General features: G+C 39.7%; 4 protein-coding genes, 1 non-coding gene and 1 pseudogene across 5 annotated transcripts; 3 read left to right on the plus strand and 3 right to left on the minus strand.

Moving 5' to 3' along the window:
• Positions 1–1,200: 1,200 nt before the first annotated feature.
• On the minus strand, positions 1,201–2,042 carry LOC137935264 (uncharacterized). Its single transcript, XM_068779950.1, has 2 exons — positions 1,718–2,042; positions 1,201–1,610 (listed from the first exon to the last, which is right to left on the minus strand). Exons 1-2 carry the CDS (start codon positions 2,040–2,042, stop codon positions 1,201–1,203), a joined length of 735 nt encoding a protein of 244 aa, XP_068636051.1.
• Positions 2,043–5,003: 2,961 nt separating this feature from the next.
• On the plus strand, positions 5,004–8,224 carry LOC137934546 (trihelix transcription factor GT-2-like). The gene is made up of 2 exons (XM_068778954.1): positions 5,004–5,886; positions 6,511–8,224. The coding sequence occupies exons 1-2, from the start codon at positions 5,381–5,383 to the stop codon at positions 7,979–7,981; spliced, it is 1,977 nt and encodes a 658-aa protein (XP_068635055.1). The 5' UTR covers positions 5,004–5,380; the 3' UTR covers positions 7,982–8,224.
• A 776-nt stretch (positions 8,225–9,000) lies between these two features.
• Positions 9,001–23,491, plus strand: LOC137935265 (uncharacterized mitochondrial protein AtMg00810-like; annotated as a pseudogene).
• A 12,653-nt stretch (positions 23,492–36,144) lies between these two features.
• On the minus strand, positions 36,145–39,436 carry LOC137967172 (uncharacterized; the record flags this gene model as incomplete). The annotated part of the gene is made up of 3 exons (XM_068813643.1): positions 36,145–36,256; positions 36,867–36,997; positions 38,498–39,436. Coding segments are annotated over 3 exons (1,182 nt in total), but the record flags the coding sequence as incomplete, so codon positions are not given.
• A 1,030-nt stretch (positions 39,437–40,466) lies between these two features.
• LOC137935614 (small nucleolar RNA R71) lies at positions 40,467–40,573 on the plus strand. The gene has a single exon (XR_011109313.1). It is a non-coding gene; the product is annotated as a small nucleolar RNA R71 (small nucleolar RNA).
• A 24,308-nt stretch (positions 40,574–64,881) lies between these two features.
• Positions 64,882–66,546, minus strand: LOC137935266 (uncharacterized). The gene is made up of 3 exons (XM_068779952.1): positions 65,970–66,546; positions 65,227–65,810; positions 64,882–65,061 (listed from the first exon to the last, which is right to left on the minus strand). The coding sequence occupies exons 1-3, from the start codon at positions 66,544–66,546 to the stop codon at positions 64,882–64,884; spliced, it is 1,341 nt and encodes a 446-aa protein (XP_068636053.1).
• Between the last annotated feature and the right edge of the window lie 63,253 nt (positions 66,547–129,799).

Below are 129,799 nucleotides of genomic sequence, written 5' to 3' on the forward strand. Positions count from 1 at the left end.
TATTCGATTGATAAGGTAAGCAGCAGTTGTGATGGCTTCACCCCAGTAACTTACCGACATATGAGCTTCAAACAAGGAAGCACGAACAACTTCAAGAAGGTGGCGGTTCTTTCGCTCTGCAACTCCATTTTGCTGAGGGGTGTACGGAATAGTAGTTTGATGAGTAATACTATGATCATCTAGATATTCTTTGAAACTTTGATTCACAAATTCTCCCCCATTGTCACTTCGAAGAGTTCGTATTGTAGAATGATACTGAGTGACTATTATTTTGTGAAATTGTTTGAACAACAAACTAACTTCACTTTTTGACTTCATTAAACAAATCCAAGTCATACGGGTGTGATCATCAATAAAAGAAACAAACCACCGTTTATCACTAAGGGAGGCTATATTTGCTGGACCCCACACATCAGAGTGGATAATCATAAAAGGTGTCGGACTCCTATTCATGGTTATTGGGAATAGAACACGATGACTTTTCGCCAATTCACATACATCACACTTAAAATCTGAAATAGATAATTTTTCAAAAAGTGTAGGAAACAATTTCTTTAAATAACCAAAGGATGAATGACCCAACCGTTTATGCCATAACCAAATATCAGAATCTGCTGATTTTTTCTTCATGGAGAACGCTTGGGCTAACTAATGAAAACTTTCTGGCTGCAGATCAAGGTAATAGAGTTTCCCCCTTCTAGTACCATACCCAATTGTCTTCTGAATTCCAATGTCTTTAAAAACACAAAGGTTAGGCCAAAAAACCACAATACAATGCAGAGTACGAGTTATTTGAGCAACTGATAATAGATTATGATTGAGGGTTGGAACAACTAATACAGAATCAAGACTCAGATTTTTAGTGAGAGTGATAGAACCTTCTCCAATAACGTGAGATGGAGTACCATTTGCTGTAGATACGATATGTTGTTCAGATGGTTTCATACTTTTAACATGATGATTGTCAAAGGTCATATGATCAGTAGCACCAGAATCAATTATCCATTCACTATTTCTACTAGGAGCGGAAGTATTAAGAACCTTACCAGATATAGCGATTAAGACTGATGCATCCTCAGTTGTGTGAGAAGTGGAAGGTTCTGCTACTACAACGGAAGATTGATTATTTGATTTGGAGTTTCATTTGCGAGGCGCTTTTGTAGGATCCCACCATTCTGGATACCCGATAAGTTCATAACATCATGACTTTATATGCCCAGTCTCACCACAGTGAGTACAAATGCGCTCTAGTTTGGTTGTTCCAACCTCATAGCTACGATTCTGAGATCCTGATGTTCGATTTTGATCACTGTTAGGACCAGTTGGTCGAGCTGTTTTAGGCTTAGCTCGACGTGCTACCATTGCAGATGTCTCAACACGATCAAATTCACTACTTAAAGTGGTTCTACGAATAGAGTCACGATGTACATAAGCATAGGCTTCTTCAAGATCCAATATCGGGTCTTTTCTGAGTATTTCGCCACGGACTTGTTCGAATTCTGCATCCAATCCGTTTAAGAAAATATGAACATGCAGTCTTTCAAAGGATTTTCTATAAGCAATCACATCATCAGGATCTTTCATTATAGTCCTGTCACGATGATCAAGTTCTTGAAAAATTTCCACAAGATCACTATAATACGTTGATAAAGGGCGACCAGTCTGTTTGGTGGAGAAAGCTCTCTGATTCAATGAAAATAATTGTGATTCATCTGACCCATCATAGAAATCTTTTTTGAGCGCATTCCATATTCGCGTGCGGTACGCAGCCGAATATAGCGCTTCATAATATCTGGTGACATAGAGGTTAACAACCACCCCTTGACTTTTTGACTTTCAGCATACCATTTCGCATAAGAGGCATCCGTTTCTTGTGGGAATGGTGTTTTTCCCATAATATATTCGAGTTTTTCTCGTCCTACAATTTGCATCTCCATGATCTGGGACCATACATCATAGTTGACTTCGGTAAGAGTGACGCTAGTTGTAAAACCAGAGTTTTCGGATTGCATATGAATAATCGGTGTTGATTCCTTCGACATGATGAAAAGAAGATCGGCGGGGACACCAAAAAAAAATAATATTGGTCCGATCCGTAGACTGATTCGGTCTGGTCCCGTTCGCTTTCTAAAAACAAAATTGGTCAGGTTCGATCCGGTCCGGTTCGGAGACTGATTTGGTCTGGTCCGGTTTACGTTAATTTGCTGGGCTGATCTTGGTCCGTCCGAGACCGGGTCGCTCGGCAAATAAATAACCCGGACCCAAGTTTAAACGAACAAATAAAATTTACTGTACCTCTTCTTCGTCGAGACGCTCGACAGTGCGTTTCTTCCCCTTCGCCGGTGTCAATTGGGTTGACGGTTTTCGGGAAGGCCGTCGTCGGTGCAAATTTTCTTCGTCGAGACGCACGTTGGACCGGCGCCGGTGAGGCTTTTCTCCTTTTTCTTTTGTTTTTTTTTCTTCTTCGTTGGTCGGCGAAGCTTTTTGATGGAAGGCCGAGCACTGGCTCGGCTACGATCGTCGGCGGCCTACGGAACTTCCGAACAACTCTTTTTTTTCGCGGCGATTCGTCGGTCGGCAAAGTTTTCTAATGGAAGGCCGAGCACTGGCTCGGCTACGGTCGTCGGCGTAAAGCTCTGTTTCGCGGTGAAACAGAGTCTGTCGACTGAGATTACAGAACAGAGCTTTTGCTCTGCTCTTCGGCGATGAGAAGGAGAAAGAGATGATTCTCCTGCTCTGATACCAACTCGAAAATAATACTTCACTTTCAATCTTAATTTCTTATTCACATCATCGGCTTAAATAGCCGTTTTACAGAATATACATGAAAGAATTATGAGTGATTAACGAGATTACACAATCACCGGATTTACAGAATATTTACATAATTTCTCCTTAAGGGAAGAAATCTCAGAGTAAATATTAACACATTAATTAATTAATTTTAATTCCTAAACATAAGTTGGTTAATAAGAATAATATAATTTAAGCTCATTTTATTGAATTGATCATACTTTAATTTTTACAGACGAATTATAGTTATATTAACTCAAAAGGAAATTGTTTTTATGGATTTACAACAGATAAGGGATATAAAAAAAAAAATGAACTCTACGACATCATTTTGGTGACATTGAAGATCGTGGTGTATATGTGACATTGTTTTGGACAAAATAATGTAGCAATGGCATTGTCAAGCTACAGTTGCATTAGACAACCATATCTATTTACATGATATAGAGAGATCTAAATGTGTAAAATGTATCCGAGATATAGACAGGACCCACTAGCTGCCTGTAGTGACAGTAAGTGTCCCGAACCCACACAAAAGGTCAATAATCGTCCAGCGCGATCCCTTGTCCCGAGGGTGGCAACAAATTGGCCCTGCTTGGGAGTACTCGTTGCTTGTATCAAATTCAAAGAAAGACATAGAACCTGAGGTTTTTAATATTTCCTCCCCGACCTCCCACATTGTTTGCGTTGAAAGGTGAGGAACCCCTTTGGTGCCGAAAGAGAGGGGACAGTCCTCAATCTCTTTCTTTGTCCCATTAGTTGTTTCTGTCTTATACGGGAATCTCTCTTATGTGACAACGAGCAGCCTAATCAAACCGGTTCAGCTACGTTTTACCTTTTATTTTATTTTATTATTTATCAAAATAAAACTAAAAGGTCTCACTCAATTGGTTACCAAGTTACCTGTTTATCATTTGTTAAACGGGCAAGAGTTATTTTATTTCTATTAATTAAATATCCATTGGAGTGTCATTGTTCATAATTATATTGATATAAAAGCCTTTTCCATTCTGTTTATACACCTCTAATGAAAATATGATTTATAAGGAAATATAAGATCTATCTGTCTTTATCGTGACCATCCACGTATAACGATCGCCCACGAAGCGCACACTGGAGATGTCGCTGACAATCTACCGCCCTCGTGCAAATTATACTAGTGTAAGGGAATCCAAAGCGTCAGCCCTAATAAATAGACACAACTATGTGTTGAAATATGTTTTCCGTCACACGGACCCATGTCACTGAAATTAGTCGGGCATGTGCACAGCACTTGCGTCATAATCAAGCGTAATCTGATCCTTACAGTAACTAAAAATTTAAATTAATCAAAATGGAATCTTAAATTCTTCAACCCCATCCAATATTATATTAGTAATTATATGAATATACAAAATGATAGATGTGAGTTCATTGACATCCAATTGCAAGGTGGTATTTTGGAATAACAATATCCCACCTTACTTTAATGCTGACTTCAAGAAGAACACTTTCGTCTATCTAATTAAGTTAAATTATATTATATTATTAATTTATTTTTAAAAATAAATTATATTATTAAATTATTAAAGAATCTTCCTTATAAAAAAATGGATCATATGTAGATTTTCAACATCTATATAATAATAAAAAAATTAATTTATCGGACTTATCCTACCTGCAATAATGTTTTTGTCATTTTTATTTGTTTTTTTGTATAATTTGATCCCCGATCCAACATGACATATTTACAAAGTGGGACGAATATCTCTGGTCGCCCGTCTTCGCTCTCGGAACTGACACTCGTAGTGGTTGGTGACGCCGCGTATAACTTGCTCTCGTCTTGGAGGGTTTTTTAAATGTATTTCTCCTATATGTTTTAATACGAGATACTGAATGTTTTTTTTTTTTTTTCCTGTTAATTTTCCTGTTCAAGTGCTCAATCATCCGGTGCGATTTCTGTATTTTACTTGTAAACAGCAAATATTGAAGAAAAACGCTTTTAAAAGTTAAAACTTCAAAGGTGGTAGAAACGTCACATAATCAACAGGAAGCATAAATAAATTCGTAAAAACAGAATATAGTTTTTAATTTGTTTTTGTCGTTTTAGATTCCAGTAAACTGACGTGACGTAAGACATATATGATAAGCTTCCCCGTTTCCCCCTCCTTACTGCGGTCGCCTCTATCTAGTGGAGTCGAGTGGGAGAGAAGATATTGAGGAGAAGAGGTAAACCAAAATTTCAAGCTATCCAGACAACTTGGAAGGTTCAAATACCAGTTTTTGTGGGAGACCCTGACTCTTTTTCGTAGCTTCAGTGCAAGGGTGGGTTTTTGAGCGGTTTCTAAGAAGTTTAGTTTAGGCGTGGGCGTGTGTGCTATAGACTAAGAAGAAGAAGAGCCGTGCAGCTCTACTTCAAATAGCAGCAAATTACACACAATACATGTCAAATCTCTCCCCCGTCTTCTGCGGATTTTCAGAGTGAGCGGTTTTAGAAGAGATGAGAAATGGCTTAATTGGAAGACCTAGTAAAGAGCAATTACAGAAAAGGCAGAGAGTGAAGGGGCCGGTGGGAGAAGATTAATCAGCAAGACGAAAGAAGAGAAAGATGCAGTCTGGTTATGGAGTTCCAGAGATGCAACAATTCATGGTGGACAGTTGCGCTTCACTTTTGTCTATCTCTCACGATATTGGTAACCCTTCCCAACAGCAAAAGCTCCACCAACATCATCCGCAGCAGCAGCAGCAGCAACAGCAAAATCATCAAAGATTTCACCATCTTAGTCCTATCCCAATCACCCAGCAGTTTTTCCAGCACCACCCCTTTCACGCCTTTCAGCAGCAGCAAAGGAGATTGCACCAGCAATTAGTTGGTCTCGATCTGGAATCAGGGCCTGAGAACTCCAACTCCCCCTCCCGAGTCTCGGTCGGCCCGTGTCAGCCCCACTTCGTCGCGACGAATTTTAAGCTTGGGGTCAATGAGAGTAGCTGCGACAGAGAAGCTTTACATGAGGAAAATACAATGCTCCGATGTGATGACGGATCGAATAGTCGGCCAGTTCACCCCCGGTGGCATGACAGAGAACAAGAATCCGCCATTAAAGAACCTTTCTGGTATGAAAAGTAAAAGTGAATCTATTTTTCGCGTTTCTCTTAGTCTCAACTGGATTCTTTCTTGCAAAAATACTACGCGGCCTTTGGTCGAGATATAGATCTGACAGACAAACTTTTTCACAAGCGCAGTGAAATAGACAAATGGGAAAAAGCTAAATAACCCTAAAAAGAAGATAAAATAAGAAGAAGCCGACAGATTGATTATCTTCCCTTTTCCTCTCTTTTCAAGATTTTCTGATTCTTCTTCAGCATATGCCGCTTCCAATTAGGAGTTTTCGGTACGCTCCTCATTCTAGGAGGAAAGGCACGAAGATTACTGAAAATCAAAATCAATGATTTTTTCCTTCATATTGATTTCTAAAACAAAATCACAGGTTTGATTCCTGATTTCGCAATTGAGTATTTCAGTTTTCTTAAATTATTTCTTTGCTATATAACCAAATTGTTCTTTCTCGCACTTGTTAATAATTTCTTCATTGATAGTAAGAGTTTCGAGTAATGGATCTGATCATCTTCTCAAATTTATGATTTTCTTAACATTTCGACTGATAAATGGCAACTATCATTTTCTTTTTCTTGTGAACCTTTTAAACAAAAATGATCTTTTATGATCTTGTATTGTAGGAAGCCGCTGGACATAGAATACTTGAACAGGAACAGCAAGCGGTGCAAGGAAAAACTTGAGGTCTCCACCAAGTACTGCAGGAAAGGCGAAGAAGGAAATGAAACCAAAGAAGGCAAGAGCAGCGGCAGCAACTATGGACTCTTCAGCGAACTGGAAGCTATCTACATTCGTAGTAGCGGAGGTGGCGGCGTAGCAAATAATCAAGATGGTTCGGGATCAGCTCTCACCGGTGATAACAATGGACAGACAAACACTGCCACAGCCGAGCCTGCTAGTGCTCTTCATAGCAGCTTCGATCATGGATCAGAAACATCCACGGGAGAAGAAGTTCCCCTACAAAAGCTTCATAAGAACAGGAGAAAACAGAAACGGAAGCCTATCATTTTTTTTGTGTCATTCTTCCAAAGTCTTGTGATGCAACTGACGGATCATCAGGAGAGCCTTCATAGGAAATTTTTAGAGGTGATGGAGAGGAGAGATCAGGAGAGGACTGAAAGAGAAGAGGCATGGAGACGGCAAGAGGCTGCAAAGGCCAACCGGGAAGCCATGGCTAGAGCCCAAGAACAAGCACTGGCTTCCGGTAGAGAGACAGCCATAATCTCTTTATTGGAGAAGATCACCGGCGAAAGTATTAGCTTGCCAAGCAAGAGCCAGTTTCGAATCGATTTCCAAAGTCAAGAGGAACATCAAACATCAGACAAACCTACTGAAAATTTGGAAAATCTCAGCAATGACAACAATGGTAACCGTATTATTGACAGCACTAACACTCGGAGATGGCCTAAAGCTGAAGTACAGGCCTTGATTGGGGTCCGGAGCAGCTTGGAATCCAGGTTTCAAGAGCCCGGACTCAAAGCTCCACTATGGGAGGAAGTTAGCTCTTCAATGGCTTCTCTGGGTTATCAGAGGAGTGCAAAGAGGTGTAAAGAGAAGTGGGAGAACATCAATAAGTACTTCAGGAAGACGAAGGACACTGCAAAGAAGCGGCCTCAGCAGTCCAAGACCTGCCCTTATTTTCATCAGTTAGATCAGCTCTACTCAAAATCCCAAAATGCTTCCACACTCGGGTCTTCTGTAGTCCCTCGAAAGAACAATTTGGAGCTATTGGACGCCATTGTCGTGCCATCTAATAACCCTAACCTGCAAAACCCATCTCTAGACTTCGTTCAGGAACAGCTTGAGATGCGCACAAACTTCAAGTTTCCTGAGATGGGTTCCCTGAATTTGGATTTTACTGGTAGCGATAACGAATGTAACGAGGTCAGTGAGCTTAATGCTGGTCAGGTACTGCTTCAGCTCCAGCAAGAGCAAGGCAATGGAGAAGAGGTTAATGGAGACGAAGACGAGCAAGAAGCAGACGAAGAAGAAGAGGAAGAAGAAGGAGAAAGTCAAGACAATGAGGAAAATCAAAATGAACGTGATCAGAAAGATCGACTACAAGAGAACATCTTTTTCCGCATTGAATCGTGAATGCATTGGCCAGACTAAGCATTTCAGCTGGCTTCTTCCCCTGGTTGGCGAGTTCTTTTCTTTCTAATTGTTTCTTATGAAGTTTTTGTTAGAAAATTAGTGATCGAGTTACATCATCTTACATAAATATAAAAGATAGGCATATTAATTAAACGGCTGTATATTTTATATCCCATCGCCGGAAGAGTGCTCTCTCTTTTTAGCTTTCTTCCTAAAAAATTCTAAAATTGGCATATGATTGTTTTCCTTATCCTTCTCAATCTACTTTCTACATTTTTTTTTCCTGTCTTAACTTTTATCTTCTTGATAGCTTGTTTATTTATTGAATAAGAATGACAACGAAAACTGAAAGTTAATAGTTTCAGGCACAGCCTGGCCGTCTGTTTGCGAAAAACCAGCTGATTCTTGCCCTTGGAAAGTAAATTTGTTGTATTCTTAACTGCAATAGAAGTCTGCATGGATTGCCATATTTTTTTCTCTGACCAGTACGGCTCAGGGAAGTAGTGCTGTTCAGACTCCAAACATGACGTTGTTGATCACTATTCTCATCAGATTACTTGTGTATTTTGATCACTTATTGCGAATTGCAGAGAGATTGGTCTTGTTTGTTTTAGCCGCGCATCATTTAAGGAAAATCTTAAATTTACCATACTGACCAGTTGATGTTTTGGTGAAGGAAAGAATAATTGGAAGTGGATTGAGGTGAGAGAGTGAGATGGAGGCTGTGTGATGAGCCTCTCTGCAATGTGAACTCCTTGTGGAATTGCGGTTTAGTTTCTGAAAGAGTTATGACGTCAGTGATCGAAATTCCGACGGTGCTCGTGCACAAGACAAGCAGAAGGCGGGCGAAAAACCAGGAAAACCTTCCTGCAAGAAATCAAGGCTTCTGGATCAGATCCAGTTCAAAAACAAAATTCGGAAAACTGTGCTATCTCAGTCTTGGCTGAGAATGTGTTTGATGAAATCCAAAGAGAGAGTGTGAGGGAGAAGATCAAGGAAGGCTCTTTATGTAGCGATTAATGGGGGGCGGTTGTTTGCTTCACTTAATTTCGATTCGGAGCAACAGATTTTCAGTGGCTTTCAAAGGGTACGTCACTTGCTGGGGATTTTCCCTCTGGCTGTTTCGCATGCCGGAAGGCTATGGACTGATCCCTCCCTTTTTGGGAAGGATAGAGATGGACCCACAATGGCTTCAGAGCAGACCCGTCTGGCCACATAATGATGAGTTGAAGCGCCATTTCGATTCCGTTTATGTAGTTTCGACGGAGACTGATGCAATGGGGAATACCAACCATTGGTGGATGTGAACTTTACTAAGAAGCATTATAGGCCATGAGTAGAGGTTACTGAGACTCATATTTAACTTTTTAATCTGTCAAAAATGATTTCCCTATACTGATCTTCGCGTCGAGACAGCAGAGGCTTTTGTGTCACGCATCAGTGCGCTCCTTCTCCAATCTCACAGAAGATATGCTGAAGCAGACATTTCATATGAATAATCCTTGTTTCAAAGGAACCAGCGCTGAGACAAACAAGAAGAGAGTCCAGCCTGTCCACTTTTTTTATGGGCCGAGACAACATATAGAAATAAGTGAAAACCCATATGAGACTGGTGCCATAGAGAATGCTAACTGAAAAATAGCTTTCTGCAATTCCCTTCTTGTAACAGGCCCGCTTAAAAAAGTGTCTTAATGGATAAGTGTTTCCTAACAGGTCGGACATGGATTTTACCCATTAAGGTAACGGATGATCAGCCCAACCCATTACGATCATAGACAGGTAGGGTTTTTGACAAAGCTCTAGAGGAAGAAGACGGTTTTCTCTCAGTGTCCGTTTCACACCTTCCTCTCTTTCCCCTTGTTCCTCTCCAAAGTGGCAATCCTCAACCTCCTGAGATGTCTCGTGTTCAGGTTTTTCTTGTTTGTTGAGCATGTCCTTATTTTTTCTTGTCTGTTGAGCACGAGATGTCTTCCAGAAGAGAAAGTGAGGTTCACAGGAGTTTTAAAGATGTTTTTAGTTATATTAGTCTTCTATTTATATTGAGTTATTTACTTATGCAAGGACTCATATTTAAGTGTTAGGGTTTGGGAGTAATTGGGACAAGGGTACTTTAATTGTAATTGGACTTTACTACTTTTCTTTATCATAAATAGGGGTTTATGTACTCAGATAAAAAAAAGAAGAAGTTATTGAAAGTTTTCTCTTTTCCATAAATTCAACATGGTATCAGAGCAAGTTCTATGAGTTGACTCGGTCAACCCACAGAGATAATGTGATCATTTTCTGATCTATTATTTCTAGCCGTTTAGTTTCATATCTATCTTTTTTCTCTCTTTTCCAAAAAAATTATATTATTTCTCCCTACGTTGTGTTTCTTGTCACGGACCCGATTTCGGAAGCTCTCGCTATTTAGCCAACATCGGATGCTGCATGGATTACATTACTGCTATCGAACCGCTTCTCTTGCACCTTTGATACTCCGTGAGCGAATCACACGCTCGGGAGAGAACTGTGACATCCTCCGTGTTCTCCACGCCGGATTGCCTCAGTAGGTGAAGAACTAAATTAACTAAAAACCGGCCCGGTCCTTGGGTGGGGGAGTTTGAATGGAAAAAAAAGGATGTAGGAGGTCTCTGGACTAAATTATGGTGCTTCTTGCTGTCTTCGGCTCTTTAAAAGATGACAAAGGATTTGGATGATGGGGACATGGCTGCTCAGTTGGAGAAGCAATTCACTAGAGAAGTCACCCAGCCGTCTCATCTCCATTGATAAAGTTGGTTGCAACTTGCAAGAAACCACCTGTTTTCTGTATTATCACAGAGTATCTTGCAGGAGGTTCCTTGTGGGCCTTCTTGCATAAGCTTGAGCAGAAGTCCCTCCCTTTAGATAAACTTACTACAATCTTGATAGGTTCTATCCGATCAACAGATTAACTCAGATGAAAGCTTGTGTTGATTTCAGGATTCCATCAATTTAGCTCATGGAGAAAAAGGGAGAGAGACCCATTGGGAGAAAACCAGAGGAAGAAGAGGTTATGGACTTGATTTTCTAACCCTCCCCCTGAAGCTCTATTTATAGATTAATGAAACTACTGTATTACAATAATACCCCTAAACTTAGGGTTTAGGGTTTTAACGTTGGAACTTTAGCTTAATTACAGCAATGCCATCTCTATGAGATGACCCTTTATTTACCACCTGCCATCATTGTATGTTGGCCTATGGGCCTTCTCCTTTATCTGTGGACTTTGAGCCCGTCTTCTATATCTCTTGGATGCATGGGTCTTCCTTGGTCTTATGGGTTTGGGCTCATCTTTTAACACACTTGGATATGTGGGCCTTCTTTGGTCATGTGGGCTTAGGCCATATCTTCTAACACCCCCCCTCAAGTTGGGGTGAAAGAACAACATGAACTCCCAACTTGTTGCAAATGATGTATAATTTTTTTTGGTATAAAATGGCACATATTCCAACACTCCTCCTCACTTTGGTGTTCTTGTTCATGAGGCTCAATTGGCATAATATTAGTGAGAGTAAATGTTAGGATCCTCACGAGCCATGGATCTTGTCACCCTCCTCTCTTCTCTTCCTTCCATTACCTTGCTTAATGTTGAGATGGAATGAGGGGTTGAAGGGAATTGATTTTCGGAAAGGAGAATTGGGGGAAAAACAGAAGAGAGCTTGAAGGAGCTCTTGACCTGTTTATCTAAATTACGTTAACTAAAGTGAACTCAATTCATAATCTTCATTACCCTAGCCGTCCCCTTAAATAGGGTGGAGGACGTCCAAAACCCTAAAGACCTCTTGGGTCAATGGTTCAAACCAATAAATGCTAAACCAACCCAAACCAAAGACAAAACCAAACCAAGAAACAATTACATGGAAATTGAAAAACACATTCATTAATTCCTATGCCTGTTGGTAACTCGTGATGCTATAGAGTCCATAACATCACCCCCCTCCTGGAGAAAGAGCTTGTCCTCAAGCTTGAAGGAAGGATATAAAAGTCGAAATGCTGATAACGGCTCCCATGTGGTGTCACTGGGATCGGCATCCGCCCAGTGGACTAGAATTTCCCAATCCCCTTGAATGTGGCGTGCTTGTATTACCTGAGCTGGAAGAGAAAGGACTCTGCCCTCATGTAGTGGCGGCAGTGGAGTGTGCAGTAGGGGCGAGTCACCCTGGAAGGGCTTCAATTGGGAGACGTGAAATACATTGTGGATCTTTGCTTCCGGTGGTAGCTGCAAGCGGTATGCCACGGGCCCAATTTGGTCCAATATCGGAAATGGACCATAATATTTTGGTGACAACTTATGGCGCTTGGCTGCAGTCAGGGACAGCTGGCGGTAGTGTTGAAGCTTTAACCACACATAATCTCCAGGGCAATAAGATGCCTCCCGGTGCTTCTTATCATAAAAGCGTTTCATAGAGTGTTGGGCCGCCTGCAGATGTGTACGTACCTCAGTGAGCATAGCATCTCGTTCAGCTAATGCTTGGTCCAAAGTGACGACTTTGGATGCCCCCGGTTCATATGGTAACAAACGAGGTGGATCTCTACCATAAACTACCCTGAAAGGAGTAGTACCCAGTGCTGTGTGGTAAGATGTGTTATAACAAAATTCTGCCCATGAAAGCCATTTCACCCATCTTCTAGGTGCGTCTCCCACAAAACAACAAAGATACATTTCAATCGTGCGGTGGAAACCTCTGTTTGGCCGTTCGTTTGTGGATGATAGGCAGACGAAAATGCCAATTGGGTGCCCTGTAATTTGAATAATTCCTTCCAAAAGAGACTGGTAAAAATGGCATCCCTGTCACTGATAATGGATGAGGGAATTCCATGTAATCGGACAATGTTGTCCATAAATAATTGAGCGACCTGAGCAGCAGTATATGGATGCGCCAAAGCAAGGAAGTGCCCGTATTTTGAAAACCGATCAACGACGACGAATATCACCGATTTACCTGATGAAATGGGAAGACCAGCAATGAAGTCCATGGAAATATCAGACCATATTTGAGATGGTAGTTGCAGAGGTTGCAGTAGGCCGGCTGGACTTAAAGATTCGGCCTTGTTTCTTTGACAAATCTGACAGGCAGCTACATAATCAGCAATTGTGCTCTTCATGCCCTTCGAGTAAAAGTCCCGACTGATTCGGAAATATGTTTTCTGTCGACCATCATGTGTGCTATCATGGATAGAGGACAGGATGGTGTGAAGAAGTGGGGATGTATTATGCAAAAAGATCCTGTTTTTGTAGAGAATGAGACGATCCTGAATTGTCCAATGAGGAGCAGCTATCCCCTATTGAATATCCTGATATAATGACATGAGATCTGGATATTATTTACTTCCTCACGAATAGAATCTAATAGCAGTGCACGTGGGTGACTGATAGCATAAATTTGAGTGGCGGAAATATCCCGACGTGATAAGGCATCAACCCCCAAATTCGAATTACCTGGCTTAAAATGAACCGTAAAATCGAAGCCCATGAGTTTAGTTAACCAATGCTGCTGTGGGGATGTGGTGAGGCGCTGTTCAAGAAGATACTTGAGGCTGCAATGATCTGTACGAATGAGAAACGGTCTTCCCCAAAGATAAGGTCGCCAATGTTGGACAGCCTTGGCTAACCCAATCAATTCCCTCTCATATGCAGCTAACTTATGGTGGTGTTGTCCCAACTGACGGCTGAAATAAGCAATGGGGTGTCCCAATTGTTGTAACACTGCCCCTATACCTCCCCCGGAGGCATCACATTCCACCACAAATTCTGCCTCAAAATCTGGTAATTGTAGGACTGGCGCTGAGGCTAAGGCCTCCTTTAACAAGTTAAAGGCCTGTTCTGCTGAAGAAGACCTAGAAGGCATTTTTTTTTAGCAGGTTGTTGAGTGGTGCTGCTATCTGGCCATAAGATTGGATAAATTTTCTATAATATCCCGCTAAGCCCAAAAATCCCTTTAATGCTATAGTGGAGGTGGGAACCGGCCAATCTGTAACTGCATGTATCTTGCTCTGGTCAACTTTCACGCCCACAACTGATATGACGTGGCCCAAATATGCCACCTCAGATGTACCCATAAAACATTTCGATTTATTCAAAACCAAATGATGAGAGCGTAGAATGGTAAATACCTGGTGGAGGTGGTGGAGATGTTCTTCCCAATTTTTGCTGTAGACCAGAATGTCATAAAAAAAGACTAACACATAGTGGCGCAGAAGTGATGAAAAGACCTCATTCATGAGGGCCTGAAAGGTGGATGGTGCATTGGAGAGACCGAAGGGCATGACGAGGAACTCGAAATGATCGTGATGTGTGTGGAAGGCAGTCTTCTCCACATCCGCCTGGTGAACTCGTATTTGATGATAGCCCGATTTCAAATCTAATTTGGTAAAAAATGTAGCACCATGTAACTCATCCAGCAACTCGTCCACGACTGGAATGGGTAACTTGTCCTTAACTCTGTGCAAGTTGAGTTGCCGATAGTCGACACAAAATCTCCAAGATTTATCTTTTTTACGTACAAGTAACACTGGTGAGGAGAAAGGAGATCGACTGGGCTGGATCACACCCTGAGCTAGCATATGCACGCACTGTCGTTCTATTTCATCTTTCTGGATATGCGGGTAACGATAAGGCTGCACCACTACTGGATCAGTTCCCAACTTTAAACGAATGCGGTGATCGCAATGACGCACTGGTGGTAGACCTGTAGGGTCATTAAATAAATCCGAAAATGCTGTAAGTAAAGGAGCTAACTGATCATCACCTGTGTGTTGAATATGCAAAGTGTGAAGTGCGTTAGGGACCTGTGCCACAATGCCTTGTAATGTAATCTGGCCCTGTGGTGCTGAAAATGTCATAGTCCGAGCCTGAAAGTCCCATAATATCGGTCCTAATAACTGGAGCCATTTGACCCCGAGCACCAAATCAAATCCAGCCAATTGAATGACTAGTAAATCTGCCTGAAAGGAATGCCCCTCAATGGTGAAAGGGGTGTTAGCACATAACCCCACGCTAGCAATTTTGGCCCCATTGGCCACTGAAACTGAGAGTCCCCTTTGTTGTTGAATTTCCAATCCCAATTGTTGCGCGGCTGGTTCACTGATAAAATTATGTGTGCTGCCCGAATCAACTAAAGCAAGTAGCATGAGATGATGTAACCTAGCCTTTACTTGCATGGTATTAGAACTACGCAGGCCATGCATGGCATGGAGGGAGAGCTCTGCTTCCTGTTGTACCTCTTCAACAATTTCATTTTCATGAAGCTCTTCTGAATCTTCTTCCAACAATTCAATACTAAATAAACGTTTACAGGTATGTCCAGGCAGGAATTGTTCGTCACAATTAAAACATAGGCCCTTTGCCTTTCGAGCGTCCATTTCCTGTTTAGTCAAAAATTTACGTGGCATAGAGTGTGGAGGCACACTAGTAGCCTGATCTGCTCGGTTAGGGGCAGAGGACCCAAAACGTGGACCAGATGCAGTACCCTGTATTCTGTTTTGCCAAAATGGTTTTCTTTGTAAAGATTCTTTTAGAACTCTCTGTTTGTGCTCCACAGCCCTGGCATAATTCATTGCTGAGTCCAAATTTGTCGGACCCAGTAATTCCACTTCCAATCTGACTGCCTCTGTCAATCCAGCATTAAAAATCTGAACATGTAGGTGAGGAGGAACAAATTCACTAGCTCTGGCCAACCTTTCTTGGAACGTTTTTTGGTAAACTTCTAAGGTGCTGGTCTGTTTGTAGTTGATCAATTCTCCCACTGGGTTGCTGCTAGCTAGAGGTCCGAACCTCAACTAGCAAGCATGTTTAAAGTGCAGCCAATCCTGAATGGAATGGACATTTCGGTAGTGATGGAAGCACATGAGCTCTTCATTGAGCATGTGGTAGGCGGCCAAAGTAACCTTGTCCATTTCCACCGTTTGTTGATGATAAAAGAATTGTTCACATTTCGTGAACCACAATAAAGGATCTTTAGAGCCATCATATGTAGGAAAGTTAAGTTTAAAGTACCTGGGAACCGTTGATGGTGCTTGTGCGTGAGTGATCATTGAACCCATTGGTTGGAGTAGGGGTGGATTTGGTGGTGGCGTGAATTGTTGGTGGGGAACTGGTTGTGGTTGAAAATTGGTTGCTGGTGGTGGCGTTGGTGCTTGAAGTGCAGCAAGTTGTCGGAGGATGGATTGTAGAAATGATTCCAGACTTTGTAAGGTAGTATTGATGTGAGAAATTTTAGTACCTTGAAGAGTGGATCGTTGTTGAAGTTCTGAAAGGACTTGACGTATGTCCTCTGGAGAAGAGGAATCACCGAGGGTGGACCTGTCTGATACCACGTTGTTAGGATCCTCACGAGCCATGGATCTTGTTACCCTCCTCTCTTCTCTTCCTTCCATTACCTTGCTTGACGTTGAGATGGAATGAGGGGTTGAAGGGAATTGATTTTCGGAAAGGAGAATTGGGGAAAAAATGGAAGAGAGCTTGAAGGAGCTCTTGACCTGTTTATCTAAATTACGTTAACTAAAGTGAACTCAATTCATAATCTTCATTACCCTAGCCGTCCCCTTAAATAGGGTGGAGGACGTCCAAAACCCTAAAGACCTCTTGGGTCCATGGTTCAAACCAATAAATGCTAAACCAACCCAAACCAAAGACAAACCAAACCAAGAAACAATTACATGGAAATTGAAAAACACATTCATTAATTCCTACGTCTGTTGGTAACTCGTGATACTATAGAGTCCATAACAGTAAATCACTCCTAGCTGCTAAGACATTGCTCCATACTCCAGTCTTAACTCATGCTGGATCTAAGGCACACTATGTCATCTGTAGCTAGTGTGTCTATCAGCATTGCTTTGAAGTGTCCACCTCCACCACCGTGTTCCTCCACAGGACAACGACTCTCAAGTAGTAGAGTAATATATGACATTAATGGGGGGGAGAAGTAATATAAATATAATAATAAGTTCCTCCATCATGGTGTCCCAACCTTTGACATTTGATATTTTTGACGGGGTATTAAGTTCCTCCATCATGGAATCCCAACCATTGGCATTTGATATTTTTTACGGGAGTATTAAGTTCCTCTGTCATGAAATCCCAACCACAAATATTTTTGACGGGTATTAAGTTCCTCCATCATGGAATCCCAATCGCAAATATTTTTGATATTTTTGACAGGGTATTAAGTTCTTCTGTCATGGAATCCCAACCGCAAATATTTTTGACGGGGACAAATAAATAATGGTACGAGGCCACCTCTTCTTCAATAATAATGTCTCATCTAAAGAGACACAATAACAATAGCTAAAATGGGCTTGGCCCATATAACACAAACCAAAATAATCCTTGTAAAATTGACCCATGAAATAATCTAATGCACATATCTGTATTAAATAATATGCTGACCAATGAATAATTTGTCAATTCTTCAAAATAATAATCCAGCCAAAGAAAAATTTACCAAGTCGAGCCGAGTCAATTTGTAGACCAATATATCCAAGTCACGACACAAATATGTATAAGCTTTGGTCTAGACATGTATACCGAAGCAAAAAATAGGTCCAAGTTGGTCTAGAAGGGCAGCCTAGGGTTGCTGGGTTGTTGGGTTGACCCGAACCGGTCTGGGTTGGGTTGGAACATGCGCTAAACCGACACAATGAAATTTTCCTAACTTAGAAAATCTAAATAAAGCAATAGTACCTTCTTCCTCTCCGATGCCAAAGGACTCTTGGTGGAAACAGAGCTCAGAAGGCAACTTTCAGAACAACAAGATTTTGAATAGATAGGACTTTTCAAAAAAACTTCACTCCAGAAGAAACCTTCCAGAAATATCATATAGAAAATCATATAGAAACCTTCCAAGCCAGAGACTGCCAATTCTGATATCTTCGGAAGTAGAAAAAAAAATGCTAGTAGCAGCAGCAAAACAGATATGGAAACCAGAGGAGTTTCAGAAATCTGCTATTAAATCTGGCTACAGTATCATCTTCTTTGCATACAACAACAAACAGAGAGCATAGCTGGCGCTTGGGAAGCTTGACAATGCCAACATAGTGCTGTCAATGAAGGAGAAGGCAGACAAAGAAGAAGCTAGCTGATTACTGTGAGCCAACAGACAGAGAGGAATCAGAGAATTTTCTAGAGCAAGACTGCTATCGTAGAGTATTTTTGGCAAGATTGAAGACGATGCTAGCACAGACCGTCAAAGAGCAGCAATAACTTAGTTGGTTCGGAATGAACAACTCTACTAAGCAGAGCAGGGATCTAACAGAGTGACTCAAAAATATTTTTCTGGATTGAGTGGACCAGAGATTAAGCCAGATCAGTATAATGGTAGTAAGCCAGATCAATATCAGTATAAATTTCGCAAAGAATAATAGCAATAATATCTTCAGTGATCTCCCGATGTTACAATGTGGGACCCATCATGAGGACGTTGGACACCAAGAAGAGTCCTCACCCAATCAAGCACGAATTAAGGAATTAAGAAGCACAAGCTGAAATGAGTTAGAAGACTTGAAGATCAAGTGGAATCCACAAATATCTCACGAGTTGGCAACCTTATCAAGATGAGCTGGAAGATCATGAGGGACCCATAAGGATAAGGCCACGAGCTGGCATCCTCCCTTATATTCACGTGAATGAAGAAAGAGTTCTAGTTCAACTCATATTAGTCTTCTAGTAGATTGGTTTGAATAAAATTATCTTAGAGAGTTAGAGTTGGAATGTAGTTAGGATTGAAAGGCTAATTGTATAAGGACTCTACCTCTTCATCTACTATGAATAGAGGTGTTTTAATTCAGAATTAATGAACTTACACATTTCCTTCTTGAGTTAATCTCTCTCTCTCTCTCTCTTTGCTTGGCTCCACCTCTCTTTTCTCTTGTATTTTTTCTTCTCTCTACCTGAGAGCTCTTCTTCCCTTTTCTTCTTTTTTCTTTCTTCTTTCTCTTGCTCAGAATTATGGAAAAGACATTCTAAATTCAATATGATTTCATAGCATTAAATTTAGGATCCCTCGTCAAAGGGATGCTCTAAGGAAGTGATGATCAACACCACTCAAAGAAGGCTCTTTTGTGAAGGAAGAACACAAGCCATGAGATAAGTGTTCAAATTTTTTTTCTTCATGTTACTGGTTTTCGAATTTTAGAAGGTGATTTAAGGGTGAATATGTGAATGATTTCATCTTATTATATTATGGATATGCATGCCTCTCTATCTAGAAGAAGCTATCAAAACAATTTTGTCGGTTTAGAAATTCTGTTAACCGAGACCAGTCCTTGTTCAGATTGTTGGAATTTTTTTTCTATGGAAACAAGAGTCCCCTGATATAGAAGATTGATATTGAGTCTCTTATGAATGGTATTAGAGAAAAAAATCAGAATGATAATTTAGCATCAATGCTAAAATTCCCCATACATCGAGTTGTTTGAAGAGTACTACTTGGTGTTATTAGTAGAATTTTTTTTAAGAAGGGCCTGTCATGGCTGAAGAGAATATGAATATCAAAAGTGATATACTGAGAATTACCACCATACCCTTACGTGGGGTGTCAAATTTTATGAGTTGGTCTACATCAGTTCAGAGGTTCCTTATAACAAAAGACATACTTGGTCACCTCACTACCTGAGGACCACCTATTGATGAAGATGATATTTTTTTATAACAAATGGTTAAAAAATGATACTTTGGTGATTAGATGGCTAATCAATAGCATGGAAGAACATGTCTCCAACAATGTCATTCATCTTGACATTGCTAAATAAATTTGGGAGACATGTACTAAATTGTACTCTTGACCGGATACTCTACATAGATCATATGACATTCTTCAAAGAATGTTGAATACTAAACAAGGAGAAAATATCCATGAGTACTTGGCCTGCTTTAGATGCTTTCTTCAAGAGTGGAAATTAGCTCAGCTTTCAACCACAAATATTTCTATCCAAGACAAACAGAAGGAAGCCTTAATTACTGCTTTTTGTCTTGCAAATGTTAAACCCCATCTTGAGATTGCCAAGAGTCAACTTTTGAGTGCTTTTGCTGTCCCAAGTTTGATGCTGTATGTGCAACACTACTTCGTATTCCACACACATCTTCCTCCACTACTGAAGTATCATCTGCAATGTATTCCGATCATAAAGGATCATCATCTGATCTCAACCGAGGCCGAGGTAGAGGTTATAGAGGAGGCAGAGGAAGAGGTGGAAGGACTGGTATTGGTAGAGCAGATGGGAAAGAATGTAATCATTCTAAAAAATTTGGCCACACTATAGATCAATTCTATTACAAGGATTTCAAGGCATGCACTTACTATAGACAATATGGCCATTATAAAGAATTATACTATCAAGCCAATGGACAGTTAGAATTGACAAGGTCTAATCAAGCCTTTATAAGTGATCCATAAGAAGAACAACCCACAAAATCAGCAACACATAAATTTTTTACTGATGAAGAGTATGAGCTACTTCAAAACATGAAGACAATGCTGAGTTCTTCTACTAGTTCCTCCGTAACTACTGCTGCCACTAACGCATCAAGTATGCCATCTGCCTCATCTTCATCCTAGATAATTGACTCAGGAGCCTTCGGGCATCTTACAAGTAACAAAAATTTATTACATTCTCTATCTCCCAGTCTTTTACACAAGTTTGTTACCATAGCTGATGGTTCTCAAACCAAAGTCCAAGGGAAAGGTTCCACTTCTGTCACACCATCACTTTCGCTCACTGATATTCTTTTCGTTGCTACTTTCCCTTTGAATCTATTATCTGTTAGTCAGCTGACAAAATATTTTAATTGCTCTGTTACCTTCTCACCCATGTCATGTGTCTTTCAGGATCTTATAACGAAGCAGGTGATTGGAAGAGGCCATGAACAAGGGGGGCTTTACTACTTGGACATGCCAAAAGTGAATATGGTTTCCACTACTGAAAATGAGACACGGTTATGGCACAATCGGTTGGGACAACCATCTGCACAATCTCTTTGTTATATGTTTCCTTCTCTTGAAGTAAGGTCAGGATTTCATTGTGAGGTTTGTCAATTGAGTAAACATCAAAGGAGTACATACTCTCCTCGTCCAGAAGTAAAAAATGTTACTCCATTTTATTTAATTCATATTGATGTTTGGAGGCCCTTGAATGTCTCCAACATTTATCAATCAAAATACTTTATTACATTTATTGACGATTTCACTCACACAACTTGGTTGTTTATATTTAAGGAGCGTTCTAAGATACCATTTATTTTTAAGTTATTTCATGCTATGGTACTCACACAATTTGATCAGAAAATAAAAATTCTTCGGTCTGATAATGCCAAAGAATATGTTTCCAAAGACCTTGATTCTTTTTGTCTAGAAAATGGCATTATCCATCAAACATCATGCGCCTACACTCCCCAAAAAAATGGTGGACCCAAATGGAAGAATCGTCATATTCTTGAGGTAGCTCGAAGTTTATTATGCCATGAAATTTCCATACTTTTATTGGCCTCATGCAGTCCTTACGACTTACTTTCTTATAAATAGTCTACCATCTACCATTCTTGGTAATAAATCTCCTTACTCTAGATTATTACCAAATGATGATCCATTTTCACTAACTTTGAAAGTCTTCGGATGTCAATTTTTTGTTCATAATTCATTTCCTAGACACAACAAACTTGATCCTAAATCTATCAAGTGTATCTTTTTGGGATACTCTCGCACACAAAAGGATTATGTTTGTTATAGTCCTACTCTTCAACGTTTATTTGTGTCCAGGGATGTAACATTTTTTGAAGACTCCTCTTTTTATTCTGATAGTGGTCCTTTTGGTCTATCCTCAGTAGCAGGTTCCCCTTGACCGGTTGTGCCTCGTGATATAGAAATTATTCCACCCCCAGAGCAAGTGGCCGACACCACACCTACCGAGTTAACAGATTCAACAGAGGTAAGTCCTTCATCACCAGTTATTTTTGGCCCTCAATATGATACTCGTCCTATTTCTATAAGGAAAGAACCTAGATCATGCACTAGACATTCTACTTCTCATCCCATTTCAAATTTTGTGTCTCATCATTGCCTCTCTCCTTGATGTTGTCAGTTTCTTTCTTCTATTTCTTCCATTTCTTCCATATCTGTTCTACAGTCCTATCAGGAGGCTCTACAACATCCAGGGTGGAAGGCAGCAATGGATGAAGAAATGAAGGCCCTTAATGACAATCATACATGGTCACTGGTTCCTCTTCCAACAGATAAAAAACCCGTTGGTTGCAAGTGGGTTTATACTGTCAAACATAATCCAAATGGGTCAATTGCACAACTGAAGGCTCGACTGGTTGCCAAAGGTTATACTCAGTGTTATGGAATTGATTATGAAGAAACCTTCTCTCAGTGGAAAAAATAAACTCGGCACGTATATTATTATCTCTGGCAGCCATTTCATCGTGGCCAATATATCAACTTGATGTGAAAAATGCATTTCTTAATGGTGATATTAAAGAAGAAATTTACGTGCAACAACCACCTGGGTATGTGGTTGAGGGGGAGTCAGTATGCCGCCTAAAAAAATCTTTATATGGTCTAAAGCAATCCCCTCGGTCATGGTTTGAGAAATTTAGTCAAGCCATCATACGGGCTGGTTTTTACTGATGCTCTAGAGATCTCAATATTTATTAAAAATACACCAATAGGTAAGGTGATTCTGGTTGTATATGTTGATGATATTATTTTAACTGGGAGTGATTCCGAGGGCATCTAGAAAACAAAGGAGAAAATATGCGTTGAATTCAAGACGAAGGATCTTGAACTACTTAAATATTTTTTGGGTATTGAAGTATTACAATCTAGACAAGGGATTGTGCTATCCCAAAGGAAGTATGCCCTTGATCTACTAGAGGAGACAAAAATGATGGGATGAAACTAGTAGACACTCCTATGGATTCAAATACAAAATTATGTGGAGGCACTGGAGAAGATGTAGATATTGGGAAATATCAAAGACTTGTGGGATGACTTATTTACCTGTGTGTAACAAGGCCAGATATTTCATATGCAGTAAGTGTGGTAAGTCAATACATGCACAAGCCACAACTTAGTCATTGGCAAGCACTTGAAAGGATACTACGATATTTGAAATAAGCTCCAGGAAGAGGACTTCTCTATAAAAACCATGATACTTCAACATTGAAGGATTCTCAGATGCAGACTGGGCCGGATCCCCGGATGACAGAAAATCTACTTCGGGATTTTGTATGATGGTTGGAGGGAATTTGGTTACATGGAAAACAAGAAAAAAAATGTAGTAGCACGGTCTAGTGTAGAAGCAGAATATAGAGCCATGGCACACACTGTTAGTGAACTCATATGGATAAGATCTTTTCTCACTGAATTGGGATTCTACAAAGAAGCTTTGGCAGATCTATACTGTGACAATCAAGTAGAAATACACATTACATCGAATCCAGTGTTCCATGAAAGAACAAAGCATATTGAAGTGGACTGCCATTTTATACGAGAAAAGTTCCAAGCAGGTTTCTTATCTTTGAAGCATATATCATCACAAAGTCAAGTTGCATATATTCTCACCAAGCCGGTCACTCACAAGATTATGTCTACCATATGCAGCAAGCTGGGCATTTATGATGTCTTCTCACCACCAAATTGAAGGGGAGTATTAAAATGTGGTACCCACCATGGTGCTCGAGTTGGGGGGACACACCATGAGGACGGTGACACCAAGAAGAGTCCTCACCCAGCAAGCACGAGTTAAGGAATTAAGAAGCACAAGCTGAAATGAGTTAGAAGACTTGAAGATCAAGTGATACCCACAAATATCTAACGAGCTGGAAACCTTATCAAGATGAGCTGGAAGATCATGAGGGACCCACAAGGATAAGGCCACGAGTTGTCCTCTTCCCTTATATTCACGTGAATGAAGAAAGAGTTCTAGTTCAACTCCCATTAGTCTTCTAGTAGATTGGTTTGAATAGATGTTGGAAGATGGGCTTGAGCCCACAAGCTCAAGGCAAGAAACTCACACGTCAAAGGAGTTGCACATGTGGGAATTATGATACTTCACTTAAAGATGGCATAGAGGTGTAAATATGTGTTCTTTTTATGTTGTTTATTTCAGCAAGTTGTAGCCCTAAGGGCATTGTAAAGACTATAAATAAAGGCATTGGCTAAGAGGTAGAGCATTGAAGCACTCTCCTCTCTTTCCACAAATTTGTCCAACCCTCATTTTCACTTTGACGCAAACCTCTTTTCCCTTAATCCAAACTCTCTCCTTCCACGTCTTTCTTCTTCTCCTCTCCTTCTCTCTTCTTCTTCTTCTTCCTCGTTGATCTAAAGTTCCTTTCACAAGATCCTAAATTCCACTTGGTATCAGAGAAAGGAGTTTAGGATCCCTCTTGATGAAGTTATTATGGAATCTGTTCAAGTTGTAAAAGGAGTTCAATCATGAAGAGATAAGTTCATTCTCTTCTTATTTACATTTTATTTCCTTTCCTTATTTACATACTCCTCTTTACTATTTTTTCTACTTCTTGAACTTTGAATCACATCAAGTCAAGATAAATCTTTATATGTTGTGAAGATTTATTTTTATGATTAAATTGATGTTATAATCTTGATCTTCTTGTAAATCAATCACAAACGTGATCAAAATCATTTGCTGTTTACGTCTTATTAAGACTGATGGGTAAGATTCAATTACCTTTATGTAACTTGGATCAATCTTATTTGAGGTAGAATTCCAGCACATGTTGCTATAACTTCTCCTACTTAATGTTACTCATAGGTTTGTGTTGTGTTGTTGGATGCCCACTATATGTTTGGTGAAATTCCAGCAGCCATTTACCCTTTGTAAGTTCCTTTTGAACTTCAACAATTGAATTTTTTTTATGTTGAGGTATCCCATGAGCTGAAGAAAAATTTCTTCCAAGTTTCTTGATTTGCCTTTAAATCTTTTCTAAATATTTTCTCTATCTCTCGGTTTGTGTTGGAGTTTCGATTAAGGCCTAATTGGTTGCATCTACCTTCTTCTCTTTGTTTTTAAGAATACAAGAGGAGTTGAGTGATGGCTGGATGTTATTCTCACTTGCTAAAGGCACAAATTTGTTGATAATTTGGTGCTTGCTCTCGTGAAAGAAATTGGTTCTTGTTCTCTTTTTTGGTGACTGATTTGGTCTACGGGTTCTTCAAATTATATTGAATAATTGTTCTTTGAAGAAGGCCCCTTACCTTGACCTCCACATTTGACTTGCCTCATCATGGAGAGTGGACACAACAATAATAAGAGTGATATACTTCGTATTACTACAATTCCACTTAGAGGTCTCTTCAATTACATGAGTTGGTCACAATCAGTTTGGAGGGTTCTTATTACTCGTGATTTCTTATGCCACGTTATTAAATTTCCTCCTCCGATTGATGAAGAAGATGAGACCTACCACAAGTGGGTTAAAAATGATAACATGGTGATAAGTTGGCTCATCAATAGCATGGTAGAGCATGTGGCCAACAATGTGGTCCACTTGGAAACCGCCAAGGACATATGTGACACTTGTGCTAAGCTTTACTCAAGTACTGCCTCATTACAAAAAGTATATGATGTCTTACAAAATATACTGCATACGAAACATGAAGATAATATTCAAGAATTTTTGGCTCGATTTCGAGGCCTTTTCCAAGAATGGAAACTAGCTCAGCCATACTCCACTGATATTTTCATTCAAGAACGACAACGAGAAGTTTTGGCAGTAGCCATTTGCTTATTGAATATTAAACCTTACCTTGAGGTTGCCAAAACTCAGCTTCTAAGTTCTTCTGCTCTTCCATCCTTCGATGACATTAGTGCTACATTACTTCGGATACCGGATTCATCCCCTCCTTCTCCTATTGATGCCCAATCGGTGATGTTCTCCGATAATTGGGGTACATCTTCCTCATACGGAGGACGGGGTAGAAATATGAGAGGGGTGAAAATAGAGGTGGTAGAACGGGTCCAATTTCTTCCTGTACTGAGCCTCGAATTTTCACTTACTGTGGTGGTCAGAGCCACCTTGTGGCAACATGCTGGAAACTTCATGGCAAGCCTGATTGGGCCACGACTAACCTAGTCTCTGTTAGCATTGAGAAACAAGAAGATAAGACTGAATCATCCTCCGAAAATGTGACTCTTACTGCTGAAGACTATGTTACATTTTAAAAAATGAAGTCCTTCATGGAATCATCTATTCCCTCATCATCTAATGCTGCCACTACTATTGCCTCAGGTATGCTTTCTTCCTCTTCTTCCTCTTAGTCTTGGATCATCGACACCGGGGCCTTCGTACATCTATCAGGTAACAAACACTTGTAGCAATCCTTGTCTCCTTATTATCCTTAGAAATTTGTTACTATTGCTAATGGTACCCAAACCAAGGTCCTTGGCAAAGGTTCCTCTCTCTTACCTCATCTATTCCCCTTCAAGATGTTTTGTTTGTCCCTCAATTTCCTTTAAATTTGCTCTTGGTTAGTCAATGAACCAAACAATTAAATTGCTCTATCACCTTCTCACCGTCTTCTTGTATATTTCAGGATCTCACTATGAAGCAGGTGATTGGTGGCGGCCATGAAAAGGGGGGTTTGTACTACTTCACTCTTCCACAATTAGCTGCATTATCGTTCCCTACATCCAAGGCTTGGTCATCCGTCTACCCCTTCACTTTTTTCTTTGCTTCCGTCCTTAAAAGAACTTTATAATTTCAGTTGTGAGGTTTGTCAATTAAGTAAACATATTAGGAGTACATATTCCCCTTGTTTTACAACTACAAGTGCTGCTTCTTTTGAGCTAATACATTCTAATGTATGGGGACCGTTATGTGTCTCAAATATTTCCCAAGTTAAATATTTTGTCATTTTTTTGATGATTTTACTTGAGTGACTTGGCTATATTTATTTAAAGAGTGTTCAAAAATTCTTTCTTTGTTTAAAAAATTTCATGCTATGGTCTTGACACAATTTGGGAAGAAAATTCAAATCTTTAGATCTGATAATGCTAAGTAATACATGTCTCATGAATTCAAATCATTTTGTGATAGTAATGGGCTTATTCATCAAACATCATGTGCTTATACTTCTCAACAAAATGATATTGCTGAAAGGAAGAATCGTCATCTTCTTAAAGTTGCTCAGGGCCTCCTCTACTCCATGAAGGTACCCTATTTCTATTAGCCTCATGCTATACTTACAATATGCTTTCTTATTAATAGGTTACCTTCACCAGTCCTTCATCATAAAACTCCTTACTCTATGTTATTTAATGGTGAAGATCCTTTTTCTCTTCCTTTGAAAGTGTTTGGATGTACGTGTTTTGTTCATGTTACATCCCCACATAAAAATAAACTTGATCCATGGTCTATGAGGTGCATTTTTTTTGGGGTACTCTCGCACCCAAAAAGGTTATGTCTGTTACAATCATACCCTTCGGAGGATGCTTATCTCTAGGGATGTGACTTTCTTTGAGGACACCTCCTTCTACTCTTCCCATGATGCTCCTCTAGGATGGACTTGTCCTTCTACTACTCCTTGTCCGCTTGTGCCTTTTAATCTTGAAGTTAACCCATCCCCTGATGCACCGGCCGTACCTTCACCTATGGAGTTGTCAGATCCACTAGAGGTAAGTCTTTCTCCTCCTATGTATGGGCTTGAATTTGATACTCGGCCTATTGGTTTAAGAAAGGAACGTCGTTCTTGTACTACTTCGCATCCTATCTCAAATTTTATGTCTCACCATCACTTGTCTTCCGAGTTTTTTCAGTTCCTTGCGTCTCTTTCTTCTACTTCAATTCCACAGTAGTATCAGGAAGCTCTGAGGCATCCAAAATGGAAGGCGATTATGGATGAAGAAATGCACGCCTTATACGAAAATCAAACCTGGTCCTTAACATCACTCCCGAAGGTAAAAGACCGGTTGGTTGTAGATGGGTTTTTTTGGTAAAACATAATCCGGATGGATCGGTTGCTCGATATGTTGCTAAGGGCTATACCTAGTGCTATGGGAAAGATTATGAGGAGACCTTCTCTCCTGTTGAAAAATTGAATTTTGTACGCATCATCTTGTCTGTTGCTGCTAACTCATCATGGCTTGTCTATCAATTAGATGTTAAAAATGCTTTTTTAAATGGTGGTATAAGTGAGGAAATTTATATGGTCCAATCACCTGGTTATGTGGTTGAGGGGGAGTCAGTATGCCGGTTAAAAAAATCTTTATATGGGCTTAAGTAGTCCCCTCGGGCGTGGTTTGATAAATTTAGTCAAACACTTCTACGATTTGGTTTTCATCGGTGCTCGGTTGATCATTCCGTATATTATAAAGATACGGTCAAAGGGAAAATATTATTGGCCGTATATGTGGATGATATTATCTTAACCGGTGATGATGCTTTGAGCATACAAGAGGTGAAGAAGATGATATGTCAGGAATTCAAGACTAAAGACCTTGGTATGCTTAAATATTTTTTGGGTATAGAAGTTCTTCAATCCAAACATGGGATAATATTATCTCAAAGAAAATATGTCTTGGATCTCCTTGAAGAAACATGAATAAAGGGTTGTAGACCAGTTGACACACCTATGGATACAAATGTAAAATTATGTGCCACAAATGAAGAAGATATTGATATTGGCAAATATCAAAGAGTCATGGGAAAACTGATTTATCTCATGGTAACTAGGCTAGACATATCATATGTTGTAAGTGTGGGAAGTCAATTCATGCACAAACCACAAATTATCCACTGGCAGGCTTTAGAGAGAATATTACGTTACCTAAAAGGAGCTCCTAGAAGAGGATTGATGTATAAAAAACATGGGTACTTCAACATAGAAGGCTTCTCAGATGTAGATTGGGCTGGATCACTTGATGATAGAAAATCTACATCAAGATATTGTACTCTGGTTGGAGGAAAATTGGTTACATGGAAAAGTAAGAAGCAAAATGTAGTTGCAAGATCTAGCTCCGAAGCAGAATACAAAGCTATGGCCCATACCGTTAGTGAACTTTTATGGGTTAGGACATTTCTTACCGAACTAGGTTTTTATAAAAAAATGGTCCATGGGTCTGCATTGTGATAATCAAGCAGCCATTCATATTACTTAAAATCCAATTTTTCATGAAAGAACTAAACATATTGAGGTGGATTGTCATTTTATACGGGAGAAGTTTCAAGCAGGAATAATCTCTCTCAAACATGTGTCATCTCAAGAGAAAGTAGCTGATATTCTCACTAAACCTGTTACATATAAAATCCTATTGTTTATATGTGGCAAGGTATTTGATGTCTTTTCTCCTCCAGCTTGAGGGCGAGTGTTGGAAGATGGGCTCAAGCCCACAAGCTCAAGACAAGAAACTCACACGTCAAAAGAGTTACACATGTGTGAATTGTGATACTTCACTTAAAGATGCCATAGAGGTGTAAATATGTGTTTTTTTGTCCTTTATTTCAACAAGTTGTAGCCCTAAGGGCATTGTAAAGACTATAAATAAAGGCATTGGCTAAGAGGTAGAGCATTGAAGCACTCTCCTCTCTTTCTACAAATTCTTGCAGCCCTCATTATCACTTTGACGCAAACCTCTTTTCCCTTAATCCAAACTCTCTCCTTTGACGTCCTTCTTCTTCTCTTTCTCCTTTTCTCTTTTTCTTCTTCTTCCTCGTTGATCTAAAGTTCTTTTCATGAGATCCTAAATTCCACAATAGACTTATCTTAGAGAGTTAGAGTTGGAATGTAATTAGGATTGAAAAGCTAATTGTATAAGGACTCTACCTCTTCATCTACTATAAATAGAGGTGTTGTAGTTCGGAATTAATGAAGTTACACATCTTCTTCTTGAGTTAATCTCTCTCTCTCTCTCTCTTTCCATGGCACCACGTCTCTTTTCTCTATTATTTTTTCTTCTCTCTACCTGAGAGCTCTTCTTCCTTTTTCTTCTTTTTTCTTTCTTCTTTTTCTTGCACGGAATTTTGGAAAAGGAATCCTAAATTCAACACTCGAGATGGAAACAACGATGAACCAACAACTCAAAAATAGTATAGCCAAAAAAAAATGATCCTGTTGTCGTGACATGCTGTTGGAGCAAGTTTTGGAAGGTTTGGAGATACTGTCTAGCAGCAACTGAGTAGGGACAAAATTTCTAAAATTTTCTGTTAACCAGTAGAGAGGCAACGATGGACTTCCTGCAAAAAATATTCACGCTAGCGAAGGAGATGAAACCAACAATTGTATGTTTGGTAATGGCATCGAGCAGTGTAATTTCGAGAAGTTGTAGAATCAACGAAGTTTTGTGTCATCGTCTCTGAAAACAAAAAAATCAACGAAATCAGCTGGGAAACAAAATTAGACCTCAGGCCATGGGTGGATACTGTAGCAGATGCATTTATTTGCCTAAAATCCAACTATTGTAAGGAAAACTGGGTAGAGAACAAGCAAAACAAAAGGCATGAGACAAACTAAAATTTTGGAACCATAGCTACAAGATATGAAACCTAAACTAAACTAAATGGAGGAGACTGAAACCTGAAAAAAAACCATAGTCGGAATCCTAAAAATCAATGCTCTGATACCATGTTGATTTTCTGGTTTCCATGCATTTAGCTCATGGAGAAAAAGGGAGAGAGACCCATCGGAAGAAAACTAGAGGAAGAAGAGGTTATGGACTTGTTTTCCTAACCCTCCCCCTGAAGCTCTATTTATAGATTAATGAAACTACTTTATTATAATAATAACCCTAAACTTAGGGTTTAGGGTTTAGGGTTTTAACCTTGGAACTTTAACTTAATTACGTCAATGCCATATCTATGGGATGACCCTTTATTTACAATCCTGCCATCCATGTATGTAGGCCTATGGGCCTTCTCCTTGACATGTGGGCCTTGAGCCCATCTTCTATATCTATTGGATGCATGGGTCTTTCTTGGTCTTATGGTCTTGGGTCCATCTTCTAACACACTTAGATATGTGGACCTTACTTGGTCATGTGGGCTTGGGCCCTATATTCCAACAACTTGCTTTCTTCGGGTGAAAGTTAAACCACAATTTTTGAAAAAAATCTATATATCCCTTATTCATTTATCCCGTTACAATAAATAGAGTGAAGCTTTAACTCAGGAAACTAGCTAAGCTAAGCTTACGTAAATGAGATCTAACCACTTTGAATGAGCAACGACAAAAATTAAATGAGATCTGACAACTTTGAATGAGCAACTACATCTTTAGACTTGGTCTATCTCAAGCTATAAACTTGGGATTCTTCTTAAGAACTCATCCCGATCTTCTCGGCCTATCAATACTCCCCCCACCAATTGGATCCTTGTCCTCAAGGTCGAGATAAGGAAACTAATTATGCAGCAATGTTGTATCCTCCCATGTAGCATCTTTAGTAGGCAATTGCTTCCACTTCACCAAGTTCTCTTGTTTAATCCAATGTGTATCTAGAATTTTCTCTGGTTCAACGGAAGCTACACCTTCATCTGTAATAGGTGGGATCTCTAAGGTAACTTGTGGAGGACCCCCAACATATTTCTTCAAGAGAGAGACATGAAAAATATGGTGGATCTTTGCACCTGCTAGTAATTGTAGTTGGTAAGCAACATTTCCAATCTTCTTCTTGATTAGATAAGGGCCGTAGAACTTGCTGGAAAGTTTCCGATGAACTCGTTTGAAGATAGTTTTTTGGTGACAAGGATGTAGCTTAAGGAGGACCATATCACATGTTTGAAACTCCACGTGTCACCTCTGTTTTTTTGGCCATTTGTTTCATTCTATTAGCTACTGTTAGGTTCTTCCCTTGCCATGGATCAAGTCACCCTTCTTTCCTCTCTTCCCTCCATGGTTGATCTTGACGTTGGAAGAGAAACCTTGTTTCTTGAATGAGTAATGGTGGAACTCAATTTAGAATGAAGGATCTTTGGAGGAAGCTCAACCTTGGACCTCAAAGGGAGAATCCAACTTTGAACCCTGAGGGAGAATCAGACCTGTAAAATATAATTTTCTCAATACTTGCCTCTCTTTTCCTTCATGTCCCCCTAAATATGGTTGAGGACGAAAATACAAAGATGACCCATTAGGTCAAGTGGTTCACACCACATTACACTGAACCAACCCAAATTAAACCAAACCAAATAAAGTAAACCAAACCGAATTGAAATTACATGAAAAGTAAATTGACATAATTTAATTCCTATGCCTATGGGTAACTCGTGATGCTATGGAGTCCATAACATCACCCCCCCTTGGAGAAAGAGCTTGTCCTCAAGCTCAAAGTATGGGTAGAGGGTGCGAAATGCCGCTAATGGTTCCCCTGTCGTGTCACTGGGGTCAGCATCAGCCCATTGCACTAAGATCTCCCAATCACCGTGAATACGACGAGTTTGTAATACCTATGCCAGGGTAGAAAGTATACATCCCTCATGGAGTGGTGGCAGCTGGGTGTACAACATGGGCGAATCACCGTGGAAGACCTTTAATTGTGAGACATGATAGACGTTGTGAATTCTGGCCTCTGGCGGAAGCTGCAATCTGTAGGCCACTGTCCCAATGCGGTCCAACACCTGAAAGGGACCATAATATTTTGGAGAGAGCTTGTGACGTTTGGAGGCTGTCAACGACAACTGCTTGTAGTGTTGGAGACGCAACCAAACATAATCTCCAGGAGAAAAGAAGACTTCCCGGTGCTTCTTGTCATAATATTGTTTCATAGAATTTTGTGCCTTCTGTAGATGAGTGCGCACCTCTGTGATGAATGTGTCTCTTTCAGCCAATGCTTGGTCCAAAGTTGCGACTTTAGAGGCCCCTGGTTCATAGGCTAAAAGACGGGGAGGTTCTCTACCATATACTACCTTGAATGGGGTTGTGCCGAGAGCACTATGGTAGGAGGTGTTGTAACAGAACTCAGCCCAGGCGAGCCACTTAACCCACCTCTTAGGTGAGTCCCCCACGAAACAGCGGAGATACATTTCAATGGTTCTATTGACGACCTCTGTCTGACCATCAGTCTGTGGACGGTAGGCTGAAGAAAAGGCTAATGTTGTGCCTTGTAACTTGAAGAGTTCTTTCCAGAAGGTACTTGTAAAGATTGCATCCCTATCACTGGTAATTGAATTAGGCATCCCATGTAATCGTACAATGTTATCCATAAAAAGTTGAGCTACCTGCGTTGCAGTGTAAGGATGTGCTAGAGGAATGAAATGCCCATATTTAGAGAAACGATCCACCACTACCAGGATAACAGATTTACCTGATGAAGAGGGAAGTCCATCTATGAAGTCCATAGAAATATCAGACCAGACCTGTGACGGAAGCTGAAGTGGTTGGAGCAACCCCGCTGGACTTAATGTTTCAGCTTTATTCCGTTGACAAGTCTGACAAGCCGCCACATAATCAGCTATACTGTGCTTCATGCCCCTCCAATAAAATTCCCTACTGATTCGAAAATATGTTTTCTGTCGGCCCTCATGTGTACTGTCATGGAAGGAGGCCAAAATGCTGTTAATCAGAGGGGATGTGTGGAGTAGAAAAATTCTGTTTTTGTAGAGGACGAGATTGTCCTGAACCGTCCAATGTGGTGCCGCTGTGCCCTGCTGGATATCCTTGCATAAGGAGATAATATCTGGGTACTGTTGTGCCTCTTCCTGTATAGAATCCAACAAGAGAGCTCTGGGCTGACTGATGGCATTTAATTGCGGCTCTGGAACGTCCTGGCGAGATAAGGCATCAGCCCCTACATTCAAACTTCCCGGTTTATACTCGACAGAAAAGTCAAACCCTATAAGCTTACTTAACCAATGCTATTGTGGTGAAGTAGTGAGACGCTGCTCAAGAAGATACTTGAGGCTGCAATGATCAGTGCGAATAAAAAAACAACATCCCCAAAGATAAGGGCGCCAATGTGATGTATAATTTTAGTTACATCGGCTTTAATACCTCGCAAACGTACGAATCGTTCATGTAATTTAGCGGGAAGCGAGGGTCATATCCACAGGGAGGACTGAATTTTGTGTATTCCTCAGTCAACTAGCCTAACCAAATATGATGAATTAATATGAACTAAACACTAATTATATCCTAAATTATCAAGCAATCATCTGGTTAACTACTTGCACAATAAGAAATGTCAACTCTGGATTTTACGGTGATTCGTGCCTCTCTCGAGCGCTACGTAACCACGAATCTGATTTCTCAATCCTTGCGTCTATCCCCTCTCGGGCACATAGAGTTAAAGATAGAAATCGGATTAAAATACCAAAGTCCCACCTCAATTATAATCCTACCCTAATTAGCTAATTTAATCAAATATCTAGAAAACAAATATTCAATAAACATTAATTATCAAATCAGATTCAATTAACATTCAAAAACCTAAGTTCAAACTATATAAAAATTAAATTCAATAATGACAAATTACTCCCCTTCTTCCTCCTCTCGCTCGGGCATCAACTCATTCTCACGGGTGCTGCAATTTCCCGAAATCAATGGCTTTGGGTTGGCAAGTGTGAGCGGCCGAAGGTAGAGACGACTCCGGCGATGAAGGTTGGAAGCCGACGGACGGAGGGAACGTCCGGCGAAGAGTGAAACAGAGCTGACGATCTCTAATCGGCTCTCTCGAGTCTCGGTTGGAGTCGGAATGGCTCCGGGACTGGTCGGAACTATGTGATAGACGCTGGAGGATGGTCGAAAAGTGGGATTGGCACCGGAGAAGCACTCTCGGATCACTTCTTGGCCTGGCGAGCGACGACTATCGAACTCACCTCGATGGAGACTCTCTCGAGCTCTCCTCGGGTTTGTTCTCGGTTGTTGGACGGCGGTGGACGGCGGTGGACGATGGTGGCGCGGCGAAAGGTAGTGGCCCGACGAACGACGGTGGGAAACTCCTCTCGGGTCTTCCCCTGTTTCGGTCGACGGTGCTCCTCTGTTTTCGTTGATACTCTGTTTTTGTTTTCTTTTCACGCTCCTCTCCTCCCCCCGTTCGACGCTCCCCTTCTTCTTTAAATACGATTTTTCTTATTTTAAAACGATTTGCCCTAGAAATTACCTCCATTTCACTAAGAGCAGTTTGGTAAATATCTTCTTCTCCACCCAAATTCTGCTGAAATTCCATAAATGAATCTATAAAAAGCATTTAAGGAAGAAATAAAACTAAAAAATAATGAAATATAATTCAGGAAAGAGAAATATGCAATATCGATAGTGATTAATGCCAAATTCGATAAATGCTCGTTTCATTTGAAAACCGATAAATAACCACCTATAACACAATTATAAAGGTTATTCTATTATAATTAACCTAGTTCTCATGTCAGAATATGGCATCTATCACACCCCCAAACCTAAATCTTTGCTAGTCCCTAGCAAAACAACAATCGAACCAAAATTAAGCCTAGGAAAACAAAATGCCACTTTCGTAGGAAGCATGATTGCATTTAGCGCATGCAACAAGCCGTTAAACCCCTACTCTGCAGTAGTGGACGAGTTATGTCTCGTGAGGGTTTGCATGGAATTTACCCACAAAATTCATCTAAATCAATAATATAAAAAGAAAAAATGAAGAACATTTACTCCTCATTAGCATGTGACTAACACTTAGTATCGTAAAATATCTGAAAATCATATGAGATCTTGCAAAATTTGAAAGCAAGAGCATTTCCATTTGCATTCATACGTTACAACAAGGAATTTTAGTCGTAATGTGCTAAGTTTATAGTCGTAAGCAAGACTCTGACACATTCAAGATGAAATGACAGGTTCCTCCAAGAAAATCACCATCACCTCCTCCGGTGTGGGGATATTCTCAAGATACGGTTTGAGCCTCTGACCGTTAACTTTGAAGATCGACCCATCTCCGTGATTGCGGATCTCAATAGCGCCATGAGGAAACAGCTGTGTAACTTCAAATGGACCGGACCACCTGGATCTTAGCTTCCCTGGAAATAAATGCAATCGTGAGTTATAAAGTAAAACATTCTGCCCAACAGTAAAAGATTTGCGAAAAATAGATTTATCACGTAAAAGCTTTGTTCACTCCTTATACAGTTTGGCATTCTCATAAGCATCATGACATATCTCCTCCAACTCATTCAATTGCAACTTTCTCTCCTCACCCGCTTGAGTTAAATCAAAATTTAAAGCCTTAATGGCCCAATAAGCTCTATGCTCAAGCTCAACAGGTAGATGACATGCTTTGCCGAACACTAAGCGAAATGGAGACATCCCAATCGGAGTCTTATAAGCGGTTCGATAGGCCCATAAGGCATCGTCCAATCGAGTGGACCAATCTTTCCTATCAAAGCGAACCGACTTCTCCAAAATCCGTTTGATCTCCCTATTAGAGATTTCCACTTGACCACAAGTTTGGGGGTGATACGGAGTGGACACCCGATGAGTGATGGAATATTTCTTCAATAAGGTCTCAAATGCTCTATTACAAAAATGAGATCCCCCATCACTGATGATCGCTCTCGGGGTACCAAACCGATTAAAGATATTTTCTTTTAAAACTTTACCACCACTTTGTGATCGTTTGTCTTACATGATATAGCTTCAATCCATTTAGAGACATATTCAACAGCAACAAGAATGTATTGATAGCCGAACGAGACAGGAAAAGGACCCAGAAGTCAATACCCCACACATCAAACAATTCAACAATAAGAATGGGGTTAAGAGGCCTCATGTTCTTCCTAGACAAACAACCATTTCGTTGGCATTTATCACACACCTGAAAAAACTCATGGGCATCTCTAAATAATGAAGGACAATAGAAACCACATTGCAAGACTTTAGCCGCTGTCTTTCTAGCTCCAAAATGTCCACCACATGCGTGGGAATGACAAAATTCAAGAATATTGGCAAAGTCTTGCTCATGTACACAACGCCTAATGACTTGGTCAGACCACATCTTGAACAAATAAGGGTCATCCCAAAAAAAATGTTTGACTTGGGAAAAGAATTTCAACCTATCTTGTTTACTCCAATAATCAGGAATCTTATGAGTTACAAGATAGTTGACTATGTCAGCAAACCAAGGCAACTGGGATACTTGGAGAAGTTGTTCATCAGGGAAGGAATCATTTAAAGGAAGGAATCCTTCCTGAGGTACTACACAGATCCTAGATAGATGATCAGCAACAACATTCTCACAACCCTTCTTATCTCGAATCTCAAGGTCAAATTCTTGCAATTGCAAGGTCCATCAAATCAAGCGAGGTTTAGTGTCCTTGATGGATAATAAGTACTCAAAGCAGAATGATCAGCGAACACTATAACTTTTGACCCTAACAGATATGATCTGAATTTGTTCAAGGCAAACACAACAGCTAGCAACTTCTTCTCAGTGGTAGTGTAATTCAATTGAGCATCATGAAGAGTGCGACTAGCATATTGAATGACACAGGGCATTTTATCCGTCTTTTGCCCCAAAACAGCCCCCAATGCATAGTCAGAGGCATCACACATCAACTCAAAAGGCAAAGACCAAATAGGGGGTTGGACAATGGGTGCAGTGGACAAACATTTCTTCAGTGTCTCAAAAGCATGAATACAGGCATCATCAAAGGCAAAAGCAACATCTTGAGCAAGCAAATTCGTCAAAGGACGAGAAATTTTGCTAAAGTCTTTAATGAAATGCCTATAGAACCCAGCATGGCCAAGGAACGAACGCACCCCCTTCACAGAAGTAGGTGGTGGCAGATTGGCAATTAGGTCAACCTTGGCTTTGTCCACTTCTACACCCCGCTCAGACACTACATGTCCTAAAACAATTCCTTCTTTCACCATGAAGTGGCATTTCTCCCAATTCAAGACTAAATTGGACTTAATGCAACGGGACAATACGAGTGAAAGATTGTGCAGACATGTATCAAAACTAGAGCCAAACACAGAAAAGTCATCCATAAAGACCTCTAAAAGTTCACCAATCATGTCAGAAAAGATACTCATCATGCACAGTTGGAAAGTGGCGGGTGCATTGCATAAACCACAAGGCATGCGTATGTAAGCATAGGTGCCAAATGGTCACGTGAATGTGGTCTTTTCCTGGTCTTCTGGAGCAATGGGAATTTGATTGTAGCCGGAGTATCCATCTAAGAAGCAATAAAAATTATGGCCGGCCAATCGCTCTAGTACCTGATCAATGAAAGGTAGTGGGAAGTGATCCTTCCTAGTGGTGGAATTAAGTTTTCTATAGTCAATGCAGACACGCCACTTGGTGGTAGTTCTTGTGGGAATCAATTCACCACTCTCATTTTTCATTATCGTTATCCCCCCTTTCTTAGGGACAACTTGAATTGGGCTCACCCAGGTGCTATCGGAAATAGGGTAAATGATTCCTGTCACAAGCAACCTGATGACTTCTTCTCTCACGTTGCATCTCACGTGAGGCTTTAGTCCCCTCCTCCAAATGAATACGATGCATGCATATGGAGGGGCTAATCCCTTTTAAGGCATCAAGAGTCCACCCCAATGCCTCTCTGTGTGCTTGTAAAACTTCAGTCAATTGTTCCTCCTGCTCAGTACTCAAATAAGAGGAAATAATGACTGGTAATGAGTTCACGGGTCCCAAGAACGCATACTTCAACGTGGGAGGAAGTGGCTTAAGATCTAGCTTGGAAGTTTCAAAAGGTTTGTCCAAGTCAAGAGGAAGATCATGTGGATGTTCAGTTGTGATAACCTCATAAGCTTCCTCCAACAAAGGTACAAAATTGAGTAAAGAATTAACCTCTCGAAAATATGTTTCCTCATCAAAATAGTCTATGTCTAAAGATGTTATGCAAGACTCAAAAGATTCAAGAGTGGATTCGTCATCAAGCATAACAGTTTCTATCTTAAATGCAGGACTCAGATCATCAGACTCAAGTGGGTGGTGCCCGGCATTAAATACATTCAATGAGACCTTAAAATTTCCAAAAGACAACTCCAACTCACCACTTTTACAATGAATGATAGCATTAGATGTGGCTAAGAAGGGACGTCCTAGGATGATAGGAATTTGGTTGGTCACATTGACTACTGGTTCTGTATCAAGAACAATAAAATCAACCGGGAACAGAAATTTGTCCACTTTTATCAAAACATCTTCAACTATTCCTCGTGGTATCTTGACAGAACGGTCAGCTAGTTGAAGTGTGATGGGGGTAGGCTTCAATTCCCCCAAACCTAATTGCTGGTACACAAAGAAAGGAAGCAAATTCACACTTGCTCCTAAGTCAAGAAGAGCTCTCTGGATGGTATGTTCACCAATGACACATGAAATTGTGGGACATCCAGGATCTTTAACTTTAGGAGGAGTGTTGTGCTTCAGAATTGAGCTTACATTCTCAGTAAGAAAGACCTTTTTTTTAACATGTTGTTTTCTCTTCTGTATACAAAAGTCTTTCAAAAATCGGGCATTGGCAGGGACTTGCCTAATAGCATCAAGAAGTGGAATGTTAATGTGAACTTTACTAAACAGTTCCAATGTTTCATGCATGCTATTTCCTTTCCTAGGTGGGCCCGATAACCTCTGCGGATAAGGAGCTAGTGGGACGTGGTTAGGGATCTGCTTGGCTGTTGGTGGAGAACTTGGAGGTTCTTCACTCAATGATGTGTCCCCATTGTCATCGTTTGACTCCTTAGACTTAGTGATCCCTAACCCATTGTTCAACTCACGACCACTCCTAAGGGTGGTTATGGCTTTGGCTTGCTCATGGTGGGCTTTGGAATTCAATCCACTCTCATGTGTGCTTTTGGGGTTAGGAATGGTTTGACTCGGGAGTCTATTTTGTGCTTCTTCACTCATGTGGCTGGCCAACTGACTCACTTGCATTTCAAGTTTAGCAATGGAGGACTGTGTATTCTGCATGAATAATTGAAGTGTATCCTCAAGTGAAGGTTTTTGTGGAATCAATGGCTGTTGATCGAAGTGTGGGCGCGGACCTTGGGGTTGAGTAAACCCTGGAGGACCCCCAACCTGTGGGCCCTTGGACCATGAGAAATTTGGGTGCCTAGCCCAACCCGGATTATATGTTTCTGGAAAAGGATCATTCCGGTTTGGTCTATGAAAATTCTGGACTGCATTCAAGTCTTCAATGAGCTCTGGGTAGGATGAACTAGATGGACACATTTGTGTGGGATGAGATGAACCAGAGCATATGGCACAGACAGTAGATGGGTTAAGAGCAGGTGAACTCTTGGACACCATAAGGGCATCAGTTTTTCTAGTCAACCCTTCAATCTTGGCCATGATCATAGGTGTTTCACTAACCTCGTAGAGACCCCCTCTTTTGGCTTCGTGGGATCTCCTATCAACATTAAATGACGAACCCCATTGCTGAGATTGATCACTCAACGTTTCAAAGAAGTCCCACGCCTCACTAGCACTCTTACCCATCAAACTCCCACCACTCGTTGCATCTACCATGGATCTAACTTGGGGTGTAAGACCTTGATAAAAGTATTGCACTAAATGCCATTTCTCAAACCCATGATGCGGACACCTACGTATCAAATCCTTCCATTTCTCCCAAGCCTCATAAAAGTGTTCACCCTCCTGCTGCATAAAGTTGGAGATTTCTCTCCTGAGGGCTGTAGTTCTCTGAATGGGAAAGTACTTGGACAAAAATTTTGTGACTAATGTGTCCCATGAAGTAATGCTGCCCACCTCCAAGGAATTAAGCCAAGACTTGGCCTTATCCTTAAGTGAAAATGGAAAAAGTCTTAACCGGATAGAGTCATCTGAGAAATTCTGGAATTTGAAAGTTGCACAAATATCTAAGAATTCCTTGATGTGGTAATATGGGTCCTCCTTCTCCAACCCATAGAATGTAGGGAGGAGTTGGATCACACCCGGTTTCAACTCATAACTGGCGGCAGTAGTGGGTGGCAATATAATGCAAGAAGGTGAGATGAAGTGGGATGGGATAGAATAATCCCTCAGGGCTCTACGGTCACCTGCTGCAGGTAACTGTAATGGTTCACCCTGATTGGCCATAGTAGCTCCTAACTTAACTTCGGGTGTTTTCCTACAAATATGTTCTACCTCTTCAACAAAGGGAGCTAATGGTCCACCTAGGGAGCGGCGCCCGTGCATAAAAACACAAAAAGAAACAAAAAGAACTATCAAATTAAGCTAACAAACTCACTACTAAAAATATGAACTAACTAGAAGAAATAGAAATAATTCCATAAAAAATCACCAAGCTAAAATTATGAAAGAAAAAAGCAAAAAATAAAAAAAAATAAAAAAATAAAAAATAAAATAAAAATAAAAATAAAAATAAAATAAAAAAAATAAAAAAATGAATAAAATAAAATAAAATAAAAATAAATCTAACCTAAGACTATGGAGAACAAAGAAATACACTTAATACGTGCCTCCCCGGTAACGGCACCAAAAACTTGATGTATAATTTTAGTTACATCGGCTTTAATACCTCGCAAGCGTACGAATCGTTCATGTAATTTAGCGGGAAGCGAGGGTCATATCCACAGGGAGGACTGAATTTTGTGTATTCTTCAGTCAACTAGCCTAACCAAATATGATGAATTAATATGAACTAAACACTAATTATATCCTAAATTATCAAGCAATCATCTGGTTAACTACTTGCACAATGAGAAACGTCAACTCTGGATTTTATGGTGATTCGTGCCTCTCTCGAGCGCTACGTAACCACGAATCCGATTTCTCAATCCTTGCGTCTATCCCCTCTCGGGCGCATAGAGTTAAAGATAGAAATCGGATTAAAATACCAAAGTCCCACCTCAATTATAATCCTACCCTAATTAGCAAATTTAATCAAATATCTAGAAAACAAATATTCAATAAACATTAATTATCAAATCAGATTCAATTAACATTAAAAACCTAAGTTCAAACTATATAAAAATTAAATTCAATAATGACGATTTACTCCCCTTATTCCTCCTCTCGCTCGGGCAGCAACTCATTCTCACGGGTGCTGCAATTTCCTGAAATCAATGGCTTCGGGTTGGCAAGTGTGAGTGGCCGGAGGTAGAGACGATGTCGGCGACGAAGGTTGGAAGCCGACGGACGGAGGGAAGGTCCGTCGAAGAGTGAAACAGAGCTGAAGATCTCTAACCGGCTCTCTCGAGTCTCGTTTGGAGTCGGAATGGCTCCGGGACTGGTCGGAACTATGTGATAGACACCGGAGGATGGTCGGAAAGCGGGATTGGCACTGGAGAAGCCCTCTCGGATCACTTCTCGGCCTGGCGAGCGACTACTGTCGAACTCACCTCGACAGAGACTCTCTCAAGCTCTCCTTGGGTTTGTTCTCGGTTGTTGGACGGCGGTAGACGACGGTGGCGCGGCGAAAGGCAGTGGCCCGACGAACGACGGTGGGAAACTCCTCTCGGGTCTTCCCCTGTTTCGGTCGACGGTGCTCCTCTATTTTCGTCGATACTCTGTTTCTGTTTTCTTTTCACGCTCTTCTCCTCCTCCCGTTCGACGCTCCCCTTCTTCTTTAAATATGATTTTTCTTATTTTAAAACGATTTGCCCTAGAAATTACCTCCATTTCACTAAGGGCATTTTGGTAAATATCTTCTTCTCCACCCAAATTCTCCCGAAATTCCATAATTGAATCTATAAAAAGCATTTCAAGAAGAAATAAAACTAAAAAATAATGAAATATAATTCAGGAAAGAGAAATATGCAATATCGACAGTGATTAATGCCAAATTCAATAAATGCTCATTTCATTTGAAAACCGGTAAATAACCACCTATAACACAATTATAAATGTTATTCTATTATAATTAACCTAGTTCTCATGTCAGAATATGACATCTATCACAATGCTGTATAGCTTTCACCAATCCAATCAATTCCCTCTCATAAGCTGCCAACTTGTGGTGGTGTTGGCCCAGTTGACGGCTAAAATAAGCAATCGGGTGGCCTTGTTGGTGCAACACTGCGCCAATACCGCCCCCTGAAGCATCACATTCCACTACAAAGAACTCCTCAAAGTCGGGGAGCTACAAAACTGGAGCTAATGATAAGGCGTCTTTCAATTGCTGAAAGGAATGAGCTGCTGTCTCTGACCAGGTAAAAGCATTTTTCTTGAGGAGATTGTTGAGTGGAGCTGCAAGCTGGCCATAGCTACGAATAAATTTTCTATAATATCCAGCTAGGCCTAAAAATCCTCTTAAGGCTGTAATAGATGTAGGAATAGGCCGCCAATTTGTGACCGCTTGTATCTTACTCTGGTCTACCTTCACCCCTGATGCTGAAATAACGTGACCCAAATATGCCACTTCTGATGTGCCCATAGAACATTTTGACCGATTTAAAACCAAATGATGTGAATGTATAAGAGAAAATACCTGGTGAGGGTGCTGAAGATGTTCTTCTCAGCTGTTGCTATAGACCAAAATATCGTCGAAAAAGACCAATACATATTTTCGCGAGAGAGGGGAAAATACGTCATTCATGAGGGCCTGGAAGGTGGAAGGTGCATTTGATAGACCAAATGGCATTACGAGGAATTCAAAATGGCCGTGATGCGTGCGGAACGCTGTTTTCTCCACATCTGATGGATGAACTCGGATTTGATGATAGCCAGATTTCAAATCGAGTTTAGTAAATATAGTAGCTTCATGTAGCTCATATAACAGTTCGTCGACCACTGGAATAGGAAATTTATCTTTAATTGTATGGGCATTGAGTTTTCGGTAATCCACATAGAACCTCCATGACTTATCATGCTTGCGGACTAGTAATACCGGTGAAGAAAAAGGAGACCTGCTGGGCTGAATAATACCCTGTGCTAACATCTGCTGGCACTGCCTTTCAATCTCATCCTTCTGTAAGTGAGGGTAACGATACGGACGTACCACTACCGGCTTGGTCCCCATTTTCAAACGGATACGGTGATCACAGTGCCTAAGTGGCGGTAAGGCAGTAGGGTCTTGAAAGATATCCTCAAATTCTGTAAGTAAGTGAGATAACTGGCATGTATTTGTGGACTGGACCTGGGCAACCTGTAGTGCGCAGGTGAGTGGTGCTTGTGTATCATGCAATATAATCTGATGTTGGTCCTCTATAAAAGACATGGTCAGAGCTTGGAAATCCCTTAGTATTGGTCCCAACAATTGTAGCCATTTAATTCCTAGCACCAAATAGAATCCTGATAGTGGAATCACCAAAAAATCTGCAACAAATTTATATCCCTCAAAAAGTGTGTGGCTGGTGATATGCCTACACTAGTAATTTTAGCCCCATTGGCTACTGATACAGAAAGACCATTCTGTTGCTGTACTACTAACCCAAGTTGTTTTGCCGCCTGTTGACTGATGAAATTATGTGTACTACCCGAGTCAACTAAAGCCAGTAACTGTAAATGATGTAATTGGGCTTTAACCTGCATTGTGCTTGCACTGCATAGACCAGTCATAGCATGAAGGGAAATCTTTGGATCTTCGTGGTCAGTTTCCACAATTTCTTCCTCTTGTGGTATTTCGTCTCCATCCTCCCACAAACATATACTGAATAATCATTTGCAGTGGTGACCAAAAACATACTGTTCATCACAATTAAAACAGAGGCCCTTGGCCTTTCTCTGCTTCATTTCCTGTCTAGTAAGTTTTTTGAAGTATGGAGCAGGTGGAGCTGAATTAGAGATGTCTGGGCGTGGGGCTGCACTGTCTCTAAATCTTGGAGGTCCATAGGAATGGTTTGGCGCAGAGGCATTGTGCCTTCCTGGCCAAGTTGGATTTCTGACCAGTGACTCCTTTAGAACACGCTGCTTGTGCTCAATTGCTCTGGCTAAATTCTTAGCGTGGTCTAAATATGTAAGAGCATGTAATTCAACTTCTAAACGCAGAGCTTCTGTCAAACCAGCAGTAAAAATATGAACATACCGTGTGTGGCTAACAAACTGGTTTGCTCGGGCTAACCTTTCCTGAAAGGTCTTTTGGTACACCTCTAGTGTTCCAGTTTGTTTGTAATTGATTAATTCGCCCAATGGATTGCTACTAGCAGGAGGACCAAATCTCATCATGCAAGACTGTCTAAAAGTTGCCCAATCCTGAACCACTTGGTCATTTCGGAATTGGTGGTACCATAGAAGCTCTTCATCGAGCATGTGGTAGGCGGCCAAATACACTTTCTCATCCGCAGGTGTTTTTTTATGGTAAAAGAACTGATCACACTTGGCTAACCAAATCAAAGGGTCCTTAGATCCATCATACGTAGGAAAGTCAAGTTTTAAATACCTGGGCACAGTGTTTGGTCCTTGAATGGCAGGCCCCAGATGGGAATGGTGTTGACGCATTGGTGGTTGTGGGGGAGGTGGTGGGTGGAATGGATGGTGTTCGGCCGGTGGAGAGTAGGCAGCTGGAGGTTGGGCTCGTGTATCATGGTCCTCTTGTCGTCGGAGGAGAGCTTGGATGGCAGCATCCATTGATTTTATTGCCTCACGCAAATCAGAGGTTGTTTGACGCACCTCTTCCAGGGCATGAGCCTGGTTATCTGTCCTTTGCCTATTATCTTCCACTAACTGTCTCAAATCGTCAGGGGAAGAGGAATCCCCAAGGGTGGACCTGTCTGATACCAAGATGTTAGGTTCTTCCCTTGCCATGGATCGAGTCACCCTTCTTTCCTCTCTTCCCTCCATGGTTGATCTTGACGTTGGAAGAGAAACCTTGTTTCTTGAACGAGTAATGGTGGAACTCAATTTAGAATGAAGGAGCTTTGGAGGAAGCTCAACCTTGGACCTCAAAGGGAGAATCCGACCTTGACCTCTGAGGGAGAATCAGACCTGTAAAATATAATTTTCTCAATACTTGCCTCTCTTTTCCTTCACGTCCCCTTAAATAGGGTTGAGGACGAAAATACAAAGATGGCCCATTAGGTCAAGTGGTTCACGCCACATTACACTGAACCAACCCAAATTAAACCAAACCAAATAAAGTAAACCAAACCGAATTGAAATTATATGAAAAGTAAATTGACATAATTTAATTCCTATGCCTATGGATAACTCATGATGCTATGGAGTCCATAATAGCTACCTTGTCCAAATTCTTCTTAAAGTGTTGGAGCAATTTATCCCGGTGTAAGAGGCTTTGATCGACTTCATTAACCCGATATAACCCATCAAAATCATGCGGAATGGAAGGAGACCATACAAGACTTGGAAAGGTGTCATCCCCGTGGAACTGTAGTAGGTGGTGTTATACCAGAATTCTACCCAAGGTAAATAACTATACCATTTTCGTGGCCATTGATGGACGAAGCAGCGGAGGTATTGTTCAACACAACGGTTCACAACTTTTATTTGTCCATTTGTCTGCGGATGGTAGGCGGAGCTCAGTTTCAACTTGGTGCCTGACATAGTGAAATTTTTTTGCCTGAATTTGCTTATAAAGACAGAGTCGTAGTCACTAATGATTGATTTTGGCATGCCATGGAGTTTGAGGATGTGCTCTACAAATGGTTCAGCTGCAATCTTTGCAGAAAAAGGATGGGATAAAACGAAAAAATGAGAATACTTATTGAGTCTATCTACAACCACCAAAAGATTAACTTTGCCATGGGAGGATATAAGGCCTTCAATAAAATTCAAACTGATATCATCCCACACTTGACAGGGAATGGGAAGTGGTTGAAGTAATCCCGCTAGGACTAGGGCTAGAGTTTTAGTTTTGGTTCTTTGGCAAACTTCACATTGTGTAATATAGTCTTGGACAGACTGGTACATGGATGACCAATAAAATTGTGGAGCTAGCCTTTTGAATGTCCTCAATACTCCAGAATGCCCTACAATTTTATTTTCATGAAATTCCTTTAGCACCTGGTTGCGGATAGCTTGTGGAACAACTACTCTCTTTTTGTAGAAATAAAGACTATTTTGTATTGAGTATGGACCGATGGGATCCATAGTTGATTGGCGGTTTAGGATAGGGCTGTCAGGGTGGCGAGAGAGGGCATCAACTGCTGAATTTTCTCGTCCTGGCCGGTAAAGAATTTCGTAGTCGTAGCCCAAAAGATTGGCTACCCACTTTTGTTGCACAGGAGTTGATCATGTTGATCCAGAAAGTATTTGAGACTCCTGTGATCGGTTCGAATGAAGAATTTTTTGCCTAAAAGATAGGGCCGCCAGGTCCGAATTGCTTTCACAGTCACGAGCATTTCCTTCGCATAGATGGACCATGCTCCTTTACTAATTTCCAAAGCACGACTCATAAATGCAATTGGCTGGACCTACTGAGTAAGGACTGCCCCGATTCCATCACCCGAAGCATCAGTTTCAACAATAAAAGAGTCATTAAAATTTGGCATCGCTAAAGTCGGGCTAGTTGTCATGGCTTGCTTGAGCAACTTAAATGCATCCATTGCTTCTTCGGTCCACCAAAAACCTCCCTTTTTGAGGAGATTGGTAAGGGGGGGAGCCAAAAGTCCATAGTCTCGAACAAATTTCCAGTAATAAACAGTCATGCCTAAAAATCCGTGCAAGTTGGTAATATTAGCTATTTGTGGCCAAGCTACCATGGCCTCAATTTTTTTGTTGTCTCCCTTTACCCCTTGATGCATCACAATATGGCCCAAATAATCTAGTTCCTGTTTTCCAAAATCAGACTTGCTTGTTTTAATGAAAAACTGATGTTGTGTCAGGATATCTAATGTGGTTCTGACATGTTCTATATGTAATTCCCAGGTAGGACTATAAACAAGAATATCATAAAAAAAGACTAGAATGAACTTGCGAAGATGATGATGGAATATTGAATTTATAATGGCTTGGAAGGTGGATGGGGCATTGCATAAACCAAAAGGCATGACTAGATACTCAAATTATGGGTTCTAAAGGCAGTTTTTGGAATATCAGAAGCATGTATTCGTACCTGATGATATCTAGCTCGCAAGTCCAATTTGGTGAAATATGCTGCCCCATACAACTCATCTAGCATATCATCTACCATAGGGATGGGAAATCGGTCCTTGATGGTAGCTGCGTTTAGTGCTCAGTAGTTTGTGCAGAATTGCCAAGTGCCATCTTTATTTTTTACCAACAAAATAGGAGATGAGAATGGACTGGTGCTGGGTCGAATGACTTCCATATTGAGCATCTCTTGGACCTATTTTTCAATCTCTTCTTTTTTCAAATATGCATATCTATAGGGCCGGACATTGATGGGTTGAGTACCTTCCTTGAAGGGAATGTGATGGTTGATATCTCTTAAGGGTGGTAGTGTGGTTGGTTCCTTGAACGTGTCTGCATAGTCCTTCAATGTCTACTGCATGTTAGGATTGGTGTTTGCCCAAGTGGACTTATTGACATCATGTTGGTAGTTGGCAAAAGAAGGGTGACTCGATCCATGGCTCGGGAAGAACCTAACATCTTGGTATTAGAGCATCCATGAGGAAAGAAAGGTGACTTGATCCATTACTCAGGAAGAACCTCACATCTTGGTATCAGAGCAAGTCCACCCTTGGGGATTCCTCTTCCCCCGAGGATTTGAGGAAATTAGTGGAAGATAATAGGCAGAGGACAGACCTTCAGGCTCAATCCCTGGAAGGTGCGTCAGACAACCACTAACTTGTGTGAAGCTATATAATCAATGGATGCTGCCATCCAAGCTCTCCTTCGGTGACAAGAGGACAATGGTACACGAGCACAACCACCGACTGCCTACTCTCCACAGGCCGACCACCATCAATTCCACACACCAGTCCCCCACAACCACCAATGCGTCAACACCATCCCCATCTGGGGCCTTCCATTCATGGACCAAATTATGTTCCCAGGTATTTAAAACTTGAATTTCCTATGTATGATGGGTCTAAGGACCCTTTGATTTGGTTAGCCAAGTGTGATCAGTTCTTTAATCATAAAAAAATACTTGCGGATGAGAAAGTTTATTTGGCCGCCTACCACATGTTCGATGAAGCGCTTCTATGGTACCACCAATTCCGAAATGACCAATTGGTTCAGGATTGGGCAACCATTAGGCAGTCTTGCATGATGAGATTTGGTCCTCCAGCTAGTGGAAATCCTTTGGGTGAATTAATCAATTACAAACAAACTGGATCACTAGAGGTGTACCAAAAGACCTTCCAGGAAAGGTAAACCCGAGCAAACCAGTTTGTCAGTCACACACAGTATGTTCATATTTTTACTCCGGGTTTGACAGTAGCTCTGAGACTGGAAGTTGAATTACATGGTCCTACAGATTTGGACCACGCTATGAATTTAGCCAGGTCAATTGAGCACACGCAGCATGTTTTAAAGGAGTCATTGGTCAGAAAACCAGCTTGGCAAGGAAGGCACAATACCTTAACGCCAACCCCTTATTATGGACCTCCATGTTCTAGAGACAGTGTAGCCCCACGCCCAAATAGCTCTAATTCGGCTCCACCTGCTCCTTACTTCAAAAAAATCAACAGACAGGAAGTGTATCAGAGAAAGGCCAAGGGCCTCTGTTTTAACTGTGATGAACAATATGTCATTGGTCACCAATGCAAAAGATTATTTAGTATATGTCTATTAGAGGATGGTGACGACATACTATCTGAGGAGGAGATTGTGGAGACAGATCAAGAGGGTCTAGAGATTTCCCTTCATGCCATGACTGGTCTACGCAGTTCTAGTACAATGTAGGTTAAAGCCCAGTTACATCATCTATAGTTACTGGCTTTAGTGGACTTTGGCCGTACACATAATTTCATTAGTCAGCCGGCGGTAGAACAACTTGGGTTAGTAGTCCAGCAACAGACCGGCCTTTCTGTATTTGTAGCCAATGGGGCTAAAATTACTAGTGTGGGCATATCTCTAGCCACACACTTTGATATTGAGGGACATGCATTTATTGCAGATTTCCTGGTGATTCCACTTTTAGGATTCGATTTGGTACTAGGAATTAAATGGCTATAATTGTTGGGGCCAATACTATGGGATTTCCAAGCTTTGACCATGTCCTTTACAGAGGACCAACGTCAGATTATATTGCATGGCACACAAGCACGAGTGCCCTGTGCACTACAGGTTGTTTAGGTCCAATCCATGGCCAACTATAAGTTATCTCATTTACTTACAGAATTTGAGGATATCTTTCAGAACCCTACTGCTTTACCGCCAATTAGGCACTGTGATCACCGTATCCATTTGAAAACGGGCACTGAGCCTATAGTGGTGCATCCTTATCGTTACCCCCACTTACAGAAAGATGAGATTGAAAGGCAGTGCTAGAAGATGCTAGCCCAGGGTATTATTCAGCCCAGTAGGTCTCCTTTTTCCTCACCGGTATTACTGGTCTAAAAGCATGATAAGTCATGGAGGTTTTGTGTGGATTACCGGCAACTCAATGCCCATACTATTAAAGATAAGTTTCCCATCCCAGTGGTGGACGAGTTGCTAGATGAGCTACTTGAAGCTACTATTTTTACCAAACTCGATTTGAAATCTAGCTATCATCAAATCCGAGTTCACCCATCAGATGTCGAAAAAACAACGTTTCGCACGCATCACGGCCATTTCGAGTTCCTCGTAATGCCATTTGGTCTCTCAAATGCACCTTCCACCTTCCAGGCCCTCATGAATGAGGTATTTTCCTCTCTCTTGAGGAAATACGTATTGGTATTTTTCGATGATATTTTGGTCTACAACAATAGTTGGGAAGAGCATCTTCAACACCTTCACCAGATATTTTCTCTTATCCATTCACATCATTTGGTTTTAAATCGGTCCAAATGTTCTATGGGAACGTCAGAAGTGGCATACTTGGGCCACATTATTTTAGTAGTGGGGGTGAAAGTAGACCAGAGTAAGATATAGGCCGTAACAGATTGGCCTCCTCCTACATCTATTACAACCTTAAGGGGATTTTTGGGCCTAGCTGGGTATTATTAAAAATTTATTCGTAGCTATGGCCAAATTGCAGCTCTGCTCAACAACCTCCTCAAGAAAAATGCCTTCACATGGTCAGAGATAGCGGCTCATTCCTTTCAGCAATTGAAAGAGGCCTTATCATTCGCCCCAATTTTGTAGCTACCCGACTTTGATGAGTCCTTTGTTGTGGAATGTGATGCTTTGGGGGGCGGTATTGGTGCAGTGTTACACCAACAGGGCCACCCGATTGCTTATTTTAGCCCCCAACTTGGACAACACCACCACAATTTAACAACTTATGAGAGGGAATTGATCGGATTGGTGAAAGCTATACAGCATTGGTGCCCTTATTCCTGGGGACGTTCATTTTTTATTCGCACTGATCATTGCAGCCTCAAGTATCTGCTTGAGTAGCGCCTCACTACCTCACCGTAGCAGCATTGGTTAAGTAAACTTATGGTGTTTGACTTTACTGTAGAGTATAAACCGGGGAGTTTGAATGTAGGGGCTGATGCTTTTACTCGCCAAGACATTCCAGAGCCGCAATTACATGCCATCAGTCAGCCCAGAGCTCTCTTGTTGGATTCTATACGGGAAGAGGCACAACAGTACCTAGAAATTATAGCTTTATGTCATGACATCCAGCAGGGGACAACGACAAACCATTGGATGGTTAAGGACAATCTGGTCCTCTACAAAAATAGAATTTTTCTACACCGCACATCCCCACTGATTCACTGTATTTTAGCCTTCTTCCATGATAGTACACATGAGGGCCGACAAAAAACCTATTTCCGGATCAGTCGGGAATTTTATTAGAGGGGCATGATGTGCAGTATAGCCGATTATGTGGCGGCTTGTCAGACTATTCAATGGAATAAAGCTAAAACATTAAGTCTTGCTGGGTTGCTCCAACCACTTTAGCTACCGTCACAGGTCTGGTCTAATATTTCTATGGACTTCATAGATGGACTTCCCTCTTCGTCAGGCAAATCCGTTATCTTTGCAGTGGTGGATCGTTTCTCAAAGTATGGGCACTTCATCCCTCTAGCGCATCCTTACACTGCAGCTCAGGTCGCTCAACTCTTTATGGATAACATTGTCCGCTTACATGGGATGCCTAATTCCATTACTAGTGATAGGGATGTAATCTTTACAAGTACCTTCTGGAAAGAACTCTACAATCTACAGGGCACAACGTTAGCCTTCTCTTCAGCCTACCATCCGCATACTGATGGTCAGACAGAGGTCATCAACAGAACAATTGAAATGTATCATAGCTGTTTTGGGGGGACTCACCTAAAAGGTGGGTTAAGTGGCTTGCCTAGGCTGAATTCTGTTACAACACCTCCTACCACAATGCACTCGGCACAACCCCATTCGAGGTGGTATATGGTAGAGAACCACCCAGCCTTTTATCATATGAACCAGGGACCTCTAAAGTCGCCACTTTGGACCAAACATTAGCCGAAAGAGACACCTTCCTCACTGAGGTTAGTACCCATCTCCAGGAGGCACAACTTTCTATGAAGTTGTATTATGACAAGAAGCACCAGGAAGTCTTCTTTTCTCCAGGAGATTATGTATGGTTGCGTCTCCAACACTACAGGCAGCTGTCGCTGACAGCCTCCAAATGCCACAAGCTCTCTCCAAAATATTTTGGTCTCTTTCAGATTATGGACCGGATTGGTACAGTTGCCTACCACTTGCAGCTTCAGCCAGGCCAGGATTCACAATGTGTTTCATGTCTCCCAACTGGAGGCCTTCCAAGGTGATTCTCCCTTACTGCACACACCGCTGCCCCCTCTACATGAGTGACGTGTCCTTTCTACTCCAGCACAGGTATCATAGGCTCACCGCATTCAGGGTGATTGGGAGATCCTAGTGCAATGGGCAGATGCTGATCCCAGTGACACAACATGGGAGCCATTAGCTGCGATTCGCATCCTCTATCCATACTTCGAGCTTGAGGACAAGCTCTTTCTCCAGGAGGGGGTGATGTTATGGACTCCATAGCATCACGAGTTATCCATAGGCATAGGAATTAAATTATGTCAATTTACTTTTCATGTAATTTTATTTGGTTTGGTTTACTTTGGGTTGGTTTAGATGCAATGTGGCATGAACCACTTGACCTATGGGTCACCTTTGTTATTCTGTCCTCAACCCTATTTAGGAGGACATCAAGGGAAGGAGAAATCAAGTATTGAGAAAATTAGATTAAACATGTCAGATTCTCCCTCAGAGGTCTAGGTCGGATTCTCCCTCTGAGGTCTAGGTTGAGCTTCCTTTAAAGCTCCTTTGTTCTATTTGATTTCCATCATTACACGTTCCAGTAACAAGAATTCTCTTCCAGCGTCAAGAGAATCCATGGAGGGAAGAGTGGAACGAAGGGTGACTGGATCCATGGCTTGGGAAGAACCTAATAGTGTTATGGTACTGGGGTTACGTACCTATGCCTTCCGCTTCTAACAGGCCGGTCTTTTGGGTAGTATTTGCTAGGTGCTTAACATTTGGTATCAAAGATAGGTTCCCACATCACGAGTTCGAGTCCCAAGGCGCGCTAAGGCAGGATTAAAATTACTAGTAGGTCGTAGAGGCCGGATTAAAATTACTGGTAGGTCGTGTCTAGGTATTATCACAGTTGTGTCAGTGTTGCTGCTGTTGGGCCAGTGTCGTTACGCCGCCGTGGTCATCAGCTCGCGAAGGTGGGGTGTAATGTTATGGTCATAGGGTTAAGTACCTATGCCTTCCGCTCCTAACAGGCCGGTCTTTTGGGTAGTATTTCTAGGTGCTTAACATTGAGTAAGCTTGTAAGTGGTGCGGTGATCTGGCCATAGTCACGAATAAAATTTCTATAATAGCCGGCCAACCCGAGAAACCCCCTCATAGTTGTGACCGAATGCAGAGTTGGTCAGTCCAGCACTGACTAAATTTTGTTGTTGTCCACTTTAACCTCGGAGGTAGAAGTGACCCCCAAGTAGGCATCCTCAGAAGTCCCCATCTCACATTTGGACTTATTAAGGAATAAATGGTGGGAGCGCAGGAGGTGGAATACCTGCCGCAGGTGCTGAATGTGGTCGCCCCAATTCTCACTATAGATCAAGATGTCATAAAAAAAAACAAGAACGTATTTATGCAAGAATGGAAGAAATACCTCATTCATGAGTGCCTGGAAGTAGAGGGCGCATTAGAAAGACCATAGGGCATCACCAAGAATTCAAAGTGGCCGTGGTGGGTACGGAAAGCCATTTTCTTGACATCATCAGGGTGGACATTTGGCCTTGGTGCATCTCTTTCACAACCGATACCAATGATGTTGTTTGAATGGTGTGGTTAATTCCTTGTAATCTTCGTGCTTGATTATCCCAATGGACATCCATGGTTAATTGTTTCCAATTGCAGACCACGGAGCCTAGCATCTCTAGCCATTGGATGCCTAAAACCATATCGAGTCCTGCTAGGGGTAGAAAATAGAAGGTGAGTGAAAAAGTAATGTCTTATAAATTCACTTTTACCTTCTCAAAGCGACCATGACAGATTAGTCATTCTCCATTTGCTACGCGAACAACAAATGATTTCGTTGGTACCACCGGGAGTCGACGAAATCGGGCTACTTTCTCACTCAGGAAATTGTGAGTGGATCCACTGTCAATCAACACCATCATGTGTTGAGATCCGATCGTGGCTGCTACTTGTATGGTTCATGGATATGTCCAGACTGTTAGTGTATGTAGTGAGATTTCTGGTTCTGCTTGATCTCCCAAAGTATCTTCCATCTGCCATTCTTCATCTTCCGCCTCATATTCTTTGGTTTGGTTGCTGGTTTTTCACTCAAGGAGTAGTTGAGGTCCCTTACACTTGTGCCCTGGGGTGAATTTGTCATTACAATTGAAACATGGCCCTTGTGCTCGCCTTTTCTACATTTCATCCCAACTCAATCTCTTTGGTGTCGTTGTTGGGGTAGAACGATTCACTAGAGTGATGTTGTTAGGTAAACGGTTCGACAATGGAGGTCATGTGAACATTTTCGTTCTTGTAATCTGTTCATCCTTCATTCTTGCTAGACTGATGGCTTCCTTCAATGTTTTGGGCTTGAACATTCGTATTCTATTGGCAATCTCGGGTATCAATCCTCCCATAAAAGTGCCAACGAGAGCCTTCTATGGCCAACCGTGAACTCGATTGCCTAACCTCTCAAAATATTTTGGGTAATCACGAAGGGATCTGACCTGTTGAACTCTGGAAAGAGCTTCATCAAAATCTTCACACTTTGTTGGTCCAAAATGAGCCCACATTTCCTCTTCAAAGGACTCCCAGGTCACCAAGCGGCCTTCTGGTGTGCTGTCGTAGGAAACCAAAAATAAAACCTATACTCCTAAAAATATATGTAGTAGTGCGAGTAACGATCGATCCTACGAAGAGTGATTAGTCTACTTTTATGCTCCGTGAACAAGGATGGGGGGGTTAGAGTATAACGAAAACACTTTTAATAAAAAAACTTACAAACAATTCAAATTAAAAGAATCTGAATCAATCAAAAGAACAAACCTTGGTCTAAGTCAACATCCACCATCGGAATTTCACAACTGATGATCGATGCAAGCATATATCAATTCGCACTTGAATATACATCGTTGGACCTATCTTCTTATCTCTCCTTTCATAGTTAATTAGAAAACAAGCGATCTAATTAACCCTAACTACTAAACAACCCTAGACAAGTGCTAAAGGTTTAATCTAGCATCAGCCTTAAGAATTAGAGAGATCGATAAAGCTAAACAACACAAGCACAAGCGGCTACATTTAATTTAGTCCAGCGTTTTTCACAAATCTAATAATTCCTGATGCAGCAAATCATCAAATCTCGATTGCTTCACAGGTTAGAGAGATCAAACAATTACGGATTTGACAACTAACCTAGCAGTAGATTGCAATGAGTAATAAACTAGTAGGCCTCCTAGTAATTAAATGAGAAAATTATAAAAGAAAATTTCAGAAGAACATTAGATACTCAAAACATAAATTGAACGATGAAAATAAATCAGATTTCACTGTTGTATTGATACTGAGGCTTTAGTTTCTTTTGACCAAGTCTGAAAGTTTAGCCATGCATGGCCATGAAGAAATCTGAAGGAAAAAAATAGAGAAAGAGAGAGGAAAATCTGGAGAAGAGAAAATGAGGTCAGGGTCTCAGAACTCCTTTTCTCCTTTTATTCCCCTTCTTTCTCCCGGTTTAGGGTTTTTCTTTTCATGCATCTAGTCTGGGTCACAATGCACATGTCACGACTTCAAGGCAGGTTTCGACCTAGATAAACCTATATTGCCAAAAATACTAAACACCAAAGTTGTAGAAATTTTTCTTGGAATTCCATATCATCTTGAATCATCTCTTTTAGTGCTCGGATGAGAGAGTTATGCTCAGATTACGAAGTAATGTTGAAACTGTCTAGAATCGCCCAATTAACTTCATTTTGCACTTAACGCTTCCATTTGCATCCTAAATAAAAATATAAGAATAATGAGTATATTTAGGCCAAATAATTATAAAAGCCTAAGAATTAAGGGATAAAAATATGACATTTTTCATTTTCATCAAATTCATCCACACTTAGCTTTTGCTCGTCCTCGGGCAAAACTCAAATTCACTTTCCCAAAAAACACCAAAGTTGTAATGCCATCAACAAAGAAAAACCAAGCTCTTCCAAACTCATAAAATATCATGAACACAAATTCTTAAACAACTTACAATTACTTAGTAATCATTTTCATTCAAAGATGGAGTAAACTAAATAAGTAGACACTCACAGAAGTAAACACTCGACTCTCAAGTATTTCAAGGGTATGTGTTTCTCTCAAATTCATTCCAATGAAAATGATCTACCATAGGCTTGCATATCTTCTTATTCTCCACCACGCAGATCACATGCATAACACAAATCATAAGGACTTTTCAAGTGTTGTAACGGGGTTTAGGATCAAGGTGGGAAATATTTGGGAATGTAGCTCAAAAGCCATCGAAACTAGTGGAGCAAAAATGAATCAACTCAAGCTCGAATATAAGACATGTAAAACCAATCACTCCACCCAGCACCTTCTTCAATTTGTATCTATCTCATATAAATAAACCCCTTTCTTGGAATTTTAGGAAGAATTATGAACACAAATAGTTTGTAACTTTAAAAGCCATTCCCTCCATCACTTCCTTTCTTCTTTTCTTTTTCCTCTTCACCTTTTTTTTAACTGACAATGGAACTCAAGAATTTAGGATGAAAACATGTTCCATTTCACCAGTCATAGCCATACCACAAATTCAGACACCCCCCACTTATTTCTTGCACACCCACATGAACCATAATGATGAACAATGCTCCACTAGCTCTACGGCTTGAGTAAAGGTTTTTTTTTTCAGGTTTAAAGTTTGTAATGTGGGTTCACAAAAAAAAAAAGCTTGAAGGGGTTCAACAAAAGGAAAAAATAATAATTACAAGGTAGGCTATTTGGCTTATGTAGCTTATAACAAAGAGGGCCTTAATCATGTTCATGCATGCATGTGTCAATGTGACCTCAAAGAGAATCAAGGCAAGTTCTAGATAAACAAATCCATGGAAGATTATCTCTCATGAAAGAAAATAGTGAGTAATATGGATGTGTCAGTCTAAAGGCTCAAAATCTCACCGGCTTTTGTCTACCAAATTTGTCACTACCATCCTCAATGAAAATAACTAGACTAATTCATTCTCAATTGGAAGATTACTTATCCAATCATGTTATGAATCTTTCAAGGGCCTAATTTAATCTTGCTCATGACATACACAACCAAAAATCATTAAAAACCACAAAAACAAAGAATTTTTTTGTAATTATTTTTATTTTTTTATATTTTTAAACAAAATTGAAACACAACCTAAATCCCCTCCCCACACTTAGAACTTACATTGTCCCAAATGTAAGGTGAAATATAAAGAGAAGGCACAAATAACCAAAATATAAATGAAAAAAAAAGAGAAAAAGGAACGAACTCCCCTTGGGTTGCTTCCCAAGCAACACCTTTGTTTATTGTCATTGGCTCGACTCAATGCTTCCGTAATTATGGGTCATCCCACACATAGTATTTGGCCTCACTCTTATCTCTTTGTGCCCTAGACAAACCAGGAGGTAACATATTAATAACCAAATAATTTCAATATTCGCATACCAAGGTAATGTCACACTGTTATGGTCCTAGGTTAAGTACCTATGTCTTCCGCTCCTAACAGGCCGATCTTTTGGGTAGTATTGGCTAGGTGCTTAACATTTGGTATCAGAGCTAGCGCTCGGTCACGAGTTCAAATCCCGGCAACGGCGCAGAGGCTGGATTTAAATACTGGTAGGTTGCGCCGCTGTTGTGATGCTGCGGTTGGGCCAGTGCTGCTGCGTTGCACGCAAAGGCTGGATTAAAATACTGGTAGGTCGCGCCGCTGTTGCGATGCTGCGGTTGGGCCAGTGTCGTTGCGTCGCCGTGGTCGTCGGCTCGTGAAGGTGGGGTGTGATGTTATGGTCCTGGGTTAAGTACCTATGTCTTCCGCTCCTAATACGCCGGTCTTTTGGGTAGTATTGGCTAGGTGCTTAACACACACTCGCGGCGAGCAATTGCCCATCATGGAACGTTTTCTGCAAATGAATTTCATCCTGCACATGCTTTTCTTCTTGCAATGCACTATGTTTACTGAAGATGATCACTAGTAACGTTCCTCCACCTACAAGGAACACGTAGTTGAGGTGACTTTGGAGAGGCTTCAAATCTAGAGTGGGAGCCTACAAAACAGAGGGTAAAGGGCACTCATTAGAAATTCGTAACGCAATATAAAGAACGTTACCTGACTACTATAACTGTGGAATATTATTCAACACTGTGTCGGAAGATGGGCTCAAGCCCACAAGCTCAAGACAAGAAACCCACACATAAAAGGAGTGGCATATGTGTGAAATATGATATTTTTCTTAAAGATGGCATATGGGTCTAAATATTTGTTCTTTTTATGTATTTTTTTTCATCAAGTTGTAGCCCTAAGGGCATTGTAAAGACTATAGATAAAGGCATTGGCTAAGAGGTAGGGCATTGAAGCTCTCTCCTTTCCTTCCAAAAATTCATCCAGCCCTCATTCTCCTCTTGACACAAACCTCTTCTCCCTTAATCCAAAATCTCTCCTTCTACGTCCTTCTTCTTCTCCTTTCCTTCTCTTTTCTTCTTCTTCTTCCTCGTTGATCGAAAGTTCCTCTCATGAGATCCTAAATTTTACATGGTATCAGAGCAAGGATTTTAGGATCTCACTTGGTGAAGTTATTATGGAATCTGTTCAAGAAGTTTGTGAAAGAAGGAGTTCAACCATGAAGAGATAAGTTAATTCTCTTCTTATTTACAATTTTTTTCTTTCCTTAATTACATACTCCTCTTTACGGCTTTTCTACTTCTTGAACTTTGAATCACATCAAGTCAAGATAAATATTTATATGTTGTGAAGATTTATTTTTATGACTAAAATGATGTTATAATCTTGATCTTCTTGTAAATCAATTACATGCTTAATCAAGATCATTTGTTGTTTGTGTCTTATTAAGATTAATGGTTGAGATTCAATTACCTTTATGTAACTTGGATCAATCTCATTTGAGGTAGAATTCCAGCACATGTTGCTGTAACTTCTCCTACTTAATGGTGCACATGGGTTTGTGTTATGTTGTTGGATGCCCATTATATGTTTGATGAAATTCCAACATTCACTTACCCTTTGTTGTTTCTCTTGAACTTCAACAATTGAATTTTTTTTCTGTTGAAGTATTCCCATGAGCTGAAGATAAATTGGAGATAAATTTTCTTCCAAGTGTCTTGATTTTATTTTTAAATTATCTCTAAATATTTGATCTCTCTCTCTCTCTCTCGGTTTGTGTTGAAATTTGGATTAAGGCCTAATCGGTTGCATCTACCTTCTCCTCTTTGTTTTTGAAAGAATATAAGAGGAATTGAGTGATGACTGGATCTTATTCTCACTTGCTAAAGGCACAAATTTTTTGATAATTTGGAGCTTACTCTCATGAAGGAAATTTATTTTTGGTGACTGCTTTGGTCCACGGCTTCTTCAAATTACATTGAGTAATTGTTATTTGAAGAAGGCCCCTTCCCTTGACCACCACATTTGACTTGCCTCATCATGGAGAGTGGACACAACAGTAATAAGAGTGATATACTCCATATTACTATGATTCCACTCAGAGGTCTCTCCAATTACCTTAGGTGGTCATAATCGGTACGGAGGGTTCTCATTACTCGTGACCTTTTAAGCCACATTATTAAATTGCCTCCTCCGATTGAGGAAGAAGATGAAGTCTACCACAAGTGGGTTAAAAATGATAACATGGATATAAGTTGGCTCATCAATAGCATGGAAGAGCATGTGGCTAACAATGTGGTACACTTTGAAACAACCAAGGACATGTGGGACACTTGTGCTAAGCTTTACTCGAGTATTGCCTCATTACCAAGGGTATATGATGTCTTACAAAATATGCTGCATACTAAACATGGAGATAATATTCATGAATTTTTGGCCCAGTTTCGGGGCCTTCTCCTAGAATGGAAAATAGCTCAGCCATACTCCACTGACATTGCCGTTCAAGAACAACAACGAGAAGCCTTTGCAGCAGCTATTTGCTTGTCGAATATTAAGCCTTACCTTGAGGTTGCTAAAACTCAACTTCTAAATTCCTCTGCTCTTCCATCCTTCGATGACATTAGTGGTACATAACTATGGATACCTGATCCATCCCCTCATTTTACTATTGATGCTCCATCGGCGATGTTCTCCGACAATCGGGGTACATCTTCATCATACCGAGGACGGGGCAAAAATATGAGAGGGGGTAGAACTTTGATGGGGGAAGAAAATAGAGGTGGTCGAACGGGTTCGAATAATTCCCATTTTGAGCCTCGACTTTGCACTTATTGTGGTGGTCAGAACCACCTTGTGTCAATATGCTAGAAACTTCATGGCAAGCCTGATTGTGCCATGGCTAACCCAGTCTCTGTTAATGTTGAGAAACATGAAGAAAAGACTGACTCTTACTCCGAAAATGTGATTCTTACTGCTGAAGACTATGTTGCATTTAAAAAAAATGAAGTCCCTAATCGAATCCTCCATTCCCCCATTATCTACTACTGCTACTACTATTGCCTCAGGTATACTTTCTTCCTCTTCATCCTCTTCCTCTTAGCTCATCGACTCCGGGGCCTCCAAACATCTATCGGGTAACAACCACTTGTTTCAATCATTATCTCCTTGTTTTCCTCAGAAATTCGTTACTATTGCTAATGGGACCCAAACCAAGGTCCTTGGCAAAGGTTCCTCTTCTCTTACCTTGTCTATTCCTCTTCAAGATGTTTTGTTTGTGCCTCAATTTCCTTTAAATTTGCTCTCTATTAGTCAATTAACCAAATAGTTAAATTGCCCTGTCACCTTCTCATCGTCTTCATTTGTATTTCAGGATCTCACTACGAAGCAGGTGATTGGTGGCGACCATGAAAAGGGGGGCTTGTTCTACTTCACTCTTCCACCATTAGCTGCCTTATCATCCACTACATCTGAGGCCCAACTTTGTCACAACTGCTTGGTCATCCATTTACCCCTTCACTTCGTTCTTTGCTTCCATCTTTAAAAGAATTTTCTAATTTTAGTTGTGAGATTTGTCAATTAAGTAAACACATTATGAGTACATATTCTCCTCATATTACAACTACAAGTACTGCTCCTTTTGAATTAATACATTATGATGTATGATGACATTTAAGTGTCTCAAATATTTCCCAAGTTAAATATTTTGTCATTTTTGTTGATGATTTTACCTGAGTGACTTGGTTATATTTATTTAAAGAGCGTTCAGAAATTCTTCCTTTGTTTAAAATTTTTCATGCTATGGTATTGACACAAATTGGCAAGAAAATTCAAATCCTTAGGTCTGATAATGCTAAGGAATACATGTCTAATGAATTCAAATCATTTTGTGAGGGTAATGGGCTTATCCATCAAACATCATATGCCTATACCCCTCAACAAAATGGTGTTGCTGAAAGGAAGAATCGTCATCTTCTTGAAGTTGCTTGGGGTCTCCTCTACACCGTGAAGGTCCCTTATTTTTATTGTCCTCATGCTATACTTATAACATGTTTTCTTATTAATAGGTTACCTTCATCAGTTCTTCATAATAAAACTCCTTACTCTGTGTTATTTCATGGTGAAGATCCTTTTTCTCTCCCTTTGAAAGTGTTTGGATGTACATCTTTTGTTCATGTTACTTCTCCACAACAAAATAAACTTGATCCTCGGTCTATGAGGTGCATTTTTTTGGGGTCCTCTCGCACCCAGAAAGGTTATGTCTATTCCAATCCTACCCTTCAGAGGATGCTTATCTCTTGGGATGTGACTTTCTTTGAGGACACCGCCTTCTATTCCTCCCATGATGCTCCTCCAGGATGGACATTTCCTTCTTCCACTCCGTGTCCGCTTGTGCCCTTCAATGTTGAAGTTCACCCATCCCTGACATACCGGCAGTACCTTCACCTATGGAGTTGTTAGATCCACCAGAGGTAAGTCCTTCTCCTCCTATTTTTGGGCCTGAATTTTATACTAGGCCTATTGCTTTAAGAAAGGAATGTCGTTCTTGTACTACTTCACATCCTATCTCAAATTTTATATTTCACCATCGCTTGTCTTCCGAGTGTTTTCAATTCCTTGCCTCTCTTTCTTCTACTTCCATTCCACAGTCATATCAAGAGGATCTGAAGCATCCAGATTGGAAGGCCGCTATGGATGAAGAAATGCATGCCTTATATGAAATTCAAACCTGGTCCTTAACATCACTCCCAAAAGGTAAAAGACCGGTTGGTTGTAGATGGGTGTTTTCGGTAAAAAATAATTTGGATGGATCGGTTGCTCGTCTTAAAGATTGACTAGTTGCTAAAGGTTATACTCAGTGCTATGGGATCGATTATGAGGAGACCTTCTCTCCTGTTGCAAAATTGAATTCGGTACGCATCATCTTATCTATTGCTGCTAACTCATCATGGCATGTATATCAATTGGATGTTAAAAATGCTTTTTAAATGGTGATATAAGTGAGGAAATTTATATGGTTCAACCACCTGGTTATGTGGTTTAGGAGGAGTCGGTATGCAAGTTAAAAAAATCTTTATATGGCCTTAAGCAGTCCCCTCGGGCTTGGTTTGATAAATTTAGTCAAGCACTTCTACATTTTGGTTTTCATTAGTGCTCGGTTGATCATTCAGTATATTATAAAGATACTGTCAAAGGAAAAATATTATTGGCTGTGTATGTTGACGATATTATCTTAACTGGTGATGATGCTCAGAGCATACAAGAAGTGAAGAAGATGATATGTCAGGAATTCAAGACTAAAGATCTGGGTATGCTTAAATATTTTTTTGGGCATAGAAGTTCTTCAATCTAAGCATGAGATAATCTTGTCTTAGAGGAAATATGTCTTGGATCTCCTTGAAGAAACAAGAATGAAGGGTTGTCGACCAGTTGACACACCTATGGATACAAATATAAAATTGTGTGCCACAGATAGAGAAGATATTGATATTGGCAAATATCAAAGACTCGTGGGAAAACTGATCTATCTCATGGTAACTAGGACGGACATATCATATGTTGTAAGTGTGGTGAGTCAATTCATGCACAAACCATAGATTACCCACTGGCAGGCCTTAGAGAGAATATTACGATACCTAAAAGGAGCTCCAGGAAGAGGATTGCTATATAAATATTGAAACCATTTGCACTAAAAGTTTGACCTATTAGAGAAGGTGCAACGTGAATATTAAAGACAATCAGCCAATTCCAACACTCCATCGCACGTGCGACACCCACAACACGGGGCAACCCCCACAAACCGGAGGACCCACAACACTGGGTAACCCTCACAAACCGGGGGACCAAATTCATCAACATAGATATTGGGGGCAGCAGGATTCGAACACACGACCGACCTGCTCTGATACCATATTAAAACCATTTGCACTAAAAGATCGACCTATTAGAGAAGGCACAATGTGAATATTAAAGACAAGTAGCCAATTCCAACAATAAAAAACATGGGCACTTCAACATAGAAGGCTTCTCAGATGCAGATTGGGCTGGATCACCTGATGATAGAAAATCTATATCAGGATATTGTACTCTGGTTGGAGGAAACTTGGTTACATGGAAAAGTAAGAATAAAAATGTGGTTGCAAGATATAGCATCGAAGCAGAATACAGAGCTATGGCCCATACAATTAGTGAACTCTAATGGGTTAGGACACTTCTTACCGAATTAGGTTTTTATAAAAAAGGGTTCCATGGGTTTGCATTGTGATAATCAAGCAGCCATTCATATTACTTCAAATCCAGTTTTCCATGAAAGAACAAAACATATTGAGGTGGATTGTCACTTTATACGAGAGAAGTTTCAAGCAGGAATAATCTCCCTCAAACATGTTTCATCTCAAGAGCAAGTAGCTGATATTCTCACTAAACCCGTTACATCTAAAATCCTATCTTTTATATGTGGCAAGTTGGGTATTTATGATGTCTTTTCTCCTCCAGTTGGATGATGGGCTCAAACCCACAAGCTCAAGACAAGAAACCCACACGTCAAAGGAGTGGCATATGTGTGAAATATGGTGTTTTTCTTAAAGATGGCATAGGGGGTGTAAAGATGTGTTATTTTCATGTCTTTTGTTTCATCAAGTTGTAGCCCTAAGGGCATTGTAAAGACTATAAATAAAGGCATTGGCTAAGAGGTAGGGCATTGAAGCTCTCTTCTCTCCTTCCACAAATTCGTCCAGCCCTCATTCTCCTCTTGACGCAAACCTCTTCTCCCTTAATCCAAACTCTCTCCTTCCACGTCCTTCTTCTGCTCCTTTCCTTCTCCTTTCTTCTTCTTCTTCCTCGTTGATCTAAAGTTCCTCTCACGAGATCCTAAATTCTACACGCTGCAACAGTTTCCTACAAATCAAAACTCAAGGCTAACTCCTCATTCTCTTTCTCAAGATGCTTACTAATGGCAACTTCCAATTCATATTTTCCATCAAGTTCAAAAACTTCATGTGCGAAAGAATCAATCACATCAATAGAATAAACAAGATTATCATCGCCAGGATATTTCATGGCATCATAAATGTTAAACTTAACAATTTCACCATCAAATTCCATGGTAAGTGTGCCACTATGAACATCTATCTTAGTCTTGGATGCCTTTAAGAATGGTCTTCCTAACAAAATAGGAGCAATTTGGTCACCATTTTCCATATCAATCACATAGAAATTAGCAGGGAAAATCAAATCATTAACCTGCACAAGAACATCCTCAACTACACCCTTAGGATCGGCGTTAGATCTATCAGCCAATTGAATCACAACACCAGTTTTATTCAAAGGTCCAAGTTTCAAAGAAGCATATATAAAATATGGCATGACATTAATTGAAGCTCCTAAATCTATCATGGCCTTCTCAAATCTGGTGTTACTTAATGTACAAGAGATGGTAAACATACCTGGATCTTTGCAGTTCGCAGAGAATTTTCTTTGAATAACTGTAGAAACATTCTCCCCTACTATCACCCTCTCACATCCTTTAAGTTTTTGTTTTCTCTTAATTGTGCACAGTTCTTTCAAGAATTTAGCATAACGAGGCACTTGTTTAATAACATCTAAAAATATAATATTTACCTCACATCTATGGAAATTCTCATATAAATCTTTATTTTGCTCATATTTTTTAGAATCTGCCAAAGCCTGAGGAAAAGGAGGAACTGGTTTATAATCAGAAAGAGGTGGAAACTTACGCTTAGGTACGTCATCATCATTGGGAACGTTCCTGTCTACAACGACATTTTTCTCCTTTTCTTGGTCTGACGATGCAGGGGTTGCCTTTTCTGGAATCTCAACCTCTTTACCACTTCTCAAAAAGATTGCACTTGCATTTTCTCTTGTATTTACTACCTTTTGAGAGGGTAGTTTCCTCGAACTTTATGCCACTAGCAGACTAATTGCAGTTGCCATCTGACCCATTTGATTATCAAAACTTTGAATACCGGCCCTTGTCTCCTGTTGAAATTGCAAATTATTAGTGGTTAGAGATTTAACAATATCTTCTAAAGACATACCAGAATTGGAAGTTTGGCGCGATTGTTGTCCAGGGGGATATGGCTGCCTATATTGCTGGTAACTTGGGTGATTTTGAGTCGTGGGCTGATTAACTTGTGGATTCCCATAGCTAAATTTGGGATGATCCCTTCGTCCCATCTTATACGTGTTCGAATAGGAATCATAGTTCATTTGCGGTTGTCCAGGAAAACCATCTGCCACATTCACTTGCTCAGTGGGCTCCTCTTGAAGACTTGGACACATATCGGTTGGATGCCCTACTACTAAACAAAACCCACAAGCCTTCGCTATTTGCGTATTACCTACAGTCATTTGACGAACAAGAAAAATTAGACTCACAATTTGTTGTTCAAGGGAGGAAATATTTACCTCATTAACATTCTTAGATGGAAGATCAAGCCTAGTGCCAAATTGTTGAGAATTGGCCGCAATATTTGCAATCAAGTTTCTTGTGGCCTCGGGAGTTTTATCCACCAAAGGTCCTCCACTAGCAGCATCAATCATGCTCCTATCAGTGGGTAGAAGGCCCTCATAGAAATACTAGATAAAAATTTGCTCGCAAATTCGTGTAGGGACTCTCCGTTATGCTGCCTTACACCACACATTTCTTTCTGAATGCTGGCCGCCTTTGAAGTTGGGAAATATTTCTCCAAAAACAATCTCTTCATCTCATCCCATGTGGTAGTACTCTCGGATGGTAGATAATAGAGCCAATGCTTAGTCGAATCCTTCAAAGAAAACGGAAAGGCTCGTAATTTAATTTGCTCTTCAGTCACCCCCGTGGGTTTCATACTCGTGCATACCACATGAAACTCCTTTAGATGCTTGTGAGGATCTTCACCTGCAAGACCATGAAAAGTGGGCAAGAGATGTATTAGTCTAGATTTTAATTCAAATGTAGTAGTAGCATCTAAAGAGGGGAACGTTCTGCATAAGGATTGTTGATTCAAATCAGGGGCTGCAACCTCTTTCAAAGTTCGATTTCTAGCCATGACTTCCTCCTCCTCTAAATCAGGTTCGCTATCAAATGGGGAATCAAGAGCTAGATTCAGAATTCCTCTCAGCTTCTCTGCTTAACCTGGGCAAAGTTCTCTCTATTTCTGGATCACACTGCAAATCACCTTGATTAGAAGATCAAGAAACAATCATAAAAATCAAGGGAACTCTAATAAAACATCAAAAACAATTAGGCAAAATCTAGAATAACAAAAACAAATAAAAATTATAAAAATCCTAGAAAACAATGGAATTTGGCTTCAGAGTCAAAATTCTGCCAAAACCGTAACAAGGAAAAACTAATGATTTATTTTTTCAAAAATTTCTAGAACAAAATAATGATGACAAGAAACACAAAAATCAACTAGAATTACTCCACAGCAACGGCGCCAAAATTTGGTGTGCTGTCGTAGGCAACCAAAAATAAAACCTATACTCCTAAAAATATATGTAGTAGTGCGAGTAAGGATCAATCCCACGAAGAGTGATTAGTCTACTTTTATGCTCAGTGAACAAGGATGGGGGGTTTGAGTATAACAAAAACACTTTTAAAAAAAAAACTTAGAAACAATTCAAATTAAAAGAATCAAAATCAATCAGAAGAACAAACCTTGGTCTCAGTCAACATCCACCATCAGAATTTTACAACTGATCATTGATGCAAGCTTATATCAATTTGCACTTGAATATTCATCGTTGGAACTATCTTCCTATCTCTCATTTCGTAGTTAATTAGAAAACAAGCGATCCAATTAAACCTAACTACTAAACAACCCAAAACAAACGCTAAAGGTTTAATCTAGCAGCAACCTTAAGAATTAGAGAGATCGATGAAGCTAAACAACACAAACACAAGCGGCTGTATTTAATTTAGTCCAGCATTCTTCTCAAGATCTAATAATTCCTGATGTAGCAAATCATCAAATCTCTATTGTTTCATAGGTTAGAGAGATCAAACAATTACGGATTTGACATCTAACCTAGCAGTAGATTGCAACGAGTAATAAACTAGTAGGCCTCCTAGTAATTAAATGAGACAATCATGAAAGAAAATTTCAAAAGAACATTGGATACTCAAAATATAAATTGTACGATGAAAATAAATCAGATCTCATAGTTGTATTGATACGGAGGCTTCAGTTTCCTTTGACCAATTCTAAAAGTTTAGCCACGCAAGGCCATTAAGAAATCTGAAGAAAAAAACTAGAGAAAGAAAGAGGAAAATCTGAAGAAGAGAAAATGATGTCAGGGGTGCCGAACTCCTTTTCTCCTTTTATTCCTCTTCTCTCTCCCGATTTAGGGTTTTTCTTTTCGTGCATCCGGTCTGGGTCACAGTGCACGTGTCACAACTTCAAGCCCGGTTTTGACATGGATGAAGCATGTATTACCAAAATTTAAAAACATAAACGTTGTAGAAAGTTTTCTTGGAATTCCATATCATCTTGAATCATCTCTTTCAGAGCTCGGATGAGAGAGTTATGCCCAGAATACGAATCAATGTTGAAACAGTCCAGAATCGTCCAATTAACTTCTTTTTGCACTGAACGCTTCCATTTGCATCCTAAATCAAAATATAAGAAAAATAAGTATATTTAAACACCATATAATTATAAAAGTCTAAGAATTAAGCGATAAAAATATGACATTTTGTATTCTCATCGCCTTCCTCCTGGTAAGCTCGACGCAACCATTGCCACCTTTGATTAGCTTCTCCTTCAAGGTGGAAAGATGCTAGAGTTACCTTTTGATTTTCTTTTGTGCCTTGAAATTCAAAGAATTGAGCTACTTTGCTAAGCCATTCAGTTGGATCTTCTCCAGAGTATTTTGGAAATCCCAACTTTGCCATCTTGGAGGAGAAAATTTGTCTACAGCTGTTGTTCTCCTCTCGATGTGAACAAAAAGATCCATCTTGCCCATTGTTGTTGTTGCAAGAGGCTTCTTTGGTTGACAAGAAAGCTTCCAAAAGGTTGTTGATGTGTTCCTCTAATTGTTTCATTCCATCTTGAACTCCACCGAGCCCAGCCTCCAAAGCTTCAATCCGTTCTTTGTTGGATGCCATTGTAGCGAAGGTCACTCTTTTTTTTTTTTTAGACCGATTTTAGTCGTCCTTCAATAAATTACAACGCCAAAATTTTGTGGGATATCAATTTCGGTGATCCCTCAAAAAATAAAAAACGTTGATGGAGACGCGGAACAAAAAATCATCTCTCCCATTATTGACAACTTTTGACTAGAGATGCGGCGAGTGTCTGACGGCTCACCTGGCACTGACCATGACGGTTGGTGATCCCTTCAATAAAAAACGTTGATGATTCTCTAGAGCGTCACTATAGAAGTGAGCATCTCTCTCATCGCCGACAACTTTCAGCTAGAGTCGCGGCGATTGTCCAAGATGATTCAGTTTGTTTTTGATTGCTTTCTCCTGGCGCAACTTTTCTCGCCAAAGATGGTCAATGATGAACGGTGTGTCAGGACGGAATAAGAATGACCACTGTATATCAAGCCTAGACGAAGCGTCAAGAAGAAGAAGATCGATCATGGTTTCTCCATGGGTGACGAATTTGCAAGACCCAAAACCAAGCCGCAACGCTGAGGTGTTGGACACTGAGCAGCAACAGAAGATAGCAGAGGAGGTACGACTTCACTTCGATTCCCTTGCCCCAAAACAACAAAAGAAGGCCCAACGCAGAGATGGGCAACTTCTAGCTGGAAATAATGGCGGTTAGAGAAATCTACTATGATACCAATGATAGGTCACATTCGAGCAACAAATTAACTCTGAGGAAAGCTTACTTTCTTTGGGTGAAAGTTAAACCACAATTTTTTAAAGAAATCTATATATCCTTATTCATTGCTCTCGTTAAAATAAATAGAGTGAATCTTTAAAAAATTAGCTCCAACTCAAGAAACTAGCTAACCTAAGCTTACAGAATTGAGATCTAACATGAGCAACTGCAGAAATTAAATGAGATCAAACAACTTTGAATGAGCAACGATATCTTGATACTCGGTCTATCTCAAGCTAAAAACTTGGGACTCTTCTTAGGAACTCATCCTGATCTTCTTGGCCTATCAAATCTCTCTTGATATTGCTCGAGGCATGGAATATATTCATTCAAAAGGGGTTATTCATAGGGACCTCAAACCTAAGAACATCTTATTTGATGAAAACTTCTACTTGAAAATTGCTGATTTTGGAATTGTTTGTGAAGAGGCGTACTGTGATTCTCTGACTGAGGATCCTGAGACATACATATGGATGGCCCTAGAGATGATAAAGTTCAAACCTTACAGAGGGAGAGGAATTGCTACGGAACTTGTTACAAGATCCTTACAGGTGATGATGGAATCTGGATGCCAAGAGGTAACACCAAATAGGCCACAAGGGACTTCTCCGATCCGGCCAGCTTCAGATCGGAAAAGCAGAGAGCTTCCACCGGCGTCTTGGGTGGTGATTTCGTCCATTGGTCATGGAGCTTGTTGAAGGACTCCTCCGCCACAAACGCAGGAGGACATGAACCTTTATTTATAATAGAGGAAGGTAGTAGAGTTCAATTACAATAAAACTACCTTTGTCCCAATTACACCCAAACTCTAACACTTAAAGATAAGTCCTAGCATAATTAATTAACTAAATATAGATAAAAGACAAACATAACTCAAACTAGAACTCTTCTATGACGTGACAATAAGATAAAGATGCTTTTGTGAGTCCTTCTTGATCTTCGAACTTATGTGATAACGATGCCAGCTCATGGTAATCATGGTGGGTCCTACTTCTTATGGGCTTGGGCCCATCTTGTGGGTCTTTCTTGGTCATGTGGCCCATCTTATAATACTCTTAGATATGTGGGCATTCCTTGGTCGTGTGGGCTTGGGCCATATCTTCCAACACTCCCCCTCAAGCTGGGGGTGAGAAAACATCAAGAACTCCCAACTTTCTACAAATGATGTATAGAATCTTTTTGTATAAAGTGGCAGTCCTCCAATCTTCCAACACTCCCCCTCACATTGTGCTCTCTTCTATGAGGCCTAACTGGCCAATTCGGGGGGGAGGGGTTTAACATGGATGTGATAATAATTTCCTCTATCATGGTGTCCCAACCATTGATATTTGATATTTTTTACGGGGTATTAAGTTCCTCCGTTGTGGAATCCCAACCATTGAAATTTTTGATATTTTTGACGGGTTATTAAGTTCCTCCGTCATGGAATCCCATCCGTTGACATTTGAAAATTTTGATGGGGTATTAAGTTCCTCTGTCATGGAATCCCAACCATTGACATTTTTGATATTTTTGAAGGGGTATTAATTTCCTCCGTCATGGAAACCTAACCGTTGACATTTTTTATATTTTTGACGGGGAAAAATAAATAATGGTATGAGGCCACCTCTTATTCAATAATAATGTCCCTAAAGAGACATAATAGCTGCAGCTGAATATAACACGACCATCTTCCAACACATATAACACAAACCAAATAATAAACTTTGTAAAAGAACCCATGAAATAATCCGATATAAAAATGTCTTCGTAGATGCACAAGCTTCATTTGTGCTCCCCCTATCTTGAATATTTTGGTAACAAAAACTTCATCTACAACATCTGGAATAAAATACTTGTTTCTTGTACTTCTTCTACTTCTCTCCCTCAAGTTGGGAGGTAATGGCAGTGATCCTAGCTTGAACCTAATATCATAGATGCAGCAATAAGCCAAAATAATGTAGATGTAGTAATAAGCTCTTAAACTAGGGAGAAGAAAAATATTTTTCTGATATAGCAACACAAATAGTGACGCAAAACAATTGGTTTAAATTTGGAATTTTCTAGGCAAAGGATTCCAGCATGATCTTTGATTCTTCTAATGCGAATATATCTTAAAATATAGATCAGATTGACATGAAATATTTTCCTTATGAAATTAGACTTTAATACCTTTCTTCCAAGTATAAATTCTCTTCATAAAATATAATTTTCAGAAGATAAATAATCTGATAGATTTCGGTCTCTGTCATCTTGCCAAACTATGCATTGCTTCTCCTTTTTTTTCCAGCATGACCATTGACTCTTCCAAGATCAATACCTCCTTATAAAAAAATTAGATCTAGAATTGGTTTAATAGGTAAGAAAATAGACTTAAAAATATTTTGTTTGATATATAATTCTTCATATAAAGTCTCGTTTTTGGTACCATAAAATACCTCGGAAGTTGATACTTTCTGCTGCTGCTCGAACCTTTTTTTCAATCTGACCTCACGATTCATGCAATTTAATCTTCCTTTGTTTTGGGTATAAGGATACTATATCTATGGGAAATAATTTTGTGAATGTATCAATATTCGATGATACATATTAAGTATCGGAATAGGTCAAGTGGGAGAATGTTATACACGTTTTTTATTTGACCCTTTTCTTTTAGGAAGTGGTTTCTCTTAGACTTAGGGAGGAGCGGATAGTTGTAACTGTAGAGCGCTTGTGTTTACGGAAAAGGGAAATTTATGTTTACGGGATCCAGACTAGCAGAGCACTTGTGTTTTCCATCAATGAGACTATAAATAGACGAGCCGATCTCCGATCTCTGGAATATGATTGCCATGACTGAAGGTAAGTGTTTCCATTTAAAGTTTATGAATTTCATTGTGTTTATAAATTCATAGGAGTTATCAAGTACAACTTAGAAACTCAACCTCAAGAAATTAACAAACTCAGTTGAATTTAGAAATCAACTAGATTCATCCAGAAATTGAAGCTAGTTGGATCAAAGGTCCCATACGTCTCTACAAGCATACTAAGGGATACAAAATCCACTCTATCCCAATAAGGGGCAAAATTTCAGGTACTAGAAGATCTTATGAGAGTTTTGTTCACCACTCTAATGCCATGTAAAATAGTAAGATTATAGCTTGAATTAGAGAAGAATTAAAGAGAGAAAGAGAAAGAAGAAGAGTGATTGTAGGTTGAGAGAGAATCAAATTATGGGTTAATCCTATATTGAAGTGTCATTTTAAACATGATTTTTTAGTAGTTTTTTTCTTAAATTTAGAAGATAGTCTAGTGCAACTAATGTTGCTTTGGAGCGTCAACAAGTCACAGGGTGCCAACCTTTAAAAACTGTTTTTATTCTGTCACTATATTATGTGGCATTGGACCTGAAAGAAGGGGGATAATTATAGAATTTTTTTCCTTTCTAAATTTCATAGGTTCTTGTTATGACCATGTCTTATAAGGATAGAAAGAATTGTTCCTTTAACTTTTTATGAATGCCATCATGCAAAAACTCAAAATGAACATTCTTATACACAAATTATGAGGGTGTGTTGTGCTTTACACTTCTCTTAAATTGTTATTATTCTCATTCATGCTTATTTAATTCAATAAAAATCTACAAAAGCTAGAAAAACTGGGGGAATTCAAAGTATATTCAACATTTCTTATAGCTAACAAGTAACAAAAGATTCTGAAAATAGATTCAAATTATTTAGAAAAGGGTAAAGATCATCCACTGATCACACAGAGACGATTTTTCATAGCAGGCTTACCAATTTGGTTTTTATAATATAGGTTAGCCTATTCTCTCATAAGGGTAAAAACGTTATTTCAATTTTTGATATAAATATGGTAATAACTAATAAGACCATAAAAGTAGGAAAAACATATACTCACATTGAGTTGGCAATAATTTTTTTTACCCTATTCTTATGTTTTGCAAAGCAAAGAATTGATCTCATCCCAGCTTTGGCAAGTCAGGGCACAAAAGTTTAAGAATTTAACCTATCTGACCTTGTTTTCACCCTACTAACTCCCAAGAATCATAAGGAACCAAATTTTCTCGTCTTTAAAGTGTCTTGTAACTTGTTGCTACTATTGGTACATGTCTTTCATTTTATGAAATTATGAAATTAAATGTCATTCTCCTTCAGTGGTAACGAGGAAGTACAATGGATTGCAAAAGGATTTTTAGTTGCTGATTTTAGTTTATTATTTTGAAAAATGGCTTTTCCATTTGTAATTTTATGTTTAATCGGATTACTTTAATATGAAATCAGATCGGTTACCTATATATAGCCCTCTTTTGAACTTTAAGATCAAACCAACTAATATGTGTCTATTGAGTCCAATATTCTTAGAGATTATGTTTTATTTGTTAGACATGTTCAATATTTTGACCGTTTCTTTAGGAAATAATTTCCTTGGATGTAGGAAGTAGTGGACAGTTGTAAATGCTCATCAGCTACAACTTCTCATCTTTTGATGGGAATGAGATTTCAAGTTGTACGTGATTTTTTCATGGTGTATTTTTGTCAAAAGGATCTTTGATCTAGCAAGGTTGTCTGTGATCTCCATCAATCAAATCTTGGATATACTAGACAGGCGATTCAAAATTATCTGAGAAACTGATTGCCATGAGTAGAGGTACATTCATGGGGTTACTCTTAATTTATGAATTTATGCATGATCAAAATGAGTTTTGCTCTAACATTGTAAGCTCATATGCTTATTGGAACACGAATTCTATTTCATTTATTATAATGAAGTCTAATATCAACCTCAAATTTATTCTTATTTCTTCATTATTGTCAACACTAAACAACCTCATTTAACATTAAATAGATTTGGCAAGGTTATGGACTAATAGAGTCCATTGGGGCAGCTTTTTGACAAGTTGGACCGGAGGAGACCTAACATTAAAAATCTCTTGGTCAGTTATTTGCTTACACTGAAGTCAAACTTGTCAAACCAGAAACTGGTGAAGCTTTGCTGCCATGTAGGGAAGCAGAGGTTTGGATTAGAGTGTCCACGATAATGAAAAGTAAATACTAGATGGTATGTGACTTATTTAATTACAAGAAGATAAAAGGGTACTTGTGTCATCAACAGAAGCTACAAAACTCACTAGTCGGTGACATTGTAGCATCTTGGCATAAGTGAAGCAGTGAAGGTAGATAGACACACCTATTGAATTTATGGAAAAGAGAAAACCTTCATTAACTATTTTTTTTCAATCTGAATACATGAACCCCTATTTATAATAGAGGAAAGTAGTAGAGTCCAATTACAATTAAACTACCATTGTCCCAATTACTCCCAAACTCAACACTTAAAGATGAGTCCTAGAATAATTAAATAATTCAACATAAATAGAAGACTAATATAATTAAAACACCTTTAAAATGAGACCTATAAATCTCACTTCCTCCTCTGGAAGACATCTCTCACTAATTGTCTCCCTCAAGTTGGTGCATATAGATCTCTAATGCGTAACTTGCCAAGTGAGTTGTAGAAGTTCTTACTGCATACTACTCTGGTAAGTATGTCTGTCAATTGGTCTTTAGATTTAACAAATAGGAATCGAATTATTTTGGCTTCAAAGGATTTTCTCCATGGTCGGATATGGCCTACACCATATATCTGATCTTCTTGAGCGCTCCATTGGGTGCAGTCAGTGGAAGTCTATTCGATGCCAGAGGCCCTCAAGATTATTCTAGAATATTTCAAGATAGTCACCAATGTCACACAAAACTGGAGATCATACACTTGGGAGGTGTCAATGCCATCAACATACGTGGTATTAATGTCGGTGATCTAGGTCACGGCTGAAGCTTTGCTCAAAGCTTCAGTGATTCTCGTGGTCAACTCGACCACGAGAAAGGAGATCGAAGGATACCGCCTTTAAAATACCCCAGCTTGTCGTTGCCTGAGATATACATCTCAACAACTTGGGATAGATCTGGTCTGACTCGAGTCCTATCTGTATCTGGTCTGACTCGAGTCCTGTTCGTATCTGGTCTGGGTTGAGTCTTGGTTTGAGTCTGGTCCAACTCGAGTTCAATCCGATTTTGGTCTGGTTCGAGCCATGGTCTGAGTCGATGTGGTCTGGTCAGGTCAGGTCCGGTCCGCTTTGAGTGTCTTCAAAATTAAATCCTACCCCCTAACTTTGGGTAGGTTTAATTTCGAACTCTCATTGTCCCGTCAACACTGCCTCAAAGCCGCATGGGGCGAGAGATCTATTCATTCATCCTATGAAGAAGAGCTTCACGAATAGAAAATTCTATGAGGGTTCTTATCATCAAAAGTCAAAATTTTTCTAGCTGCATTCTAATGCGGCTCAAACCATATTGAACCCTTCAGAGCTCCATCTTACACCTGCGACCATACTCACCAACAAACTTGAGCTCTGCTTCAAGACACTCCTTTTCATAGGGATGACGAGGCTTATTAAACATCTCTGCCCACCACGATTCCACTGCGCTATGCAGCTGTACAATGAATCCGGTTAATAGGGTAGTGGGGTTGCTTTGGACAGGGAACTGGCATGTCTGCCAAACAGTGGTGGAGACCATCCTCCGTGGTGGGACTCTACGGTCGTTGATGAATCTTCCATCTTCAGAATCAGATGATGTTGTTGGAAGATAGGGCCCAAGCCCACACCACCAAAGAAGGCCCACATATCTAAGAGTATTATAAGATGGGCCACATGACCAAGAAGGCCCACAAGATGGGCCTAAGCCCAACCCACCATAATTACCATGAGTTGGCATCCTTATCACATAAGTTGGAAGATCAAGAAGGACTCACAAAAGCATCTTTATCTTATGCTCATGTCCTAGAAGAGTTATAATTTTACTTATGTTTATATTTTATCTATATTGAGTTATTTAATTATGCTAGGACTTATCTTTAAGTGTTAGAGTTTGGGTGTAATTGGGACAGAGGTAGTTTTATTGTAATTGGACTCTACTACCTACCTCTATTATAAATAGAGGTTCATGTACTCTAATTATAATTAGTTAATGAAGTCAATGAAACATTTATCTTTTCCATAAATTCAATAGGGTATCAGAGCAGGTTTTTTTATTTGACTTGGTCAATCCACAGAGATAATGAGATCATTTTCTCTAAACCCTAAACCAAAAGTCTAGGTTCATATTTTTTTTTCATTCCCTACACCTGTAGTTTGCTTTTCAATTTTCACCTCTATAATGAGATTTTCATATTGAAAAATATATATTGAAGGAAAGATATTTGAGTCTCCTTTCCAAGGAAAAACTATTTTTTCCAATCGGAGTTATCTACAAAGATAAATTGATATTTGAATGAACGAAGGTCAGATTGCTAAAGAGGTTCGAACAACAGTAGAAAGCTTCAACTTTCGAGGTATTTTATGCTATCAAGAACGAGACTTTATATGGAGTTATATATATCAAACTAAATATCTGTAAGTATATTCTCTTACATATTCAACCAATTTTTTATTGGATTTATCTACCAAGTGAAATCAATATTTGATGGTAAGCCCTTTAGAGCAAATATTACCTTCCAAGTATTACAATGCAACTGTCTCCTTTGAATGAGAACCTTATGTGACACATATCTTTATGAATGAACTTCCAAATGCTCATTCTGGATTAACTTACATTGTTATTCTCTAAACTTCATGTATACAACTAAATAAGAGAAGAGAAAAAATAAATTTAACGGAGTTTTTCTATTGAAAAATTGTGATACAAATATAAAGAGAATCTCAATTACATAAAATTACATAATAGAACTGAGTCCCATTTATTCAACATGTACCTTATAAGCAGCGGGTGGTAGACCTTTTGTCAATGGATCAACAATTATTAATCTAGTGCTGATGTGTTCCACAACCATTTTGTTTGCTTTGACATGTTCTTGAATAGCTAAGAACTTTATGTCAATATGCTTACTACGACTTTCGCTCTTATTATTCTTGGCCAAAAACACTACTATGGAATTAATGCAGTATATCCTCAATGTCTTAGAAATTGTGTTAACAATTTCAAGCTCTAAAATAAAACTTCTCAACCATATAGCCAGTGATGATGTTTCAAAACATGCTACAAATTCCACTTATGTGGTAGAAGTAGCAATCAAGGATTATTCAAGAAATGACCTCTCCAGCTAATAAGAAGACGTATCTCGATGTCGACTTTCTCAAATCAAGGCAGCCAACAAAATCAAAGCATGAATATTCAATCACTTCCAGATGATCAGATTGACTATACGTAAAGTTGTTGTCTTTAATCCCTTGAAGGTATGGTAAGACTTTCTTTGCAACTTTCTAATGGTCCAAACCGAGGTTACTTTGATATCTGCCCAACATTACTATTGCATATGCTATGTCAGATCTTGTGCAAACCTGAACATACATTAAACTCCCAACTGCAGAAGCATATTCAATGTTTTTCATTTATTCCCTCTCTAAATCATTTCATGGACCTTGTTCCAAGCTTAATTAGTCACCTTTGCCCATAGTTGCAACACCAGATGAGCAATTTTTCATACGAAATATCTCTAAAATTTTGTTGATATAGGTTTCTTGAGACAATCCCAATGTCTCTCAGGATCTGTCTCTCTCAATCTTTATGCCTATGACATAAGAAGCTTTGCCCATATCTTTCATATCAAATTTCATCAAGATAAATTGTTTAACCTCATAAAGTAATCCTAAATCACTTGAAGCAAGTAGAATATCATATCTATATAGGACTAAGAAAATTATTTTGCTCCCGCTGACCTTATGGTATATATATTGATCCATGATATTCTCCTTAAATCCAAATGAAGAAATAACATCATGAAATTTTAAATACCACTAAGGGGAGGCTTGTTTCAATTCATATATATATATATATATATATATATATTTCTTAAGTCTACAAACCAAGTGATTATTCCCATCTCAAATGAAACCTTCAGGTTGTTTCATGTAAACCTCTTCATCTAGGTCTCCATTGAGAAAACCATTTTCTCATCCATTTGATGTAACTCCATATCAAAAAGAGCTACTAATGCCATGATTATCCAAAATGAATCCTTCTTTTAAATAGGAGAGAAGGTATCGTGATAATCAATTCATTCTTGTTGAGTAAATCCTTTAGCTACAAGTCTTGCCTTATATCTTTCAATATTGCCTAAAGCATTTCTTTTGGTTTTGAAAATCCACTTACAACCAATGGCCTTCTCCCTTTAGGCAATTCAACATGTAGGAAGATGGGCTCCAGCCCACACGACCAAGGAAGACCCACATATCTAATAGTATTATAAGATGGGCCACACGACCAAGGAAGGCCCACAAGATGGGCCCAAGCCTACCAGAAGTAGGACCCACCATGATTACCACGAGTTGGCATCCTTATCACATAAGTTGGAAGATCAAGAAGGACTCACAAAGATAACCATGAGCTGGCATCTTTATCTTATGGTCACGTCATAGAAGAGTTCTAGTTTGAGTTATGTTTATCTTCTATTTATATTGAGTTATTTAATTATGCTAAGGCTTATCCTTAAGTGTTAGAGTTTAGATGTAATTGGGACAAAGGTAGTTTTATTTTAATTGGACTCTACTACCTTCCTCTATTATAAATAGAGTTTCATGTAATCTGATTATAATAAGTTAATGAAGTCAATGAAGTATTCTTCTTTTCCATAAATTCAACATGGTATAAGAGCAGGTTCTGTGAGTTCACTTGGTCAACCCATAGAGACAATGAGATCTTTTTCTCTAAACCCTAAACCCTATGTCTAGGTTCGTAGTTATTTTTTTTCAGTCCCACACCCATAGTTTATTTTGAGTTTTTCACCTCTATACTGAGATTTTAATATTGGAAATTATATATTGATGGAAATATATTTGAGTTTAATTTCCAAGGAAAACTATTTTTTTCCAATCAGATTTATTTACAAAGAGAAATCGATATATGAATGAGTGAAGGTCAGATTGCAAAAGAGGTTCGAGTAGCAACAAAAAGCTTCAACTTTTGAGGTATTTTATGCTATCAAGAACGAGACTTTATATGGATATTTATATATATATATATATATATATATATATATATATATCAAAAGATAGATCTATAAGTCTATTCTCTTAAATATTCAACAAATTTTCAATTGGATTTATCTACAAAGAAATCGATATTTGAAGCAGCTAAGGTTAGATTGAAAAAAATGTTAGAGCAGCAACACAAAGCTTCAACTTTCGAGGTATTTTGTGCTATCAAGAACAAGAAAGATATGAAGAATTATATATCAAAAGAAATATCTGTAAGTATTTTTTCTTATGTATTCAACCAATTCTTGATTTTAGTTTTTTGTAAGAAGATATTGATCTTGGAAGAGTCAATGGTCATGCTGAAAAAAAAGGAGAAACAGTACTTAGTTCGGCCAAATGACAGAGACCAAAATCTATCAGATTATTTATCTTTCTAGAATTATATTTTATGAAGTGAAGTTATACTTAGATAAAAGTTATTTAAGTCCAGTTTCATAAGGAAAAAATTTCATGTTAATCTGATCTATATTTTAAGATATATTTTCATCAGAAGAATCGAAGGTCATGCTGGTATTCTATTGCATTGAAAAATCCGAATTTATGCCCATTGTTTTGCGTCACTTTTTGAGTTGATATATCAGAAAAATATCTCACTTCTCGCTAGTTTGAGGGATTATTTATACATCTCATTTATTTTGGCTTATTACTGCATCTATGATATTTGGTTTAAGTTGGGATCATTGCCATTACATCCCAGCTTGAGGGGTAGAAGTAGAACAAGAACAAGAAAGAGGTATTTTATTCCATATGTTGTGGATAAGTTTATGTAAGCAAAATATTCAAGGGGGAGCACAAAAGATGAAGCTTCTACATCTAAGAAAAAAAATATTTATATTGGATTATGATTATTTCATGGGTCCTTCTACAAGGTTTATTATTTTGGTTCGTGTTATATGTGTTGAAAGATGGTCATGTTATATTCAGCTGCAACTATTATGTATCTTTGGGGACATTATTATTTAAGCTCAGATTCGTTTCTCATATCATCATTTATTTGACCACGTAAAAAAATATCACGGTTGGGAAACCATGATGGACCCTATAAAAAAATATCACGATTGGGAAACCATGACGGAGGATACACTGTAAAAAAATATCATGGTTAGGAAACAATGATGGTGGAACTTAATACCCTGTCAAAAAATATCACGGTTGGGAAACCATGGTTGAGGATACCCTGTAAAAAAATCACTGTAGGGAAACCATGACGGAGGATAACCTGTAAAAAAATCACGATTGGGAAACCATGACGGAGGAACTTAATACCCTGTCAAAAAATATCACAGTTGAGAAACCATGATGGGCCCTGTCAAAATAAAAAAATCACAGTTGAGAAACCATGATGGAGGATACCCTGTCAAAAATATCACGATTGGGAAACCATGATGGAGGAACTTATTATTACATCTATTTTATACCCCCATGAATTAGCTAGTTGGGCCTCATGGAAGAGAGCACCAGTGTGAGGGGGAGTTTTGGAAGATGGGAGGACTGCCATTTTATACAAAAAGATTTTATACATCATTTGCAGCCAGCTGGGAGTTCTTGATGTTCTCTCACCCCATCTTGAGGGGGAGTGTTGGAAGATGGGCTCCAACCCACATGACCAAGGAAAGCCCACTTATCTAAGAGTATTATAAGATGAACCACACAACCAAGGAAGACTCACAAGATGGGCCACACAACCAAGGAAGGCTCACAAGATGGGCCCAAGCACATAAGAAGTATGACCCACCATGATTACCACGAGCTGGCATCCTTATCACATAAGTTGGAAGATCAAGAAGGACTCACAAAGATAACTACAAACTGGTTGGAAGATCAAGAAGGACTCACATAGATAACTACAAACTGGTTGAAAGATCAAGAAGGACTCACAAAGATAACCATGAGCTGGCATTTTTATCTTATCGTCACGTCATAGAAGAGTTCTAGTTTGAGTTATGTGTGTCTTCTATTTATATTGAGTTATTTAATTATGCTAAGGGTTATCCTTAAGTATTAGAGTTTGGGTGTAATTGGGACAAGGGTAGTTTTATTTTAATTAGACTCTACTACCTTCCTCTATTATAAATAGAGGTTCATGTACTTTGATTATAATAAGTTAATGAAGTCAATGAAGTATTTCTCTTTTCCATAAATTCAACACAACAAGATCCCTAACTTGGTTTTTAGCCATTGAATCCAACTCTTCCTTCATGACATCATTCCATAATGTGGATTTATGGTCCAGTCATAGCTTGTGAAAACGAAGTAGAATCATCTTCTACACCAATGTCCATGTCAGATTTTTGAAGGTACACTTCATACTTTGAAGAAATTGCAGGTTTTCTAACTCTTGAAGATCTTCTTAATGGTACTTCAACATTTTCAGGTTGAGAATGTTGAGTAATTGGATTTATAGGAATATCCTCATGATAAGATGGTTCTTCAACTATTGGTTGTTCTTGAGTAATCGAATCCTGATGATTTTCCTGAATGACAACCAATCTATGTGAAGTTGTAGGAGCAGGTTGTGAAGTCGTTTGCTCCTTAAAAACTAAGTTTTGAGGTTGGCTACTCCCACTAATCTCATCCTTCTCAAGGAACCTCGCATTCTTCGATTTGACAATTCTTGTCAAATGAGATGGACAGTAAAATTTGTATCCCTTAGACTTTTTTGCATAGCCAATGAAATGTCCACTAATTGTTCTATAGTCTAACTCTATCTCATGTGGAGTGTAAATCTGAACTTCAATTGGACCGCCCCAAACATGTAATGTCTTAAACTAGGTTTTCAGCCTTTCCATAACTCAAATAGTGTTTTATGAACTGCCTTGGTTGAAACCTTATTGAGTACATAGGCTACAGTTTTGAGAGCTTCAATCCACAAAGACAATGGGAGATTAGAGTTACTAATCATACTCCTCACCGTGTCCATTAATGTTTGGTTTCTTCTTTTAACCACACCATTTTGAGATGGTGAACCATGCATTGTGTATTGTAGCACAACACATTTTTCCTCAAGAAACCTTGCAAACGGACTCGAAAAATGTCCCCTTTTAGTGTACTTACCATAATATTTACTACCTTTATCTAATCTCACGATTTTGATCTGTTTGCCTAATTTTTTATCTACTTCTGCTTTATAGACCTTAAAAGCATCTATTGCTTCACTTTTGTCATAAAGCAGACAAAGATACATATATCGTGTATAGTCATCAATAAAAGTAATAAAATATTTCTACCATTAAAACATGCATCACAAGGACCTGAAATGTCAATGTGTCTAATTTCTAAAACATTAAGTAGGGTTCAAGAGTACAAAATTACAAATATGCCCCTCCACGTCATTCAACTTGAAAAGTAAATAAACTTAATGACTTAAGTTAATAACTAAGAAACTTAACAACTAAGTAACTTAATGACTAAGTAACTTAAAAACTAAGTAAGTTAATAACTAAGCAACTGAACAACTAAGTAATTTAATGACTAAGTAACTTAACAACTAAATAACTTAATAACTAAGTAATTGACTCAGCCATGTCGCCTCTGAATGACTCGGCCGGCTATTGAGTTCATAACACCTCTTGACACCTTTCTTGTACTTGTTGATTTGTTTTCCTTTGTTGAATTTAGGACCACTTTTCTAATATTCTGAGCAAGGAAAGAGAGAAAGAGAAATAAGAAAAGGGGAAGAAGGCTCTTGGGTAGAGAGAAGAGGATACGAGAAACAAAGCAAAGAGAGAGAGAAATGTACTCAAGAAATAATTTTAGAACTTGATTAATTCTAAGTTACATCACCTCTATTTATAGTTGAGGAAGTGATAGAGTCCTTATACAATTAAAATTGAAGTCTCCTAATTAGATTCCAATTTTAACTCTCCAAGATAAGCCTATCATGAAAATATAACACAATCTACTAGAGGTCTAATATAACTTGAACTCTAATTCTTATTTAATCATTTGAACATATTAGAGGAGGCTGACTCGTGGTCTTATCTTTGTGGGTCCCACATGATCTTCCATGTCATGTTGATAAGGTTACCAACTCGCAATATCTTTTGTGGGTCCCACTTGATCTTCAAATCTTCTAACTTATTCCAGCTTGTGCTTCTTATCTCCTAACTTGTGCCAACTTGGGTGAGGACTCTTCTTGGCATCCCATGTCCTCATGGTGGGTCCCACCAGCTCGTGCAACCATGGTGGGTCCCACATTGTAACACTCCCCCTCAAGCTTGGGGTAAAAAAAATCGTAGATGCCTAGTTTGCTGCAAATGGTTGACATAATCTTGTGAGTGACCGACTTGGTTATCTGCAACTTGACTTTGTGATGATATATGCTTTAGAGATAAAAGGCATGTTTGGAATTTTTCTCATATAAAGTGGCAGTCCACTTCAATATGCTTTGTTTTTTCATAGAAGATTGGATTCGATGTAATGTGTATTACTACTTGATTATCACAATATAGATCCATCAGAGCTTCTTTATAGAATCCCAATTCAGTGAGAAAAGATCTGATCCATAGGAATTCACTAACTGTGTGTGCCATGGCTCTATATTCTACTTCTGCACTAGACCATGCTACTACATTTTGCTTCTTGCTTCTCTCTGTAACCAAATTCCCTCCAACCATCGTTCAAAATCGCGAAGTAGATTTCCTATCATCCGGGGATGCAATCTGCATCTAAGAATCCTTCGATATTGAAGTGACCATGATTATTATAGAAAAACCCTCTTCCTAGAGTTCCTTTCAGATATTGTAATATCCTTTCTAGTGCTTGCCAATGACTAAGTTGTGATTTGTGCATATATTGACTCACCACACTTACTGCATATGATATATCTGGCCTTGTTATGCACAGGTAAATAAGTCTTCTCACTAGTCTTTGATATTTCCCAATATCTACATCTTCTCCAATACCTGCACATAATTTTGTATTTGAGTCTGTAGGAGCTTCTGCTGGTTTGCATCCCATCATTCTTGTCTACTCCAGTAGATCAAGGGCATACTTCTTTTGGGATAGCACAATCCCATGTTTGGATTGTAATACTTAAATACCCAGAAAATATTTGAATAGTCCAAAATCCTTTGTCTTGAATTCAGCACATATGTTTTCTTTTGTTTCCTGGATGCCCTCAGAATGACTACTAGTTAAAATGATATCATCAACATATACTGCCAGAATTACCTTGCCTCTAGGTGTGTTTTTAATAAATACTGATTGATCTAGAGCATCTGTAAAATCCAGCCCGTATTAGGGCTTAACTAAAAATTTCAAACCAAGCATGAGGGGACTATTTTAGATCATACAAAGATTTTTTAGTCGACATATGAACTCCCCTTCAACTACATACCCAGATGGTTGCTGCATATAAATTTCTTCTTTAAGATCCCCATTTAGAAAGGCATTTTTCACATCAAGTTGATTTATCTACCATGAAGAATTGGCTACTAGAGATAATAATACACGTACTAAGTTCATTTTTTCACTAGAGAGAAGGTTTCTTCATAATCAATACCATAACACTGAGCATAACCTTTGGCAATAAGTCAAGCCTTCAACCATGCAATTGACCCATCCGGATTATGTTTAACAGTAGAAAACCATTTGCAACCGATAGGTTTCTTATTTGACAGAAGAGGAACCAGTGACCGTGTCTAATTTTCATGAAGTGCCTTTATTTCTTTATCCATTGCTGCCTGCCACCCTCGATGTTGCAGAGCCTCCTAATAGAACTGTGGAACAAATATAGAGGAGATAGAAGAAAGAAATTGACAACATAAAGGTGATAGGTGATGATGAGACACAAAGTTTGAAATGGGATGAGAAGAAAAAGATCTAGTGCATGGTCTAGGTTCTTTTCTTACTGCAATAGGACGAGTATCATAATGAGGGACAAAAAAAAAACTAGAGATGATGGACTTAACTCAGTGGGATTTGTCAAGTCGGCGGGTGTGGTGTCAGCCAATTGCTCTGGGGGTTGAATAATTTCTGTATCACAGGGCACAATCAGTCTAGGAGAACCTGGTACAGAGGAGCACTATCAGAATAGAATGACGAGTATTCAAAAAATGTTACATCCCTTAACACAACTAAACGTTGACGAGTGGGACTATAACAAACATAACCCTTTTGTGTGCGAGAGTATCCCAAGAAGATACACTTGATAGATTTAGGATCAAGTTTGCTGTGTCTGGGGAATGAATTATGAACAAAACATTGACATCTGAAGACTCTCAAAGGTAGTGAAAATGGATCATCATTTGGTAATAATATAGAGTAAGGAGATTTATTACCAAGAACGGAAGATGGTAGACATTTTATAAGAAAACATGCAGTAAGGACTGCATGAGGCCAATAAAAGTATGAAACTTTCATGACATATAATAAACCTCGAGCTCCCTCAAGAATGTGATGATTTTTTTATTCGGTTACACCATTTTGTTGAGGAGTGTAGGCATGTGATGTTTGATGGATAATGCCATTTTCTTGACAAAAGGTGTCAAGGTCTTTGGAAATGTATCCTTTGGCATTATCAGACCAGAGTATTTTTATTTTTTGACCAAACTGAGTGAGCACCATAGAATGAAATGACTTAAAAATCAATGGTATTTTAGAACACTCCTTAAATAGAAACAACCAAGTGGTGCGAGTGAAACCATCAATAAATGTAATAAAATATTTGGCTTGAGAAATATTTGAGACACTCAAGGGTCCCCAAACATCAGTATGAATTAATGAAAATGGAGTAACACTTTTGACTTCTGGACAAGGAGAATATGTACTCCTTTGATGTTTACTCATTTGACATACTTCACAATTAAATTCTGACCTTATTTTAAGAGTAGGAAACATATAATGAAGAGATTGTGCAGATGGATGTCCCAACCAGTTGTGCCATAGCCTTGTCTCATTTTCACTGGTGGAAACTACATTTATTTGTGTCACATCTAGGTAGTAATGCCCCCCTTGTTCATGGCCTCCACCAATCACCTGCTTCATTATAGGATCCTGAAATACACACAAAGTGGGTGAGAAGGTAATAGAGCAATTAAAATGTTTTGTCAGCTGACTAACATATAACATATTCAAAGAAAAGGTAGGGAAAAATAAAATACCAGTGAGAAGAAGTGATGGTGTAACAGAAGTGGATCATTTCCCTTGGACTTTGGTTTGAGAACTGTCAACTATGGTAACAAACTTGTGTGAAAGACACGGAGATAAATAATGTAATAAATTTTTGTTACCTGTAAGATGCTTGACTCCTGAGTCAATTATCCAGGATGAAGATGAGGCAGATACCATACTTGAAACAGTGGTGGTAGCAGTAGTTGCTAAGGAACCAGGAGAAGAATCCATCAGTGTCTTCATTTTCTAAAACAACTCATACTCTTCATCAATAAAAATTTTATTTTCTGTTCATTTTGTGGGCTGATCCTCTTTTGTAGAACTCACAAAGGCTTGATTAGCCTTGGTCAAGTCTAATTTTCCATTGGCTTTATAACATATTTCTCTATGGTGACGATATTGTCCACAGTAACTGCATTCTTTGAAATAGCATGTACTTACAGTGTGGCCATATTTCTTACAATGAGTACATTATTTCCCATCTGCTCTAGCAAATCCATTCCTTCCACCTCTTCCTCGTCCTCCTCTATAACCTCTGCCTCGACCTTGGCCATGGTCAGATGATGTTCCCCTATGTTCTGAATAGATAGTGGATGAGACTTCAGTAGTAAAGGAAGAAGTGTCTAGAATATGGAGTAGTGTTGCACATACATCATCAAACATGGGGACAACATAAGCACTCAAAAGTTGACTCTTGGCAATTTCAAGGCATGGTTTAATTTCTGCAAGGCAAATGGCAGTAAATAATGCTTCTTTCTGCTCGTCCTGGACAGAATTATCTATGGTTGAAGGCTGAGCTAACTTTCATTCTTGAAGAAAGCCTCTAAAGTGGGCCAAGCACTCATGGATGTTGTCTCCTTGTTTAGTGTTCAACATCCTCTGAAGAATATCATATGGTCTAAGTAGATTGTTTAGACTAGAGTACAACTTAGCTCATGTCTCCAAAATTTGCTTAGCAGTGTTAAGATGAATGACATTGTTGGAGACATGTTCTTCCATGCTATTGATTAGCCAACTAATCACCAAGGTATCATTTTTTAACCATTTGTTATAAAAATGTCTTCTTCATCACTTGGTTGTCCACGGTTGGTGAGGTGACCAAGTCGGTCATTTGTTATAAGAAACCTCTGAACCGATGTGGACCAACTCATAAAATTTGATACCCCTCGTAAGGGTATAGTGGTGATTCTTAGTATATAACCTCTACTACTCGTATTTTCTTCAGCCATAATATCACTTCAAATAAATAAATCTCCAATAAATTCTAATTAAAAACCAAGTAGTAATCTTCAAACAACTAGGTGCATGGAGAACTTTAGCATTGACGCTAAATAATCATTATTCTGATTTTATTTTTTTTGAATAACCCCTCATAAGAACCTTAATATCAATCTTCTATATCAGGGGACTCCTATTCTCATGAATGTTTTCCCTCAACAATCTTATCATGAACTGGTCTCGGTTAGACAAAATTCCAAACAGACAAAACTGCTTTGATAGTTTCTTCTAGATCGAGAGGCATTCATATCCATAATCTCATAAGATGAAAAACATTCACATAATCATCTTTAACTCATCTTATAAATTCAGAAACCAGTAACATGAAGTAATAAAAAAAATAATGAAGGAATTTATCTCATGTTTTTTTATCTTCCTTCACAAGGAGAATTCTATGAGTGGTGTTGATCATATCTTCTTAGAGCATTCCTTTTGACGTGGGGATCCTAAATTTAATGTTCTGATACCATGTTGAATTTAGGACCCCTTTTATAATACCCCAAGCAATGAGGAGAAGAGTAACAGGTTGTGCGTCAAGAAAAGAGAGAGAGATTTACTCAAGAAATAATTGTAGAACTTTATTAATTCCGAGTTACAACACCTCTATTTATAGTTGAGGAAGTGATAGAGTCCTTATACAATTAAACTTTAAGTCTCCTAATTACATTCCAACTTTAACTCTCTAAGATAAGCCTATCATGAAAAGATAACACAATCTACTAGAGGTCTAATATAACTTGAACTCTAACTCTTCTTTAATCATGTGAACATAAGAGAGGAAGTTGGCTCGTGGTCTTATCTTTGTAGGTCCCACATGATCTTCCAGCTCATGTTGATTAGGTTACCACCTCGTAGTATCTTTGTGGGTCCCACTTGATCGTAAAATCTTCTAACTTATTCCAGCTTGTGCTTCTTATCTCCTAACTCATGCCAACTTGGGTGAGGACTCTTCTTGGCATCCCATGTCCTCATAGTGGGTCCCACCATCTCGAGCAACCATGTTGGGTCCCACATTGTAACATCCTTTAATGCAATCAACACATATACTAAAATCAGTAAAATTAAGAGCCTCAAGGACTCCATCATTAACCAATCTTTAATTCTATCAATGAGGATATAACTTAATCTCCTATGCCACAACATGGAGGATTTCTCATTTATAACACTGCGCTTAATGCCAACGTTAATATCATGAACAATAGTAAGATTGGAATCAAAGGTAGGGTTTAAAAAAACTTTAAACAATCCTTCATCTAAAATTCCATTTCCATCAAGAACATGGTCTTTATACAATTGAAGGGAATTTCCAAAAAAATGGCCACTGAATCCAAAATGTGAAAGTATGGAAACTAAGATGTGGTTTCTAGAAAAAGATGGAACATAGAATGTCCTTTAAAGGTCTAATACAAAGCCAATATTGAGGACAAGTCTGTAAGTTCCAACCGCCTACACATGTGAACCCATTTGTTTCCTGAATAGATGGAGCATTCATTTTGCATCGGTTTTTGTTGGTTAAAGAAACCTTGCATGTTGTTGGCAACATGGATTGTTGTACTTGAATCAATCCACTAAGTGTTATAAGAAGCATGAGTCATATTAGATTCAAAACACTAAGGATATGAGAGTACTTTTCTTGTCAAGCCATTGCTTGAATTTGGGACAAGTTTTCTTTATATGTCTTTTCTTCTTGCAGAAGAAGCATTTGACATTGCCCTTATACACTTTATTAAGAGGCACTTTTCCCTTCCCTTTTTTAAAAGGTTTCTTGCCTCGAGTCGTCAAATGTGCACTTTCGATCCTCTCCTGATTCAACCTCCCTTCCTCTTGTACACACATGGTCAAAAGTTCATTAATTGAGCATTTCTCCTTATGTGTGTTATAAGAGATCTTGAAGGGTGTGTGTTCAGATGGAAGTGATTAAGGATGAAGTGGACCAAAAATGACTCAGACATCTCAATCTCCTTCGATTTCAGTCTTGAGGCCATATCCCGCATCTGCATGATGTGCTCATGCACACCCTTGGTGCTAGTAAATTTCATGGAACACATTTGAGTTATCAGGGTGCTTAATAATGCCTTGTCGGAAGTCTCAATTTGATCTTGAATAGTTTGAAGATATTCCTTTGCTTTGGCACAATTAAGAATGGATCTACAAATACTCTTCCCAATATGAAACTTAATAAACATCAAAGTTAAGCTATTGGATCACTCCCAAAGATCAAATAATGTTTTCTCAATTTGGGTATTGGATTCCGTGGGATTTGGAGGTTTATCCACTCGAAGTACCAAGTCAAGATCGATGCGCCCCAATAACAGGCGAATTTTCTCCTTCCACTCAATATAATTTTCTCCATTCAAAGGAATAATAGAAGAATCAAAGTTTGGGACAGACAAATTTTGAAGAACTACAAAATAAACAACAAGCTTATTAAACATGTAATGAAGCCAAAATTTTGAATATTTACCCATGTAAATAAATTCAAACAAATAAATCAGCATGTTATTATAATCTTTCATGTGGGCTTAGATTATAACACATAAGTGATTTATGTCACTTAATATTCTCATCACCGGTCTTCGTCACAGCCTCAACATTGTCGGTGCATCCCATACTACCCAGTGTGTACCCACCATCACTCGACGCCGACAAATGCAGATCCAGCTTCCTCTGATGAATGCGTGACTCTAGTGTGAGAACCAGATGTCGAGTAATGCTATCATATCTTCTTCTTTGACGCATGGTGTCGGGTCACGAACCACCAGCCAACATGCATAGAGAGCACAATCGATGCTTTGGCGAGCAAATGACATGATCAGGATTGCCTAAGAAGGCAAAAACTGGTGCTCCCAACTTGTCTTTACTCTTCCAAAAGCCATCCTAATGCCAACACACTCAGGGTCGGTCAACTTCGCAGTGCCGATGCTGATGCATGTAGACATTGATCGAGGTTCCTTCGACATAGGATGCACCTGATGCCAGATGATTCCTTTGGTGGTTATAGCTACATCTCTGACGTCTTGCAGCCTTCGTTGAAAAATTGACGCTGCTCTCAAATGGGTGTGCACATTTCATTTTCATTTGATAATTTCAATAGAAATGAATTTAGATCAGAGGTAATGCTCTGATACCAAATGATAAATCCTATGACTTTCTAAACACAATTAAATTCATAAACTATAAATGAAAAGACTTAACTCTAGTAATGGCGATCAATTTCTAAAGATCAGAAATAGGCTCACCTATTCAGAGGCTCGTTGATGGAAAACACAGGCACTCTTATAGACCAGATCCCATAAACATAAATTCCCCTTTTTCCATTAAAAGGAGAGAAGTTGTAACGACTCTGTAGTTACAACTATCCACTCCACCCTAAGTCTTAGGGAAACCACTTCCTAAAAGAAAGGATCAAATGTAGAACATGTATAAAAGTACTGAGTTCTTAATATATTCATTTATTGAATTTAGTAAGCATGAATAACGAGAATAAAGAGTTTTCACACCAAAAAGTGGGGACTCAATGTATTCTTTTTATTTTTCTATGCAATGATAATGTTCTCTCATTTGCAGTAGTTTGTAAGCAATTGTAGTGGTCCTAGACCTAGAAATGTGTTTATATTTTGCTCTCCATCATCATCAGAATGATTTTATCTTCATTTAAAATAATGGATTTTATGTTGGAATTTAATTAAAAATCTGGATACAACAAGTTAGCCTTATTGACCTTGCTTTTTTCGTTGGAAAGATCTAATGCACTTCTTTGTTTAGATTTTTTTTTTTTACAAATGATTGAAGGTTATAGATTGGTGAAAAAAAATAGATATTTTGGATCCTCTTGCTTTCTTCATAGTCCAATATTCAAGAGAGATATGGAAAATAGATGGAACAACTTTGTCCAAAAAAAACTGAATTAAACTAAAAATAGATATCAGCTTGAATCATCCATGTGAGGCATATGTGTCAATGACTACAAAGTTGGAATCCTATAGGTTTAATTAAGATTAAAATAATATAGCATTAACTTCTAAGTCCACTTATCAATAGACATACCTCTATAAGCAATTATATATGGTATAAATTAAAAATAGTAAAGATGAATTTATATTCTCAAGAGTTCATAATTATAGACCACATTGAGGCTCTTTAAAATTTATGAATTTTAGTGACTTTTTTCCCTAAGCTATTTTCAGATTTTTATTTAAATTGTCAACATTGGATTGATCTTATAGGTACTTCAAGAACTCACTCGTTTGCACAGAACTACAATTTCAAACATACACCTATCCTTAATAAATGAACAACTCTTTTTACCTAAATAAATTAGGTATTTGATGAGGAGTATTAACTTGAGTTACTTGGTAATATTGCAGTGAATTCTAGTTAAAATATTTTTTATAATTTTTCTTAATTGAAATTATTTTTTAGACTCTATGTCATGTAAATTTTTTTTGAATATTTTTTAATTTAAAATATTTCCTAAATTATATTTTATTTGACATATTAGAAAATTTAAATAATATTTTTTTATTTAAATTATTTATAATAATTTTTTTAGATCGTTTTTTTAAATTTTTTTATAGAATATAATTTTATTTTCCATAATTTTTTATTTTATTTTTTGTAATGTAAATTATTTTATTTATTTTTTTATAAATTTTGAATCCTTGGATTCCTTTAATGCAACTTTAAGAACCTTTGAGTGAAAGAGAGAAGAGAAGGAGAGAAGAGGAGTAGAAGAGCTCGAAGGTGTGGTGGAAAGGGAGAGTGCTCGAGTTGAACTAAAGGGTGTGGATGATTAGGGTTTTCGAATGAGCTCTAATCCTCCCCCTTAACTTTTTGTATAATGATTCAAAATTAAATTATTACATAATTACCCTTTAACCTAAGGGTTGTAAATTAGGACTAAAAACATAAGTCTAATTACGAATATACCACCATTATTTCCTAACACTCCCCCACAAACTGTTGGAACAAAAACATCATACACTTCCAACTTGGAGCTTGTAGTAGCATGTCCTTGAAGCGACATGCCTTGTAAACATACCAATAACCTAACCTTGATATGAAGCATAATGTGATTTGTCCATTCATTGAAGATTTGATTGGAGGCAATGTGAAATGACTTCTTCGTTATCACAAAGGAATTTCATTGGAGTGTCTCTATTGAAACCCAATTTTGTGAGGAGTGATTTTATCCATATTAGTTCATTTACCACATGTGTCATGGCTCTATATTCAACCTTTGCACTGGATTAACAACAACATTTTGCCTTTCCTCTTCCAAATTTACCAAGTTACCTCCAACTAAAGTGTTAAGTTGTGAAGCCTAATCAAATGCCCTTAATTGAGTTGGTACGCGGATCGACCTTCACGATAAGGTCGTCGTGGGGGTTGGAAGGGGGCGAGAAGTCACTAAGGGAGCCATGGTTGTTGCACGAAGAGTTAAAACTAGAACTCTTTACATCACTTCCAGTTGCAGAGACAAGGTTGCTTCTCACATCATTCCCTTCTCACATGAGTGAGAAGGGAATAAAAGTGCTTCGGTCCAAAGGGAAATTACAAGGGATGAAAATTGTAAATAACTGTTTGTGTGAATGCTGTATTTTTGGCAAGTAGAAAAGGTTTAACTTTTCTAAGGATGGAAAGGAGCAAAAGATAGCAAAATTGGAGTTGGTTCACATAGATGTGTGGGGGCTTCAACAATTACTTCCCTTGGTGGTTCTAACTACTATGTGATATTTATTTATGATGCAAGCAGAAAGGTAAGGGTTTATTTATTTAAAAAAAATTGATGTCTTTGATACCTTCAAGAGATAGAGAGCAATGGTTAAGAATGAGATAGATTTGAAGGTGAAGTGTCTGAAGTTAGATTATGGGGGAGAACACATATATGATGATTTCAAGTCGTATTGTGATGATAATGGAATCAAGATGAAGAAGACCATTGCTGGAAAACCTCAACAAAATGGTGTGGTTGAGATGATGAACAAAACTTTGAACGAGCGAGCATGAGATTACATGCCGAATTGCCAAAGATGTTATGGTCTAAGGCTATTAGCACCATTGCTTATTTGATCAATAGAGGTCCCTCAACACCATTGGATTACAAAATACCAGAAAGGTCTGGAGTGGAAAAGAGGTAAAACTTTTTTTACACAAAGTTTTTGGTTGTGTTTCTTATATTCATATTGATTCTACTATTAGAAGTAACCTTGATGCTAAATCTAAGATACGCTTCTTTATTGGCTATGGTGGTACCGAGTTTGGTTATCGCTTATGGGATAACCAAAGTCGTAAGGATACGATATTCGATGATGGTATCCTATATAAAGACAAGTTGAGAACAAAGTCTAAGGGCACAAGTGATGAATCCAAGAAGTCTGAAGTGATTCAATTGAGAGATCTTCTAGTTATTGAAATGGAGAATATTTTTTAGGAAGACCAAGAAAACATACCCCCTGAAGTAAATCAGGACATTCCTATGACTGAACTCAAGAGATCTTGCAGAACTAGCCTATCACCACTGTTGTACTCCCTTGCACTAAATTATATTATATTGATTGATAAAGGTGAACCAGAAATTTATGAGGTAGCCGTGCTAGTTGATGAATCAACCAAGTGGGAGTTTGCCATGCAGGATGAGGTAGATTTACTTTTATCCAATTAGACATGGTAGTTGACCAAGTTACCAAAAGGGAAGAAGGCCTTGCTAAATAAATGGGTGTACCAAATAAAAGATGAACATGATGGCAGCAAGTGGTACAAGGGTTTTCAAAATAAGGAAGGCATTGACTACATCGAGATTTTCTCTCCAGTAGTGAAATTGACTACTATTAGAACAATGCTTGGACAAGTGGCAAATGAAGACTTGTACTTAGAGCAATTGGATGTAAAGACAACCTTTCTTCATGGTGATTTGAGGAAGAAATTTATATGATGCAGCCATAGGGTTCCAAAGCATAAGTAAAGGAGAAAATGGTGTGCAAACTTCAAAAGATCGTGTATGGTCTTAAACAAGCTCCAAGACAAAGGTATAAGAAGTTTGATTGCTTTATGAGTAGAAATGGTTTCTTGAGGTGCCAAGCGGATCATTTTTGTTATGTGAAGAACTTTGATGACTCCTACATCATACTATTGCTATATGTTGATGACATGTTGATAGCAGGTGCTTGCAAACATGAAATAGTTAAGTTGAAAAGGGAGTTGTCCAAAAAGTTTTCAATGAAGGATTTGGGTGTTGCAAAACAAATCTTTTGGATGAGGATTACTCGGGACATTAATATCATGAAACAGTCACAAGAAGAATATGTGAAGAAGGTGCTGAGAATATTCAAGATGAATGATGCAAAACTAGTGAGTACTCCTTTGTCTAGTCACTTTAAGAAATCTAAGGAGCAGTCACCTTCTACAGAGCAGGAGCAAGCCTACATGGCAAATGTGCCTTATGCTTCTTCTATTGGCAGTCTCATGTATACCATGGTATGCATTAGGCCATACATAGCTCATGCAGTAGTTGTGAGTAGATATATGAATAATCCGGGTAAACAACATTGGGAAGCAGTGAAGTGGATTATCAGGTATTTGAGAGGCATTGTAGACTCAACCTTAAGTTTCAAAAAGTTAGATTTGGGATTACAGGGTTATGTAGATGCTAACATGGTTGGAGACATTGATGGCAGGAAGAGTACCATTGGATATGTATACACATTGGGTGGTAAAATAGTTAGTTGGGTCTCTAACTTGTAGAAGATAGTTTCTCTTTCCACTATTGAACTAGAATATGTTGCCATGATTGAAGCCAGTAAAGATATTGGCTCAAGAGGATGGAGTCTCAGTGCTTGAGAAGATTCAAGGAAGTTAGAATTCGGCGGATATGTTGACAAAGACTGTTACGATTGTGAAACTGAGTTGTGTGCAACTTTAGTTAGACTTCTCTCTGAGGATTGAGAAGTTGTTTTTGCTGCAGAGTTGATATTGGTGATGGATTAGTCTCCAAGTGGGAGATCGTTAAGTTATCAAGCTAATCAAATGCCATACGCCAAGTCAGTATGTGGATCGACCTTTGTGGTAAGGTTGTTGTGGGGGTTGGAAGAGGGGAGGGGAACCCCCCCCCCCCCCCTCCTGGGCATGTGCGGGCAGAGGCCCCGCCAGGTCCATGATATATTAACTATTGTTTCATTAAGATTGTTTGTGCAATTTACTCTTATATCTTGGTTATCCTAGTTTCCTCTTAATATTTGGGTGCTGCTATAAGGGTTTTATTATATGTGGAGCATCGGTTGTGGTCGAGAGAGGTTAGAGAAAAATAACACTTGTAAGTATGTGCGATCTGTTATTATCTTGGGTTAAGTGCTTAACTTTCCACTACCTACCAGGCCGGTCTTTTGGGCAGTATTGGCTAGGTGCTTAACATTTGGTATCAGAGCTACACAGCGGTTGCGAGCTCGAATCCCGGAGGGGGTGACCTAAAGACCTATGTAGCGCAAAAAGGCGGTCCGGGTCGCTAGAGTGGGCCGTCGTGGTCATCGGCTCATAACGATGGGAGTATTTTTATGATCTTGGGGTTAAGTAGTCTTTCCGCTACCTACCAAGCCGGTCTTTTGGGTAGTATTGGCTAGGTGCTTAACATTTGGTATATGAGCTATACTGCGGTTGCGAGTTCGAATCCCGGAGGGGGGGCAACTTAGAGACCTGTGTAGCGCAAAAAGGTGGTCTGGGTCACTAGAGTCGGCCGTTGTGAACGTTAGCTCATAACGGTGGGAATATTGTTATGATCTTGGGGTTAAGTGCTTGGCTTTCCACTACCTACCAGACCAGTCTTTTGGGTATTATTGGTTAGGTGCTTAACATAATCTCTCTTGTAAACTATTGCATCTCCATAGTGGATTACTACTGATAGAGGTGGCATTGAGCCGAGCTGAGCCCAAACCTGCCTATGTTCAAGCCAAGCTTGATTTAAATATTTTGAACTCGAGCTCGAGTCGAGTCTAGTCTCGAGCCTAAAATTATAATTGAGCTCGAGCCCAATAATTTTTATCGAGTTGGAGCTCGAGCCTAGTTCGAGCTCCAACCTACATTTAAAACTTTGCATAAAATACAAGTCAAATACATTGTATATAAAATTATGCATACATTTTACATAAAATTAGGCATAGCCTCTATTTAAAATTGGACATAACCTTTGTATATTAACTTTGCATTAAGATTATCTATACACTATGCATAAAATTATTCATTAAAACTGCATAATTATGTATAAACTTTATTCAATAATCAAACAAAAAAAATATTCCTTTGAAAAACAAGGCTAGTTTTATCCATTTGTACTCAATCAGATTGTTCTAATTCAAGGGCTAGAAAAACAGATCATGGAGATAGAGAAAAGGTTTAAGAAAAATGGTTTTGGAAGACTTAATTGTATGCCCATTTTTCGTTTTTTCTTTAGAGCATGGATTCATACAACAACAGTTCTAAAATACTACCAATCTATTTTTCTGAAAAAAACTTGACTGGAGTTAGCATTAAGAGAGAGTACCTCAAAAAATTTGAGTATCTTCAAGAGCCATGAAGAAGGGACAGCCGGTATTCAAGAAAGAGTTTTTTTTTCACTTTCTTATGTTCTTGCATGTGCGAAATCGCTCAAGCAAAAGTTGCACGTGCAAAATCACACAATGTCTTCGCGCGCAGGGGGGGTTATTTTTCCCTTAACTTAGGTCTCTGGTTTTTCATAGAAACAACACAAAGGGAAGGGGGTCTTGTTGTGCCGGGGAGGACTTGTCATTGGGCTAATGGCTGTGACAGAGGAGGCGGCGATGGAAGCGGTGAAAACAGAAGCAGCGGCGAAGGCAGACGAGGGGAGGAAGAAATCGGAGGAAGAAATCGAAGGAAGAAATTGAACCAAGCAGCGGCAAAGGCGGCCGGTAAGCAGCTATCGACGGCGACGGAGGCAGCCATAGTAACGGATGGGAGGTACTCGGCAGTGTCATGGGGAGGAAGAATTTTTCCCCCTCGCTCTCTCTCCAACTCCCGGTCCCGACTCCCTAGCTCGTTAATGAACGAGCTCGTGAGCTTTTGAACCAAACCATGGTTCGGTCGATCTTGGCTCGTTAACTCAAACTAGCCTTATCTGAATCTGAAAAAATTTAGAGATCCAGATAAATTGAATCGAACCGAGCCGAGCTTGAGCCGCTCACGAACTATCTTATTTGATGCCACCCCTAATTGCAGAGGAGGAAGACAGGACATAGTCTCACCTTGAGGCGAACCTGTATAAATCTTGTTATGCTTTTTGTGCTTGATTTTTCCTTCTTCCATGTTTATTATTATTTCTCATATTAGTTTGGAATTAGGGCATTTAATTCTTAACATAAACTACAATAGCCAGAGGTAGATTTTTTGTCATGTGGAGGTCTTGCTTAATTTAGCTTCGAAAAAACCTTCAACATTAGAATGACCAAGATACTTGTATAAGACTCACTGTCCAGGTTCGTTTTTAAAGTTGCAAAGGATCTTTTCTAAAGCTTTCTAGTGAGAACTTTGAGGCTTATGCATGTACTAGCTAAAAATACTTACTGCAATGGAGATATCAGGTCTAGTTACAGTGATATATATCAATTTCCCTATGTCTACATCTTCACCAAAACCAACACATAATTTTACATTATATCAATGGGAGTGTCAGTAGGACGATATCCCAATATGGATTGCATCAGTTCAATTTCAATGAAGTATTTGAGGAGGCCCAAATCTTTTGTTTTGAATTCCTCACAGAAATTTGCTTTCACCTGGCTAATAATTTCTATATCATTTCTTGTAATAATAATATCATTGAGATACACATCTAGGAGAACAAATCCCTTGCAAAAAATTTGAGATATCTACCATACATCTTGTAAATCCTAACCAGAGCATTGTTTGGCTAAACTTTGTTGACGATGGGTTGACTCCCATATTGCTTTTGATGATAACAAAACTTAATTTATCTAACAATTACAAAACCAAGTATTTCAAATACTTTAACTTCAAGACTTAGTGTATTTCAAGGTCTAAAGCTTTAAAACGATCAAGCCTACTCGAGACCTCAAGAATCATTGAAGGATGTCTCTTGAAGAAGCACCCACAAGGAATAAGACAACGAGAAGATGGGAGTTCAAATGTAAAAGTCATATTGTCTACCAGCAATTCCTATATTTAAAATAAGATAAAGGAAATATTTATAAAATAAACTGTATATTTATATATGTTCATGTCCCATGAATTTTTAGGGTTCTCTCCAAACTTCTGATGCACATCCTTATCTATCCCAAAGATTTTAATCTACCTTAAGGGTCCGTTTGGAACCCCATGAAAAAGAAAAGAAAATGAGAATTTGACCCTTATTATTCCCAAAAATAGTTAGTGAAAAAGAGATAAACTGAGTCACAAATGTAAGAGAGTATTCCTAACCTCCCTTCTTTGATTAAAATTATGAATATGGAGTTGTAGGTCATAAATTGCATGCAAACATATTTACAAGCATCATTAACATCATTTAAAATATGTTCGAACACTTAGATAAAATCATTCCCATGTTTTGAAAGTCAACTTAGTTAAACTAGCATTGGAAGGATAAATCAACCTATGCTAATGATCGATCATCCAAAAGTGTGTAAGCCAAGATTATAAAGCATGATTGATCATTCAGAACATGGCCATTTTATGCAATAATGCATGATCGATCATCCCATTTTGATTGATCGATCAATATTGTCCAGGCAAACAAATTTTACATGGAATGATCGACATCCCACCTGATTGATCGATACGACAAAATCTTGCCAGTCAGAGACACAAAGCATGATTGATCATATGAAATGCACTAATCGATCATATTTGTATTGCAAAACCAAAGGGAATTCTGATTGATCGATCATCCCTTGGCAATGATCGATCACCTAAACTTTTCAGAACTAACGGTAACATTTTGATCGATCAGTCTATCGATCAATATGTCATTGTTTGATAGAAAAAGAGTCGTTAGGATTGATTAGTCAATCACTTTATAGTGATTGATCAATCAAAGTACTGACTTTTGCAAATGGTTTGGCTTGAGGAAGTAATAAATACCTCAAAAAACCATGTATTGAGAAGTTAATGAACATTTGTTGGAAAATATTTAGAGCCTTTATTCTCAATCTTGAAAATCCCTCAAAAAGTGCTTTAGAGTGAAATAGTGAACTTTACCTTTAAAAATTCCAAAACTCTTTTCTTCATTTCCTTGTATTCATATTAGTCAAACTCCTACAATCACTCCATATTATCCCGCTAAAGAAGTAGAAGCTTGGATCTCTCAAGGAGAAGGATCTCTCTAAGTAAGGGTATAAATTTTCATTTCTTTTTGTTTATAATTTGTGAAAGGTTTATCAATAATCTAAATAGAAAGGGTCAACTAGAGTTACAATCTAGCAACAATCCCTTGGGGAGATTGGTATTGTAAAAAGCGTGTATTGAGTTACACGTTGCTTAAAGAGAGATGGAATCTCTTTGTGTAATTCCAACTTTAGAGCTTTGAATAGTGGAATTTCCCAAGCAAAGGTTCTTGGGTGGTAAATACCAATAGGGGAACATCGATAACAGAAATCTCTCATCTCATATGGTGTGTGCATGTTTTCTTTACATTGAAATTGCTTCGATGCATATTTTTTGATTATTTGCACTAAGTTTTAATTTAAAATTCTCAATTCACCCTTATTGAGAAGCCACCTAGGCCAGCAAACTTATCAAACCGAGCTCTTGGGGACTGTTTCAACCCATATAAGGATTTATGCACACTGACTCCCACTCAATTACTAACCTAGGTGGTTGTTTCATATAAATTTCTCCCTTAATGTAGCCATTAAGTAATGCATTTTTTACATCAAGTTGATATATGAACCATCAAAAATTTTCAACTAAAGATGAAAATACTGAATTTAACTTTGACACAACGGAGAATGTCTCCTCATAATCAATGCCCTATTATTGAGTATATCCTTTAGCCACAAGCCTAGCTTTAAGCTTTGCCATTGTGCCATCCTGGTAATGTTTAACCATGAACACCTATTTGTACCCCACTATTTTTTTATTGTGGGAGAGGCACCAATTACCAAGTCTGATTCTCACACAAAGCTACGATTGCTTTTCCCATGGATACTCTCCATCCTGGATATTGAATGACCTCCTAATAAATCTTAGGAAAAGGTGTAGAAGAAAGAGATGAAAGGTTGGATAATAGTGAATCCATCTCAACCCGCATGGCCAACTCCCACTTTGTTGATTCATCAACTTGAATGGCTTCCTCATAACTCTCTGGTTCACCTTTATCAAACAACAAAATATAATTTAGTGCAGAGGAGTACCTCAGTGGTGGTCTACTAGTTCTGGCAGATCACCTGAGTTCAGTCACCGAAATTTCTGAATTTACTTATGAGGGTAAGTTTTCCTGGTCAACCTGAGCAATATTCTCCATCTCAATAACTGGAAGATCTCTCAACTAAATCACTTCAGAATTTTTGGCTTCATCACTTTGTTAAGCACCCAACTAAGACTACCCAAAAGACCGGCCTGTTAGGAGTAGAAGGCATAGGTACTTAACCCAGGATCCAGCTGTCTGACGCACTGTGATTGTTGTCCCATAACAGTACTCCCACTATTATGAGCTGACGACCATGGCAGCTTAGCGACAGTAGCCCAACCGCAGCCTACCAGTAATTTTAATACAGCCTTTGTGACCTACCAGTAATTTTAATCCAGCCTCTGCGCGCCCGAGGAATCAAACTTGCAATGTGGCACCCGCTCTGATACCAAATGTTAAGCACCTAGCCAATACTGCCCAAAAGACCAGCCTGTTAGGAGTGGAAGGCATAGGTACTTAACCCAAGATCCAGTTGTCTGACACACTGTGATTTTTGTCCCATAACACACTTGTGCTCTCAGACTTTGTTCTCAACCTGTCGTTATACAAGGCACCTTCATTAAAGATCACATCCTTGCTCCTGATAACCTTACGACTTTGGTCATCCTAGAAGCGATAACCAAACTCGGTACCACCATAGCCAATAAAGAAACATATCTTAGATTTATCATCAATTGTATTTCTTACAACATAATCAATATGAATATCAGAAATACAACCAAAAAATTTCAAGAAAGAAAGATTTACCTGTTTGCCACTCCAAACTTCTTCTAGTATTTGGCAATCTAATGGTGTTGAATGACCTCTATTTATAAAACAGGAAATGGTACTAATTGCCTCAAACCAAAACATCTTTGGCAATCTCGCATGTAATCTCATGCCCCTAGCACGCTCATTCAAGGTCATGTTCATCCTCTCAGCTACACCATTCTATTGAGGTTTTCCAGGAATGGTCTTTTTCATCTTGATTCCATTATCACCACAATGCCGCTTGAAATCATCATCTATGTATTCTCCCCCATTATCTGACCGCAAGCACTTCACCTTCAAATTTGTCTCACTCTCAACCATTGCTCTCCATCTCTTGAAGGTATCAAAGACATCAAATTTCTTTTTGAGGAAATAAACCCTTACCTTTCTGCTTGCATCATCAATAAATGTCACATTGTAATTTGAACCACCAAGGGAGGTTACAGTTGAAGGGCCCCACACATCTGTGTGAACCAACTCCAATTTTTTTATCTTTTGCTCATTTCCAGATTTAGAAAAGTTAGCCCTTTTTTGCTTGCCAAAAATATAGTATTCACATAAACTGTTGTTTACAGTTTTCAACCCTGGTAGTGTTGTGGTCCCTTGGCATGGATTGAGTAACTCGGCATGGGATTGAAGAATCCAGAATTTGAAGGATTAATTCAGCAGTAGAAGGGTGCTACTGCTCTCAAGTAAGAGGAATAGAAACGTCTTGCTATCTCGAAAAAGATGTTAAGAACCCTCTTTGCTGCTCACGGAGTAGAGGTTGAGAAACCTCTTACTCCTCACGGATTAGAGGTTGAGAAACCTCTTGCTGAACTCAGAAAGGAGGGAGAGAACCCTCTTTGCTCTCAATAAGGGAAAATAGAAAAGGGAAATAGAAAAGGGGGAAGAGAGAAAATCAGATTCAAGAGGGAACCTAGACCTAGAACTCGTCAAGGAGAACTTTCTACCCTGTTTAACCTAAAATCAGACTTGTCCTTTCTCATTATCTTTCCCCTCTAAGTAGGGTTAACACAAATAGAGTTTAGGGTTTAAAAATTACACTTATGCCTCTATGGCATTTGACTTAAAAAATTAATCAAAAAAATAAATTAACTCAGTGACTCAGTGGCGCCTCCTTTAGATGACTCAGTTAGCTATTGAGTCCTCCACATTTGCTCCCCTTGGAGAAAGAGCTTGTCCTAGAGCACGTAAGCTGGGTAGACCTGCTTGAAGTTGTCCAACTATTCCCACTTAGTTTTAGTTGTTGCTGGTTCGGTGGCCATCCATTGGTCATTAATAAGTTGGGCATGCAACACCGTGGCTGGAATAAGGATAACCCGTCCGTTGTCCACCTGAGGAAGGAACGGAGTGGAAGGCGGGGTTGGTCCCTTAAAGGTTTTCAGTAGGGAGACATGAAACACATCGTGAAGCTTGGCCGTGGGTGGAAGTTTCAGTTGATAGACCACCTGCCCCACTCAATGAATAATAGACAAAGGCCTAAAGTATCTTGGGGATAGTTTATGGCGCTGCGGCCCAGCAATTGAGAGTTGTTTGTGAGGTTGTCGGCGTAGCCAAATGTTGTCCCCTTCCTTGTATGAGACATCCTTGTGTCCTTTTGTTGAGGACACAATAGCACACCAAGTCACCGAAAGGAGGCAACAATGACTCACTGAGTTAATTAATTTTAAATTTCATATTTTATAATGCTTTAAGTATGTTTTTTTCATTAATTATGTATTAATCAAGGACGTAGGGACAGAATTGTCAATTTAAGCCATAAAAGCCTAATGACGTCAAACCCTATTTAGAGGGTAGGGAAATAGAAAAAAGCAAGAATTGAATTAGGATAAACAGGGTTTGAAGTTCTCCTTGACGAGCTCTAGGGTTGGGAGGTCTCCTTGATGAGCTCCAGGTATGGTTCTCTCTTGATTTGGGTTTATTCTTTCTCTCTTTGAATTCTGATTTGCATTGATATTATTCAAGCCAAGAGAAAGGGTTGAATTTCTGTTTTCTGAGTTCAAGTTGAGGTTGTAGCCTCTTCCACGTTCACAGCAACAAGAGGGAATAGTTCTCTTTCAATCCGAGCAAGAAAGGGAGGTTATTGAATCCCTAATCGAGCAGCACATCTAAAAGAGGTAGCTTTAGCCTCTAACGGAGTAAGGGAGGGTTAGGAAGTCCTAATCTCTCCTACGTGAATAGCAGAAACCTTCCTAGAGGGTCCCTACCCTCTTAGACGTTAGCAGCAAAAAGGGTTCAACCCTTCCTGGCCGTGAACAGCAAGGGACTTCATCCCTTACCCGAGGAGGTTAAGTAACGGAAACTCATTTTCAATCTTACAGAGAACATGTGAGAAAAGGAGGCTCCTTTCCTCCTTACCGAGACCAACAACCCCATTACAGTGTTGGATTCACATTTTCCATGTCGAGTTACTAGATCCATGGCTAGGGACCATAACAACTTGTTATCAGAGCAGGGTAACACGGGGGGGCCCAGCAATGGAGAGTTAAAAGAGTTGATGATCAAAGGGCAGTAGGCACGGGAAGAAAAACAAGCAGAGAATGAAAGAAAGTTTGCCCTAATCTTGGAGGAGTTGGAACAAATTCCAAATAATAATCTCCAGATTGATAGACTGTCCAGAATGATGGAAAATATTACGGTTGGAAGAAATCCAACCTCGGAGCAAAGAGAAGAGGACAGCTCGTTCAACAAAGGGGTAAACCAGTTTACTGGGTGCACTGCCTTTCCTGGCCATACTGGAAATTTCAACCAAGGAGGAGGCACCGTACCAAGGTATACAAAACTTGACTTTTCTACGTTTAATGGGTCAAATGACCCCTTGATTTGGTTACATAGTTGAAAAAAAATTCTACCCATCAGAGAACATCAGAAATTGATAAGGTGGGACTGGCTGCCTTCCAGTTGCTCGATGAGGCACAACTCCAGTTTCATCAAGTAGAGTTGGATAGATTGGTGCTGGATTGGGAAGAGTTCAAGGAGTTATGCACTATCCGATTCAGTCCGCCAGCCCACTGTAACCCCTTGGGGATTTGGTGATGTTACGACAAATTGGTCCAGTGGAACTCTATCAAAAACAATTCCAAGAAAAATTGGCACGAGCTAGCCGGATGGTTCACGTAGACCAGCAGGTCAATTTATTTACAGTGGGCCTTAATGAGTCATTAAGGTTATAGGTGGAGCTACATGCACCTGCTGACTTAGCTCGAGCAATGAATCTAGCTCGCGCACTGGAACTTCGAAAAAAAAGTTCAAAAAAGGAGACCAACATGGCAAGGGGACCGGAACACTTCCACTAGCTAGCATAGAAGGTGCAACACTAATACTCAGTTAGCTTCTCAAGTAGGGCAACTAGTCAAAAATTATCCAAGTATTACTTCTGCAACAGATACACAGCCCAGCAACCCACCTGCCCAGTATATTCGGAAATTAACCAGTGAGGAGATGGCTGAGTGCAGGGCAAAGAACTTATGTTACAATTGTGATGAAACATACAGGGCAGGCCATCAGTGTAAATGGTTGTTCTAGTTAAAGGTTGATGAAATCACAGAACCACTACAGATTGATGATACTATTAAGGAGGATCCACTAGAAATCTCTCACATGCCATTATATGACAGAAATCCGCCAAAATGATGCAAGTCCACACTCGAGTGATGGATCGGGACCTTATAAGCTTTGTGGATTCGGGAAGCACACATAATTTTCTCAGTTTGACCGCTACTCAACACCTTCAACTAAATATACTTCCACACTCAACAAAAACTGTTTCGGTTGCCAATGGAGAAAAAGTTCCTAGCTACGGCATCAACAAAGAAGTTAAGTTCTCAATCAGTACGACTTTCTTTCATTTTAATTTTTTTTGTCATACCTCTAGCTGGACTTGATATGGTGTTGGGCATTAAATGGCTGCAAACACTTGGCCCTATTTTATGAGATTTTACTGCTTTAACTATGAGTTTTGAAATGGGCCGAATACAAGTATTATTACAGGGCAGTCACGTGGACAAGCCACATCATATTCATATGATTCACTCATAGGATAATCTGGACAGCAATCTAGATCAGCTTCTAGATGAATTCTCGGACTTATTCCAAGAGCCCTCTAGGCTGCCTCCATTGAGGCACTGTGACCATCAGATATGTTTAAAACAGGGATGATAAGTGGTGGTCATTCGACCTTATCGGTACCCACATCTCCAGAGAGACGAAATTGAAAGACAGTGCCAAGTAATGCTACAACAAGGCCTTATTCGCAACAACCATTCACCATTCTCATCACCAGTCCTCCTCGTTAAAAAAACATGATGTTACATGGCATTTCTATGTCGATTATCGGGAATCGAATACCCAAACTGTGAAAGATAAGTTCCTTATTCCGGTGGTGGAGGAGCTTTTAGATGAATTGCATGGTTCTAATATATTCACCAAATTGGACATGCGCTACGGATATCATTAGGTTCGTATGCATCCAGACGACATCAAGAAAATGACTTTTCATACAGATCATGGCCACTTTGAATTTTTGGTCATGCCATTTGGGTTATCCAACTTCCCATCCACATTCCAGGCATTAATGAACAAGGTATTCCGCAACTATCTTTGAAAATTTCTACTTGTTTTCTTTGATGACATACTCATTTAAAGCCAGTCTAGATATCAACATTTAGAACATTTACGATTGTATTTGAACTGTTACGTGCCCATCAATTATATATAAATAAATCAAAATGCTCATTTGCGACATCACATGTGGCCTATCTTAGCCATATTATTTCACATGATGGGGTCACAGTGGATTCTGAGAAAATTCAGGCTATTGCCGATTGGCTGCAACCTCTGAATACCTCTACTTTGAGAGGGTTCTTGGGATTGGTAGGTTATTACAGAAAATTTATCAAGAACTATGGAGATTTGCAATACCATTGACAAATCTCCTCAAGAAAAATTCCTTTATTTGGAATGAGCAGGCCACCCAGTCCTTTTCAGATATCAAATTAGCTCTTGCATCCGCACTAGTTATGCAACTTCCCAATTTTGAAGAGTTATTTGAGGTCAATTGTGATGTTTCAGGTGGGGGCATTGGGGCCGTTTTACAATAGCACTTTAACCCTATTGCATATTTCAGTCGGCAGCTAGCAGTACGACATAAAAAATTACCAGCATATGAACGGGAGTTAATAGGGTTGGCCAAAGTTGTACAACATTGGCACCCATATTTATGGGGTCATGCATTTCTTATTCAGATTGATAATTACAGCCTCAAATATTTTCTGGAGCAGCACCTCATGACTTCACCTCAACAACATTGGATAAGTAAATTGTTGGGATTCGACTTTACGGTGGAATACTGCACAGGCAAATTAAACAAGGAGGGCGATGCCTTGTCACGACATTTGGAGACCCTGCCACTTCTTTATGCTATCAACCAGCCTCATTTTCTTCTTTTAGACTTGGTAAAGGAGGAAAATACCAGCAATCTGGTTCTTCTCTATATGCACAAGAAAATCACAGAGGGGGCCATGACAACACTCATGAAGGCATCCAGAAAACCTTACATCACATTCGAGCGGATTTCTATTGGCAGGGAATGAAGACCTCCATTGCAGCATATGTAACATCCTGTCTGGTGTGTCAATGTAACAAGGCCGAATAGTTAAGTCCAGCGGGTCTTCTACAACCTTTGGCACTTCCTACAGGTGTGGGCCGATATTTCTATGGACTTCGTCGAAGGTCTTCCACTATCTTTCGACAAGTAGATATTATTTGTGGTGGCAGATCGATTCTCCAAGTATGCTCACGTTATACCCATGGCTCACCCATATATAGCATCCAGAGTGGCATAGATATTTCTTGAGCATATTGTTCATTTACATGGTATTCCATAATCGACTTTTAGAGATCGTGATGCGGTTTTTACCAGCACTTTTTGACGTGAACTGTTTATCTCTGTAGCACCAAGTTGAAGCTCTCATCATCATATCATCCTCAAACAGATGGACAAATAGACATCATTAACCGCACTGTGAAAATGTATCTCCGATGTCTTGAGGGCGATCGTCCAAAAAATTGGGTGCAATGGCAACCGTGGACGGAATATTGTTACAACACCTCCTTCCACACCACTTTACAGTCTACTCCCTTCAGTGTTCTATATGGTAGAGATCCATCTCAGCTTCTATCGTATACTCTGGGCTCCACCTGCGTGGACTCTTTTGATCGAGAACTAATTGAACGGGACCAAATGCTACAAAAATTTTCGGATCACCTCCTCAATGCACAAGTTCATATAAAGGACTTCTACAACAACAGTCCCGGATCTAACACAAGGATTCATTGTTGACATTCCAATTCGGCCATGGGGAATTGTAGAAAGACATGGTGGAATTGTAGGGAGACATGAGAACGAAGATCAAAATCAAGCCAAAGGGAGTTGAAAACCCTAGAGCTCGTTGAGGAGAACTTTAAGCTTGTTTAATCTAAATTTAACCTAAAATCAATGTTTGTCTTTCTCATTACTCTTACCCCTTAAATAGGGTTCACCCTGTTAGGGTTTAATATAAAATATTACAAAAATACCCTTGTTGCCTAAAACAGAAACAATTAAAGTAAATTAAAGGAAAACAATAAAAATAATAATGTTAGTGTTCATAACATTACACCCCCTAGAAGAACGAGCTTTTCCTCAAGCTCGAAGGTAGGCTGCTTGTCTGTGCCGATGTCTCCATCCATTCTCAAGCGTCAATCACGGTATCTGTGTGAGCCCTCTGGGCTACAAACTAGAGCATCCAACCAAAGAAGCAAAATAAGTTTTCTCTTTTTTTTTATGACTTAACCAACTCTCGTCAAAATTTTGGATCTCCCTGTTGCAGTTCATGTTTCCCGTCTAGACCTCCTTGGTTGTGGGGCAATAACATCTTCCTTCTCATTTTTATCTTCCTTGTCACCACTAGTTCCTTGTTTGTCCCCTTCAGCTTCAAAGCTTTTCTTTTCCTTAAGTGATACTGGATTGGATCTCGTTTCTGGCCCCCAAAGAAAACCCTAAAAGTGACTGTTAACCACGGAGACCAGAATGCCAATAGGAATGTTAGGCGGATGCCCTCCCATCTCAATGACATCAATGATCATGAACTTATATGCTGCCAAGAAAGAAATATCTTCAATCCGGTAGAGCACATCAAAGACCATCTGATGAACACTAGAAAGTCCACCAAATGCTGTAAAGTCCGCTTTCTGCTGCGTTTCCTTCTCCATTTCAAACTTAGGCTTCCATGCAGTCATCCTGACAGATTCTGCAGTCTCCTTATCCCCAGCTAGCAAAATTGTGTCAAAAAATACCCCATCCTGCATCGTCCCTATCTCAAATTTAATAACTGCAATGGGCTCAAAGTCAGGTTTATCAAGCTCGAAGTACTCAGGGTTAGGAATCTGCCTAACTGTTGAATGGTCTTCAAACATAAATAGGAAATTCCTGTGCCGAGAAGTTGGTATGAACGGGTCAGTATACTCTGCCAGAATTGCTAGTATGGGTGGCACTATTTTTAAACAGCAATCAAAAGGACAATATCACCCAACTTCAAAATTTGCAAGTGGTCCTGAAATCCAGGAATTGCATATTATGATAGATAGAAATTAATCTAGCATGCAAGCTAACCCCAACAATAATAACAGAAAAACTTGTTGTTGAGGCAGCTCTTCTGACAACACTAATATCAAAGTGCATCATGACAATTATATCAGCGTATCATTCAACCTGTCGTATGGTAGCTTCAAGCGGTTCTCCTTTTGGTGTTGTAGAAAATTGTCGAGCTTGATCTATTGTCAAAAATTCAACCCTTGATTTCACTTCAATAGCAGAACAACCCGGAAAACCTTCACCATATGCAACATCATCTTTGCATTCTAACTCAACAAAAAGATTGCCAAATTCAATTTAAGGTTCTGCTGCAGTTTTGACACTATCAACAAAACTAGACTTTATTTCTGTTGTCTCAACTGAGGCACTTTTATTAACAGAATCATTCAACACTAATACACCTTTCTCAGCGGACCCATCCATAGTTCCAGCATTAGTTCATCCTTATCATTAGATACAGGTTCCCTTCTCTTAGTCGATGATATTTTCTCCACCATTATGCTTCTTGCTGCCCGCATAATCTTGCATGAAGTAATTTGTTAGGTTCTTCCCGAGCCATGGATCGAGTCACCCTTCTTTACTCTCTTCCCTCCATATTGGTTCTTGACGTTGGAAGAGGATTCTTGTTCCTTGAATGTGGAATGATGGAAATCGAATAGAATGGGTGAGCTTTGAAGGAAGCTCGACCTGGACCTCAGAGGGAGAATCTGACCTGTGTACTCTAATTTTCTCAATGCTTGATTTTTCCTTCCCTTGACGTCCCCCTAAATAGGGTTGAGGACGGAATTACAAAAGAGACCCATAGGTCAAGTGGTTCACGCCACATTACATCTAAACCAAACCAAATCAAAGTAAACCAAACCAAACCAAATGAAATTACATTAAAAGTAAATTGACATAATTTAATTCCTATGCTTGTGGATAACTCGTGATGCTATGGAGTCCATAACATCACCCCCTTCCTGGAGAAAGAGCTTGTCCTCAAGCTCGAAGTAGGGGTAGAGGGTGCGGAGCGCAGATACTGGCTCCCATGTTGTGTCACTGGGACCAGCATCAGCCCATTGGACTAGAATTTCCCAATCACCCTGAATGCGGTGAGCCTGTAATACCTGTGCCGGAGTAGAAAGGACACGTCCCTCATGTAGTGGGGGCAGAGATGTGTGTAGCAATGGAGAGTCACCTTGGAAGTCCTTCAATTGGGATACATGAAACACATTGTGAATCCTGGCCTCTGGCGGAAGCTGCAAGTGGTAGGCAACTGTACCAATGCAGTCTATATCCTGAAAGGGACCATAATACCTCAGAGAGAGCTTGTGGCATTTGGAGGCTGTCAGTGGCAGCTGCCTGTAGTGTTGGAGACGCAGCCATACATAATCTTCTGGAGAAAAGAAGACGTCCCGGTGCTTCTTGTCATAATACAACTTCATAGTATGTTGTGCCTCTTGGAGATGAGTACGCACCTCAGTGAGCAATGTGTCCCTTTATGCTAATGCTTGGTCCAAAGTGGCGACTTTGGAGGCACCCGGTTCATATGATAACAGGTTGGGCGGGTCTTTACCATATACTACCTTGAATAGGGTTGTTCTGAGTGCACTGTGGTAGGAGGTGTTGTAATAGAATTCAGCCCAGGCGAGCCACTTAACCCACCGTTTAGGTGAGTCCCCCATGAAACAATGAAGATACATCTCAATTGTCCTGTTGACGACCTTTGTCTGACCATCTGTCTGCGGATGGTAGGCTGAAGAGAATGCTAACATTGTGCCCTATAGCTTGAATAGTTCTTTCCAAAATGTACTGGTAAAGATGGCATCCCTATCACTAGTAATGGAATTAGGCATCCCATGTAAGCGTACAATATTATCCATAAAGAGTTGAGTGACTTGAGCTGCAGTGTAAGGATGCGCCAGAGGTATGAACTGGCCATACTTTGAGAAATGATCAACCACTACAAAGATAATGGATTTGCCTAACGAAGAGGGAAGTCCATATATGAAGTCCATGGAAATATCATACCATACCTGTGACGTCAGCTGAAGTGGTTGGAGCAACCCAGCTGGACTTAAGGATTCAGCTTTATTCCATTGACAAATCTGACTAGCCGCCACATAATTGGCTATATTGCGCTTCATGCCCCGCCAATAAAATTCCCGACTTATCCTGAAATATGTTTTTTGTCGGCCCTCATGTGTATTGTCATGGAAGGAGGCTAAAATGTTGTGAATCAGTGGGGACATGTGGTGTAGAAAGATTCTATTTTTGTAGAGGACCAGATTGTCCTGAACCGTCCAATGTGTTGCCGCTGTCCCCTACTGGATTTCATGATATAAAGCGATAATGTCTGGGCACTGTTGTGCCTCTTCCCGTATAGAATCCAACAAGAGAGTTCTTGGCTGACTTATGGCATGTAATTGCGGCTCTGGAATGTCCCGGCGAGATAAAGCATCAGCCCCTACATTCAAACTCCCAGGTTTATACTCAACAGTAAAGTCAAACCCCATAAGTTTACTTAACCAATGCTGTTACGGTGAGGTAGTGAGGCGTTGCTCCAGCAGATACTTGAGGCTGTAATGATCAGTGCGAATCAGAAATGGGAGCCCCCAGAGATAAGGCCACCAACGTTTTATGGCTTTCGCTAATCTGATCAGTTCCCTCTCATAAGCTGCTAACTTGTGGTGGTTCTGGCCAAGTTGGCGGCTAAAATAAGCAATCAGGTGTCCCTGTTGGTGTAACACTGCACCAATACCACCCCTGAAGCATCACATTCCACCACAAATGACTCCTCAAAGTCGGGTAGCTACAAAAATGGGGCGGATGATAAGGCCTCTTTCAACTGCTAAAAGGAATGAGCTGTTGTCTCCGACTAGGTAAAGGCATTTTTCTTGAGTAGGTTGTTGAGCAGAGCTGCAATCAGGCCATTGCTGCGAATAAATTTTTTGTAATACCCAGCTAGGCCCAAAAATCCCCTGAAGGCTGTAATGGATGTGAGAGGAGGCCAATCTGTGATGGCCTGTATCTTACTCTGGTCTACCTTCACCCCAACTTTTGAAATACGTGGCCCAAGTATGCCATTTCTGAAGTTCCCATAGAACATTTGGACTGATTTAAAACCAAATGATGTGAGCGGATAAGAGAAAATACCTGGTGAAGGTGTTGAAGATGCTATTCCCAACTGTTGCTATAGACCAAAATATCGTCGAAAAATACCAAAACGTATTTCCTCTAGAGAGAGGACAATACCTCATTCATGAGGACCTGGAATGTGGAAGGTGCATTGGAGAGACCAAATGGCATGACGAGGAACTCGAAATGCCCATGATACGTGCGGAACACTATTTTCTCCACATCTGATGGATGAACTCGAATTTGATGGTAGCCAGATTTCAAATCGAGTTTGGTAAAAATAGTAGCACCATGTAACTCATCTAGCAACTCGTCCACCACTGGGATGGGAAATTTATCTTTAATGGTTTGCACATTGAGTTGCATGTAATCCACACAAAACCTCCATGACTTATCATGCTTGAGGACTAGTAATACTGGTGAGGAAAAAGGAGACCTACTGGGCTAAAGAATACCCTGGGCTAGCATCTTCTGGCACTGCCTTTCACTCTCATCCTTCTGTAAGTGGGGGTAACGATAAGGACACACCACTATAGGTTAAGTGCCGGTTTTCAAACGGATACGGTGATCACATTGCCTAATTGGTGGTAGAGCAGTAGGTTCTTGAAAGATATCCTCAAAGTCTGTAACTAATTGAGATAACTTACAGTGGCCCGTGGTCTGGACCTAAACAACCTGTAGTGCACAGGGCTCTGGTGCTTGGGTGCCATGCAATGTAATCTAACGGTGATCTGCAAAGGACATGGTCAGAGCTTGAAAATCCCATAATATTGGCCCCAACAGTTGTAGCCATTTAATTCCCAGTACCAAATCGAAGCCTGAAAGTGAAATCACCAGGAAATCTACAATAAATGTGTGGCCCTCAATATCAAAGTGTGTGGCTAGAGAGATGCCCACACTGGTAATTTTAGCCCCATTGGTTATTGATACAGAAAGGCCAGTTTGTTGTTGGACTACTAACCCAAGTTGTTCAACCGCTGGCTGACTGATGAAATTATGTGTATTGCCAGAGTCAACTAAAGCCAGTAACTGTAGATGATGTAACTGGGCTTTAACCTGCATGGTACTAGAACTACGTAGACCAATCATAGCATGAAGTGAAATCTCTAGACCCTCTTGGTCTATCTCCACAATCTCCTCCTCAGGTAGTATGTCGTCACCATCCTCCCACAGACATATACCGGATAATCTTTTGCATTAGTGAACAATTACATATTGTTCATCACAGTTAAAACAAAGGCCCTTGGCCTTTCTCTGATCCATTTCCTATCTGTTGAGTTTTTTGAAGTAAGGAGCAGGTTGAGTCGAATTAGAGCTGTCTGGACGTGGGGCTACACTGGCTCTAGAATGTGGAGGTCCATAATAAGGGGCTCGCTCAGTGGCATTGTGCCTTCCTGGCCAAGTTGGTTTTCTGACCAGTGACTCCTTTAGAACATGTTGCTTGTGCTTAATTGACTTGGCTAAATTCAGAGTGTGGTCCAAATCTGTAGGACCATGTAATTCAACTTCCAGTCTCAGAGCTTCTGTCAAACCCGCAGTAAAAATATGAACATACTAGGTGTGACTGTCAAACTGATTTGCTCGGGCTAACCTTTCCTGGAAGGTCTTTTGGTACACCTCTAGGGATCCAGTTTGCTTATAATTGATTAATTCGCCCAATGGATTGCTACTAGTTGGAGGACCAAACCTCATCATGCAAGATTGCCTAAAGGTTGCCCAATCCTGAACCAATTGGTCATTTCAGAATTGGTGGTACCATAGAAGCGCTTTATCGAGCATGTGATAGGCGGCCAAATAAACTTTCTCATCCGCAAGTGTTTTTTGATGATAAAAGAACCGATCACACTTGGTTAACTAAATCAAGGGGTCCTTAGACCCATCATACGTAGGAAAGTCTAGTTTTAAATACCTGGGAACCGTATTTGGTCCCTGAAAGGCAAGCCCCATGTGAGGATTGTGGTGACGCATTGGTGGTGGTGGGGGAGGTGGTGGGTGGAATTGATGGTGGTCGGCCGGTGGAGAGTAGGCTGCCGGAGGTTGTGCTCGTGTACCACTGTCATCATGTCGCCGGAGGAGAGCTTGGATGTTGGCATCCATGGATTTTATGGCCTCACGCAGGTTAGGGGTTGCCTGACGCACTTCTTCTAGGGATTGAACCTGAAGAACTGTCCTTTGCCTATTATCTTCCACTAGTTGCCTCAAATCCTAAGGGGAAGAGGAGTCCCCAAAGGTGGACCTGTCTGATACCAAGATGTTAGGTTCTTCCCGAGCCATGGATCGAGTCACCCTTCTTTCCTCTCTTCCCTCCATATTGGTTCTTGACACTGGAAGAGGATTCTTGTCCCCAAAGGTGGACCTGTCTGATACCAAGATGTTAGGTTCTTCCCGAGCCATGGATCGAGTCACCCTTCTTTCCTCTCTTCCCTCCATATTGGTTCTTGACACTGGAAGAGGATTCTTGTTCCTTGAATGTGGAATGATGGAAATCGAATAGAATGGGTGAGCTTTGAAGGAAGCTCGACCTGGACCTCAGAGGGAGAATCCGACCTAGACCTCTGAGGGAGAATCTGACCTGTTTACTCTAATTTTCTCAATGCTTGATTTTTCCTTCCCTTGACGTCCCCTAAATAGGGTTGAGGAAGGAATTACAAAAGAGACCCATAGGTCAAGTGGTTCAACCACATTACATCTAAACCAAACCAAACCAAATGAAATTACATTAAAAGTAAATTGACATAATTTAATTCTTATGCCTATGGATAACTCGTGATGCTATGGAGTCCATAACATAATTATACCTAATTCTAAAAACACTGCAAACAGCTTCTCATCATCTATAGCCTCTGTAACCAATTCCAGAAAACCCAATAGAATTTCTATTAACACACACCCTCTGTGATAAGTAAGCCCTTTCTCAAACAGAGGAACAACTTTGTTGATCCCATTATCAATGGCATTCAGCTCCCTCCAACTCACTCCAGAAATTCCAACAGAATTTCCTGCAAGCAACTGAGTCATAGACAGCAATGGAAAACGAGATGTAAAAGATGATTCCAATTTCTGTTTTCTCACTTGCAGTGCATAATGACAACCTTTCGTGCAATCAAAACTAATAGCATTATTATACAACCAACCAAGCATCTTCACTACACCCAAAAAGAATTTATCTCCATATCGAACCACGATGGCTCTCTTCCCATATGCTGCCCTCCCACTGAAATGAAACTTATCCCCCAATAGTGCCTAAGCAACAAATAGGGTACCCAAAAAAATAAGCCCAATGTTGCCAAATTGATAAGGAAGAGTCTCACTGCTGCTCTTCTCAGTAGTAGAAAAACAAAACAACACCCAAACAATTTTTTCTATCAATCTCGGAATCCCCAAACTCCTTAGTGTAGAATTTTAGTACTCCCCCTTTCTGCCAAGCATCCCATCATACAACTGCCCGTCTTCATCCCTTTTCCCTATATACCCGAAATTCTGCCAGAAATTTATCGTTCGTTGGCTACTTCCACTGCCGAATGAATCAACTTTGCCCAAATAATTTGCAAAATAAAATGCAACAAGAAGAAAGACAATCCCTTCCCACTCAGACAAGTAACCCCTCTATTTCTCAGCCCAAAATATTTCACGGACCAATTTCAATGCCATTGGAGAGGAATTGTCCCAATTTTTTTGGAATTTCGTTTTCCGCTATGCTGCCGAGTCCATTTGGAATTTCATTTTCCGCAGTGCTGCCGAGACCGAGAGTGAAGTTGAGAGGGAGAGTGAGCGGTGGTGGCCAAAAGTCACATCCCACCGAACTTTTTTCCTACGGCGCCGATGGAGCCTCCAACGTGTCTGGTGGTGAACAGCCGCTCGTTCTGGCTTCGATGCTTGAAATTTTTCCCTGTCAACGGTTAAGAACAGACCTTTATGGTGTCTTGCACATAATCGATTTGAGGTGGAGCCCAAATCGACAAAATCTGCTGATGAAATCCTCTTTTCTATAATTTCAAGAGAGGATGGATTTCCCGATTGGAGACCGAGAGCAGCAACAAGGGGCTGGTGCTCATCGTATCGTCCCAAAGGGCTCTTTGCCCCCCAAAAGCCTCCGAATTTCGATTTGTAGTGTCTTCGTCGTCTGATTTGGAAAGTGTTGAGGCTGATTTCAGATTTGAGGTCTCACGCAATTTGTCCAAGACCGACGAGGTGTTAGCAGAAAACCCCTCCAATTTTGGATTTCTCGGGTCCCTGCTGTCAGATTTCGGAAGTTTGGATTCCGATTTCTAATTTTCAGGGTCACTCTCGGCTGATTTCCCCGATTTGGAAATCAATTTTTTTTGGCCCATCGCTGAAGTTCCCTGCTCAAACATAATGAAATTTCCTGGCCATTGGCCTTCCTGCCCGTCTGAGATAGCTTCCGCTACCTCTTGTGCGCATATTTCATGGTCGGATATTTGAGGTCATGTGACCTTTTCTACGGAAGCCAATTGGTTCCTCGCAAGAAATTTTTTCACATAGGTTGCATGCCATTCCCGTATTTTTTTCTCTTCAATGCCAATCCATCGCATTTCTCTGATTTCTCTATGCATCGCCATCCATTCTTCTAGGGAATAACCCATTGTGTTCCATCTCTGATACCAGTTTTTACAGTCCCGGATCTGAGACAAGGATTCAGTGTTGACATTTCGATTCGGCCATGGGGAATTGTAGAAAGACATGGTGGAATTGTAGGGAGATATGCAGAACGAGGATCAAAATCAAGCCAAAGGGAAGCTTGAAAACCCTAGAGCTCGTTGAGGAGAACTCTAAGCTTGTTTAATCTAAATTTAACCTAAAATCAATGATTGTCTTTCTCATTACTCTTACCCCTTAAATAAGGTTCAGCCTGTTAGGGTTTAATATAAAATATTACAAAAATACCCCTATAGATAAAATATTTCAAAAATACCCTTGTTGCCTAAAACAGAAATAATTAAAGTAAATTAAAGGAAAACAATAAAAATAATAATGTTATTGAGTTCATAACAAAGGGACACCGGGATGTTGAATACAAGGAAGGTACTATGTCTGGTTACGACTCCATCCGTACCATCAACACTCATTAGCGGGCCAACAACGTCATAAATTTTCCCCAAAATACTTTGGGCCTTTCGCTATAATTCGGCACATCGGGCCAGTAGCCTATCAATTGAAATTTCCTGTAACAACTAAACTTCATGATGTGTTCCATTTTTCCTTACTTAAACCCTTTAAGGGTCCACCTCCGTCGGCAATTCTGTCTCTTCCTCCGGTAGACAATGGATGGGTTATTCTTACTCTAGCTATGGTATTGCGGGCCTGTCAGATTAATGACCAGTGGAAGATTCTTGTACAGTGGAAGGACATCGAAAAAGAAGATGCGATATGGGAGCAACTAGCCAACTTCCAATAAGTTTATCCATCTTACAAGCTTGAGGACAAGCTCTTTCTCCAAGGGGAAAACGGGGGGGTGGGGGCAGATTTTGAGGACACAATAGCACACCGAGTCACCCAAAGGAGGTGGCAATGACTCACTGAGTTAATTACTTTTAAATTTCATATTTTATAATAATTTAAGTATGTTTTTTTCATTAATTATGTATTGATAAAGGCCGTAGGGGCAAAATTATCAATTTAAGCCCTAAAACTCTAATGACGTCAAACCCTATTTAGAGGGTAGGGAATAGAAAAAAGGCAAGTATTGAATTAGGGTAAAAAGGGTTTGGAGTTCTCCTTGATGAGCTCTAGGGTTGGGAGGTCTCCTTGATGATCTCCAGGTGTGGTTCTCTCTTGATTTGGGTTTATTCTTTCTCGCTTTGAATTTTGGTTTGCATTGATATTATTCAAGTCAAGAGACAGGGTTGAATTACTGTTTTTCGAGTTCAAGTTGAGGTTGTAGCCTCTTCCACGTTCATAGCACCCAGAGGGAATAGTTCTCCTTCAATCCGAGAAAGAAAGGGAGGTTCTTGATCCCCAACCGAGTAGCACATCTAAAAGAGGTAGCTTTAGCCTCTAACCAAGTAAGGGAGGATTAGGAAGTCCTAATCTCTCCTACATTAATAGCAGCAACCTTCCTAGAGGGTCTCTACCCTCTTAGACGTGAGCAGCGAAAAGGGTTCAACCCTTTCTGGCCAAGAACAACAAGGGACTTCATCCCTTACCCGAGGAGGTTAAGAAAAGGAAACTCATTTTCAATATTATCGAGAACAGGTGAGGAAAGGAGGCTCCTTTCCTCCTTATCGAGACCAACAACCCCATTACAGTGCTGGATTCACAATTCCCATGCTGAATTACTAGATCCATGGCTAAGAACCATAAAACCTTTGTCATAAAAGTCTTTCATATGAACTTGTGCCCTCTGGAGGTGATCAATAATATTCTTTAGCACCTAGTCTCAGTCAATGAGTGCCTGATCAATTGCTTCCACTCAGGTGGAGCCTGGTGTATAAGATAGAAGCCGAGGAGGATCTCTGCCATATAGAACTTGGAATAGAGTAGACTGCAAGGCTGTGTGAAAGGAAGTGTTGTAACAATACTCAGCCCACGGTAGCCATTGAACCCAGTTTTTAGGATGATCACCCACAAGGCACCTTATATACACCTCCACAGTGCGGTTAACCACCTCTGTTTGGCCGTCTATTTGAGGATGATAGGATGAGGAAAATTTCAGCTTGGTGTCACTCAGACAGAAAAGTTTCTGCCAAAAAGTTCTTGTAAAGACTGCATCACGATCATTGACAATCAATTCTGGAATGTCATGCAAACGGACAATATACTGGAGGAAGGTCGGTGCCACTCTGGATGTTGTATATGAGTGGGCCATTGGAATAAAATGAGCATACTTGGAGAACATATCCAAATTTTCCAAAAATAATACAAATTTTCCTGATGTCTGGGGAAGACCATCTATGAAATCCATAGAGATATCGGCCCAATCTTATGTAGGGAGTGCGAGAGGCTAGAGAAGACCCGCTGAACTTAAGTGGTTGGCCTTGTTAAGTTGATAGACCTGACATGCTATGACATATGCTGCAATGGTAGACTTCATGGCCTGCCAATAGAAATTTGTCCACACACAATGCAAGGTTTTTTGGATGCCTTCATGTGTGTTGTCATGTTAGGCAGAGAGGATTCCTGCTACCAAATCCGAAGTGTGTTGTATATAGATGCGCTTGTTGTAGCAAATAAGAGAATCCTGGAGTAACCACTTAGAGTCCATTTCCCCCTCTGTAACCTTTTTTGTGTTGCTCCTGTAAGACCAGATTCTTGGTATTTTCCTCCTTAACCAAGTCTAAGAGGACAAAATGAGGTTGGCTGATGGCATAGACGAGCTATTGATTCTCCAAATGATGTGACAAGGCATCTGCAACTATGTTTAACCTCCTGGAGTGGAACTCAACTGAAAAGTCAAACCCCATCAATTTACTGATATGTGCTATTGAGGAGAAGTAGTGAGGCACTGCTCAAGCAAAAATTTAAGATTGTAATGATTAGTGAGGATGAGAAATGCACTGGCCCACAAGTAAGGTACCCCAGTGTTGGACAGCATTGGCCGATCCAATTAATTCTTGTTCATATGCTGCCAATTTCCAGTTGAAAATTGCAATGGGGTGTGTGCTCTGTTGTAAGATGGCCCAAATGCCCCCTCCAGACGCATCACACTCGACCACAAATAATTCCTCAAAATTTGGGAGTTACAGAACTGGTGCGAAGGCGAGAGCTAGTTTGAGATCTTTGAAGGGTGTAGCCTGTTCATTCCAAATAAAAGAATTTTTCTTGAGGAGGTTGGTCAATGGTGCTGCCAATGGCCCATAATTTTTTATGAACTTTTTGTAGTATCCAGCTAATCCCAAAAATCCTCTCAAAGTGGTGTTATTCGAAGGTTGTGGCCAATTGGAATGGCTTGAATTTTCTCGTAATTAATCGTGACCCCTACATGTGAAGTAATATGCTCGAGATAAGCCACATGGGACTTGGCAAAAGAGCATTTAGATTTCTTTGAATAAAGCAAGTGCATTCGTAACAATTGAAACACCAAACGAAAATCCTCTAAATGTTGATCCCCAGACTTGCTGTAAATTAGTATATTTGTAAATTAGTATATCATAAAAAATCCAAGCACAAACTTAAGGAGATAGTTTCTGAATACCTCATTCATTAACGCCTGAAAAGTGGATGGGGCATTTGATAACCCAAACAACATCACAAAAATTCAAAACGGTCGTGATGAGTGCGGAAGGCGGTTTTCTCGATCTTGGAAGTATTCATACGAATCTAATGATACCCTGAGCGCAAGTCCAATTTGGTGAATACCCATGAACCATATTATTCATCTAGGAACTCATCCACCACAGGTATAGGAAACTTATCCTTTATAGTTTGGGCATTCAAATCCCTATAATCAATACAAAAACTCCATGTACCATCATTTTTCTTGATGGGGAGGACTGGTGAAGAGAATGGGAAATGACTACTACGAATAAGGCCATGTTGCAGCATTGTGTGGCATTACCTTTCTATTTCATCTTTCTGGAGGTGTGGATACCGGTATGGTCTAACCACCACCACATCTGAGCTGGGTTTTAAACATATCCGAAGATCACAGTGCCTTAAAGACGGCAGCCCTGAAGCCTCTTGGAACAGGCCTAAAAACTTGTCTAGGAGTTTGTCTAAAATGTTGTCCGGTTGGTCTTGTTTGTGGAGGGTATGAATGTGATGTGGTTTGTCAACTTGACTACCCTGTAATAGCACATGGCATCCGACCGTTGCAAAACTTCTAGTTAAAGCAAATAAATCCCACAAAATGGGGCCCAAGGTTTGCAACCATCTAATACCTAGTACCATATTGAACCCGGCTAAAGGTATGACAAAACATTCTAAATGAAAGGGAGTCATACCAATTGAAAACTTTAATGCTTTGCTGATCCCATAGCTAGGGACTTTCTCTCCATTGGCAACCAAAATCGTGGTTGTTGGGTGGGGAATGATCCACAGTTGAAGGTGTTGAGCAGCCGTTAAGCTAAGAAAATTGTGTGTACTTCCCGAATCCATGAGTACCACAAGTTCCTGGTCCATTACCCGTGCCCTGACTTGCATAGTTTTGGTAGATTTCTGCCCTGTAATGGCATTCAGAGAGATTGTTGGTGCATCCTCTTCTGTAGGACCATCACTCATTTCTGGTTCTGCTTCTTCATCTATGTTTGAATATTTGTTTGTATCGACCAGGTCAGTCCTTGTATAAGATCCGTGCGGATGTTTTCCTAACAGGTTCGAGCCTTTTAGTGCACTGGTTTCAACATGGTATCAGAGTAGGTTGGTCCAGAGTTCGAATCCCACTCCCACCAAATTTGTCCTGGGTTTTTCCGGTGAATTTGTCCCGGTTTTTCGGTGAATTAGTCCACGGGTTTTCCCCGTGTGGGGGAGTGTTGGAATATTTGTTTGTATCAACTGGGTCAGTCCTTGTATAAGATCCGTGCTGATGCTTTCCTAACTGGTTCAAGCCTTTTAGCACACTAGTTTCAACAATCTACTTCTAGCCAAAACAATTGTTTACACTGGTGGCCTACCTTGTACAGTTCATCACAGTTGTAACACATGTTCTTTGCCATGCGGTCAGCCATCTCCAAACTTGTTAATTTTTGGATATACTGGGCTGGTAAGTTGCTAGGGCGTGTATCTGCTGCCAAAGTAGTAATTGGATTATTTTTTTGTGGTTGCATTGCTAGAAGGGTCACCAGAGGTGAAGTGTTTCACCTCCCTTGCCAACCAGTGGAATTGTTCCTTTCCCCTTGCCAAACTGTCCTCCGATTTTGAAATTTTTGTCTTGTTTCCAGTGCTCAAGTTAAATTCATTGCTTGAGCCAAATCAGCATGTGCATGGAGCTCCACCTCTAACCTTAAGGACTCATTAAGGCTGATTGTAAATAAATTGACCTGCTGGTCTACGCGAACCATCCTTCTGGCTCTGGCCAATTTTTCTTGGAACTGTTTTTTATAGAGGTACACGGAGCCAGTCTGTCTGAACGGGTTGCTGTCTACAGGAGGACCGAACCATATAGTGCATATTTCTTTGAACTCCTCCCAATCCAACACCAGTCTGTCTAGCTTGACTTGATGAAACCAAAATTGCACTTCCTTGAGCATGTGGAAGGCGGCCAGTCCCACCTTATCAATTTTCGTTGTTCTTTGATTGAGAAAAAAAATTTGCACCTATGTAACCAAATCAAGGGGTCATCTGACCTAGTAAAAGTAGAAAAATCCAATTTTGTATACCTAGGTATGGTGCCTCCTCCCTGGTTGAAATTTCTAGGCTATGTAGAGAAACCAGTGCGCCCTACAAACTGGTCCCCCTCTCTGATGTGCGAGTTGTCCTCTCCTCTTTGTTCTGGGGTTGAGTCTCTTCTAGCTGAAAGATTCCCTAGCATACCTGAGAATCTGTTGATCAGGAGATTCAGGCTTGGGATTTGTTCCAATTACTAGATGATTTGAGCAAACCTTCTCTCGTTTTTAGCATGTGCCTCTACCTGTACATTCTGCACTCTGACCACCAACTCTCTTAACTCACCATTGCTGGAATCCCCTGTGTTACCCTGCTCTATGTTATGGACTCAATAAGACTGAGTCATCTACTTTACTTTTATTATTTATGTTGCTTTTAATTTCAAATTTTATTGATTTGTAATAAGACTTAAAGGTAGGGGTAGAATTCGGTTTAATAACCCTAACCTATGTTGATGTTAATTACCCCATTTAAGGGGTAAGGATGGAGAAATAAAGCAAGTTCGGAATTAGCATAATCTAGGGTAATTTAGGTTCCTTCTAGGCTCTCTATTCTAGGGTTCATGGTGTGAACTCTCTTGGGGGTTTGCTGCATCTATTGGGGAGTCTTTGAGGAGATCTTGGAAGGAAAAGAAAGAGGAATTACCTTTCTCTTTCGAGCTACAAGAGAGGTCATCTCTTTCACGAAAATTTTGGTTGCTGGATTGGTGTTGACGTCAAGAGGTATTTGGAGAAGGGTTGGCGTGAGCTAACCAGGAAGGAGGACGAATTCTGGTTGCTGGATTGGTTTTGATGTCAAGAGGTATTTGCTAATCTTATTCCAAGCATTAAGATTAGATTTATGTTTCTCTTTTACGTAAGGAACCAGTGCTGCATAAAATTGGAAACCCTACCTTGACGTGAGCCATAAGAAAGGGGGTTCCACGTAGGGGCTTCAAGGAGCTTCCTTGACTAGCTGGGTTCATTTATAATTAAGAAAAGGAAACTCCTTTTCAAGGGGAATGAATTCAATAAAGGGAAAGGGGCTGTTCTTGAGTCATTACAGCAAGTAAAACCCTCTTGTCTTGAATCATAAAAGAGGGGTTTCATATCTGAGTGCTTAAACAGTCCTTTAACTTGCTTGTTGCATCTATAATTGAGAAAAGGAAAATCCTTTTCAATCCTAACGTGAAAGGAGAAGTATAAGAGAGTTCTTTTCACAAAAACGTGATAAGAAACCCTCAAACAATGCTGGATTCATATTCAACTCGCCGAATTACTAGATCCATGGCTAGGGACCATAACACTCTAATACCAAATTGTTCTGGTCCCTTGCCATGGATCGAGTAACTTGACGTGGGTTTGAAGAATTCAGAATTTGAAGCATTAATTCAGCACTAGAAGGGTGTTGCTTCTCTCAGGTAAGAGGTATAGAAACCTCTTGCTATCTCAGAAAAGATGTTAAGAACCCTCTTTGCTGCTCACAAAATAGACGTTGAGTAACCTCTTGCTGATCATGGATTAGAGGTTGAGAAACCTTCGTCTTCAAGCTGCCCTACTGAGATCAGATTACACATCAGTTTTGGTACATGTCTTGCCTTGTGAATTTTTTACACTGACACATTTGACATCCTCAAACTGACATTACCAATACCGAAAATATCTAAAGGTTCTCCATTAACAAGATACACCTCCCGTGATCTCCAGCAACATAATTCTCCATAATCTCATGATGTGTGAAAGAAACTCCTAAATCTAACACCAAGAGTCAATAGGGCTATCAATTGACTGGACTAAAGCATCTTGTACCTCTTCAGTCACCGCATCTGCAGTGTCTTGCAGTTCTTCTTTATGTGACTAGACTTGCCACAATTCCAACACTTCACTTTTCTTCTGAATTTGGACTTGGTTCTTCCATTCTGTAGAAGTTAGGACCCCATGAGAATGACTCTAGGTTAACATGGAAGAAGAAGGAGAGAAGAGGGAGAAGAGGGAGAAAGGAGAAGGACGTTAGAGAGGAGAGTTTGGATTAAGGAAGGAGAGAATGCTTCAAGGGAGAAGAGAGGGTGGCTGGACATTTTTTCAAAGAGAGGAAAATGCTCGAATGCCTTACCTCTTAGCCAATGCTCCTATTTATAGGGTTACAAAGCCCTTAGGGTTACAACTCAATAGATTAAAAGACATAGTAAGACAATGTATTTACATCTTCATGCCATCCTTATGGAATATACCATAGATAACCACTTTGCCACTCCTTTGACCTGTGGACTTCTAGCCTTGAGTTTGTGGGCTTGAGCTCATCTTCCAACACTCCCCCTCAAGTTGGCGGAGAAAATACATCATAAATACCCAACTTGCCACCTATATAAGATAGAATTTTGGATGTTACCGGTTTGGTGAGGATATCGGCTAATTGCTTTTGAGATGAAACATACTTAAGAGAAATTATTCCTGCTTGAACCTTTTCCCGTATAAAATTACAATCTACTTCAATATGTTTAGTTCTTTCATGGAAGACTGGATTTGACATAATGTGAATAGCTACTTGATTATCACAATGTAGGCCCATAGAGCCTCCTTTATAAAATACCAAGTCGGTAAGAAGAGTCTTTATCCATAAGAGTTCACTTACAGTGTGGGTCATAGCTCGGTATTCTGCTTTAGCACTAGATCTTGCAACCACGTTTTGATTTTTGCTTTTCCATGTGACCAAGTTCCCCCCAATAAGGGTACAATACCCAGACTTAGATTTTCTATCATCGGGTGATCCAGCCAAATATGCATCTGAGAAACCTTCTATATTGAAGTGACCATGTTGTTTATATAGCAATCCTCTTACTAGAGCACCTTTTAAGTATCGTAGTATTCTCTCCAATGCTTGCTAGTGAGTGATTTGTGGTTTGTACATGAATTGGTTTACCACACTCACAACATATGATATATCTGGCCTGGTTACCATGAGATAGATCAATTTTCCCATAAGTCTTTGATATTTTCCAGTGTCAACATCTTCTCCAGTTGTGGCACACAATTTTTCATTCGCATCCATAGGTGTATCAACCGGTCTACAACCCTTCATTCTTGTTTCTTCAAGAAGATCCAAGATGTATTTTCTTTGAGACAATACTATTCCATAATTTGACTGAAGGACTTCTATACCCAGAAAATATTTGAGCTTACCCAAATCTTTAGTCTTGAGCTCTTTACATATCATATTTTTCACTTCTTGTATACTATGAGCATCATTTTCAATCAAGATAATATCATCAACATGCACGACCAATAATATCTTCCCTTTGATAGTATCTTTAACATATACTGAGCGATCAACTGAGCACCTATGAAAGCCAAATCATAGAAGAGCTTGACTGAATTTATCAAACTAGGCCCGAGGGGACTGTTTAAGCCCAAGAGTCAATAGGGCTATCAACTGACTGGAGTACAACATCTTGTATCTCTTCGGTCACCGCATCTTTAGTGCTTTACAGTTCTTCTTTATGTGACTAGACTTGCCACAATTCCAGCACTCCACATTCCTTCCGAATTTGGACTTGGTTCTTCCATTCCTTGACTTCCATCTACCGTTTCCCTTGTTGGAATTCCTCTCAAAGTTCCTACCCCTAGTCTCAACATTTAGGGAAAAATTAGATTTAACGATCCTATAGAGTCCTTTCTACGAACTTCCTCTACGAGAATGGTTACTCGAACATCATTAAAGATCAACTTCACGTTGCCTACAGAATTGCTGACAGTAGCCCTCATAAGCTCCCAACAATTTGGCAGAGACGCCAAAAGAATTAAAGCACGAACCTCATCATCAAATTTAATTTGAATCGAGGTCAATTGATTGACAATCATACTAAACTCATTCAAATACGATGCCACTAATGTATTTTCTATCATATTTATATTGAAGAGTTTCTTTCATGAGATCTACCTTATTATTTGTGGAAGGTTTTGTTAAGCTCCCTAGCCATGGATCGAATCACCCGCGATCTCCTCTGGCTTCTAGATTGTAATTCATTTTTAGGGTTTTGGGATTTTTCAAATGGCCTATGATTAGAGAGAAAGATATCAAGCTTTGAAGGAAGCTTGTTCCATGGACCTCGTTAGAGAGAAAATCTGATCTCAGACGTTAAGCTAATGATCAATGCTTACCCTTCATTTCAGAACTCGTCGTCCATTTAAGAGGATTAGGGTTGATGCACACCAGCTAAGGCCAAACAAAGGGCCACTAATTTGAAGGAAATTATATCTAAACCTGCTAATTTCAAAAACCCAAAAATTACATAATTTAACCCCTGTGTCTACTAGTTACTCTAGATGCTATGGAGTCCATAACATCACCCCCCCCCCCCCCCCTCCATGGATTGAATCACCCGACGATCTCCTCTGGCTTCTAGATTGTAATTCATTTTTAGGGTTATGGGATTTTTCAAATGGCCTATGATTAGAGAGAATGATATCAAGCTTTGAAGGAAGCTTGCTCCATGGAGCTCATTAGAGGGAGTCTAATCTCAGACTTTAAGCTAATGATCAATGCTTACCCTTCATTTCAGAACCCATCGTTCATTTAAGAGGATTAGGGTTGATGCACACCAGCTAAGGCCAAACAAAGGGCCACTAATTTGAAGGAAATTACATCTAAACCTGCTAATTGCAAAAACCAAGAAATTACATAATTTAACCCCTGTGTCTACTAGTTACTCTAGATGCTATGGAGTCCATAACATCACCCCCCCCCCCCCCCCCTCCTGGAGAAACAACTTGTCCTCAAGCTCAAAGGTGGAGTACAGTGTACGAAAAGCCTCTAATGGTTCCTAGGAAGCTTCAATCGGAATCTATGTTAGCCCATAGGACTAAAATCTCCCACGACCATTGGACCCAGCAAGCTTGAAACGCCTTCTGTGGAGTCGGAATAACACGACCATCTTGAACTGGTGGCAACTGTGTGTGGAGCATAGGCGAGTCGCCCCTGAACGGCTTCAATAGAGAGACATGGAAGACATCATGGATCGTGGCGTTAGGTGGGAGTTGCAGGCGATAAGCCACTTTGCCAATACGTTGCAACACCTGAAATGGCCCATAGAACTTTGGTGAAAGTTTGTGATGTTTTGAGGCTGTAAGGGAAAGTTGGCGGTAATGTTGAAGTCGAAGCCATACATAATCTCCCAGAGCAAAGGAAATATCACAATGACCCTTGTCATATGTGCTCTTCATAGTGTCTTGAAACTTCTACAAGTGAGTTTTGACCTGTGCAAGCATAGTATCCCACTCCCCCAAAGCCTGGTCAAGCGCCTCCACCCGAGATGAGACCGGCTCATAAGATAAGAGACGAGGGGAGTCTCGCCCATAAACCACCTTGAAGGGTGTAGTGCCAAGTGTAGTGTGGTAAGATGTATTATAACAAAACTCCACCCAGGCGAGCCAGCATACCCAACTTTTGGGAGTATCCACCACTAAACGACGCAAATACATCTCAATAGTGCGGTTGACTACTTCCGTTTGCCCATTGGTCTGAGGGTGGTAAGCTGATGAGAAAGCCAATTTTGTGCTCTGTAATTTGAATAGCTCTTTCTAAAAGGTGCTTGTGAAGAATGCATCTCTGTCACTAGTGATGGACTCTGGTAAGCCATGAAGGTGGACAATCTGGTCCATGAAGATCTGAGTCACAAGTGTCGCCGTATAAGGATGAGCCAGGGACAAGAAGTGCCATATTTAGATATCTGATCCACCACGAAGAAAATAATAGATTTTCCTGAAGACAATGGGAGACCATCTATAAAGTCCATGGATATATCTGCCCATACCTGTGAAGAGAGCTGAAGAGGTTGTAGCAGGCCTGCTGGGTTTAACGTCTCTGCCTTGTTTCGTTGGCAAACCTAGCATTCAGAAACATAGTCAGCCACCATACGTTTCATGCCTCTCCAATAGAAGTCACGACTGAGCCGGAAATATGTCTTTTGCTAGACTTCATGAGTGTTTTCGTGAAATGTAGATAGGATGTTGTCGAGTAGGGCAAAAGTAGGATAAAGATAAATCCAATTCTTATACAAAATGAGACGGTCCTGAAGTGCCCAATTGTTGTCCATGGTGTTTTGTTCAATGTTGTGATACAAGGCAATGAGCTCGGGATGTTGCTGAATTTCATCCCTAATTGAATCGACCAAAAGAAACCGTGGTTGACTAATTGAGATTAGCTTTGGTTCCGATATGTCCCGATGAGACAAGGCATCGGCCCCAAGGTTAAGGTGGCCTGGTTTATACTCCACTTTGAAATCAAAACCCATCAATTTACTCAGCTAATGTTGTTACGGT

Source organism: Aristolochia californica, unplaced genomic scaffold (assembly GCF_029961685.1).
Source record: "Aristolochia californica isolate CCGP_79_NKW_82.1479 unplaced genomic scaffold, dmAriCali1.0.hap1 SCAF_6, whole genome shotgun sequence".
NCBI classification, from domain to species: Eukaryota; Viridiplantae; Streptophyta; class Magnoliopsida; order Piperales; family Aristolochiaceae; genus Aristolochia; species Aristolochia californica.

Bases quoted from the DNA above. Each gene is read 5' to 3' on its own strand.
- LOC137935264 (XM_068779950.1), bottom strand. From the start codon at position 2,042: ATGTCGAAGGAATCAACACCGATTATTCATATGCAATCCGAAAACTCT. The intron at 1,611-1,717 runs GTCAGATGAATC...AAATTTTTCAAG, and splicing joins AAAAAAGATTTCTATGATGG to AACTTGATCATCGTGACAGG.
- LOC137934546 (XM_068778954.1), top strand. From the start codon at position 5,381: ATGCAGTCTGGTTATGGAGTTCCAGAGATGCAACAATTCATGGTGGAC. The intron at 5,887-6,510 runs GTATGAAAAGTA...CTTGTATTGTAG, and splicing joins GCCATTAAAGAACCTTTCTG to GAAGCCGCTGGACATAGAAT.
- LOC137935266 (XM_068779952.1), bottom strand. From the start codon at position 66,546: ATGATTGATGCTGCTAGTGGAGGACCTTTGGTGGATAAAACTCCCGAG. The intron at 65,811-65,969 runs GTATTCAAAGTT...TTGAGATTCCAG, and splicing joins TCAACAGGAGACAAGGGCCG to AAAAGGCAACCCCTGCATCG. The intron at 65,062-65,226 runs GTTAATGATTTG...GAAATTGTTAAG, and splicing joins TTGAGGATGTTCTTGTGCAG to TTTAACATTTATGATGCCAT.